The sequence below is a fragment of the Amblyomma americanum genome, chromosome 4 (assembly GCF_052857255.1).
Source record: "Amblyomma americanum isolate KBUSLIRL-KWMA chromosome 4, ASM5285725v1, whole genome shotgun sequence".
NCBI lineage: Eukaryota > Metazoa > Arthropoda > Arachnida > Ixodida > Ixodidae > Amblyomma > Amblyomma americanum.
In genome coordinates this window covers 213170890-213300955 of record NC_135500.1, presented here as the reverse complement: position 1 = coordinate 213300955, position 130066 = coordinate 213170890, and the positions used below count along the sequence as shown (strand labels likewise).

General features: G+C 46.0%; 6 protein-coding genes across 7 annotated transcripts; 2 read left to right on the top strand and 4 right to left on the bottom strand.

The window, feature by feature from the left end:
- Positions 1–23774: 23774 nt before the first annotated feature.
- LOC144127573 (uncharacterized) lies at positions 23775–29433 on the bottom strand. The gene is made up of 4 exons (XM_077660553.1): positions 29324–29433; positions 28838–28949; positions 28614–28707; positions 23775–24812 (listed from the first exon to the last, which is right to left on the bottom strand). The coding sequence occupies exons 2-4, from the start codon at positions 28867–28869 to the stop codon at positions 24510–24512; spliced, it is 429 nt and encodes a 142-aa protein (XP_077516679.1). The 5' UTR covers positions 28870–28949; positions 29324–29433; the 3' UTR covers positions 23775–24509.
- Positions 29434–29884: 451 nt separating this feature from the next.
- On the top strand, positions 29885–42443 carry EloA (transcription elongation factor elongin A). Its single transcript, XM_077663293.1, has 13 exons — positions 29885–30007; positions 30567–30623; positions 30836–30928; positions 31765–32049; positions 32605–32967; positions 36803–36923; positions 37022–37111; positions 37823–37876; positions 37981–38078; positions 38308–38409; positions 38819–38897; positions 40410–40613; positions 41664–42443. The coding sequence occupies exons 1-13, from the start codon at positions 29939–29941 to the stop codon at positions 41726–41728; spliced, it is 1680 nt and encodes a 559-aa protein (XP_077519419.1). The 5' UTR covers positions 29885–29938; the 3' UTR covers positions 41729–42443.
- A 5582-nt stretch (positions 42444–48025) lies between these two features.
- LOC144129277 (TAF5-like RNA polymerase II p300/CBP-associated factor-associated factor 65 kDa subunit 5L) lies at positions 48026–65203 on the bottom strand. Its single transcript, XM_077663292.1, has 14 exons — positions 64848–65203; positions 64519–64676; positions 64137–64255; positions 63345–63474; positions 62898–62961; positions 62774–62828; positions 61711–61945; positions 61039–61224; positions 60546–60643; positions 59951–60032; positions 58567–58678; positions 54831–54999; positions 49164–49347; positions 48026–48378 (listed from the first exon to the last, which is right to left on the bottom strand). The coding sequence occupies exons 1-14, from the start codon at positions 64914–64916 to the stop codon at positions 48219–48221; spliced, it is 1821 nt and encodes a 606-aa protein (XP_077519418.1). The 5' UTR covers positions 64917–65203; the 3' UTR covers positions 48026–48218.
- Positions 65204–65420: 217 nt separating this feature from the next.
- LOC144129279 (uncharacterized) lies at positions 65421–66934 on the bottom strand. The gene has a single exon (XM_077663294.1). It carries the CDS (start codon positions 66876–66878, stop codon positions 65511–65513), a length of 1368 nt encoding a protein of 455 aa, XP_077519420.1. The 5' UTR covers positions 66879–66934; the 3' UTR covers positions 65421–65510.
- A 3998-nt stretch (positions 66935–70932) lies between these two features.
- Adi1 (acireductone dioxygenase 1) lies at positions 70933–76469 on the top strand. 2 transcript variants are annotated; one of them, XM_077663291.1, is made up of 5 exons: positions 70933–71053; positions 71114–71259; positions 72352–72471; positions 72992–73171; positions 76193–76469. In XM_077663291.1, the coding sequence occupies exons 2-5, from the start codon at positions 71134–71136 to the stop codon at positions 76322–76324; spliced, it is 558 nt and encodes a 185-aa protein (XP_077519417.1). In that variant the 5' UTR covers positions 70933–71053; positions 71114–71133; the 3' UTR covers positions 76325–76469. The 2 variants fall into 2 exon arrangements, with proteins under 2 accessions (XP_077519417.1, XP_077519416.1); XM_077663290.1 differs by having other exon boundaries at positions 71026–71259.
- On the bottom strand, positions 76042–92260 carry LOC144129275 (uncharacterized). Its single transcript, XM_077663289.1, has 6 exons — positions 91519–92260; positions 86243–86331; positions 84143–84438; positions 82560–83175; positions 80872–81011; positions 76042–78187 (listed from the first exon to the last, which is right to left on the bottom strand). Exons 2-6 carry the CDS (start codon positions 86256–86258, stop codon positions 78077–78079), a joined length of 1179 nt encoding a protein of 392 aa, XP_077519415.1. The 5' UTR covers positions 86259–86331; positions 91519–92260; the 3' UTR covers positions 76042–78076.
- Between the last annotated feature and the right edge of the window lie 37806 nt (positions 92261–130066).

Sequence of the window (130066 nt, the reverse complement as noted above, 5' to 3'; positions counted from 1 at the left end):
CTCACTCTATTTGCCTGTGTGGCAAACTGAGACAAGATTGCAGCGAACTATCAGAAACAAACATAACAAAACAAAGCTCTCAGCGCATGCTGAGCAAGCTAAACGTCCAGGCCGTCCAGTGTATAAACGGAGGCCGAACAATCTCACTCGTGAATATAAGATACTGGAGGGGGCCTAAACTGAAAAACATGCGCAGAAACAAACACATTCGTTCTCCGAAGTGTTTGCGATTTTTCATGTTGGCTGTTCGGCTTAAGATCATCGAAAACTGATGACGATGAGCATGACCATACATGGTGCGCCTTGAACCCCGATGAAATCTTCCACGCCGAAATAAAAAAAAGAGAAAAAAAACGCGTGGGAAGATATACATATCGACGTTCCTTTGTTCAGTACTCGATATGAACGGCCAGGGTCGGCAGTTTTTTAACTGCGAGTCGGATCATAGCAAGGTCAGGTTGACTATTTTTGAAAGTTTTCCTTCGAATGTAAGCAAAACTTATTGTAGTCAACAAGAAAATAAGAAGAAAAAGTGCTAGATGACATTGTGCCTTGTTAGTAAATAGAAAAAAAAAATCTAGTCTAATTATGGGTTTTGTTGACTGCAGAAATTCATCGGGGACCACTCTAGCACGACCTTTAATCAAATTTTCGATGATTGGTACAACATATATTGTGGCTTATTGACTTATCCCAAAGATGAATGAAGTTTGCGCAGAAGAGTACACTTTTACTTTACCAGATGCAATGCAAATGAAGCCATTCTCCATTTCCTCCTCTTAGTTTTTTCAGTGAACGCCGCTTTAGGAAGAGTCGGCTCCGCCGAGCCTTCTAGGAATACCAAGCGATAACCAAACGATAGGGAGGCTGCATCCTCCCGCTGCTACTACAAAATGGACGAAACGTTTTTTTTTTCTTAACAAACCACTAATAATGGAGTAATTACTCATTGGCATCCACACAAGCGCCGCCATACGGCTACAAAGGAGCTTTCTCAGAAACTTCGTGGTTAAAGAAAAATTCTTCCTGGGCCGGTGAAGAGGAGAAATTTTTCTTTAACTACGAAGTTTCCGAGAAAGCTGTATAGCTTTCCTTTGTAGCCGTAAGGCTGCGCTCGGGTGGATGCCAATGAGTAATTACTCCCTTATTACAAATTTACTCCACCTTTGATTTGACCAAAGAAACCACTACCACTCTGGTGCCATATTCCTCCTTGGTAGCGAGATTCCTAAACCCCCTCCCCCTTTACCTGGCTGGAATGCTGGCTGGAAGCTTTTCGTCCTGAGAAGTATGCGGCCGTACTGAATGCTTTGAAGACCAGAGCAAGGGCTGCACCTGCATGCCTCAACTGCCCCTCCATCGCTGGGGGAATATTTCTTCCCCGGCCCGCGTGCGAATGTGGGGAACAATACGACGAGGTGGTGTTTTTCAGGCGCGTCCCTGGAGTGAAATCATGATCACGAGTGAACCCGCCGCGGTGGCTCAGTGGTTAGGGCGCTCGTCTACTGAGCCAGAGTACCCGGGTTCGAACCCGACCGCGGTGGCTGCGTTTTTATGGAGGCAAAACGCTAAGACACCCGTGTGCTGTGCGATATCAGTGCACGTAAAAGATCCCCAGGTGGTGGAAATTATTCCGGAGCCCTCTACTACGGCACCTCTTTCTTCCTTTCTTCTTTCACTCCCTCCTTTATCCCTTCCCTTACGGCGCGGTTCAGGTGTCCAACGATATATGAGACAGATACTGCGCCATTTCCTTCCCCAAAAACCAATTATTATTATTATTATGATCACGAGTGAAATCGGATCAGCAGTCGAGCGCCACAGTTACTGATGAGTTATCTTGTTCAGTGTCTGCTGCCTGAGACAATGAATGCCTCCGAAATTAACACAACGTGGTTGGGTTGTTACGCCTGTTTCACATATTCATAATACATGACACAAATAAAGGGAAGCCATTCTCACTCGAGTCTTCATGAATTGGAGCAGTGCCAACAATTCTATTAATACTGTATGCAAACGTGTTGAGTTTTCTTTATTTCTACCACACATGTACAGGCACACAATTTTACGAAGTGAAGTAAGCTTACGAACTGTGGTAAGGAAGGCGACAAAAAACAAAAGCCATGATTTTGTGGCTTGACAGGTTCGCCTCGCATAAACATATAGATAGCGGCATCATGGAAACAGAAATAGACAGAATATCATCATCAAACAGAACATCATGTTTTGGCAGGACAAAAGGAAAATAAACTAGAACTTGTCATGTGGTTTCAATAATTGCACACTCAAACAAATAAAACGGATTTAAATGGAGCCATCATACTGACCAGCTGTTTCCTTTGTAACCGACGCAAACCTTCTGCAGTGTGCCGTTATTTATTTAGTGTTCGTAAGAGACTAAAGGGAATCATCTGCATGCCATAATTTGTGCGCGGTCTCGCTATGAACCAAATTTCTGGATACCGAGCGAGGCGAGACAAACTGTCCTCTCAATTTTGCTATTTTTTTTGCTGTGTTGTGCGCCTTTTATGCATTTTTGATTTGAGTGTTGAAAGAAGCTTGCACGCATAGAGCATATTAACTTCAATTACTTGATATTTTGTGAGAAATGAACGAGTGCGGGCTTAATGAGGATGGCTTATTTGTGATTGCGCGCAGGGCAATTGTGTGCACAATGAGCAGCTTTTGGAAGCTGTTTTTGTGCTGTTTCCACAGACTTAAAGGAAATGACGCCACTGCGGATTAAAATGGTCGTTGCAGAGTAAGCGCATTGAATGCGGTGGTAGCAAATATCGACATTTCCTCAGCATACCTAAAACCCGAAAAAGCTTAGTGCGCAGGTAATCAGTATGGTGGTCGCATGGCATAAATTCTTGGAAAAAAATCCCAAGAGATTTAACAGAAGAAGAAAATTCGATTACGGAGTCATTTATACCCAGTATAAATTGAAGATATTGCATGACGTTGATTTCAGACGGAAAATGACAGCTTCGCTTTTAGTATATATGATTAGTAATAAATTTTCAAATGACCATGAATACACTCAAAAGAAAGCATTTGACACATGTCTGTCTGGCTGGGAAATTAAGCCAAGATTTAGTCAAAAGCAAAACAGACAAAATAAAAACAGCTTCATGCTTTCCCCAAGCATGCACCAGATGCGAAAACGCGCTTGCATCCCATACGTGAAAGGCGGGAGCAAGACGCTGGCTCCAATTCTCGGTAAAGAAGGAATTCTAACAACGCAGAAACCGACTCCCACCATCGGATGCCTTCTCCCCCGCCCGAAAGACCGTCACCCTGAAGAAAGGCCCCGAGGCGTTCTGGACAAAATCCCCTGCTCGGTCTGCTCGGCCTCGTGCGTAGGAGAAACGAAGAACTTCGCGAAATAAATCAGCCAACACAAAGCGGACGTCGGACAGCTTTGTCTGAACAGGGAGAGGCATGCGACCACCGAATTGAATTTGACAGGCCTATTGTACTGGAAACTGAAGCTACCGAAGCTAACCCGCACAGGAGCCTTCTACCCGAGTCCTTGCACATGGGACGGACACGGAAGAATGTTAATCGCTTCATGGGGACACTCCCCTCTTCTTACTTTGCGGCCACTAACCTGGAGGTCTTCCACACGAGGGCTTTTTTTTTGGAAAGCCAAGCCACGGCTCGCCCATAGTCACACATCGTTTTTTTTTTTTCCAAAAAGTAACTTGGTGGGGGTCAGTCAACTTTCTCCTAAACCATGGATACAATTTACTGAGTATGAGTTTGCTACCTTCACGAGATCGACTCCATCGGTTCCAGCAGAAAAAAAAAAGAGGGGGGGGGGGGCTTGTATCATCGGCGTAAATTACGTAATTGGCTGAATCACCAATGTTTGCAGTGTCATTAAGGTAGACAATAAATAACAGGCCCTAAAATACTGCCTTGAGGTACACCACATTTAACTATCTCCTAAGACGACGGTTCTTGATTTATACAGACAGCCTGGTATCGATGCCTCAAATAGCTGTTATTTCGGCTGCAACGCCACGAACACCGTAAAAGAGCTTTCCTCGGAGTGCAATAGGTTTAGCTTGTCAAAGGTGTTGCAAAAACCAACGAAAACACCAGTGTAAACATTTTGACCTCTATATTTTGCAAAATAATTATTTTTGACAGAGTAAGACGTCTTCTGTAGACACATATATCTGGCCTAAAACCATGCTGTGAAACTGTGGTAAGCAAGGGGAAATAAAAAAAAAGTAGACATCCACAGTAAAATTTTCTTTGCTTTCGAAAACAACGGGGATATTGAAATCTGTCTGTAGTTCCCTGGGTTAATTTTTGTCAGCACACTGACCTTAGCATGCTTCATTTTTTTTTTTGTAGGAAACACGGCCGTGGAAAGAGGTCATACATGTAGGTTATACATGGAGTAATAAGGTCGAAAACAAATTTGACTGGCTGCATTTTTATGCCACAGATGTCCTCACACTTTGTGTTTTTAATCCACGTGAACACATTTGGTACTTCATTCTTGTCAGTTGGATTAAGAAATATGGATGAATGTAAGGGTGGTCTCAAGTGACGCAGGGAGCTATCATTACAACTACTTTCAAGACGCGACTATGAATGGACGTGACGTATTTGTTAAATTTGTCAGCCAACATTTCTTTGCTCAGCTGCTCATTATTTACTGTTCTTTAGTATCTTTTTAGTGTCAGAGATGTATCTATTAGGAGATATAACTGTGATTCATCTCGACTATTCCATCAGATATTATGAAAGTAGTCGCGTTTCTCTTATCATAAGGTAAGGTCGTTCCTCTATCACCTTAATTATAGTAAATACTGGTTTCTGTTTTTCAAGAACCTTTAAACAATTTTTGCCTTTTTCTTATCGTTCTGAGTAGTTTTGGAGTTACCATGATTTTCGAGCTCGTTTGGGTTTTCGTAAATATTGCTTTCTATGGACAAAACAAAATGTCTCTAGAAAATTTTCATAATCCCTGTCGGCTGAAAGACATGATAAAACGTTTTTCCATTCATTCGTACTGATTTCTTCACGAAAAAGTTTCAATGTGCGTAGATTAATATCCTGAACAGATTTCATTTGAGTCACTTTATGCTGGACATCATTAAATCGATTAGCAGCCAGGCAAATTGTCATGTAATCACCCCGTGGAGCATTAAGTGTTCCGGCCAATATGCACTCTCCGCCATGTTGGTTATAAACAGATCAATCACTCTTGCACTGGTAACGGTGATGCGTGTGGGAACAAATATTGTTTTTATTAAGAAATGTGAATTCAAAAGTGCTGACAATTCAATCTTTTTTAGGTTTCTGTTAACATGTCAATATTGAGGTCACCGCCCAATATGAGCGCATAGTGTGGTCATTGACAAACGAGAAAAGGTAGTCTAAATACGTAAAAAATCCTTCCACATTACCGTCAGGGGGTCTGCACATGACAGTAAGGAAATAATTACAGCACTTTACACAAACAGCCTCAACAACAGGTGTTCATTTGGAGAATTCCATATTTTAAGAACAGACAAATGCCTCCGCCTCTCATTGTATTTCCGTTCTAAAAAAAATGTGTTGTATCCACATAGGTGAAACTATCATCGTCAGTAAGCCATGTCTCAGTAAGCATTACTGCTGCAAATGCAAATCTGAAGTCATCAAGTAAAACGCAAGTTTCATCATGTCAGTTTTTTTCGCGCAGATTGCATGTTTTCCTTCCCCTAGAGAAATGAAGTAAGATTGGACGAATATATATATGAAGCAGCCATAGCTAGGCATGCATTCCTGAAACTTACACCGTTCAAATGCCACTAATCCATTTTCTCTGCGATCACCCGTCTCTCTTATGACACAGGCAGTGTGCCCATCGGTTTTACGTAAATACATTTCCCATTTTTGTACCAAACGTACTTGTACGCATTCTCCTTGGCGCAACTGCAAAAAGTAGCTCCCTCTCCGATTGCGTCAGGTTTTCAGCAAATTGTAAACGGCCAAGGACTCCTTCCTTACTTTTGTAAAGACAGAAATCTCGCATACCCTGTTTAAGAAACTGGATGATGAGACTTGGGGCTTTACCTGGTTGGAAGGAAACCTATGCAATGCCCCTAAACAGCTCATGTTCAGCTGAGGTAACCGAACTGCTTTTGCAACTTCATTGATTTTGCTCATGAGATCCTCATTCTCAGTCTCAGATATGTCGTGGATCTCCAGGATTTGACGTCTTTCTCGCAATTCCAGTTCATTTACCGCTGCTTTAAAAGACTATAAACATCTAACTTTATTGCGCGTTTTCTTCTGTAAAACAGTGTTAGGCATTAGAATACATGGACTACAGGGTGGTATATGCTTAGAGCCGCTATATGATTTATAATCGAATGTCTTCTTTCATGCTATTCGGTTTCATCGACCGAACCACGACTGTTACGCCAAGTTGATGTTTTGGTGACGTGCTCCACTACAAAAACTAATTTAATTGTTGATATGTAGTTTTAATTCACTACGACATTTAGTCCAGCCTCTTCCAAGACCTGAAACGACAAAAAATGACCTGTGAGCGATTATATTAGTTTTTCTAGTGGATCACGTCAATAAAACATCAACTTGACATCACAGTCCTCGTTTGTTCGACGAAACTAATACTGAAGCTGCGCCAAGAAGACATTCAATTATAAATTATTTACCAGTCGTACACGAATACCACACGGTGCTCCATGCATAAGAATGTCTAACGCATCGTTTAAAAGAAGAAAACACGCAAGCAAAAATTTTGTGTTCATAGTCCTTAAGTTTTGCAGTATCCTTATAGTGCCACCTTTCTCGATCTTTTCGACGTGCTTGTTCAGCAGCTTCCAATCATTGTCTTGCCGCTTCAAGGTATTAAAAATTTCATCATATTCGAATGACAGGAGGGCGTACAGGGGAGCTAAAGCTTCCGATTTCAAGCTCATGTTCGCTAAGACAGCCTGCATGTCGAACTCCTGTATTCCTACTGCCTCCCACGATTGCTGTTTGGCTGTTCAGCACGTTTGGCACTTCCACGACTGCTGGAGTGATTCCTTCCCCGCCTTAAAAATTCGCAAGCGAAACACGTGGTCATTTTCCAGATGGTACCCGTTTTCGCACTTATGCATGTCATAAAACCAGTCGAAGGGAGCTCTTGGTTACAAAAAACACTAAGTAATCATTCTCCACAGGCATAATTAGCAACTATTCATGCAGAGAGCGAAAAAAAATGGAACCGAAAAAAAAGGGGAGGGGGGGGGGAGAGAGAGACGCAAATAAACTCAAGATTTTACGTAAATCTGGCGTACAATACTTTGGGATCCCCGAAGTCAATCACAGAAGGGCCAGTTAGGTTTCTTCCTAGGCACCAGGCTTCCTTCAATTTTGTTATCGCATAGACCTGATGCGATTTTAAAGCGCTACCCTTAAGGAGCTTGTGTCACAGAAAATCCAGCGCTGTCGTCATCGTCGGCGTCTTTGGCAGTGCGCAAAAATTCCACGAAAAATCCCCAGATAAGCAACCTAGGAGGCTGGCCGGCCATCTAGGTCACGAGGTCTTGTGGCATCATCGCAGCCTTTCCAGCGGATTGTGAGCTGTGCACCGTGGCAGGTGGCGGGGCCAGCAGAAACCTGCGAAAACCAACGACAGACCATGGAGGCTATGCCATGGTATAGATGTCATCGGCCAAGCGGTCCAATCCGGCTGAAACCGGAGTGACATCCCGTCCCCTTAAATATCTGAAACTGGCCAGGCTCGCGGCAACGCGGGTAAGTTCCAGTAAGTGGGCGCTACAGCGATTTCACCCATCGGCATGGAAGTGACTAAACAGATTGTGGGCATTCATCCCACCGCCGGTGCTGAGCTAAACGCAATGGCTGTGATCCTGTAGCTCCCGAACTGAGCGGCGATCAGTGTCACAACCCCTCTTGAAGTTTTGAAGCGACAGCTTCACTACGCCAGACAAAGTCGATTTCGCCGTGCTTTGCCGGTTGACCTTCAAGTGAGTCAGTGGTCAAGTGTAGCTATAGCTTACCATATGTGGGCCACCATGGTGTCGCACCACTTAACCTTCGATTCGACGGTAGAGGGCGGTAGAATAAGTCCCAGGGAAGACCTGCAGAAGTTGTTAGACATATGCAGTACAGAGGGAGATAGATTAGGCTTCAAGTATAGAAAGGAAAAATCTGCAGTCATGATATTTAATGAAGAGGGCGACGAGCATAGAATACAGGAGTTCGTGCTAAATGTAGTGAATGAGAACAAGTTTCTTGGGGTGTGGATAAATAACAGTGCTGAGTATCTGACAGAGCACGAAAAATATGTAATGAATAAAGCTAGTAGGAATGCAGCTGTCATGAAAAATAGGGCACTGTGGAAATACAATAGGTATGAGGTGGTAAAAGGGATCTGGAAAGGGGTGAAGGTCCCTAGCCTGACCTTCGGTAATGCGGTCCTGTGTATGAGGCCAGATGTTCAACGAGCGCCTCGCGCAGAGAGGATGTGCCGTGCGTGCCCAGTGGGTGCCCGGTCACTGCGGCGTCGCCGGCAACGAAGAAGCTGACGACCTCGCGACCGCCGCACATCAACTACCTCCAAGTGATCTGCCCCTTGCGCTGGAGGACGTGCGTGCGGTCATCCATGACCATCTCCGAAAGCAGCACCCCGACCCACGCATCGCAGGAGGTGAGCGCATAGACAGCATCACCGGCTGTCGCGCACTTATGGCCGATTCACGCGACGGTCCGTTCACCCGCGGCCCGCGCATCACGTGTTCAAGCGCCACTAAAAACTGGCCTGCGATCCGATGACGTCAAGCGGATGCGACGGACCAAAAGAGCAGACGACGCGCTGGGTGTACCACTGTTGCCAGAATATTTTAAAGCGTTTGGCAACGCTGGCCAAACTGGTTTTTCCTCCCGACCCATGACTGCGATTGAATGGTGCATGGTGCAGGTGCGGCCCTTTGTCCAATTCCTCAATGGCCTGGACCGTCTTGCTAGCCGAGTCGATCAATTGCTAGCGAACGGTCATGCTATCGAACGCAGTGCAGCTTGTCAAAACAGCGCGCCAGCTCAACGCCACTCAGCGAAATGCGGCAGCCGAAATACTGGCAAGAGCGGTGGTTGCCAGAGCTGGCGCGCGCATCTTCGCGGGCCGCCGCTAATTCCCGCGAGGGGAGAGGCACTTGAAACTCCTTGGTTGTCCAGTCCGCGAACCGACAGCACTCCTCTCGATTTGGTGACGCATGAACACGTGATGCGAGGGCCGCGGGCGAACGGTCCGTCGTGTGAATCGGCCATTATTACGCGGCCGTAACGTGCAATGATGCTCCGCGCGCGCATTGGCTGCGTGTGGCCCGGGGAACGACGGGAGCGTCACGGAATCGCGACGAGTGCTGTGTGTGACGGATGCGGTGCAGTGGAAACCCTGGAGCACCTGCACCTTCACTGTACCGCGTTCGCCGACGCTCGTGGCATTCTACCAGACTCCCTCAAGACGCTATTGTGGCCGCAGGGTAGTGCGCGCTCCCGTGACTCGCATTGAGACTTGTAGCGCCATCTACAATAGCACAGTAGAAACAACACCTGCCGCGTGTCAATGACGACGTCACGGTTCGATATGGTGGATAGAGGTGTAACTATGTAACAAATAGTATGTGAGAATGACGTCAGGATACAAAATGGCGGCATAGTTTCGGTTTCTGAGATCTAAGATGGCGGCCATTAAAGTTGGTTGTGCCCTCTCATTCCTTCCCTCATACGTTCCCCCGTTGCATACGTTCCCGAATGAACTGCCGACACCTTCTACACAGATATAGGGGTGGCACACGAGCAACCACGTGCTTGCCTGGATGACTGTCGAACACGATGCGGCACTCGGTCGGTTCACTGAAGCCTGCATGGTTGCGCGGCGTTGACTGCTGTCTAGGAGGGCAAGATGGTGGGCTACCCAGAATGCATAGCGTCGCCGGCGTTCGTGCAAGCATAGTCACGTGACAATCGCGTGATGCCGCGCGTTGTGTCGTCAGTCTGGGGGGAATATATAGGCCGCAGCGTTCATTAGGTGACAAAACCTCTCGAGATCAACCATTAATTTAACTGCCACCTGCCAGGGTGCCAGGGTGGGCGCGCTGCCTATGCAGTGTGCGCAACGCACTGAACGTTACAGACGCAGACCAGCGTCTACTTGCCCGATACACCACAGATTTCGCTCTCTAATCAGGTTCGGCAGTAGTTAAACCGCGGCTAAGCTTTTTGGAGCACGCAAGAGTCACGCAAGCAAAACTCGGGAAATAGCTTGCGTAACACGAGCTTGCGCTAAGGCTTGATATGAAACAGCGTCTGGAGCATTCGCACTTTAAAGCAGGCTACGCAATATGCCCATATGTCTATTTTATACTGGCACTAAATTCCGAATTTGCAGAACGTTGCCTGTGCAGTCATCGCAGCTTTGCTAATCCATGGCCTTGGAAATATAGCTGTGCGAGAAAGCGATTAACCAATCGCGGCTGGAGAAACCGCGACACCAGGCGCAGCTGCAGGAATTCGCGAGCGGTGTCGCCACGTGTACTTCACTTCTGAGCAATTTTCCGAGCTGTTTTCAGAGCTGTTTTCAGCAAAGGTGACGTATTTTATATCCCGCGACGCTAGCCTATTATCAGTGCTGCTTTATTTTTGTATTGCAACTTTGTCCCTTTAAAACATTGCTCAGATTTTTAAAATGTTGCTGAATTGGAAAACTGAGTTAAACATAATACAGAAATTTAGATCTGAAAAGTACCCCTGCAGTTCCTCATGTGTGCTTAAGAAAGTCCCTGCTTGGCCAAAATGCACGCAAGTCATGCATGCTGCCGCGATTATGCTGAAAATCACGTGAAAAATGCTTCCAGAAAATTCCAACCTTAGAAATGGAAAGTTGTTGCAAAGCAAATTTTTTAGGCCCATTTTTGGCCTTGTTTAAATTCCTGTTCCACCGATTCATGGTTTAAAATTATGCTGAACTAGTTCGATCCCGGCCGCGGCGGTCGATTTTCGATGGACGCGAAATTCAAGAGGCCCGTATATGCTGTGCGATGTCAGTGCACGTTAAAGAACCCCGCGTGGTCGAAATTTCCGGGGACCTTCACTACGGCGTCCCTCAGAGCCGGAGTCACTTTAGGACGTTAAACCCCAATAGAACAATAAACCAACTAATCTCTAAATACATTCGGCTCGCGATCTTAACTCCTCACTATGCGCAAAGCTTACGAAAAAGTTGAGAAATTTCAACGATTGAATCTGCAGCATGAAATTAATATTTACCTTGAGGTGGCACGACTGCGAATGATTTCGGTATCCTGAAGGTTTTCTCACAGCCATGGCAGCACTCAGAGTCTGTCATAAAATGAGTATGGTGGTGGTGGTGGTAGTTGCTATGAGGGGATGGGGGGGGGGGGGGGAACTGGTCGACATATGTTGGCCCTTTGGGCGTCACTCTTGGGCGCCAGAGGAGGGGGGTGGGGGTGTAGGCTGTCGCCGTCGCATCCGTGGAAGTCCTTGGCCGTGGGACCCGGTCAGCAGTCGTACTGCCGCAACAGCAGGAATATTATAAAATGAGTATGTGCAGGTGGTAAAGAATGTCGTAGACATTCGAAGCAGCGTTTTATTCGATCCGCGTATAGGTGATGCCTATTGGCCAGTGTCAGAGTTTCAGTCATCCCTGCAGGAACGAAAAGGACGGGATAGGTCACGTCGGAAGTCACGTGCCCTCCCTGCTGCCTGTCAGGCCATGTCAGCCTGTCACAAAATACGCACAACCTCCTCGCCCCCAGGACCGTCACACGAAAAGTATTCTGTTGACTAAGCTTGACAAAAGGGCCCTACTGATCCGGTGATAAGGGAACAGGGGAGCGCCAGTGCGCATGCGCAGAACAATAACGTCCATGGGGTTATTGCCATGTGCACTGGCAACCTCCTAATGTCATATGTCCCTAATCGATAGACTCCTCTAATCTATATTATATATAATATTAGTCCATAAATGATGTTCAAGGTTTCCCAGGGCGGTGAAACGTTACTAGAGGCACGACACTTTTTTAATTGAATCATATTCGCGACGTGAAGGAGGCTATATATCAAGCGATTGGGGTGATGGGTCCGACTGGTGTGTTGCGGAAACAGGCAACAGTGTACCGTCAAAGACCAAGTTGGCGGAAATAAAGGCATTTAAAAGCGAATGTTTAGGCGCTCATACCTTATATTTATAATTTGTTTGCGAAACTATTCTTCTGCAAGCATTTTAATGGCCCCAACAGCCACGGTAATACCAATCTCGCGTCACACCAGCGCGTTGCCTGTCTTTCCATCTTCCGCAGTGACTTGCTTTTTGAAACCAGCCGCCCACGAGCCAGCACAGTGGCTAGAGATATACTCCAACTCACAAGTTCTTGCTGTGCATCGAAATTTCTGCAAGCCGGCAAAAGCTATCGGCTTTGAGGAGTGCGTAGCTGATTGGTGTTTATACCTCGCGTGTTGCGTCGCATTTGGGTAGCTTTCTCGGCGCTGCAAGAACTTGTATCATGGAACACAGGCTAATTTATTCGACGTTCTTAAGAGAAAATGCTCGCATCTCATGAAGAATTGAGAAAACTGTCATATCTCAGGCGCAGAGGCAAATTTGACTCGATTCTTGAGTCGCACCATTATTTTCGTGGTTTCCAGTGCTTCGGGGCTCGAAATAAAAGTGTGCTCAAGCTGTGCTTTTAAGTTTTGTCCGCGTTCATGTGCAGAAAAAATTCCTTCCCCGTGGCGACTCCGCCAGTTTTGGACGACAAAATGCTGCGTGTATTTTCTGCAAAACTTGTTGTTGGGCTAGTTGGTAGTCCATGATCTCAGAGGAGCCAGCGCAAAAAAAAACTACAACAGACAAGAAACAAGGAGGCGGACACGGACAGAAGCGCTGAACTTTCAACTTTATTTCGGAAGAATTATTGCAACCTATTTATACAGTAACCTGTCAGAGGAAATGACGCACAAGCAGAGCAAAACAATCTTTTGATCGGACAATGATTCAGGAATTAAGTGAAGGGGCAGTGGCAACAAGCAAGCAAAAGCCAACACAGCTCTTTACTAAAAATATCAAGAAAAAAATTGAAGATGACTGGCCAACAAGGAACACGCCATAAACAAGCATAGATAAAAACAATCATGAAGATGAAAACGACAAAAGGTATAAAAATATAACAAGTTAAAAGGCCGAAAAGTAACACGGCAAAAAGATAAAACTAAGCTGTACATGCAGATTAACTATAAGATGTGGTCAAATGTGATGAAAGTGCTAAAAAATCCCGTAGACATGGTGCGAGGGTTGCACAGCTAATGCCTCGAATTTCGTGTCAGATAGGCAAGTTCTTTTTCTGATAGACAAACTGAAGGCTTGCTGATGCAGTTGTAATTTAATGATGCTATGTTGACTGCTTCAATGATCTCACGGGCCATCTTGTTTCTGTTCCTCGCTATTACTACAGTTTTTTTCAACTTGGGGCAAACAGCCTGTTTCCACAGCTTCACAATCCCGACAATGAATACCAAAAGTGCCGCCACATTGGGAAATCATGAGGTTATGTGGGTTAATTAGTTAATTAATTAGAGCCAATTAAGTGCGAAAATGCTACAAAATGGCATATGGGGTCACGTGTCACCGTGAATGTCAAAACTGTGCATGGGTTACATCGACGTCTGGGAAAAAATGTGTGGCGTCATATGGTGCGACAATTAATTAACATGCCTTACGCATTCCTCCAATGCGGGTGCCGCAGTGATCTCATAATTTTTGCAAGATGTTCTCGAAGGAGTGCACTTTTTATATTTGCCTTACTAATCACCGCTACTTCAACAGGCTATTATTAGCGGTTCAAGTGGACAACTTGCAGGATTGCAGTACAGCTGACTTACAGGAAGGTTTCTTCTAACCAGAAACCCTCGTTCACAGACCGCGTTTCCACTTCCTGCTCTGCTGAGTGAAGGGGTTAGCCGGGTTAGCGCGACGGGAGATTGGTCAATAGCTCTCCACAGTATCCTTCGAAAATGTAACGGGGCTTCCCCCTAATATGCGTGAACCTGAAGCCACCAGGTTTGGAGACAGAGTGTAAAAAGAAGTTGTGGAATGGTTACAATGGTGCGTTTCTTTGACGAGCACGTGCCTCGACCTGGTCCTCGCGTTCGCGCCCCTGCTTTGACCACAAAAGTCAGATAGTGAAAAAGTCTGAAAATTTTGGGTTCACTGGAAGGTTTTCTTGACTGCTCTCTAGTGTCCATTCAACAACTTCCCTGCAATACAGATATCTAAGGGGAATCTCTCGCCTTCTTTTCACTACTTTTTTAAACTTCTCACTTTTTTGTTTTTAGTTTTCCATGTACAGAAAAATAAAATGTGAGGGACAGAAGGTACAGTGTACCTGTCTGGGTCCCTATACCTTCAACTCGGTTTGAAAACAGCGAAATTTTCTCCTATAAAAACAAAAATACACACTTAGAACGCATAAAATTATAATGCAGCAAAAAAAAAAAACCCTGTAACAGCACATCACAGCTTACACGGGATACATCAGGTAGGGCAACAAATATACATCTTTGCAAAAAAAAAAAAAGATTACTTGCATCACTCATCTGTGAAGTGCTGTTAGTTACAGGTTACAATTAAAGAACAGGAACTCATAAACTAAAATACAGCACTAATGACAGGATGATACAACACATGACACAGAATACATCAATTAAGACTATACATCCTGCACGAAAAAGAAATCATTTCTATTAATGATTCGGGTTCGATCCCGGCCGCGGCGGTCGAATTTCGAGGAAGGCGAAATTGTAGAGGCCCGTGTACTGTGCGATGTTAGTGCACGTTAAAGAACCCCAGGTGATCGAAATTTCCGGAGGCCTTCACTACGGCGACCCTGATAGCCTGAGTCGCTTTGGGACGTTAAACCCCCATAAACCGTCAACCACAAACGATCTGCGAAGTGATTATCAAGTAGAGGCAGCAATAACACAGGAAACCGTTAGAACAGATCAAACAGTGGAACGTTGCTTAAGTAACTATTTAACTAAATCTCTCTTGAACAATTTTGTTGAGAAAGTTTCTATTGTAGCGTTATTTTCTTTATTTTGATTTAAGAGACATGGTATAAAGTATCTACTTTGCTGACCATAATCTGTCCTATGCCGTGGCACCCTATATTTATTTACTCTGAAAGGAAAGGATTAATGTCTCTCAAGGTACGTTTGTTCAACGCAAGCATGATTAAACCTCATTTGTAGATAAATGTGCAAGTTTAAAGTATATAATTCATCCGTACGGAATACGGTGTGCTTTTCGAAGAACTGTGGGGTTGTAGCCCCGTAATTAAGGCCTTCTATAGCTCTGATGGCTTTCACTTCAAGTGTTGTTAATGCTTTGATATTATTTGAAGTTGTTGTTCCTTATATAAAAAGGCAGTAATTTAAAGGAGACTGTATCAAGTTATTATACACGATTAATCAAAATTTCTGCGGAATTCGATTTCGAAGCTTCTACTAGGCGCCAGTTACTTTTGCTAGCTTTAACTTTAAGCTGTTTACATGCTCGTTTCATGATAAAAAATTCGCTAACATATAAACCAAGATAATTAATCGATGATGTAGACAGGAATTACGATAGTGCAAGCTAAAACCGGTACCTACAAATATATTTTTTGACTGAAAAACAACATATTTCGTTTTTTTTCACATTTCATTCTAATTTATTGCGGCATAACCATTCAGAAAGTTCTCGTAACCAATATTTCGCAGTTCTTTTTGGATGTATAAAGTCAGATCCAGAGGAAAATGCATTTGTTTCGTCCGCACATAGTAGCATCTCGTCTGTTTTTGTTATATTACATATTTAATGTAAAGTAGACATAAAAGTGGTCCTTATATTGAGCCTCGAGGTACTTCCGCGCACAGCCTGAACAGAAGCACTTGCTGAGAGTGGCATTCATTTTAGTACAGAGACCGCTGGAATGCTACTGCCACACTAACAAAATTCCAGGGGTCTGTGCTGGGGATTTTTTTTCTACAGTTAATTCGCCACAGTTTTTTTCTGCTGGGGGCTCTGCAGTGCAGTCTCTGGCAAGAGGTATCTGACGATGAGTGACAAGCCATAAACGACAAGAATTCCTTCAATGTGAAGGTTCTGGGTAAAAAGGGGCGGTTGGAAGTTGCTTCCTTGTATCGCTTGGCAATACACCCTATCAGTCATTCTGCCCTGGGGGCAAACAGGCCACAGTGAGGAGGGAGAGGGAACGGGAAGCATAGGCAGATAGAGCATTGTTCGGGATTAGTGTCGGTAAAGCCAGCAAAGCACCTGCATGGGGCTCATGCTCTTCGCTGGGAGGCAGAAATGCTTCCCGTTTTTTTACTCTTTTTTTTCTTTTCAAGCTGCAGATGAAAAAAAAAAACGACTGCAGTGATCCTTGAGAAAAAGGGTGGGAGGGGAAGGGAAGGGTGGAGGGAGAATTGACGGCATATTTTGCTGTCACTTATACCTGACGAGTTACTGCACCTGGTATTTTTTTTTTTCAGATCTCTTCGACTTGGGCAGCAATGACCTTTGGAGGCCATTGCTTTTTCCTTTTCTTTTTTTTTTACTCTGTGCCATGTGGTCTGCATGCATGGCTCAAGCATGCAAATCACTTGCTTTCGGTTTTCAAGATGATGGTTCCTTCAAAGTTGACTTCCTGATCGGCAACTTCAGAATTTCCAGCCACCGCGCTGGACCCTCTCGGCGCCCCCGCACCTCCCGGGGTCTAAGTGCCGGTGCAGTGCAGGTGCCTCTGGTCTTATGGGCAAAACATACTGCTTCTTTCAGCATATTGCACCTTAGTGTAGCAAGCCATAAACGATTCGCGAAGTGATTATCAAGTAGAGGCAGCAATAACACAAGAAACCATTAGAAACAGATCAAACGTTGCTCAAGTAAATATCTAACTAAATCTCCCTTGAAGATTTTGGTTCAGGAAATTTCTATTGTAGCGTTAATTTCTTTATTTTTTATTTAAGAGACATGGTATTAAGTATCTACTACTTTGCTGACTGCAATTTTCAGCAAAACAGCTAAACGGGCGAGTTAGTGGTACATACTGAAAGGCAAACAGCGCAAATACGAAGACCGGAGCAGAAGAAAAACAGGACGAGCGCTGCTTTCTCACAACTGAAAGTTGGTTCCAAGAAAGCAACACAATATATGGAAAAAGCGGCCAACGTATCAACAAGTACACAAAAACCCGTGTTGTTACGTGGCATCAAGGCACGCAGCCTCACTATCAAGTAATAAAATAGAGCGCTTACTAAAGCACAACCTTGTTTTCTTCCCCATGTGGTAGGCTTCCATAATATCACCTGTCAAGCGAGAGGGGTGCTTGCGCAGGATATCACAATAGTGCAAGGAAGGAAAACAAGATTTGTAGTCATGGACATGGTCACCGAGATTAGTAGACTTGTTAGCGTCCAAATTATTTGCATGCTCTTTCAAACGTGCATTAATGCATCGCCCAGTCTGCCCGATATACACTTGTCCGCATGACATTGGGATTTTTTTAACTACCTCTTCTGGGCGTGGCACATACTTTGTTTCATGCTTAACCCCGCAGATTATATCAGATTCTTTTAGATGATCAGCCTTTCTTTCCAGAATTGCACAAACCCTTCTAAGTTCCTTGCGTGCAGATAAAACAACCTCTAAGTCATACCATTTTGCCACATTTTTAAAATTACCTGAAAGACGGTGTACATAAGGCAGAATGGCAAACTTATTTCTTTCCTTCTCTTTTACTGGAGTAAGCACCCGAACTGAATTCCTGAGCTTTTCCGCTGTCTTATTACAGCCCAATAACACAACATCATCCGGGTATCCAGCTTCCTTGAGTCTTTCAATTTGCTTATTGAAGTTTTTGGTTGCCATATGGATGCACGATTTTGATAACGGAGACAATAGACTTGAGATCACAATTCCTGTTTTAACTGTTCTGGAATGATGCGATTTAAAATTTAACAGCGGTTTTTCCACCCTTGGCAGGTATTCCCAATAGATGTGCCCCGTCTCAGCTTTCAAACTCAGATCTAAAAACTGTGGCTTGATATCAAGTGTGACCTGAGTGGGGAACTCTAGAGCGTTTTCTTTAAATACATTTAGCACATCAGTCATGCGCCTAGTAAAGTTAGCTTTTTTTTTCAATAAAATTAAGAAGTCATCGACATAACGAAAAAGTAGCAGCAAGTGGTTTTATTAAAATAATATTAAAACGGAAGGAAAAGATTTTTGCTAGCCCCGGACTCTGCCATCGATGCGAGACGCCATTCCTGACATATCATCTTGAATGCCACGATCAAGAAAGGAAAAAAAAATATCGCTAATCACTGGCGCCACTCGAGATGCAATGCAAAACACCCGCTTTTTGGGTATGCAGTTTACCTTCTTATTCAACAATCATAAACTTCAAATAAAAAGACAGCAGGTCAAGAAAGCTAGCTACAGAAATGGCGCAACGTCTAATAATCTGTTCTTCATTATCTAGTGCTGCACATTTTGCAACAGCCTTCATCAATTCTTTGTGACGGCGCGAATAGAACAAATCGACCACGTCAGCACTGAAGACCGTACATGGTCCTGGGTTTTCATGCCGAAGAAAATTTGACACCCTCAGAGTTCCTAACTCTGAATGGGTCATTAATAGCCAAGGAACTCAAGCGTGTCTGCAAATACGCTGAAATTTCATATTGCCAAGTGATCTTAGTCACAATAGTTGGAAACGGTATGCCTTCTTTGTGCGACTTTGCTTAGAAGAAAATTTTTAAACTGAGGCCTTTCGCCTTATTGACAGCTGATTTAAGTAAGTCCAGGTTCAAACTCTCCAGCAGGAGCAAAGCTCTGGCTTTTACCTTTCCTGATTTTGTCTAAACCGAGACGAAGTTTTCTTCTGCACAGCCTCCATCACCTTCAAAGAAAGCGTTGTTTTCGGAAGGACCACAAAACACCCCTCTTTATCAGCTGTCAGTAGACTGAAATTGTTCGAATGTAGGAAATTAACCACAGAACCATATCCCTGCCTATATATTTATCACTCTGTGTTCCTGACAAAACCAGGACAGGGATCGTCCTATTTTTCCTCTCCTCCGGTCTTCGTATTTGCCCCGTTCGCCTTTCAGTATGGACCGTATTTAGAAGAACGTCAGTTTGGGCTAGATGGTGCATTATTTGAGACAGAAATGGTAATAGCGCTGCAATTAGACGTAATTTGTCCTACGCCGTGGCACCCTATATTTATTTACTCCGAAAGAAAAAAATTCCTTTCTCTCAAGGTACATTTGTTCAACGAAAGCATGATTACGCCTCCTTTCTAGACAATGTGCATTGCAAGTTTGATGTATATAATTCATCCATACGCAATACGGTGTACTTTTCGATGAACTCTGCGGTTAATTGTAGCCCCGTAATTTATAACTTCTATAGCTCTGATGGCTTTAATTTGAAGTGTTGTTAATGATTTGATATTATTTGAAGTTGTTGTTTATATTAAAAGGCACTAATTTAATTGTAACTGTATCAAGTAATTATACAGGGTTAATCGAAATTTCTGCGGAATTTGATTTCGAAGGTTCCACAATGCGCCAGTTACTTTTGCTAGCTGTTTACATGCTCGTTCCATGATGAAAATTCGTTAACATATAAACCAAGAAATTTAATGGATGATGTTGACTGTATGGTGTCACTACGACAGTGCTAGCTAAAACCGGTATCTATAAATATATTTTTGACTGAAAAACAACATATTTCGTTTTTTTTCACATTTCATTCTAACTTATTGCGGTATAACCATTCAGAAAGTTCTCGTAACCAATATTTCGCAGTTCTTTTTGGATGTATAAGGTCAGATCCAGAAGAAAATGCATTTGGTTCGTCCGCACATCGTAGCATCTCGTCTGTTTTAGCTATATTACATATTTAATTAATGTAAAGTGGAAATAAAAGTGGTCCTAATATTGAGCTTTGAGGTACTTCCGCGCACATCCTGAACAGAAGCACTTGCTGAGAGTGGCATTCATTTTAGTACACAGACCCCTAGAATGATACTACCACGCTGACAGAATTCCAGGGGTCTCTGCTGGGGATTTTTTTTTTGCAGTTTTTCGCCACAGTTTTTTTTTTCTGCTGGGGGCTCTGCAGTGCAGTCTCTGGCAAGAGGAATCTGAAGATGAGTGACAAGCCATAAACCACAAGAATTCCTTCAATGTGAAGGTTCTGGGTAAAAAGGGGGGGGTTGGAAGTTGCTTCCTTGTATCGCTTGGCGATACACCCTCTCAGTCATTCTGCCCTGGGGGCAAACATGCCCCAGTGAGGAGGGAGAGGGAACGGGAAGCATAGGCAGATAGAGCATTGTTCGGGATTAGTGTCGGTAAAGCCAGCAAAGCACCTGCATGGGGCTCATGCTCTTCGCTGGGAGGCAGAAATGCTTCCCGTTTTTTTTTCTTTTTTTTCTTTTCAAGCTGCAGATGAAAAAAAAAACGACTGCAGTGATCCTTGAGAAGAGTGGGGTGTTCATGCACCTTGTATTTTTTTTTTCAGAGCTCTTCGAGTTGGGAAGCAATGACCTCTGGATAGCTTTAGGCTGTGCTGTGTGTTTTGCATGTGCCATGGCTCGAGCATGCGAATCACTTCAGGCAATGCTTCCAGATTTCAGGATTATTGTTTCTTCGAAGTTGACTTCCTGATCGGCAGGTTCTGATTGTCAGCCACACATCAACCACGCCCTAAAGGAAGAAGTAAAGAGTGTGAGAAGGCATACAATTAAAGGCGCAAAATGTCGTGGGTTCGAATCCCTGTCGCAAGCTATCCTCGAACTTGACTAGCACATGTAAGCTGTAGGCAATGAGAAATCGTATGATACTACCCGGAACGCTGTACGACGAACGGTTGCGTCATAGTCTTGGTAGGAATGTTGTCGGGGAAACTGGCGCCACATTGAGGCGGGCCAGGCGAACTACATGCATATGATTGTCTGAAGTGGTGGTGCTCGGCTTGCTGCGTGCGTCATACTACGGCCGATTGATGACGTCTGTGTACAGACACACACGCACACACGCACGCCGAAGGCGTTCCTCGTAATTGGACTAGTGATGCTTTCGCATTAATAGGAACTGAAGGAAACTGTGCTGCTAGCCGCGGCATCTGTCATTGAATCTGAAGCAGCTGAGCTGGGGCTAGCGTAAACAAAAGTGCGGGTAGAGGACATTTAATGGCATCAGCATTCCGCTCCTTCGACAGACACGCGCCACTCTAGTAGCCCCCCCCCCCCCCCCCCCCCCCCCCCCCCCCCCCCCCCCCCCCCCCCCCCCCCCCCCCCCCCCCCCCATCCTAGCTTAGGCCCTCATGCAACAAAAACCAGTGTTGTAGGCATTACCGAAAAAAAAGTAACTAAATATGCTGCTCGTTAAGATAAAAAAAAAGGAACGCGTTACAGCCATACGTTGCCTACAAAAAAGGTGACGCGTTATAGATACCATTACTGAAAAAAAGTACCGCACGTTACTTTGCCTTTGCTTCTTGGCATTAATTTTAATTAATCTTCGCCTTAAGAACTTATAATTTTATAAAGCTCACATTTCACATCGAAATGCTAGCCGAAAAGATTTTACGCGAAATCCTGATTTAATGAGAATACGTTGCACAAATGTGCAGGAGCTTAGCAATGTTACAGTGGCATAAAGTTGCCTGTAGAGTTACATGTGATGGCTGCTAACTCTGGGGCACAAGGTGACGCCATTTTCTGTATGTGACATTAAACACAAAATGACACCTCATCATCAATTCTAACTTCACAAAGAAAACATCGCTGAACTCTAAACAAATTTAAGGTAATTCTGAAAAAAATGTGATGTTCCAAAATGCTCCGCATGCTTCCACTCTTTAGAGAGCTGTGTGTGTGTGAGTGGTCAGGGTAGGGGAGGTAGGTGAAGGCAAGTGTGTGAATGCTTGTTCGTGCACGTGTTTCGTGCTTTATGGCTATTCTGTCTTTTTTTTTTTAGTTGGGTGCGTTGTCAAGGGCAGGTGTTTTCTGGCATGCATGCCAGCCGCAACAAAGGCTCGTCGAGTGCACCTATACATTTTGTTTATTTAGAATATCACTTTAGGGGCTCTGCGCTTTTTCTTAAAAAGGTGGCGGAGTGGGCCGCAATTTTAACAAGAAGTAACTAGTAACCGAAAAATGTTAACGTAGGTACGTTACCCGTTTAAAGTTTCGAAATGGTAACGAGCACGTTACCAAGTTACCGAAAAAAGTAACGCGTTACCGGTAACGTGGTTACTTGTAAGGCGTTACCGCCAACACTGACGAAAACAGAAGAAAGTTACTCACATTTTGGGCCGTTGGCCCGAACAGCCCACAGGTCTCCGTGTTCAGTAAAAAGGTTTTCAATGCAGCTTTGATTTTTGTTATGAAACTCGCAATTAGTTTTTTTCAGTGGGGGCACTCAGGATTAACTGGATTACCGCGTTCTGATAAACATCCAGATACCGAAAAGTCTTTCAGTCAGCGCCTGTAGTGACACGGATGCAAACACCACACCACTCAATTTCCAAAAATTGCGGAATATTTTGTTTTATTTTCGCCTTGAGAAGACAGCGGGGCAATTCTAGTACGCGATTTGTCCGACTCTATTCTAATTTTGCTATATAAGGCCTGTGAGCTTAATCCACTAGGAAACCACAATGCGGTAACTGGGTTTTTTAGCGAGCGCTTTCAAAAATTGCTTTCAGGAACAGAATTGCTTTCAAAATCCGCTCAGGAACAAACTCATTCGCAGCGAACGTCAGATGATTCAGATGAAGATGATTCGAAATAGATTGCTAAGTAACTAAATATTACCAGCTCATTTTTCATTTGGATGGTCTGGTGGTTAGCCTCAATGATCGTATATTTGTCAGGAGGGTCGCTTGTTAGCTTATTGGTTGCTGTCCCCGCTAAGGACAGAGACAGAGGGGTTAAAAGTAAGCGCTCTGGGTTGAACCAGGGCTGAATTCATCTGGTCAACGGTTTAGTCATGTTGTAAATAGTTTTCTCCTTGCTCGTTTCTTCTTGTCTTATTTATGTAGTAAATAAATAGTTAACCTTCTAGACCGCCGCGGTGGCTCAATGGTTATGGCGCTCGTCTGCTGACCCGAAAGACGCGGGCTCGATCCCGGCCTCGACGGTCGAATTTCGATGGAGGCGAAATTCTAAAGGCCTGTGTACTGTGCGATGTCAGTGCGGGTTAAAGAACCCCAGGTGGTCGAAATTTCCGGAGCCCTTCACTACGGCGTCTCTCATAGCCTGAGTCGCTTTGGGACGTTAAGCCCTCTTAAACCATACATACATACATACATACATACATGCACGCACGCACGCACACACACACACACACACACACACACACACACACACACACACACACACACACACACACACACACACACACACACACACACACACACACACACACGCACGCACGCACGCGCGCGCGCACGCACGTACGTACGTACATACCCACAACACGATGCCCTAACTGATTTTTAGACGAAGTATTCTTAAGGCAATAAGCGGACGAGAGGGTCTAGTTGGTATAGCATTTTTTGCAGGGGGTAGCGCTAGCGTGGACGAATGGACCTCTAGAATTTCGCCTCCATCGAAATACAACCACAGCGGCCGGTATCGAACCCGCGTCTTTCGGGTCAGCAGCCGAGTGCCAAAACCATTGAGCCACCGTGGCGGCCTCTGTATGAAGTTTCCCGCATCGGATTAGTATCTTAAAAGAGTCAAACAGCTTGGCTGAAAGTAGCGTCAGCGTAAAGTGATCCCAACCTCTGAAGACTTGCATCCATTCCTCCGTCCTAGGCATCATCCCAAATCACAGACGCCGCAGGAGAAGGGAAGACAAACGCTAGAAATCAAATTCAGTCAAGTCGCATTGCTGAGGTCTGAGCAGTACTCATATAATGAGGCATGTGGGCCCTTACTGTGTTTTCACCGTTGGAAAACCCAGGAGCTGGTAGGGCTGCGTGGCACTACCCTCCGCAAATTGACGCCATCTCGCGTTGAGTGTACATAAGGAGTGTACTCAAACAAAAGGGTGCTCGTTTTGTTAAATTAAGCCGTAATCTCGCTTTCTTTCTCTCGAATGTTTAGTGGCCTTGTGTGGACGCAAACTGCAGCGACAATTAAATGAAAAAAGAAGAAAGACAGCCAAAGAATGCCGTGGAAACTGAAATAACGCTAGAGATTCGGGCGGGTAAAGCACAGCGCGATCCGCGATCCGACGCCGTGATCCGTTTTCGTGGGGACTCGGCTGCTCCTGCGCAGTGGAAGCTTGCGTGCGCCCCTCGGGGCCATCTGCGCATGCGTAGCTGGCGCCTTGAGGCATCGGTTCGCGGTAGGGGATCGCTATCACGCTATGCTAAATCTCTCCGTTCAGCGCTCTCCTTCATTGGCGGTCGATTGCGAGGGAGCGGCCTGCTCTTCTTCAGCGTCGTCCTCTGCCTCTTCGTCTTCCGACCCTTCTAGCCCCTCGTCGTCGTCCTCCTCATCTGCAGAGTCGTCAAGGAGAGGCGTGGTCTCGTCCTTTTCGCCCCCGCCGCCGGTGGCGCCACCTGCGCTGCTCGTCTTGTTCGTCTCCTTGGCCTTGGTGCGCTGGTCGCCGGCTGCCGACGCCGTCTCGGAGTCACAGGACAGCTGCGGTCTCCGCATGAACAGGTAGCCGATAGAGTAGGTAATCTGCACCACGGAGAGCGAGGAGCGGCATTCAGACACACGGGTAGCGCTTCGTCATGATGACTCTGCCAGCACGAACACGTGAATCACTGCGCTCAAGGCTTCAAGCCTCTCCAGTGAAAAAGTGCAAAAGGAGTGGACACACACACACACACACACACACACACACACACACACACACACACACACACACACACACACACACACATATATATATATATATATATATATATATATATATATATATATATATATATATATATATATATATATATATATGTATGTGTGTGTGTGTGTGTGTGTGTGTGTGTTTGTGTATATATATATATATATATATATATATATATATATATATATATATAAAGGAAGCCAACAGTCACCGAGGTCGTGGGATAGGATCCCACCGGCGGCATGGTTGTTTTTTCTGCTGGTTTATAAGTAATTTTCTTTAAACAAATTGATTGGCATTAGAAATTAAAAAAAAATAAAACTTTCCCCTATGCACCTTGGTTTCGGTGACTGTTGGCTTCCTTAATATGTTTGTCGAACGAGCCCCTCATTTCATTTACCTTGTCTGCTAATAGCTTAACGGGGGTCTCGGTTCTGGCAGTCTTGATGCCATAGGTAGCATATGAGGGCTCTCGCACAGTTTCCGCCCTCGCCGTTACATGACGTTCTATGTCACACTTGCGGTATTACAGGACGTGCTACGTCCACCGCTATGGACGAGGGTGGCGCTGGTGAACACTCTCAAGGTTCGCTTACACGCAAAACATAAATACCCACGAAAGCAGCAGATTGGACAGCCGTCGCCGTAGCTCAGTTGGTAAGAGCACCGGACGCGATATTCGGAGGTTAAGGGTACGGATCCCACCGGCGGCATGGTTGTTTTTTCTGCTGGTTTATAAGTAATTTTCTTTAAACAAATTGATTGACATTAGAAATTTAAAAAAAAGAAAACTTTCCCTTATGCACCTTGGTTTCGGTGACTGTTGGCTTCCTTAATATGTTTGTCAAACGAGCCCCTCATTTCATATATATATATATATATATATATATATATATATATATATATATATATATATATATATATATATATATATATATATATATATATATATATATATATATATATATATATATATATATATATATATATATATATATATATATATATATATATATATATATAATATTTATTGTTGCGAAAGAAACAAAAGGGGGGGAGCACGCGCACACAAGGGCCAATTAAGCCTGTTTTTACCCGCCGCGGTGGCTCAGTGGTTAGAGCGCTCGGCAAGTGATCCGGAGTACCCAGGTTAGAACCCGACCGCGGCGGCTGCGTTTCGATAGAGACGAAAGGCAATGGCGCCCATGAGTTGTGCGATGTCAGTGCACGTTAAAGATCCCCAGGTGGTCGAGATTTTTCCGGAGCCCTCCACTACGGCGCCTCTTTCTTCCTTTCTTCTTTCACTTCCTCCTTTATCCCTTCCCTCACGGCGCGGTTCAGGTGTCCGCCAATATGTGAGACAGATACGGCGCCATTTCCTTCAGCCAAAACCAATTTTCATTTCCATTCAATTCAATTAGTTTCTGCGGCCAATGTTGTGTGTTTGTTATATTGTTCAACATGCGAAACTTCAGCACCAGTTTTGTTTTCACTAAATTTTGCTTCTCGCTGGTCGACGTTTGCGACTGTTTTTTTAAACAGAATTTGAAACGAAGGTTAGTGGTCCAAATAACTACGACTGGGCACGTAGGACGCTAGCAACATGTCACTGACGTCCTCTTTGACATTGCGTGCATTGACACATTGCTTAGCATTGTTCCCATTGCTGCCCGTGTACATTGTCTTTGAGAAGGAATCATTTTTTTTTCTTGTAGACCACTCTGCAAGGTTTCATGGAAGTCGAGTCGGTGTAGGTAACATCCAGTCCTTTACTTCTCGTAGCTACTGCCCACCAGCTACCCATCTCAACGTACGCACCATTGGACAACCAGTAACTTTAGGCTGTGTCCCCATTTCGATGGTCTGGATGTCCATCGGATATCAAAAAGTTGCTTGCTATCCGTCTAGAGCTGAACTAAGCTCCCGTGCATGTCCGAAATACTTTGTAACAGTATCCCGGCGGGGACAGATTTTGGAGAATAAAGCGTATATACTGCTGCAACACGAATTCTGTGTCCCTTCCCTTCTTTGCTTTCGAACATCAGGGAGCATAATAATAATAATAATTGGTTTTGGGGGAAAGGAAATGGCACAGTATCTGTCGCATATATCGGCGGACACCTGAACCGCGCGTAAGGGACGGGATAAAGGAAAGAGTGAAAGAAGAAAGGAAGAAAGAGGTGCCGTAGTGGAGGGCTCCGGAATAATTTCGGCCACCTCGGGATCTTTAACGCGCACTGACATCGCACAGCACACGGGCGCCTTAGCGTTTTACCTCCATAAAAACGCAGCCGCCGCGGTCGGGTTCGAACCCGGGAACTCCGGATCAGTAGCCGAGCGCCCTAACCACTGATCGAGCCACCACGGCGGGTAGCCTGGCAGAGTCGCATGCCCTGTAGTCTGTCATTCACATATATACAAACAACCGGGGGCCTACACCCGAATTACGTGAAAAAAAAAGAAAATGAAAATTGATTTTTGGGGAAAAGAAAATGGCGCAGTATCTGTCTGACATTTCGGCGGACACCTGAACCGCGCCCTAAGGGAAGGGAGAAGGGAAGGACTAAGAGAATAAAGGAAGAAAGAGGTGCCGTAGTGGAGGGCTCCGGAATAATTTCGACCATCCGAGGATCTTTAACGTGCACTAAACATCGCACTGCACAGGGGCGCCTTAGCGTTTCCCCTCCATCGAAACGCGGCCACCGCGGTCGGGTTCGAACCCGGGTACTCCGGATCAGCAGCCGAGCGTCCTAACCGACTCACTTGCTTGAAGTTAGTTTGCTCGGCGTTAAACATAACTTCCCCATGGCACCCCCAGCCCTCAACGAGAAATTTCGTTCAGGAAAGCATGCTGAACCAAATTTCTTCGATGAATTAAGTAAGTTCTTCGCAGTTTGCTGGTCATTCGTGCCTAATTTCGCAGTCGGGCGGCGTCTTGATGCAGCGGAAATGAATTTAATTTTGTTTTTTCATTTCGAGCCAGTGGGGGTGACTCCTACGGGCAGCCTTGTGTGTGTGACGTCAAAGTTTGGCACCTTGTTGACATTCGGTCTGCGTTTGCTGAAGGACAAAATTTCGCACTTGTTTTTGATCACTTCAGGCACATAATCATCCAAGTTGTCACTTTTACCCAGTCAAAGCACACATGATAAGTATTGGGACAGCATTCATTACGTCTTAGTTTAGTCGAAATCCAGTTTCGGTTCCCTGGCTTGTGCTGTTTTAAGATACTTTTACTCAATATTCTGAAAAACGGTTTTTATTTTGTACCGGAGAGAGGGGACTCTAAAGAATGTGGTGTTATTATAAACTCAAAATGTGCAAAACGCCCTCCCAACTTTTTTATGAGTGGAATTATCCTGTGCACATATTACACATAATCCCAAGGGGTGTACCGAATATAGCGAGAAGTACACACTGTGAGCCCGACCAACAGAAATGTCCTTTGTTTAGACACGCGGCAAGCCCTCTTTGGGTTGTCGTGTCACTCATCAAATGTCGCATATTTTTTGGAAGCTATTAAAAGGCATAAAATCTCGAATTTTTTCTTCATATCGGCGAAGGACGAATGGCTGCAGGAAGATAATACTAGAGCAGTTATATCAGCAATCAGAGCGCTGAAAAGCTGTACTCACCACAAAAGCAAACACTAATATCAGCAAGAGGCTGGCGTTGCTGCTCCCAATTGTCTTGAGAAACAAGCTGCCAAACGAAGACCCAAATAAGGCACTGTAAAAATGAGTAATTGTGTTAGACTGCAATACGCATTTACTTAAACAAAACGGTATTGAAGCAGCACACGCCAAAAAATTTATGCATCCTTCAGTCTTGGCTAAAATGAAGCTCGAAGCAGACTTACGTTGAAGGCAGAACCATTGCGTACGGCTTCATGTGGCCAATATTTCAATTTTATTGCTTCGATTACATGGCCTACAAGTCGTACCTCGCATCAGAGTTCACGCGTTATCAGCCTGAAAAGGAAGTCAGTACAGACTTTGTCACAAGATGATCGTTGCATAGTTTACGGCTGCAGCATCCATGCCGCGGCCTTGCAACAGCGATAGGCAAGAGGCGCCCAATTTCATTTTTTCTTTTGTTAATAATCATTCCTTTCTATATATGTTTATATGTACGGCTATTCCATCCTGGTACAACCAGCGGCTTTAAACTTGTGTCAAGCAACTTTACTCCTCGCATTCATTCTCCAAGTTCAAAACAACATTACGAAAGAGATAAAAGGAGTTTCGTTCAATTTTTATTTTTAAATGGCGTCTCACTCTCCAGGCTTTGCAATTTGTTTCGAGCATTAAACTATTCAGACAGAAGGAACACAATGTATGCTCACGTTCAGCACCCGAAGCCGTGATGTTGTGATCATCCAGACAGCGTGCAGAAGCAACGGCGACAAAACGAAAGCGGCGCTGTGGTCAAGGTGTCGGTCAGTGTACCGCCGCGGCTTGCGCGCGGAATGTGCGACCGCGTGACACACATTGATTGTTTCCCAAGAGAATTCATCGACCTTAGCTACGGTTGCTATAGGCCAAAATAAGCGAGCGGCCGTCCCCGAATCAATGAAGAGCCCAAAATGTGAACGCACAGCGCTCCCATGCTGTGTAATCATGTTTGCAACTGCTGATGCTTGCGCTGGTGTCGCGATATTGTGCGGGTGCGAAAGTCTCGTGACGATTTCGTAAATTTTTCTGGTCTCTCTTCCCCGCATCGGTAAAAGGAATTATATAAACGGGTGCGCATATGTTGGCTAATTCAACTTTCCCGCCGAAGTGACGTGTGGGCGGCCAATGTGCGGGACCGTAAAGTTCGGTGAAGCGAGCAATGCCGCGCAAACAAAACAGAAACCAACACCGACGACACGTGTCCAAAGAATGAAGCTCTCAGCTCAAGTTTAGCCTCATACGTAGTTAGTGCTAGCAACACTGGCAAATTTCCATCAGCTGGCAAGATGGCCGACTGGAAGGAAAAAATTTTACACTACGGTAAACGACTAGAGAGAAATCAGAGCGATGAAAAGGCGAGTCTCAGCTGTTTTTGCCCCGGTTCTTATACTCAGTTATTCCTTCAGCCTTGGCCCGTTATTTGGGGCCGGCTTCGCTAGCGACGTGTTTAGTGGCTAGTTTCAACGACCAGCATTCGTCGCACTACCTTAGCGCCCGCGGTAATATACAAGAGACGTGAGCTATCGGCACCCGTGCACAGCGGTGAAAATCACCAAGCATGAACAGAAATAAAAAGAGAAACTGAAATGGCGGCTTGTCAAGACGTGCTAACCCGTGACTGGTCGCTAGTTCGTGCAAATGAGCCGACGCTGTTTGTAGTTATTGCGAGCTTGTTAACGACGTGGAAAGTATCCACGCAATCTGCGTGCAGCGAGTGGCTACCGTTTTGTTTCCTTCGGCCTAAATGCGCGCAACTGGCGTTTGTGTTTTCTCACATGTTTGTGAAAGAGGGAACTGAAAAAGTAGCGTGTTTTGGGATGAACAAAAGCAACCGGTTGTACTCAAAAGCCGTTGGCGTTGCTGGAAATCCATCGAGAAGCTTACTTTTCCATCTTTTTGTTTTCCTCTGCACAGGTTTTGGAAACTCTTCGCAAGCTTCAAAAAGTTCCTATGACGATAACGCTATTACAAGTGAGTTGAGTGTATTTTGTTATTGACACCGTTCACTTGAACGTCGGAAACCCGCGAAAGCTGCCAATTAGTGAAGCTATCTTGCGAATTCACTTGCAAAGAGGTTTCTCGAAGTCTACGATACGTTGATTTTCTCCACACCTTGCCTTATCTTCGGCGTAAAAGTTTCTCCTGACCTAAATAAACTAAACATTCGCCTTTATTGCAAACAGGAAACCGGCATTGGACGAACTGTCAACCACTTGAAGAAGAACGACGGGATTGTTGGAGAAATTGCGCGGTCAATAATCGGCTCTTGGAAACAGGTACAAGTTCGTCATTTTTTTCTTATTACTTTTAACTTGTTTGCATTACTTCACTGCCTGCTGTAAAAGAAAAAAAATTCCAAAGCGCGTGCTTGATCGTACATGTCTCTCTTTAAAAAAGCATGTTTTCAATAGATAGCTAAAGCTTGCGCTGAACAGAGCACTGTGTTGTCTAGAGCTTAACTTGTGGTAACACTTTCGTCATATTGATTATTTGGTTTAAGATCACAGCTTCTTTTAACTCTCCTTTTCTGCACATCCTCAAAAAAATGTCTGCTTCTAATTATCATGGACTGTCTGAGCAAACAGTTTTTCATCTGGCATCAATATCCTGAGACTTGATTGACCCACAAGTGCAACAGAAGTAACTTTGTGCATAATTTCTTGTGTTTGAGTGCGATATCAATGCATGAACACTCATCAATATTGATAAGGCTTGACATCGCATGTTGAAACATGGAATGCTGCTTGCTTGTTGGGCCAAACCCAGGAAAACAGATGAGTGCTTTTTCTGGTTCATGTGAGTTGTTTGCGCTTCAGTAGGCACAAATTGCTGTACTTACCTTTGAGTTCATCTTGAAAGTTTTAGTGCTGCAAAGATGAGACACTGAAAGATGACATGGGCGCCCGTGTCATCTTTCTTTTTTTTTTCATGTTTGCCATGCTAGAACTTTTGATATGAATGTAAACCAACGAGTCCAATACGGCGTACCCCTGAGTTGCTTGCCTTTTGTGCTTTGCAGCTACATCTGCAGCAATGTAATATTTCACCAAAAGTGCTTGTTTCATGATGTTGTTGGATTGGAATGCACCTCAGACCCGCTACTTTCTTACAGGTGGTCTCGGACAGCACTGCAGAGTATTCTGAGCAGCCAGTTCAGCCAGTGCCATCAAAGAGACATCACGAAAGCAGACATGAAGGACCTCCAGCAAAGACCACACGGCCATCAAAGCCCTATTCTATTGAAGTCGAGACATCTAGCCATGTTGCAAACACTTCTGCACACTCCCGGCACGAACACAATGGAGACACACACCAAGATAACAGGCACCACCACCACGACCACCACCATTTATCACGAAAGCACCACCGAGAGGAGCCCGCACCTGTGTCGCCAAAGGTAAGTGTGTCTTGCATGTGAAGTGAAGGAATAGACTTGCCTTTGTAGGGATGGAATAGCACACAATGATAGTTTTTGAATTAGGTGGCACTTCGTGAGGTTCCTCCTTGTCACACTCCTCGCATCGGCTTCTTGATGCCAGCTGTTGGCAAAGCAAGCACTGACTTTAAATTTTTCTGAACTCTCCTGGAAGGCACAGCTGTTTTGCAAGGCAAGTGAAGAGAGCAACTGTACCAGGTATTGCACTGTGCAGCTAACAAGGTGTGTTTAATATGTTGCTAAATGAAATTTTTCTAGAGGTACTGGATGAGTTGCTTCTCATGACATCGGCAACATGAGAACATTGTTTGGAATGATTGGAAAAATTAAGTACTCTACACCTTTTTAATATGCTTGTCACTTAACTTTGAAGTTGGCAAAACATGGTCAAAATGGGCTTCACACATTTAATCTGTTGGTCACCATATGACTAAGCACTTCTGACCTGCATCAGTGAGCATGTGACTCTCGATATTCACATCAGCTTTGGTACACAACCATCGAATATGCTTTCAGGCTGAAGCAGCTTCAAAAAAGAGCCCCGAAAAGAAAGTGGACAAGAAACAGATGAAGAAGCTGCTCAAGAAGGCCGGCCATAGCGAAGGTGGCCTGGACGGCTCCATGGCATCGTTTGAGGCCTGTCTGGGTCTCAACGACACAGTGCCACTGCCCAAGCCTAAGAAAAAGCCCCAGGCTGCAAGCCCTGTCAAAAAGCCATCCAAAGCAGAGCCCGTCAAGGAGGCGAGCAAGCATACCTCTTCTTCCAAGCTGGCTGCTGAGCCTTCCCACTCAAGGAATGGCGAGAGCAGCAGCGGCAGCAAGAGCACCAAGCACACCACTAGCAAAAGGGAACTGCTCATGCCCGAGGCCCTACGCAAGGTGGGCTGCTGCTCATTATCCTTGGTAGCCACTTCCATATCTCTGTTCTTGATGGCCGTATACTCTAAGCTGCGCAGCCAGTTGCATTTGCTATTAATGTTTCCTTCTTTTCTTATTCATATCCTGCTCTCCTGCCTGGGTGCCCTCTACTTAATGACTTGTGGTAACTGCCTTGAACCTGACCTTGAACAGTTGATGTTGCAGGTGTCTTGGAGCCATATGGTTCATCGTTTGGAACTAGGGAGACAGTCGGCGAGTAATAGTGCCTCCATGGTTCAGCTGTGTGAACATTTCCAAAAGCCTTGAGCAAATTTAAAAAGGATCCCGGAAAACAACCAGTAGAACCAGCACAGTAGTGTGCGGAGAACCGTTACATAATGACTGTGCTTGCTGTGGCAGCAGCCCAAGAGCCAGAGCATGTCATTGCTTTTTGAAGATACCAGTTGCGAAATGCCCCCTGGGTTCAGTGTATTGAAATCTGATGGTATGATTGGGCCAAAACACGGAGGTTCGCATGCTGTCACCAGGCTGTCCAGTGACCTGGAATTGGCAGGAAAATATTGTGGACCTGAAAAAAAAAAACAGGGAATTCTCGGGAATACCATAAAAATTGGCCAGGGCAGGGAAAATGACAGACTCAAATTAACACGATGGCCTGCCGTGAATTGCAACAGAACTGCAAGTGCCCAACACTTTGTTTTGACACGCTGGCATGACATATTTTGTTTTGAACGCATATAATGCGTTATTCATTTTAGTAGTCTTCTTGTTGGGCACAAAGTGAGCATTGCACGTAGTGGCTGCCGCTCTGCTTCATTATTCATAGCTTCATTCAGAAGCATTTTCCACTTAATAAGCTGGAACCAGTAGCACGTGGAGTCTGTGCACTTTCGGTTTCCTTATACAATGCTCCTTGCTTCCTACTGTGGCATCAAAGTTATTCTGAAAAGCTTTCCCTCAGGCTGCATCGATCTCATAGACCGTGCATAAACTAAAACTAATGCAGGATAGTTGCTCTGCAGTTTGAGCTGTGATGCCAAGATCATAATAAGCTACAACTTTTTCTGAAACTAACCTTGTTCCCTCAATCCCTCAAAAGGGCATCAGAGTGAACAACAGGTGCCTTCGGTTGAAAGACGGGGAAAAAGAAACAGTGCTTTTCATTGATTATGACTCATTCAGCCCATGTCAGCCCTTTTCTGGAAGGGTTGAAGGAAAGATTTCTGGCAGTACAATCAGTATAGTGTGTGACGCCGCTATGCGCATGCAGTGTGTGTCATTTGGGAATTTTGCAAAAGCTTCTCAAATCGAAATTGTCTTTTCCTCTTGTGTAAGCCTGTGTAATGCCTTCGAATATCACCTCTCGTGAATTAATAAAGCTGCACAAAAAAATCTAGGGACGGTTAGGATTCTCCCTAATGCGAAATTTGAGTGGAGCTCTCTCAGTGCCTCAGGCACTGTAGGCTCATTGTTTTGCTTTGCTGGGTCGTCGGCATGTCTGGCGACAATATTATTTCACTGTTAGTATTTGTTGAAGGAGACGACGGTGTGCAATGCACAGTGCGCGAGAATGTGTATATTAGTTCGATAGCAGCATATGTAGAAGACAATGAAGATGTGCAGTGCACAGCTCAAAAGTGTGTTGCAGTTTAGCACGAGGCGTGATCGGCTGTGGCGATAGCCTGGTGCTCTTGTACAGTGGCCAGCAAAGCTGATCAGTTCACGATGCTGCGGGTTCGAATCGCAATCGCAGCTATGTTTATTTTTATTTACTTGTTTATGGTTTGGCTCAGTTACACCGATGGCAGTGAGGTGGCTCAGCCCACGAACAGGCGCTTAAGAACTGCACTCTAAAATTTATATGCGTAATTTTAAAACTTTCAAATCTAAGCACTCAAAATAGTCAGGTTCTGAAGCATTTTAGATTGGGTAGCTGTGCAGGAAGCTTACTGAAGGGTAAATGGCATTGACATCGCAATGTGTTGTAACCGTGAAATCTCACATTCACTGTCTGTCTGGCTTGTGTGTATGTTGTCAAGGTGGGCCTGCCAGAGAGTAGAGTAGGCACTCATAAGATTGTTCCCTAAATGGCAAATTCGTCTTGGTAGGCATTGGAGTGGTAACTAACGAGAAGTAAGCGTTTGGAAAAGGGCTTTACATATACTGTCATTTCTGTCACAGAAGAGGGCAAAAAGGCTAGCAGTGAATTTTTGTACTTTTCCATAGATTAATTGATCATGGTAGTGCTGGCTGCAGATGCAGAATGTTTTGCTATATTAATTGAGGCACATGCAACAATCAGTCATATTCAGTACATGCACTTGCAGGTTATGCAGGTGTGCTGTAGCATTGGTGAGCTCAGGTTCAAAAGCCTATGGCTGCCTTTTGTTCTGTGCGAGTAGCATCAGAAGTCAATGGAGCATGGTTCTCCTGGTCAAAGTGCACCAACATGCCAAGGTGTTCAGTTGTATTCAGGGCATATGCTGTGGTGGCAACATATCGCACTGCTGAATTTCCAGCAGCACTGATATGAGGAAGGAAATTCAAGAGCCACCTTCTGTTCACCTTTACAGGGCTGGTACATGGCACTCTATTGTGCAAGTCCACCGAATTATGTTGTCGTACTTGCAAATATGGGTGGTAATTGCCAAAAGAATGACAGGTGGCAAAAGCCGCAGGTCTCTGTTGGGTTTTCTTTTGGTTGTCAGGTTTACCATTTGGATTTACGAATAATTTTACCCATCCGACAGTTATACATACCAGGGGCTGTTTTTTAGTGGGCTGGCATTCATAGCGGCCACTCCCTGTGTTTGTTTGTTTGTCTAAAGCCTGCTTTGTGACAGGCTGCCTACTGAGTTGTGATTGGTCACACGTGGTTGCTCAGAAAGTGCAACCTGGGTTGCACAAACCCCACCAGTGGCAGCGCCTGCTATTGCGGGCCAGTGGTACGTCGCTTAGCCTGCACCTTTGTACCAGGAGTGGTCCGAGGACCCCCAGGGAATTATGAATTTAAAGAATGGCCAATTTTGCATATATGGGCATTCACTTCACCCGGTATCGCTATCCGAACAACTTCCATCCATGAACGATGGATTCGAATACCATAACCGAAATGGAAGCCAAAGTGCTAGCACAATTAAATTGCATTTGGCCTAACTTCGCAAATCGACTTTCACTTTTTTGAGGGGAACCATGAATGTTGGACTGTTAGTTTGGAGCGCTGCATTTTTGCATTTGAACCAGACTGTTAGGAAGCTCGAGTTCTGCACATTCATTTGTGCTCATGTTCTCTCAGTTTTCAGTCATCTTTTCTATGTAACAAAATCTGGACATGCCTGACTTCGTGTGATGCAGCCTTTGGTGTTATGATTGCTCGCTTTATATCTGCTCTCCATGTGCACATAGAAAAATGTCCAGCAAACCGGGATTTGTGTGAGGGTGATGAGTGGACATGCTGTCAGCCAACACACACTATCGTTTCTCATATTGTTTTCCAGGATATGCTGTAGGCTGCCTTTTGTACTGTCACCTGTTAGCTGCAATTTGTTGGCTGAGGTCATTATAATATTTTAATAAAGCATTTAAGCTGTAAGCTGAAATCTTGGGCAGGTGTTTTATGAATTTTATTTCAGACTTTGGTATTCAATGTTTAACTCAATATTCACTTGTCCTGTGGTGGAGGTGTTTGATTTGAATTTTATTTGATATGAAGCTTTACATTTCGCACAGTGCTTCATTTGGAAGAATCGTTTCCATGCTTTTGCTTGGTCACTACAGTGCCTTGCTAAATCGGGATCTTTGTTTGCATTGCAATTGTGCTCAATTTCTTTTGCAGCCTGACTTGGCACCTTTAGATAAGGACGAAGTGTCCTCGATGCTGCCGGAGATCCAGCCCGTGTACAAGCCCCTGCCACACAGGTTCCTCGACGAACCGCCAGCAAAACCAGCCAAGAAAAGTGAGAAGACAGCTCTTTTGCAGCACTCCAGGTGCATTGGAAATGGCATCGTTTTTTGGCTCTTTTCTTTAATCTGTGTCTCCTCTTCACTTCCACAGCTATGACCAATGAGGAAGCCATCATCTTCACGTCCTCTCGGAAAGACAGAACAGCAGTCTACTCTGGACGACGCAACTGCTTCTTACCTGGTTGGTGGAGGGTGTTTTTCATTGAAGTACTGAAGAAAAAAAAAAGGAAAGAGATATCATCTGACCACTCTTTGTGTAGGCCGTTGCACTTGATGACATGTGGGAAGAGGGCCTCAGTTTTAATGCGAAAGCATTTCTTGGCTCATGAGTAGCATCACCGGAAGCTGTGGACAGGCGCTGACGATGGAAGTTGTGGACAGAGCATGTCTGCACGAACGAATAAAGTGCAGTCATAGTGCTATCATGCGTCACCCTCTGAAACCCCCTCGCAATGTAAAGTGCTAGTCCAGCAGATGGGGCGCGCGTAGGTGATATGGCAGACGTGTATGAGGGAGGAAGGACGCTCAGTAAGAGAAATAGTTTCACATTACTGCACCTAAGCAGACTTAAGTGCACCCCCTGGAATTTTTATTTTTTCTTTAGACCCAACATTACGTTTGTTCTTTATATGTGAGATGTAAATTATAGAAACCTTGTTGTGAATTGGTTGCGCTTCTAATTACAAGCAGTTTTCATTGAATTTGGCCTTTCTCTTAGCCGTGTCCCTGTAACTAATTATTTTTACCATTTCAAACGGTGTATTTCTCTGAACACATTGGACTAATGACTAGACATACAAGTTGCTTGATAAGCTTTTGTTTATAAGTAACTCTTGATACCATGGTTGGTGGTTACACATTTTCCTCTCATTTTTGCTCTTTCTTTCCCCAGAGGTCCCCACGCTGCATGAAGCTTGCGTCAGGGTGCTTATAGATAACATTGAAGGTAAGAATGAAAGTTCACTTAATTTTGTCTCACAGGCTCTTTTGAGTGGCGAAACAGATTTGAGGCATGGCAAGGATTTTTTTCGTTCTTTTTCTCTTTCCCAGGCATGGCGTACACGGGTGGGGTGCCATATGACATCCTGAAACCCGTTCTGGAAAAGTGTACAGCCAAACAACTCTATGGCCTCGAAGACTACAACCCTGTGAGTTCAATGTTCATTGGGCACAAACTCGTGTGACATGCAGATTTCAGCTGTGCTTTATCGTAAATTTAGCGTTTCTGTGCTTCCATTTCCTGCAAAAATTGAGTGCCACCAGCCAGGCACTGGAAGGTTCCTATTGTCTGTGGTGCCACAATCATACTCACGAGCCAGTGTGAGAACTTTTTTTGTGTGCAGTCTTTCAATGTGAAGGCCACCCATTTTGCCGCAGTACCTCCTTGACGACACAGACGAGCTCTGGCAGGCACATTGTGTTCGAGAGTTCAAGGGCAGCGTCCCCGACGAGGGAGAGACCTGGCGGGAGTTGTATTTGGTGAGAGGCAGAACTACCATTACCTACATTCACTCCTTGGTGGCGCACAAGATGACCATTATGTCTCATCATGTCCTGACTGCAATGAAATTTCCCTTTTCACCAATTTCTTACACTAGGGAATTCAAGCTGACATCTCTTGCATAAGGCACGGTTGCTGGATTGATTGGATTAGTACCTGTTCTAGTTTTGAATGGAAGATAAAGTGTTCTTTTTTTTCTTCCGGTGCAGAAGCTTAAAAAAAAGACTGTAGCGTGAGCAGCCATGTGAAGCTAGTGCTGTAAAACAGTGTTCCACGGTATTGTTTTTCTGCTTGTGTAAATAAAAAATTCCAAATCATTGTTGTGAAGAGCCACATATGACTTCAGTGGTGTGTTTCCATTTCTAATGCATGTCCTTTCATTTCCAGAAAAAATATGATGAGCGTGAACAGAAGTTCAAGTCATTAACTGCCACAATCACTGCATCGATGGCGAAGGCTACACCAGGTAATTTTTAGATTATGCCTACACTGTATGTCAGTCAGTGAAAGTGAACACAATTTGTGTATCTTTGAGAATTCGAAGTTTGTTAAAAAAGCCTTTCATGGTGTGAAATTTGGGGCCAGCTTCATGTTCGGTTTTTTCAGGCAGTCCTGCACTGATATAGGCGCGTTTGTATGCTGCTCATTGCTTTTCTGTATCGATGTTTTACAAACAGGGCAACAGCTCACCTCGTTTGTATGCAAGGTGCAGGCCAGAAGTTCTCAGAAGGATGGTACATGTTTGGGTGCAGGATTGCGGAGTGACTCTTCCAGTCCTCTGGTAGACTAGCCTATAACTGGTTGTTTGCACACAAAAGTCATGCGTGTTCACGTATTACTTCTTAGTGATGCATTTAAGCTGCCATTGTGGCTCGGCGGCTATGGCGCATCCGGTTTCTGAGCACAAGGTTTTTGGTTCAATCCTGGCCACAGCTGCTGCATCTCATTGAAAGGGAAATGCAAGAACTCTTGGGCATTAAAACTCTGTGCTCATTACAAGCATCCCCTCGCCTTACTCTTGAGCGTTTCCAGGGGTTAAATACTCATGAAAGGAGCTAGTGCATTTAAATCTCATTACCTTGTCAGTGCAACATGTGGCAGTCTTCAAGAGTCGGGGAATGTTTTTCATTTTTTACACTTTTATAATCAATTATATCACCTACCTCACCATTCACTGAAAAGCGGTGAATGTGCATTATAATATGCGAATTCTCCTGGCCTTTTACCGAGATCTCTTTTCTATGCCTGACCACTAAGCTGTTTAGTTTCAGTGATCAGATGAAAACCAGTGTATTCAGTATGGTATGGCTGATAAGTATGTGGCAGCAGAATGAATCTTTAAATCATTGACACAAGAATCTGGTGAGGGACATATGGATTAGGGCAGAGGCATTGAAGGACTTAGTCAGGGTCTGGCTTTTCCAGTAGGGTGACACAGTGGTTTGGTCAGAAACTATCTTGCCCTTTGTCAAGTGTTTTACACAGCCTGAACAAACGGAAGCACAGCCACGAAGTCTATTTTTACTGAGGGCAAAAGTTGAATGCCTAAAATTAGCTGTGCACTGGACACAACAGAGTAGAAGTAGACACAGACACCAGCGCTGGTGTCTTCTACTCTTTTCCCATGTAGCGGACTGCTAATTTTATGTGTCATGTATCAATTACTTGGGCCAAGCAGTGACCTGCAGTATTCTGAAATAAAATAAAAAAATTAACTGGCCCATGTAATTCTTCTGTTTCAGTCTCATTTCTTCCACATCGGGCTCATTTGTTCAGTGGTTCTACAGCACTGGCGCCTGTGTCTTCTGCTCTGTCTCATCTAATTCCCCTCCTGGAAAAATTGTCTGGAGTTGACTTCAATGCCTCTTTAACAGCCTGGCCAGCATGGAAAGGGGAAAAATATTGAGCAAAAGCAGAACAAAACAGAAGTGTTCTTTGCGCGAGTTGCAGCTCACCGCTGTCATAACACTCTTTACAGTGCGCCAGACCAAGCTGGCTTATGTCGACACGGTTGCCAAACCTCCTCGCAATGTTGCGCGGCAACAGGCCAAGCACGGCACAGGTGCACAGGTTCCTGTTGCAATCAGGCCTTCCGACCGTCTGGCAGCCAGGCCCACTTCATCTCCAAGCATCAGTGCACCTGTCAGTCGACCGCCCTCGACTTCATCTTCACTACCTAAAAGTAAGCCCCTTGCGTTAGGTTCCAGTTCCCTCTCTGTCTCCACCACTCTAAGTTTGATGATCCTGTGCAGCAGGAAATGTGGACTACAGTCCTGTTTAGTGCAGTATCAAAGGAGTCTAGACCATGCATGCAGTCTGTACAGAAAATTGTTGACCGATCAGTTGCAGCTGTGGGGAGCCTTCTGTACTGATAATGAATACTCGACATGCCATTTCTCAGTGATTATATTTTGAAATTGTAGTACTTAGTGCCTGCTAGTTGGTTAGCTGTGTCCTCTTACTTTATTAGCTCCGTTTCTGTGCCTGACAGAATTTCACCTATAGAGGTATGAAGTAAGAATGTCCATTTTCAAACCTAGAGTGTGTGACTTTATAGAATAATGTGGTCCACATAAATGCCGTGCTAACTGTGTGAATTTGTGAGAATGAAATGAAATGTGGCTTTACATAAGCATGCCACAGTATCCTGTGTATAGGGAGTACAAGGTACTTATGGCCTTAAGAGCGAGGGAAGCAGGAACGGTTCAGTTTCGTGCAACATCACATGAAATACCAGTTAATGGAAGTGGTAATGGCAGCAGAAAAAATGACAACCATTCATTTGATGAAACTCCATACACTTCATTTCGTCGGTAGTCATCATTACCAGAGACTCACTCATCTAGTGAAGCTATTATTTTCCGAGACTAATGTTCAAGCATCGTGGCGCATGTTGGGTTGGGGTGATCTTAAAAACACAGGACACAAATGCAGCAAAATAAGAACGTAAAAATGGGTACCAGGGTCACATAAGCTTAAATTTACTGTAGCTAAAAAAAAAAAATTGAGACAAAACTTTGCTTTAAAATTGTACTAACAAGATGACTAGCAGAAAGTAAGGTGTACTGTGTTTAACTGAAGTCATGTGAAACGACAACTGCTGCAGGTTTTTAAGTTTTCAACAAAATGCAGGGTTTGAAATGGTGCAAGTAGGGTCTTTTGGGAGCAGGTTCCCTTCAGGCAGCAGCCGACCTTAACCTTCTGCCTTACTGTTTTTCTTTTTGTCTTGCAGAACCAAAGCATGCCCCACTAATGCAGAAAACCCTCAAGTTTATGAAGCAGCGCTTTAAGAGGTAGTGATGGCATTCACAGCATCATTACCCTGTACAGATCGAGACGCAGCACCAGTGGAGCTGTTGGCATATGCAGAGTGGCACTGCAGTGTCCTATTTTATCTGTAATCCTGTATAAGGAATGTCCTGTAAAAAAAAGAAACTGAAGCTAGATGATATTTAATAGGTGTAGCATTCACACTCTGTGTGTGCCTCTAGTGAAAGAGTGTGCATGGCACACACTTCATTCATGCTCTTTTGGAAAAGAACATTTTTGTGTATTTTCTTCCTCAATTTGTGCTCGGCACACTTGAAAGCTTTTTTTCGTAATGACGGACCCCCCCCCCCCCCCTCTCCTGTAATAAGAGCTTTTTTAGAGCCACGAGGCATTCAGAATCACGCTTTTTACATGTATGATCGAACTGTGTAGTGGCCCAATATTGTTTGTGCACAATAATGCGTAGGGATTTTGGTAAGGCTGAATTGTGAATCGCAGGTCTTCTATTTCTGCCATAGATCGTAGATGTCAATTCCCTTTTATCGTCGCCTGTTCGCTGCCCTTTCTTTTGCAAATTGTGCAAAGCTTTCAGAGAATGGAGTGTTTGTTTAATAAGAATTATTTCACCCGAATTTGTTTGTGTGTGTGCATGTCTGTGTGAGTGTTTTTGTGTACATGCAGTATGGTGTTCATGTTGTGCCTGGTACACTAAGAATGTATGAAATAAATTCAAATGCATCCATATTGTATTCTGCTTGGACACTGTGAACTGTGTGAACAGTTCACAATGTTCAGAAGCTGAGCATTGAAGGGCCTTTGACCAGGTTTGGACATTTGAAATGCAAGCGCCGAGATTGCATGGAGGCGATATGATAGTCTCCGCAAAATACAGGCGCCTAAAGGCGGTCAAAATTGACACCAAAGCCAGTTCTCACACTGTTTTGACAAAGCTAATCTTCTCATCCATGGCGCACGAGCGATGGCAAAGCTATTGAGCACTTTGCTGGCCTTTGTTCTAATTCAGGAGTGAATGGCGGACCATGTCTTGTCGCCTGCTGTAGCTGCTCCCGCTCTTTTTCGTTATGCCATTTGAGTTCTTGCCCTGGACTTTACGTGGTCTGGGTGATGTGCAGTTTGTTTATAGTTTGTATATTTTAGCGCGAGTGACACCATCTCTAAAAGGCTGCTCGCATGATTTCAGGCCCTCATCCTCAAATTTTGATACAGACGAACCTAGACCTATGGGACACGGATATGTCGAACCTAGATTGGTTTGGTTTGGTTTACTGGGTTTAACGTCCCAAAGCAACTCGGGCTATAAGGGACGCCGTAGTGAAGGGCTCCAGAAATTTCTACCACCTGGGGTTCTGTAACGTGCACTGACATCGGACAGTATACAGGCCTTTAGAATTTCGCCTCCATCGAAATTTGACAGCCGCGGCCAGGATCAAACCCATGTCTTTTGGGTCAGCAGCTGTGCGCCATAACTACAGAGCCACCGCGGCGGCTATGTCGAACCTAGACCTATGTGACTCGGATATAATGAAATTATTGGCTATATCGAACTTACAAAATCAAACAAACTCAAGAAATTTTTATTTTATGCATCGAACTTTGCATACTCCACGAACAACTTGGCAATGGAACGAAAGTTACAGAGCCAGAACGTGCCCAGTCTATAGTCTGCAACGTAACTGTAGTCCCTGCTTGCACTTAATAGTTTTCTCTTAAAACATTGTGTATCGGAAACACTCATCATTTAAGGCGTATTTCTAACGACAGTGCACATTTTCAATGCCAGACAGTCTATTCTTTTTTTTTTTTTTCAAAGAACTAGCTGAGCACATCCAGTTGCTATATATAGAAGCTTCCACAGATTGTGAAGCGACCGCGCAGCGAGTTACATACAGGAGGCCGTCGTGCGGCCGGCAGAGTGACACAGTTACAGACACTTCTCCACCAAGATCTTTCTTCAGTGGCAAAAAACTTGACCGCTGGGTGTAGCGATTAACGCGCCCGCTCCGGTGGCAGGCGGCAGGCTTCGCCTCACTACGAGTGGCTAGTGGAGGTGTAGCAGGCGTTTGTGCCTCTAGCATCCGTTGACATCACCCCGGTAATATTCCCGGTGGCAATGGCCTGAGCGTGTACTGTTGTCACCTTGCGATGGCCATATTGTGGTGCAATTTTCAATCTCAAGGCGGCTGTCACAGAGATGGTGAAAATTGGGACAGCTTTCGTTCTGGTCTTCCATTTTCCCCGCAACACTACTGTAATGCGGGGAGCTAACGTAATTTGGCACTGTTTTTCGTAGCATCTGGAATCGCTGCAAGCACCTTCGAAGCAGCACTAAAACCACTAAAACTTCGGTGGTCTCTCCCTGCTCTCTCGTAACGGTCGTGACGGCTCCCAGATGGCGCCACATGTACGGCTGAGAGACCAGCTTGTTTCAGCGCACAAGGTCCATATTGAACTCCCAAAAAAAACGCGAAATAGTTCAATATATCAACAATTCTGTATATAAAAAATTGCAATAGATAGGCGTATCTTTAACCTAGAAGCAAGAACCTAGAAAACGTCATTAATTACTTTCCACCACCGCCATTCTCGCGTAGTGCCCACATATTTTTTTGGTAGCACAGTAATATCCTCTGTGACATCTTATAAATATCTACGACTTATTTTAACACAGAATCTTTCGTGGTCCTCTCACATAGCGAAAATATCTAACCAGATTAACCGCACTCTCTGCTTTCTCGGGCGAAATCTTAAATTCTGCTCCCCTTCCGTAAAAACCCTTGCTTACAAAACCCTTATAAGGCCCAAGCTAGAACATGCATGCTCAGTTTGGGACCCTCAAAAGACTAATCTTTTTAACTCCATTGAATCTATTCAAAACCACGCAGCTCGATTTATTTTTCGTGACTATTCTTCCTATACTAGTGTCGCAGCTCTAAAATCTAATGCAAATCTTTGCAATCTAGAAACTCGAAGTAAAATAGCCAGGCTCGTTCTCTACCACAAGTCCTATCATTTTCCAAATGATAACAGTGTTATATCTCCCGCTCACCGCCATTCATCCCAGACCAGTCATTCCAAGTCTGTATACCCGCTGCATGTGCGCACATCACACCTTCACTCGTTTTTTCCACACACAGCGAAAGGCGAATGATCTGCCTGAAGAAGCGGTTCACCACTCCAGTGCGACAAATTTTCAGGGCAGCCATTGAAAATTTTCTTTTGTGAAGCCGCCCACACTGGAAATAGTCTGTGAAGCCGCCCACCCCTCATGTAAAACCCGTCCAAAGGGCATTTGAGGAATATATAAAAAATACATCACACCCACGCCGTTTCATGTGGCAGCATGCCGTTGCTGGGCTTAACCTGCTGTGCATGCTGTTACCATACATTATAAATAATCTCATTAAAATTAAGATGCAGTTCACCTTGTCATGCTGCTTTCACAAGGCCGCACAGCCGATCAGTCTCTGCGTGCAAAACATGATCGAAGCTAGCCACTACAAAAAAGCGCCACTTGCCCCTGCGCGGCGCTCTAGCTGTTCGATAAACGTGAAGAGTAGTGCAATACTTATGCATGCTATTTTCAAGGAGATGTTCAGATTGCTTGATATAATATATACGATAATTCTATACATCGAGGCTTGACTGGGCTACAAATTTTTGCTATATCAAAATTATTTTTTTTTCTTCAAAATAGACACACGTCCCGCGGCCGATTGACTCCGATTAATGGTAAGGCGGTCATCGCTGTAGGCCCATGGCTAAAGTCATGTACAACGTATGACCGTCATGCTGCTTCTAAACCTAAATGGAGCTCGTAACTTTCAAGGAGCTGCAAAGAGCAGTTTGCCCAGTTCTTACATCTGCACCTCACACAAATGACACACATCGGCGTCTTTACTCCTGGCTGCGCGCAGCAAGCACCACTGCGAGTCGCACCGGCTAGGTTGCATGTAAGCGACGGCGGCAGGCGACGTGACCCAGCAGAGAGATGCATTCGCTCGGTACCTCGATCTGGTTTGGTTTAAGGGGGTTTAACGTCCCAAAGCGACTCGGGCTATGAGAGACGCCGTAGTGAAGGGCTCTGGAAATTTCGACCACCTGGGGTTCTTTTAACGTGCACTGACATCGCACAGTACACGGGCCTCTAGAATTTTGCCTCCATCGAAATTCGACCGTTGGCGGCCGGGATCGAACCCACGTCTTTCAGGCCAGCAGCCGAGCGCCATAACCACTCAGCCACCACGGCGACTAGGTACCTCGATCTGCTTGTAATTTAAGCAGCAGGGGGTCACCATATAGCATTTGCTCAGTCTGCATTTCTTGTGCGACCTCTGAAGCGCGGGTTTACGTATTGGGGATCTAGCGCTTGTACTCAGCACAACTAGTTCCTCTTTATCGGCAAACAGAGCAAATAGGATATCAATCACCTAATATTTTAAGATTCTATCTCAAAGTCACGAGAAAATGCATGTCGAATCTATTTGAGGCCTGCCTCTCTTTACCGGCAAACAGAGCAAATAGGATATCAATCACTTATCTTAAAATTCTATCTCGAAGTCACGAGAAAATGCATGTCGAATCTATTTGAGGCCTCAGCTGATGCACCGGCGATGAACAATCCGACGAGCCTGCCGAGGCAAAGACGAGCTCCACTGCAAAGCACAGAGGGAACAACCGGAAAGCCAGGAGCATGAACGATTCGCTTCCTGGTAAACAGAGACGTTATTTATTTATTTATTTACAGAATACTGCAGGCCCTAGCAGGAGGGGCAATACAGTGCAACATGAATATAAAAATAAAACACTGAAAGAAAATTCGAAACGCAAAGCAAAATAAGTTTGATGGCGTCAATGTTCTATTTCTTCAATAGAGTCTATGTCACGTAGTGCTGTTAAAGGTAAAGAATTCCATTCAGTTACGGTGCGAGGGAAGAAGGAGTATTTAAATAGGTTAGTTCTGGCGGTGAATGGAGTTAGTGAATCAGAGAGTGGCGATGTCTTGTTGGTCGTGGAGCGGAAAATGGCTTGACGTAGGGATCCGGGCACATTGACAACTTGTTGTTTGAGAAGGAAATGAAATTTTAATCTGAGAATTTTACTTCTTACCTTCAATGTTTGAATTTGGTGTGCTCGCATTATGGCAGTAGGTGAGTCGGTTGAATGGTATTTTGAAAAGATGAATCGAATGGCTTTGCGCTGGATCATTTCAAGCGCTTGAATGTTAGTTTTAGTAAAAGGGTCCCAGACAATGCAAGCATATTCTAAATTGGGTCTGGTTAATGATGAATAGGCTGAAAATTTCAAGTCTGCAGGAGCATTCTTCAGTTTGTGCTTGAGGACACAAAGTTTACGAAAACCTGATGCACATACGCTACTTATATGTTTGGGTAGTTTTGGTTATTGCAAGCTCCTAGCCCGCAGCTTTGTCTTTCGCGAAAGTAAGTGTATGTGGAGTTGAAACCACCGCGGGTTCAATCTGAGCGCGAGCGAAACAAACCTCGCTCGCGAGCGAGATGTGGCGTGTGCACTCAGCTTCGACTGAACATAGCTCGCCGCAAGGAAAACCTGAACATTTGTGAAGCTGACTTCAGCACACGGCAGGAAATCATATGTGCCTTATATGTTTGCACATGGAAATAGCCAACAACAGTAATTTTGCAGTTCGCAAGCTGCAACCAAAGACTGCAACCAAGCTCTGCGGTGTACATCACAACGCAACAGCAGCACTTCGGGGGTGCGCTTTGATCACAAAGGATGTGAAGCAAAAGACAACTTGGAATGAGTGTGCTGAGATGGGGTGAATGATAAAGTATTATGTAATAACAAAAGAAGAAAACAGTGTCTGTGATTAGAAAGAGGACCACAGGCCACTGAAGAGACCCATAAACACTAACGCATCGTCGCATCGTAAACCTGAAGTGTGCCCAAATTTTTAATCCGTGCAGTGGTCCAGGGGTCCGAGCCAGCACACACAGGTGGCGATAACTAACGTAGATCACTCTGCTTACCTTGCCATGCTTCCCTTGGTTGCATAACCTTTTCTCAGTTCGAACCAACCTTCTGTTAGTTCAAAAAATAGGCAAGACCAGGTTGCTTTACTTTATTTTTAACCAGAAATGCTGAATCCCGGTCTCTCTCGCTCCTTATGACACGTGCTACACATACACCAGTGCTTGCAGCTTCATGAGGCACGTCTGCTTTGAAGGCTGCAATCACGCAATGCTGGTGCCAGTGCACTGCTATAACATTGTGTTGTGTAGTTGAGCACCTGTGTGCCCCATTTTTTTGTGAACACAAGCAGCCTTATACAGCAAGTTTCATATTTTATTGGCTTTTTTTTTTTAGTAAACACTGGTAACTTGTGGCACATTTGTGTTTCTGGAAGAAACACTGTCTTTCAAGGACTGAACAGAGGCAAAGCATGGAGAAATGAGTCGCAGGTGAAAGTGGAAGGTGACAATGCTTTTCTTCTGCATACGGTGCTGCACTACAGGTGTCAGGAGACAGATGAAATGTCGGCAGTGGAAACAGCCGCTGCAGAGCCAGCAAGGGTGAGAAGGTTGCGTGGTGCATACCGCACCAAGTGCAGTGAAGATGTGGATGTGGGGAAACTTGCCAGATGCTCTGGCGACATGTGGCCATTGCTGTCAGCATCACTGCAACACCAGAGCAACGCCAGTCAGTGTGTAAAAATGCCACACTCCCCTGACATTAAGAGGGGGATCAGCACAAAATGTACACAATGGGTAGCTTTGTGCCATCTGATGCTATGTAAAGAAACCTAGTTGCGTTACTCTTTTTCACTAATAAAATGTCACCATGCTGGAAGTTGTGCTTATTATGCGAAGTAAAAACACTGCGGCCAAATAATTTTTTGTAATTTTAACATATGAAGTAAGAGGTGCGTTCAATGTGCGAGTAACTACGGTATATGCAAACACGATACATTCACCTGATCGCAACAACTAGAAACAAAGGAACATCTGAATGGCATGGAGCGCTTTCCGAGTCTTAGCCCAGTGCTCTTTATGAGGTCTCCAAGAGCCATGAGACCAGTCCCAAAATATAGTATGCTGTTACTTTTTTTACTTTACTGCTATTCATGTTCTGAAAATGTATTAAAAACACACAGCTGACTTCATTTCAAACTCGAGTGGGGCCCAAAATTTGTTCACATTACACAGAGTTTGAATTAAGGGCAGCGAGATGCCGACATGTCCAAAGCTTCAGTTTGTATAAACTAGAAGTTTAAACTGAGCAACAAGTTCAAAATAACGAAGTGCACTGTAATGTTCCCACCACAACTGTACAACACTACAGACCTCCTGTGCTTTCCCTGTTGCAGTAGCTGTAGGCTTTCTTAGGTGTAATCACCTCTAGACGACCTCAATAACTGCCCAAATGTCACTCGGGCATTCCAAAAGGGCAAGAAGGTACAAACCTGGATGAATAGCTAACATTTCGCCGGAGGTCCCAGAGGTGAACAAGGGGCTCGGCGCCACCGGACGCCAGCACAGAGCCATCACGGCTGAACGAGATACTGTACACTGCATCCGTGTGGCCTCGCAACTCTTTGAGCAAGGAGGAGCTGCCCAGGTCCCACACTTTGATCCTGCGATCCTCACCTGCACATACAAAATCCAGTTAGTCAGCTGACAACTAGTACTTAGTTTAGAGCCAGATAAATCCAGGAAAAAAAAACAAACTGGAGTTGAGACAGTGTAGTGTGTCAAACAACATGAACACTATAGCTGATAATATGATGCATAAAGGATTATAGACGGCAGAAGTCTGCTTGCGTGTTACCTTCTTTCACATGATGCATAAGACATTAGTGTAGATGGATCACCCCGCGTATCCCCCCAACGACTGCTAAATAATATGTAATTGAATTTCTCCTTAATGCTGATCCGGCTTCGTTTTCAACACGCAGACGATGGCTGTGATGTGTAAGGCGTGTTAGGTCACGGGAGGCCTGAAAAAATGGTAGCTGATTTAGCAAGATAGTTGAGGGTTCGATGGAAACCCGTCTGGCGAGGAAAATGCAGCATATCCTTTTAAACGAACACTCGCCAAAGCCAAAAAGGAAAAAAAAAAAAACGTAAGAGAGTTGACGTTTCGGCACAACTACGGGTGCCTTGTTCACAATGGGATGAAAAACGAGACGGGCTGCTGCTTATGTAGGGAAAACGTTGCGTATCGTGTGGATGTATATCTCGGGTAGATTGCCCTGTGTCCTGTTAATCGCTTGGCTTGTCATTTGTATGTGAAGGGATTCCTTGAGCAGGCGAGTAGATAATGATTTTTCTTTTTCAAGTATGCACACGGAACCCCAGTCAATCAAGTGGCCCGTGTTTTGCTGGTGTTCGGCGAGAGCGTTAGAAGTCACTTTTTTGTTTTTGACGTCACGCTGGTGTTTTTTGAATCGTCTCTTGAAGTCCCCTGTTTCGCCTATATAGGCTGCAGTGCACCGCATTCTTTGCATGGAATTTTGTAAACTACCCCAGGGTAGCTGGTCTTTTCAAGCGGGTCCTTTACTCGTACCAAATGGTTTCTGAGCTTCCTGGATGGACATGGGCAACTTGGATATTGTAGTCAGCCAATATCCGGCATAACGTCTCGCTTTTTTTTTTTTCCTTTTTGACTTTGGCGAGTGTTCGTTTAAAAGGATATGCTGATTTAGCAAGGCTAGGCCAAATGCGAATGAAGTGCATAAGCATGCTTTAGACATTGTTTTGCTGGTTACGGCAAGGTTATGACAAGGCAAACGCAATGTAAGCATTCACAGAATGATCAGTTCCACACAAGAATTTATTGGTGTTATGGTAGCTATACATGACGAAGTTGAAGGTCACTGACCATGTCGAGGTAATGATTGACATTTCGGAACCGACACGGGTTCGTTGTTCACTGAAGTGGCCAAGATTCCATCATCCAAGATTCTGGCATGAGCCGAGGAGCATGTACAAGCCCCGAAACCAGACAAGCGCACATTCGAAGCCAAAGCAGCAATCCCCTACGTTTCCGGAGTGAGCGAAGCACTAGCGCGTGTTCTTTAGAAGTACAATCTGCATGCCGCACATATTCTTTCAAGCAAACTCAGAAGCAAGTTGCTTAACATGAAGGGTTAATTGCATGACAATATGTATCCTGGAGTGGTATACAGAATTCCACGAGCTGACTGAAATGATGTTTACATCAGCGAAACCGGCAAGTTTTCACAACGCCTGCAAGAGCACAAACGTGACGTGGTGAATGGCAATCAAGCATTGAATGCTGTTGCTGAACATGCTGAAACACACTATCATAATATCAACTGGGACAATGCCACCATCATAGCTAAAGAGAAGAATGCGTCATCAAGGCTACTACTGGAATCATTGACCATTCAGGCAACCACTATCACAATGAATAGGACAAACGGAAATCTGCCGGCAGTTACTTACGCTCATTACGTCACATACTACACACTTAAAGGACGATGCAATCTTGGCCACCGCAGTGAACAAGGAACCCTTAGGGGTTCCAAAACGTCAATCATAACTTCGACATGGTCAGTGACCTTTAACTTCATCAACACTATGCCTGACCAGACAAACTTTTGTCGAACCCTGGTCTATGGATTGAGTCGCGCCGACAAATGTAGCGCGACTCAAAAAGGGCTTTTTATTCAAACGGCCAAGTAGCCCAGCAGTGTGCACCATCACGAGCCAAGTCATGCCACTCGGCCGCATAGCAGCACTCGCAGAATGTGAGCAGTGTGGCAATATCCATAACTAAACACAACACAAATGTCTTTCCAAAGCCAACAGTTGTTTCACAGAGTGGTTTGCCTAAAAAGTGTTTTGCATAGTTGGCCATAAAGCCTGCTGGCAGGTTGCCACCTGCCAGAGGCTTTGGACAGACAAACATTGGCAAAATCTGAGATTGGGGGTTTTAGTGCTGGCGCATTAAAAACTGCAATATAACCACTGATATGCTGTCTGTTGTCATTCCAGTTCTTGAAAGAGACTGGCTAGAAGCACTGTAGTGAATTAAAACTTCGTATCAGCGACTATACTACAGATTTTACTCGTGGCTCACATGACCTAAACACACCTTACACATCATAGCCATCATTCAGTTGATGAGACTGAAACTGCATAAGAGAAGATGTTCAATTATAAATTATGTATTTAGCAGTCATATGGAAATTTCATATGGTGATCCACGTATATTTTAATGTTTTATGTGTACTGTGCGATGTCAGTGCACGTTAAAGAACCCCAGGTGGTCGAACTTTCCGGAGCCCTTCACTACGGCGTCCCTCATAGCCCGAGCCTCTTTGGATGTTAAACCCCCACATACCACAAACTGGATCATTACAGAGACGAAAAACATGCAACTGAGCCCAAAAATGCACATACACACAGAACTAAATGCATACAAAACTGGCTCGGTGTGTCTGTGTGTTCAACTCCCTTGTTTTCAAACTCAAAACAAAGGCAATGATAAGGTTTGGTTTATGGGGGTTTAACGTCCCAAAGCGACTCAGGCTATGAGGGACGCCGTAGTGAAGGACTCCGGAAATTTCGACCACCTGGGGTTCTTTAATGTGCACTGACATCGCACAGTACACGGGCCTCTAGAATTTCGCCGAAATTCGACCACCGCAGCCGGGATCGAACCCACGTCTTTCGGGCCAGCTGTCGAGCGCCATAACCACTCAGCCACCGCGGCGGCAAAGGCAATGATAAATGTGAATACAAGTTCCATGGACAATATAACCTAATGACAACAAACGGAAAAAGTGCTGCGACATAAATGTTTCGGCTTTCCAGAAAGCTGGTCTGAACTGTTGTGGTGGACAGCTATTTAACCAGCTGTCAGAGTGCCTCGCAACCCAACCTCCAGAGAGGTTGCATTGAGCTGCATAGTGAAGTCGTACTTGATGTTGCTCAACTGTCATTTATGCATATTGCATACCTCGGCAAAATCACGTGTTAACTCGGGATCACTCACAAAAGTTCTCAAACTCGCACTCACAGAGGTCTAGGCTAACGCGAACTCATGAACTCAAACTCATTTAGGCTCACAACTCACTTGAGTTCACTCAGACTCGCCACTCATCCGGGGTCAACCACCATAGCGACTCATGTTCCTCGCTCAGACTCACTACTCGTCTAGGCTCACTCACTCATTTTAACTTGTGACTCATTCAGACTCTTTCATTTCAACTACCCACTCATCCGGACACGTGACTCACCTGGACTCACTCTTTTCGACTCTCAACTCATCTGCGCTCACTCATTCGGACTCACTCGCACATTTTAACTCATGACTCAACCAGGCTCACCTTACTGAGGATTCCTATAAGCTCTAACATCGGACAGCTGAATCGTTTTTACACCCGATGGCCCAAGTTACGCGCCTAAAGTGCCAAAGAAAGGTGTTAAAAACAGGGTGATGTGATAAGCTCTTGCAGCTAGCCTGTAGCCAGGCCTGGCTCAGAGGCCTAGAGACCTGTAGCTGTCGCTCGCGGGATGTAATGATCTAAGGACACTGCATGTGTTCTGCAACCAATTAAAAAACAGCAAAGGAAGACCTAGAGGAACCATGATACAGCAAGCCACAGTTAATATCCAACGAGACCAAGCACGGCAACTAATAAACTTTTCTCGCCTTTTAGTAATGTTCTGGAGTGCTGCAGCCACAAAAAATACATGCCACGAAATAACGAAATTGCTATATATCATTACCTTTACCAAAAGCGTACTCAGTATTACAAGCGCACAGGAAACCCTCGTTTTAAGAATGTTACAAACTCGTGCCCGATCAGCACCATCGATCCACTTGAGATCATGAGACTGCTCAACCTCACATCATGGGCTTATTTGATTTGATAGGCCCGCACTCTACCACACTGACCAGGACTCAGATCATGATCTGAATGTGAGCCCGTACTCACGACTCGCAGAACGATCTGAATGTCAGCCTGGACTCACTCACAGCTCAGATTATGATCTGAACATGAGTCCGGGCTCACACACGACACAGATCATGATCTGAATATGAGTCCGAACTCACTCAAGACTCAGATCATGATCTGAAATGAGCCTGTGTGAGCCCGAGTGAGTCGACTCAGGAGTGAGTTTGCCGACCTATGGCATATTGTGGGAACTCGCCCTGCTCCATCCCCTCGGGTTCCTTAAATAACAAGGGAGGAAGCCTGCGTCGCAGCAACACTAGGACCACGGATGGTGTGACCGCTGCGCGCGCGGGGGAGACAGATCACTCTCTCTAGGAGTTCGGGAACTCGTTGCATGCAGACGTTCATGCGTGGCGGTCCGCTCTCCGCCAGCGGTGCAATGCCTCGTAGCAACTTTCCCGCAAGCTCGTTCTGTCCGGCCTCAGTTTCCCCCCTGCCCTAGTGTGGACGAACATTCTGTTGCAACCTTGCTGGTGAGTTGGACGACCTCAATTCCTTAGTGTATTTTGTTGCTAGCCAGAGTTATTGCTGTTGTAGCAATAGATGCCATTTCGTGTTAGCCAGGAGTGTCGTTCTTTTGTTTCCCACAGAGCAGGGCCCGCTGTGGTTGGCATGCGCTCAGTTGCACACGCGATCACAGGGTGGGGGTTTTGAGCTATCAGCTGTGGTTAAGAAGGGAAACGTATTTATCTCCCCTATTTCAACCCCATAATGTGCATGTATATAGATGGTACAAGCATGCATATGAACTACAAGTGCACAAATAAATTGAACAATTCTATCAGCCATTTTATCTTGGACACTAAGAAGTCAAACTGACAGCATTATAATTTGCCTCCACATTTACAGACTTCTCAAGCATTGCTGATACCTAGTTTAGCTTGCAATAATTATAAAATGATTAGCATTTCATGCACACACATACACCACAGTCTGCATGTGACAGCTGCTGAAACAGGGTGATAAGAATAGTTTCTACAAAACAGACTGCTCCAAAAAAGCAGAGCCCCTGAAGACCCCTTCTGGTGCTGCTTCAAGAAAGTGTTCCTCCCTTTTTTCAACACTGTCTTTCATCTAACCATGCATCAAGCGGCCCAACAAGTTCCGACTCAGTACGGCCTGTTCTGACAGCACCCTCACCGGCTGATGCCAGCAGCTGTCCATCGGGTGAGAAGGCGAGAGCAAAGATGGTTCCCCGGTGGGCAGGCAGGCTGCGCACCACACGGCCATCCTGTACTGACCACAGACGCAGGCATCGGTCACTCGAACCCGTTGCCACGTAGTTGCAGTTCGGGTGGAACCTGACGCACTGCAAGGAATGACAAAGTAAGCACACATGCATGCAAAACAACAGCGCATAGCATTTCCACATCTTAAAAACAAGCAGAGGGGGCTTACACAAAGGTACCCAACACTCAAAGGTCTATGAGCGAGCCTTACCTACCACAGACTAGCAAAGTTTCTCAACCTCAGCTAATGCAGTCAGCTAGCCAGACTACTTACACTAGACCCCAGTCACAAGGGCATATGAAAGCTCCTTTAAAAGACTAAGCGAGTGCCCTTTTCAGTTATATGCTTGTTTCTGTGAGTGTCATTCCTTGTTAGTGAGCATCCTTTTTTTTTTCTAAAAAGTGTGCCACGAAGCATAACTTGATAAAAGGGGAAGGAATGCAGGAGATAGAAAGTTAAAAGGAGTGGAAACCCGTTGCGCTGAGGTAGTCGCAGAGGCTGCCGATCAAATGACTGTCCATAATCCACTTCACATAGTCACGTTCGCGGTTCCACCGCAGGCCCACCTCCCAGAGGAACCATTTTCTAATAGCAGCCGTTGCTAGGCAGGTCCGCAACATGTGCCACACATCACAAATGTCCAGTGCAGTGCCACAGTGAGGGCATCTGTCAGTTGCTGGCAGATCTTTAGCACGCCACCAATGACGGTCAGATGGTGTCAAGAGTTGCCCCTGCCTGAATCCGGCGCACGGATACCTCCTCGTGCCGAGTAATACTACGGGGGAGAGGGTGCAAACACGTAAGAATTAGAGTGCGTGTTTGCTGGAGCAGAACTTCAGAATCGGAAACATGGGACAGGAACAGATCTGGGGGAAGAGGGGAAGGTGGCAGGTCGTCTGATGTGTCAAGGTGAGTCATAGCATCCGCTTGAATGTTATGTGGATCCTGAGCATGGCCGCGAATCCAGTGTATGTGCACAAGACATGGGTACTTTGCACAGAGAACATGAATTGATTTTGTAATCTGGAATGTGCGTCGAACAGCCTTTAGCTGTTTAAGGGCGGCGAGGGAGTTGGTTGGATGGCGGACTCGTCCAGCCCTGTAGTCCGATCTCGACGGATGGCTTGTGTTCGTGTGTTTCTTCTGTGCATTCATGTATTTTTGGTGTTTTTAAGTGCGTCGCTGTCAGAGGAAAACCAGGACAGCAGAGTGTGGACAAGAGAGCAATGAGAAGAAGCAGTGGTTGTGCAGTGCTCGACTGTGCATGTGCATAAGCAAGATGTTTAAATTTGTCACCGTGTACTTTAGTTCGCAAATAAGTTTTCTTATTGTAGATATAATCCTTTGTGTTTTTCCATGTGTGCGTTTAATTGTCCATTAATCCATGTTTCTAACAGCCCGCTTTCAAAGGTGCGCAAGTTCGAAGGAGCCCAAGCTAATGATCTTCAAAAAGATTATATAGATATTAACCTTTGTCCTCTTTACCAACATCAGAGAGATAGGTTCCAATGCTACATTTATCTTTTGCACAGAATTCATCTTCAGTTTCACTCTGTAAAAAAAAAAAAAACTCACTGTGACTGCTATGAGGTTGAGAAGGCTCAACCCACAATATGAAGGTGGCCAAAGAAGTAGGCGTGTGCAAATATACGATAATTTCGAATATTCGGTCAAACAGTATATTATTCAATATTCAGTTCGATCGGAATGTTTGGTATTCATAATTTATAAGTATTCATCCCGAGTCAATAATGTTTCTGGAACTGTCGCTGCATGTGGTTTCGGTTCAGCGCATCTCCTCCGGGATGGCACCGCGGTGTGCATGCAACCAAAGCCCTGATAAAACGCCACGTGCTTGCTCTCCCGTGCACATGCCAGAGCCGGTCTGTGCATGCTTGCGGCAACAGACGTGAGCAGGTGGAAGCATGGCGTCCTGATCTGTACCTGCCAGGTGTCTGCAGCTGCCTTGCTCATGGTGCACCCGTGCCGTAACACAGCATCTGGCACCTTGTGGCAGTCTCATGGTGATCTGCGCATGTGCAGTGGCTACCCGTGGAGACGGATCACGCTATGCTAAATCTCTAATTGGAGGACGTGCTGCTCCCGTGACTTCCGCGAGAAGTCTCAGATGACTGCAGGTGCCACAGCCACTCTTCTCCGCATGAAATTCGTTAAACAAGCGCAACGGCACAAGCACGAAGGGGAACTAGTGCAAGACACAGAGATGGGTGCCCCTTTCTGACGCCTGACGCGAGGAAGTGCTGGGCATGCGGTGCGTACGCTTAGCAGGTGCCATGGAGTCACCATTTAAAATTAATAGCTGCACAATGATGCAATTGCAATTAGGAGCAACAGTTGGGGGCCCCGCTTATATGTCTCGCACCCCACAGATGCGTCAGCACCACATGTAGGTCGACTCCCCCAATTTCCCATGATGAATTTTGCAGAAACTTGTCACAGCTTCAATGCATTCTCTTTTTTTGATATAATGGCAATGGGTGTTCGGACAATACACGATTCTGAAAATGCCTATTGTGACATTCAACCTTTTTTTGTGGCAGTAGTATTTCTACCGTTCGCTCCAAAATTATATGAAGAAAATTACTGTTCTCTTCGAATTCACTTCGAACCAAAAAAACCACTATTCGCACATGCCTACAGAGAATTGAGGTGGCTAGGTGAGAGTTACGATGCAGTAGCTAACACCAACAAGGCTGCCAGAGGAAAAGAATGGAGCAGGCCTGCTCTGCACTATGGCCTTATTTTTGTGTCTCTGAGCTCAGTTTGCCTATTCTATTTATTTGCTTTTTTATTTGATTATTGCGTTATGAATGCATTTTTGCGACAGAAAATATTCTTGAAAGCTGTATCCTTCCTGCAGGCTGGCACAGCAGCAAGAATGAAAAATATGAGCTGAAAATGGCATTGAACTGACAGGCTTTGAAGCACATTTTGCAACAGAACTACTATGGAACTCAATCTGCTTCAATTAACCAGATTTATGATTTACTTGGGACTAAAATACCATGAGTAAACTGTGTATGAGAAGAATGAAGAAAAACTTTACCTGACAGAGAGAGGCATCATTTGAGTGTGCGACTACTCATGGCCTCCTTATGATGCCAGCAACGCTGCAGCTGTTAGGTTTTGCAATCAAGCATCTTCATCCAACACAAAATCTCACACGCACCGCACGAAAAGAAGCACTGTTTTCACTGTCGTTTTCAGCTATGAGTTCCAGGCAACATTTGCAGCTCTGTTGCTGCTGGCCATGTCATGGTGGGCAGTCTGTGCTAAGAGACTGAAACATGGGACCACCACAAATACCAAGGTGGCCATGAGTTTCTTTCTTGACCTGAACTTGCAATCACAGCAATGCTCACAACTCTTTTAGAACAACTTTGCACTGCAGGTTCGTTAAGAAAATCAGTCTAAAAACTTTCTATCATTTACATGAATTTGTTTAGCTCGCTTCCCTACTGCTCGCAACGTCTTCCCTCCCTCCATCACACCTATACACACATAGCTGACCATGCTTTCTGCCTCATATTGGTTCCCACCTTTGCCAGCAAGTGGTGAAAACTAGGAAGCCTGAAAACCAGCAGGATGTGCTGCATACACAATGAAGTTGTAAAGAAACACTTACATCCACATCCATGTTGTGGCCTGCAAGTATTCTCAGAGGGTAAGTCCTCTCGAGAGTCCAGATCTTCGCTGTGGTGTCCTTAGATGCTGTGGCAAAGTAAATTCCCAGAGGCCTGCAGACACCAGACAACATGCGCTCAGGTGACCAAATCAGAAATCTGAAAACACCGTGCTTCAAAGGGAAGTCAGTGTTTTGACACCTCTCACCTCAAACATGTCCACCAAACTGCCCTCATAAAAAAAAAAAAACAGTTCAAGACGAAGGTTTAGCTCAGATGCAGCCATCTATATTTAAATTTACTAATCTAGGTTTGAGCCAAGATCTGTAAATACCTGGTTTAGCTATAGAGCTTGACAACTGTAATAACAAAGTTGTGAACTTTCTTAAATGACTATAGATACCTGATTTTAATTGCATGTTTTCTTATTTGTAATGATGCAATAACACATTAAAAAACATAGATCACCCTGTGGTGTTTCCCTACGACAGCTAATTTACAACTGAATTTTTTTTATGCTGTTTTGGTTTCGGTTTCATCAACCAAATGATGGCTGTAACGTCTTAGAAGAGTTTAGGTCATGTGAGGCACGAAAAACAAACTGCAATATAACCGCTCACACTTCGTATATTGCCATTCTAGCTCTTGAAGCAGGCTGCCTCAAATGATGTAGTGAATTAAAACTGCGTATCAGCGATTACAATGAAGTTTTTTTCATTCCTCACATGACCTGAACACACCTTACACATCACAGCTATTGTTTGGGCGTTGAAACTGAAATAGCATCAAGAAGATATTGAATTAAATAATGTAGCAGTCGTAGGAGAATACCACGGGGTGATCCATGCATAATAATGTCTAAGGCATAATTTGAAAGAAGAAAACACATAAGTAAAAGTCTGGAGTCTGTACTCCTCTAAGATACTCCTCTAAGATTTGTGGTTTTGGGCAATCACTTGAAAGGATTAAGGCCCTAATGCCAGATCCGGTTCTGAAAAATCACTAGATTTTAGCTTTCCCTTTCAATGCAACTAGTTTCATCTTCTTTGTGTATTCATTTGTATGGCAAAACGAGCCCAGAGCAGGCCGACACTCGCTCGTGGCATGCTTTTAAAGCATGTCTATCAAATAATAAACGCTCGAAAAGCAAGCGTAAAATAGACGAAAATTATTGTTCCCAATGTGAGAAATCAATGAACAAATGGAGCACGACGCGCCCATTAAAGAAGGCCGGAAGTTTCAGGGTGCCTCACTTTTGAGTTCTACTTTTAAGAAGCAATCTTATGCACCTTATAATGCTCTAATAAAATTATCAGTCATGCTGATAAACGCACTGCACAGCCATGTGTTAGTCCACTTAACTTCGGGAAGAAAGATGTGGCATACCCAACATCGATGTCCCAGACGGGATAAGAGTGACCTCTATAAACAGCGACATTGGTGTGCGTCTTCAAGCTCCATGCTCGCACTAGAAAATAAGGCAAGGGAAGAATAATATAAAACTCAATCTGTGGTTGCAGACCTGCACCAGGTCACCATCTGAGCACTTTGATCTACAAACATCAAGTCCTGTATGTGTTGTAATTACAAATTTGAATGGCAGAATTAAAGGACCTCACAGTTTTTTTTGCATCACTTAATTACATCTCCATATCAGACGGCAAATGGTGGTTATCTTCCACTTTACGGTATTTCTAACACTTCTTACAAAGCTGAGCGAAAAGCTCACAAATACTAACTGGTAACACACAGACATATGCAGGGAGCGTGTATATACTCCTCATGCTGCCATATGCTGAACAGAAGATAAAATTCTGGAACATCACAGAAAATCAATATTAATGTTTCTCTATTTTTTTTGTGACTGCTTTTTTAAAGCAAAGAGGCAAGGTATTTGCAGAGGGCACAGATGTCTTGATGGTCAGACAAAAAGCAGTGAAGATAAGGAGCTGCCATGAGCAGAGTGGGACAGCACACTTGCCTGTTGTGTCCTCAGAGCATGACAGCATCACCTCCTTCCCTGGCAGAAAGTCAAGGCCGTACACAGGACCACTGTGACCTCGAAGCAGTTTGCTGTCACTGGAAAAATGAAACCAAACACATCCCTTAGGCCTGAAACATACTGCCCAGAATTCCATGACAGCGGCAACACAAATGTGAAGTCTACAAAGGATACCAAACGCAAAAGCACACCATTTATGGTTTTGCTTTTTCCACACAGCTACTGCATGGCTGAAATGTAAGCATCAACATTCCACAACCACTGTTACATCTTGATAAATTAAATACCAATGACATGCTGTTGTGACTTTGCGACAACTACTGAAGTATTAAAAATAAACACAAGCCAGTTAAAATGACAACATACTAGTTGTTCTAGCTGTAAACACGGTAAAGACTATGAACACTGCTAACCTGCAATGAATAGCACTGAAAGCACTGACTGATCTATGATATGATTCAATGAGCCGTACCTTTCTTCTGGAGTGCTGTCGTCTTCTACTTCATTGGCATCACAGTAAAGCCTCACTCTCGAGATGTCTACATCAGCTGGATCACTCCGCAGTGCACGGGGCAGTAGACTGTACAGCCGAATGGCAGAGTCTTCAAAGCCACATGCTAACATGCTACCGTCGTCCACTTGTGATGCTGAACAGAGCCTGTCGACATCCACAAAGTGGCAAGTGAGAAAAAAAATTCCCTCACCGTATGAGACCAGGATGTGAGCGCAAAATGCTTTGTAGTGAGTAGCTCAACATCAGCTGGTACTACACTAAAAAACTTCCGATAGTTAGAGGTCGAAGAGGATTGAAAACTTCTTCGAATAATGCGTAGCTTGAATTAAGAGGAGCTTTCCCAGTACACTTAAAGTCGATGGGACCAGAACAGCAGTTAAAATTAAGCAAGTGCAAAATATTGAGAGTGCACTGTATTATGGTTTTTTGGATTTATTCAACTCCACCCACCACAACATGATAGCATTATTGTCGCTACAATATTTTGCAGAAAAATGACTTCTGCTGCAGAGCCAATCACAACAGTGTGCACGCACACACTTGATCGCGCATGCACATGCACACACGTACATGCAAATGGACGCATGTACACATACAGAAGGTTTCAGCGAAGTGCATCGCTCCACTCACCCCGACAGACGGTCATTGACTGTGTAGAGGCAGATGGAAGGAATGCAGGGCGTCCCTTCCCTGACCTTTTTGATGGCCTGCCGCAGTGAAGCCAGGGACTCCTTGCAGTGCTCGGCATTGGGCACCTGCTTGGCATCAGCACTGCCTCCTCGGGACGCTGTCGATGTTGTTCCCGCGGGCTGCTGTGAACCCAGGGGCTGTGCCTCTCCGTTTGTTTTCTCATGAGGCAGCTGTACTGCAAATCAAAAAGCATGAAAAATGAGCATTCACTTATGTGCTCACATGGGGTAGCAGTGTACACAGCTGCACAGAATGAGCAAAGCAGCTGCATTGCCATGCCTTGCAAAGAGGCACCTGCAACAAGCATGGCAATGAAGCTGATTTACAGGAACCTGCACTTCTGCCTAGGCAGCAGGAGCAAACTTCTCTGGAATAAACACACCTGTCCCCTCACACTCAAGTTTTATACAAGGACGGCATCCTGCAGTGTATTTTGTTGGAGTCAGATTCAGCGCTAGTACCTGTGTGGCTCGTTTAACAGAAGTAAAAATACACTGGCCATGAATGAGCACATTCAGTGAGCTTAACTGATTTCTGTGTGTGCTGGAAAAGCGCGGGACTATGTAAAACAGTCACGCAGCTGTTTGTTTCATCTATTCCAGGAGCCATTAACGTCCTCAAGAAGGCAGAGCATGAAACTGCAACTCTGTGAAGGGCCTGGTTAAGAATAGCATGAGAACTTAGGAGGGAAAACATTCAGTAAATGTGATTTTGTAATAAATATTCAAGTTCCTGAGCAATTCATTGAAACAGTGCCATTTACCATAAGCCAAAGCTGACATGGGACAGCAAATAGCATCCAAAGGAATGTCTGCATTTGCAGAGTTAACACTACATATTGTTAGGAAGCATTAAGTGTGCATTTCCAGCACACGCACACACTCCTAGCTGGAATGTGACAGTAGCTATGCTGATGTATGATGTGACAAATAGAAAAAAGTTTCTGTGCATGCCTGCTCAAAGACAAAAAGACAAGGCTCACTGAGCATGGCAAGGAACTCACCATCAATGTCAATATGTAGGTTGAAAACTTGAAGCAGGATGAGATTGTCACTATCCTGTAAAAGGGAAAAGGAACACTAGTCAACACACTACGTGGCTCCTAAACTAAGTCTTTGATGTCTCACCCTTAGGAAATTCAAAACATACTCCAAGCTGTCATCTGACAACTTCACAGAATACTTGTTTTCTCTGAAAGTAAACGAAAGAAAATTTAAACCCTTTTTAAATACACAAAACAACTTTTTTTTTTTATGTAACCAGCAAAAGTAAGAGACATGAACAACAAAGGTCACAGAAGGCACAATGAAAGGTTTCATGTTCTATTAAAAGATGCAACATAACAGTAACTTACAAGAAAAATCGCCTCCTATTCTGTTAATGCACCAAGGCGACTGTCAAAAATGTTAGGCTAGTCAGCTTCACAGTAAAAGCTGTCAATGAGAAAAACCTCTACCTTGATGCCGTGAAAAGAAACTTCCCTGCAAAACAAAGCAACACTTTACTACTGATCACTGATCACTTCATTTATACCAGCTTCACACAAAGCTTTCCAACAGAGAGGTACAAATTACCTGAACTCTTTCACTTGAGGATGAGATGGTACATCCGATGCAGAAGTGATGCTTGGAAGCATGTCTGTGATCATACGATACTGATCTGATGATTGAAATGTGCCCCGGTGACGATTATGGAACTTCTGAGCTGTAAGCACGATTGCAAAGAAAAAAACGGTCTAATAAGTATGCTTGTAAAAGCGTGCGTGTAATTGCATTAGCTATAATGTTTCACAAAAGGAAGAAGTGGCTAAGAATGATAGTAATGTCAGACTAAGAGTTGATGGCAAAGCAAGACAGAAATCTGGGCAAGTCTGCAGCTATTCGTGGAAAACAAAAACAGTGTACAAAAGGGGTAATGGAAAGAGGGCTCGTCTGCGTACCCTCCAACTTCTGTTTTCCGTTTTGCACTGTTTTTGGACACGATAACATTGCACTGACAATTAAAAGGGAGCAGGAAAAGATAACACAGCCTTTCTAACTTAGACATCATTTTAAATGTGCTATAGGCAGTTCAAGAAAACAATATTGGAAGATAATAGTGGCCAAGGCTGCCTTCTGAAGCAGCTGTCATGAGTGTCAGCAAGCAATTATTCCTCCAAATGTTCTTGTAATATATATGAAAATACAGAAATACTAATGGAAGCTAGTAGCCTGCAGGCTGCACAGAAAAACAGGTAAGCCAGCTATGAATAAGTTGCTTAGCTGCAATATTAAATGACGATTACACATTATATATTTAGTGTTACACATGACTTCCGGGTAAAGTAAACTCTTTCTCACTTGCAATCCAAGGAGAAAGTTTGTTACCTGATGACTTCTGGCCATTGGCAATGAGGTCAAGATACAAATGTACAAACACAGGAAACAAGATGAAGGTGAGTTCAGACTTGAAAGGTTCGCATGCATCAGCAATGAAGCTCTTGAGCCTGCAAAAAAAAAAAAAAAAAAAACAAGGAACTTAGCACGTCTTGCTAAACTTTCATTATGGTTCTAAACAGCAATCGTTCCGTGTCAAAACATTGTGGGCTAGGAGGCAGGTCGTAGAGGAGAATTCCGACTTAATTTTGACCACATGTGGTCTTTTAACGCACATGAAATCTTAAATGCAAACTGCACTTGGGAAGCATCATGACAGATGCAAAGGGAGCGCCGCAATTGTTACCACCAACTAACCATTAAAACAACTTACTTGGTAAACTGCAGCTCGACCACTTGGGCGTCTTTATTTACAGGGCTATAGCTTATTACATTCTTAGACCCAGTCTCGGATGCCACCGTCCCGTTCAATGCAAAGTCGCTGACGCTTTGATGCACTTTCATGTCGCTTTTCTTGAAGGAGTCGCAGTCCTGTGCAAAAAGACGGGAAGGCTAGTCATTCGCTTCTTAAATAACATCAAAAAGTGAGTCCTGAAAGTGAGGTAGGTAACGTTGTAAATGGTTTCACCTCGCGGACAAGGATTCAGCGCAAATTCATATCCACCACTAACCACGCACAGAGGGGGCTGAAAATAAGGTTACCATGTATTGCCTTCCTTTCAAATAGCGTCCGACTGCTGCAGCAACCATTTCGCTTCTGTTTTTCTTCATAGTTAAGAATCATTGGTATGTGTATCACATGTTCGCACGCACTTGAATGTTCAGCGTGCGCATGATCCAGCGGCCTGAAACAAAACCACAAATGTGCGGCTACTGATATCGCCAACGATACATACTCCATAACACCAGCATCACGCCAATCAAGCTCGCCCAAGCCTACGGCTGCCCAACGTCTTTGAAATAAAGTTGTTTGCAGCGTAATTAAGCACTTCTCAGATTTTTTAACCCCCCAGTGACACATCAACTACAGCAGTGCAGTTTCCTTAATCATCTCTAACTCGAGTAGTTCAGTACGAAGTGGTGGTTATGGCCACTAACCGCAAGCTTTGAATGGGCGCCAAGAAAAGCGCTAAATTTGAAAGCACTTCACCGCCACAGGGGTTTGCCCGACGTGATTCTCCTTTTTGGTCGACCTAGCTGAACATTTTTTTTTCTACAGTTACATATATTAAAGGTACAGTCGCAAGCAGGTTCCCAGAGTGAGTACTCAGAAGCTGCTGCTCAAGACACTTTATTTCCTCTCGCACACAAGAACACAAAATACAAAGGAAAAAAAAAGTTCCAGGAAAGCAAAATCAAAGGAGCTCATTTCTTGCAGGCTGCGCTTTTCACTGCAAATCCGAACGCTGACCCATTGAGCTTCTGCATCTTTTTCCGACCCTTTGAAGCCGCTCCAAAGTTGACGTTAGCCCCACGAGGCTGGGTCGGTCCGCCGAGACCCGGCACGCCTGTCTGCTGCTTCCATTGGGCCCTTCGTTGAACGTATTCACGGGCGAAGCGCAACGCCTCTTGACCGTTGCCGAGGTGCATACGGACGTACTCTTCTATCTCGGCGCTCGACTCGACATCCTTCAGTAGCTCGAGGAACGTCGGTACGTGTATGTACGAGGACAAGTTTCGTAGCATGTCGTAGCTCCAACGAGTGAAGTCCCGGCCATCGACGATGTGTCGCGACCCAGCAGCCTGGTTTTTCTTCTGCATAGAGTCGGTGAAGGTCTTACCGCCGAGCGACGGGAATCGCGCCATGTTCTCGATGGCGACGGGCTCCTGCCGTACGGGCCCGCTGGTGCAGCTTGGTTTGTCAAGGGCTCTTTGGCACACTTCGGCCCAGGTAAGCGGAGCAGGAGGTGCGGCTGGTTGGCGCCTGTTCATGATCTTCGGAGTGGGCGGTGTCACCACTGGCTTGAAGCTTTGCGCGGCCGGCAGGCACTTCTCGTAGCCGCCCCAAGCTCCCTTATAGAACGGCTGAGCCTTGGCGTTGCTCCCGGCGCGCTTGTTGAAGGACGAGGGTAAAACGTCGCGGTATCCCAGTGGGGCCCTGTCCAGCCCTTCACTCGCACATTGGCGCGCTGCGGCCGACGGAGGCTGATCTGTCGCCGATGGCTTCGCCGTGACGCCAACAACTTTGAGAGGTCTTTCCTGCAAACCCTTGCACGAAGCAGTCTTGCCTTTCCAGGAGTTGCTGTCGGAAGGCGGCACGATCTTGTCCGTGGGACAAGCCAAGGTGCTGGCCTGAGGATCTTCAGTGTCGCCATCTTTTACCGAAGGCAGCGGACGCAGAAAGGGCAGTCGTCCCCACGCCTTGATGACCTGTCCGAGTGGCTGGAATTCTTGGTCGCAGATGCGCTTCACGGGCAGCGACAGGAAAAAGCAGCCGGAGGCAAACCAGTAAGCCATGCGCATGTCGGAATAGGGCCCATGCACGCAGCCCAGTGCGTCCTTGTAGAGCCAGAGCTCGCTGTCGCCGTTTGCCGGGACCAATGGTGGCTGCTTGTCAGTCGGTTCGTTGGCGCACAGGTGTACCTTAGTCGGATTGGGATGTTCATCGCTGGACGGTGACGCCCGTGATTCGAATTCGGCATTTGTCTCGTCAGTGCTTCTCTGAACCGCTCGAATCATGGTGTCGCGGTCTCTCAGGTCGCCGGGGACTGCATGGGCCCTGCGCAGTAGCATCTCCGGACATCTGTTCGACTCGGAACGTGCGCCGCTTCTCGCTCTTGCCCGTGCACGCAGCGCGGCCTGTGCTGCTCACTTCTTTCTTGCCTCCCATGGGACACGCCCTGGCCAATCCCCCACCGTGGGCATGTGCCATCGCTTTTGAGTCAACAACAACACAGAGGCGCAGTTTCAAAGTGCACTCATCGAAAAATTTTAATTCCCTGGGATCCTTCAGCCTCAAGGACTTCGGCTGCAGGAGGTGCGAAATACCACAAGCATACGCCGCGCAGTGGAACACCTTTGATTGTGGACTGCAGTGGGCGAATACAATTAAGTCAAAGGTGGTTCTTCTGTGAGAAAGTAAAATTTATGGAAATAAAGCGGTGGCTGCGGTCTCTCCCGCCCTGACAGCAGAAGCTGGTGGACACTGTCAGGCAAGGTGAGGTACAGCCAGTGTTCCCACGAGGATCTTGCGCGGTGGCTGATGAGCAAATCGCACATTCCCAGACCATGCATGGTAGAAGGTCCGGAGCGCATGTGCAGAAACTACAGGTTGGACTGTCGCTTGAAAGAACGTCTTGCTGGGCAAGTTGGTTACTGCACATCTTTTGTTACAGGCGCGAAAACAGACACAACACAAGGCAGAAAGACTCCGTCCCGTTTCTGCCTTGTGTTGTGTCTGTTCTCGCGCCTGTAACCAAAGATGTAGCTTGAAGGTGTGTAGGTGGAATGGTTTGCATGCCGGTTCTAGTGCTAACGGATGCGTCTGTCTGTATAGTGCCTAAAAGCAGCTTCATCTCTCGAGAGCGGGGTACATGCGCGGTTATTCTCGCGCTGTCCGCGTAAGTACTCCGCTTAGCAGTGAGTTGCGGCAAAAGAAAGCGGTTTCCTCTTATTCACTTTGGGAAGGGTAGAAATCCTCCATAACAAGGAACTATGCGATGCCGTCGTCTTCGACCATGGCCAACTCCATGGCCGACTCAAGTCTCGTTAAGGACGAAAGCGACCGCACACAAAGAATGCACGTTTGAACTCAACACCTCCACGGCGAGCAGACGACAAAACCTGCCTGCACGCGCTCGATTGAAAATTGTCGCAACTATGAGGTGTGGCGCTGCTGACGCGCTGCACCAGATTCTGCACCACGCTGGCACCAGCGGCACTTTTTTCAGGATTGGAGCCGTGAACCAGCACTGGAGCGAATGTCACGTGCACCTTTCGCAGCACCTGATTGGAAGCGGAGAGCGGGCAGAGAGCACGGCTAGGCGATGTGCGACGCGCGCTCGTAGGCGTGACTCTTACTGGTCGCGCGGTTTCGGCCACGTGCGGCCCCCAAATTTCTTTTGCTGCACCGGCGAGGAGAAAAGCACCGCCGTACTGATAAATACGGTAACTGCTGCCGTACGGCGCAAATGTTGCTATAGGCAAGCATGGGAACGGTGGCAACGGCAACGCGTTACCGCATTTGCCGTAATAATAATCATAATAATTGGTTTTGGGGGAAAGGAAATGGCGCAGTATCTGTCTCATATATCGTTGGACACCTGAACCGCGCCGTAAGGGAAGGGATAAGGGAGGGAGTGAAAGAAGAAAGGAAGAAAGAGGTGCCGTAGTGGAGGGCTCCGGAATAATTTCGACCACCTGGGGATCTTTAACGTGCACTGACATCGCACAGCACACGGGCGCCTTGGCGTTTTTCTTCCATAAAAACGCGGCGTTTTTATGGAAGAAAAAAGCCAAGGCGCCCGTGTGCTGTGCGATGTCAGTGCACGTTAAAGATAAAAACGCGGCGTTTTTATGGAAGAAAAACGCCAAGGCGCCCGTGTGCTGTGCGATGTCAGTGCACGTTAAAGATCCCCAGGTGGTCGAAATTATTCCGGAGCCCTCCACTACGGCACCTTTCTTCCTTTCTTCTTTCACTCCCTCCCTTATCCCTTCCCTTACGGCGCAGTTCAGGTGTCCAACGATATATGAGACAGATACTGCGCCATTTCCTTTCCCCCAAAAACCAATTATTATTATTATTATTACGGCTGTCCGACTACGCTAAATCTATCCAATGCCATTATCGAAAATCTAAACACTGACATGGATATTAATTGCCGTGGTCTTCGATAAATAAAGAGCCTAACAGTTATACTTACAAGTTATCTATTCAATATCAATTAACTATTCTGCTATATTCGGATACAAATCAAGAAAGAAGCGGCTTTTCCAAGCAAAGAGCCCCTTTCTAGCGTGACAATGCAGAAGTGAAAGATGAAACGGCCGGGATAGTCCCCCCCCCCCCCCTTCTATGGCTAGGGATAGCACCCTCCCTGAATTGTCACGCTAGCAGGATCGTGACAATCGGGCCGACGCTATTGGCTTGAAGAGGGTCCTTTGTCGAGAAAAAACGCGATTCGTTCTTGAGTTGTATCCTACTACAGTCAGCATGTCTTAGCTAAATCCTGATGCATTACACCGCTCACAATGAGCCGTCCTGAAAAAAAAAAAGCGCTCTTCTAACCCAAAAATCCATCTTTTAAATACTGCTGACAGTTTATTATTATAAGGGAGCGCTTAACTTCAGAATGGACAAAACGGACGAAACAACACTAGACACCGAATGAACGACCAACTTGCCTTTTTTAAAGCACTGCTGTTGCCGACAGTCTTAGGAGAAACACCCTTTGTAAACATATACAGCAGAGGAGTGATCGACTGCACTGAAAAAAAAAAGAAGAAAAATGCGCATACTGTTTCAATTCTGCTACTCACGCTCATGATGAGGTCATTTTATGTATTTATCACTTTACCCACCACGCCACTTTTGTTTGAAATTTGGGAGGAGAAGGAGGGGGGGGGGGACATTACTACTTAAGCGGTACAACAAACTTGCAAGGTAAAAAGAATACAATACAGAAAACACAATGGAGCATAATTTGAAGCCAACAAAGAAAGCATTAAATTATTATCAAAGCGATGAGGCAAAAATTCGTTCGTCAACGTAAACATGGAACCTTGGGGCAACTTATTCCGCTTATAGTTATTGTTTTCGAGAAAAATGACGATTTTAATAAATCTTTTCTGCATTGTATTTCTTTGACTTTGAAAGTATGCTCCCTTCCACCGCAAATGTAGCCTGGTTTAAAGAAATATCAGTTACGATCAATACTGGTTTTGCAATGAAAAATTGTACGGAAGAATTTAAGCCTTAGTAGGTACTTGCGTTTCAGAAGTGTGTCCCACCCCAACGAATTATACGCTAATGATACACTGAAATCCGTGATGTAAATATTTAAAAGAAAACGGACAGCTAAATTTTGAACCTTTTCTACTTTATCAACCTCAGTTTTACATCTGGGACCCCATAGAGCAATTCTTTAGTTTTTAAATGGAAACAATTAGCATTTCTGCGCAGAAAGACCACAACACGATATGTTTTTGCAGTTACGTAGGTAACGCAGTTAACGCAGTTATGTAGTTAACTGTGCTTTGTGTGCTTGTCAGAAAGCTGATTTGAAAGACATTTGGCGATAGGGGTGGGGGGCCCACCCCTTCCGGAGTCCCTGTTTCTGTTCCAGAAATAGCTGCGCGAGGGACGTTCTCCAAGGTCATCAGCGTCGGCATTAGTCCCATCGTAGTGCCATAATGTGGTCGTAACCCATGCAAGGTCAAGTTACGCATGTCGTAACAATTTCGTAACTGAAAACTCCCGCGTTCACAGCTGCTGACCAATGAGAAAACGCTGTCAGGACGTCCGGACATTCGGGATCTGAGCCGCCGCTGCGATTGTCCAGCTGCGATGACATCGTTTTTTACCTTGCCCAGTTTTCACTCTTCCTTTCACTTTTCACACACTACTTTCGAAGTTCTGTGCTTTTGTATGAGAGTGCTGATTGATTTGATATTTGCTATGGTCTCTATGGCGCTATGCATAGAGCTACTACTACCAAGCGCTATGCACAATGGAGGACTAGAAGCGCCCATAAGTTTTAGAAGTGCCTATAAATCCGCCCCTGACCACTTCAGCGGTGGAGCTTGAAGCAGTCAGAACACATCCTGCTAGTCTGAGTGGCTCATTGCGCGAGTGGCGCGAGCGTTGGAATTTATTTGCACCTGGAAAGTTCGCATAGCAGACCTGAGAGGGCGCATCGAGCGCCGAAGCAAACAAAAAACAAAGTACAAGACGAAGTTCAACTAGTCTGGTGGGTAGTCGCTGATTAGCTGCGCAATTCTAAAGCCTTCAGCGTGTTTGTATTTTACAGCTTGCCAGCAAAGACGGAAAATGGTGCGAGCATGGTACATGGATGACGACCTCACTGTTGACCAGAGAGAGGAACATCAACTGGACCCACCGGTGCCGGCATCTTTGGACGAAATTTGCAAGAGGAGCGGTGTCCTCTACTGGAAGGTATGTGGTTCAAATGGCGAAACCTTGAAACTTGCGCGTCTGTGAACCTTGACATTGACGGAAGAATAAACGTAATTTTCATAATTGTGACTTCAGTTTGACACATTGATAAAACCATAAAAAAATTCTGGGTGATTCGTCCGTTTACGCAATGAAAACTGAAGTGTTTTAGATATGTGTGTACGCTGTGTGTTTATGCGAGGATGAAGGCGTGACGTTATCTGCAGGTTTGCATATCACAGTAAACACGACCCAAACGAGTGGGAGTCGGAGGTCCTTGTCTACATCAGCATGCCAACGTACTGACTGTTGCGTCGCGCAGAGAAATTTGAAAAAAAAAAGTTCCCTGCGCATAACCACTTGCCTGTTCGGGCTCGAATTTAGCACACAGGTGGAATTTGGCGGTCAGTTTTGTTTTAAACAACGTGTGGGTGGAGTACTTGCTTGATTTGGTCAAAATTAATCGGACTTCTCTATCGTCTGCAGCGACGGCGTACCAAAACGGCAAGCTTTTGCAGCAATGGTGCTGGTAGTGCTATCGCCCTCGAGACGAACGATCGAGCGCTCTACCGTGCAGGGAGGCTGCGGAGAAACGCATGGGAGTATGCATGGGAGAAACACAGAGAGCTCCAAAGGGCTCAAAATGGCGCTTCCACCACCACTGCACCAGCTTCCTTATTATTTTAAACTAATGCAACATTCAGGCTAGGACACACCGAATGTGACCACCCGTTCCAAAGGGAAGAGCGACATCATCAGAAAGCTTGCCGTTTTGTTCCGCTGTCACCGCAGACAATGGAGATTTCTGATTAATTTTGACCGAATGAGGCAAGTACCCTACCCAAATGTAGTTTTAAAACAAAACTGACCGCCAAATGCCACCTCTGTGCGAAATTTGAGCCCGAACAAGCAAGCGATAGGCCGAGAGAAAATATTTTTTCGATTTTCACTGAGAAATGCAACAGTCTAGTTTTCTTGGTGTTTCACTTCCGTATTTGGCTCTAGAAGCAAATAATTTCGTGATGGGCTACGAGAATTCATCCCACATGATTATGTGACATGGGATTTTTAATGTGTGCAAACAATTTCCAGCTGAATGCAGACACGTACATGGAGGACGGGGAACTCGACAAGATCAAGAAAGAGCGTGGATACTCGTACACTGATGTCATTGAGATATCCAGGGACAAACTGCCAAACTACGAAGAGAAGGTATAGATTTGTAATAGTCTGTGCATACTTGTAACTAAACGTGCCTTACTGCTGCAACTCAGCTACTGAAAGCAGGAGTATCTTTGATAGACCATCACATTGTTTCATGGAATCATTACTGAGCTAGGATGTATAGAGGTCCTTTTTTTACGAAGGATTGCATTTTCTTTAGTGTTTATGGTGGTTCAAGGGCCAAGGTTCATGAGCATTTAACGTGAAAACTGAAATGCCTTTGTAAAGCGAATGATATGCCACATCGTATGCAACCAAGAATCCCAAGGCTTGTTGCTGTGTGCTTTGGCTCAGTGGCTATTTTTATATTTCTACTCTTTAGATGCGCTGTCTCGTTCACTCTCGAGTCAACTCATCAACTTATAGCCTCAGAGCAACACAGCTGGTAATAATAATACACATGCAACTGTTTTAACACATGTTTAGCAACAGTAATGTGAGCACTCGGTGGCCGGGGAACCAAATAGGCATTGTGTGTTTTACTGCCTAAAATGTGTTTTGTTCTTAGATAAAGACATTCTTTCAAGAGCATCTGCATTCTGATGAAGAGATACGCTTCGTCTTGGATGGGAGTGGCTACTTTGATGTTCGGGACTGCGAAGACAAGTGGATAAGGATTGCGGTGGCCAAAGGAGACCTTCTAGTCTTGCCTGCAGGCATCTACCATAGATTCACTCTTGACAAGCAGGTGTGTAAATGCAATCACTTGAATGCTTACCTGCATAAATCATGCTGTTTTATTGAAATGTTCCACACTAAAGCTTTTTTTTCCCAGTCCTTCATTAAAGCCATGCATGTGCTAGTGACTTCAAATGCTTCAAAGCATCAGCACACAAAAAGAAACCCTTGTCAAGGACTTGATAATTCATGTGAGGGCATAGTGTGTCACTGTGTAAAATGTTTGTGCAGTGTTTCACATAGTATCACGATGTCCTGCACCTAAATGTTTTACCTTCACGTCATATTAGCTTCTTGCCTGTTGTGTGCAAATACCTTTCTAGTGACTTTATCAGTGTTGCTTGGGGATGTCACATTCACTTGCGAGATGTGGAAGCAGTTTTCATGCTTTTCGTGAAACTTCTGATGCCCTGGCATTATGGAAGAGCTATGTTACAGGTGAGATAGCTAGCAAGAAATGAACCATGTTGTTGTATTTGGCAGTTATCGTCAGCCACAAGCCCTTGCTGCTAGGCTTTATCACCGCGAGTGCATGCTTGCTATCACGTGGTCTGTTCATTGAGGGATGATAGGATTGGTGGCCAGGGATGCAGTTTCTTCCAGCTTTTGTGAACGTTTGCCACGTATCCTCACCACTACTGAATCAAACATATATGCTAGAAACAAGCTTGATAGCATTGGTCAAGTTCACTGCCCTACCTGCCCAAGCTCAGTCGGGGACTGCCCTTATCAACAAAAAGAAGCAGGCACTCTGCCATTGCTTTTCAATCCCAATTCTTTGGTGTGCACAAAGCAGACAAGTCTCAGTGGCAGGGGTAGGTGAGAGAGCTTGCTGCTATTGTTTGAGAGACAGCCAAATAGCAGATAACTTTATGCACACCGCATGTGTACGTACGATAAAGGTCAATGGAAAGAACTAGAGATTACGAGGTAGGCTGACAGGGATGGCTACTGTGACCTGTACATTCAGTAAACAGCTTGCCAGGTTCGTTTTTGCTGTCCGTTGCAGACTTTTTCTCATATATAGCATGTTCAGTGTATCGTGGATCACCAGTCAGTCACATCACTTATGCAAGCTGTGCGACTATGATTACTGAGTTATGCAATGAAGTTGCGAGATGGAGCAGCAAGTTTAAAAAGTCTGTGAAAAGCGCACTTGCAAGGTTGCTATTGCCATTTGTTGGCAGCTGAAAGAAGCTTGTTTTCTTCAGTGGCTTACTGGTGGGCCTCACCGCACTGAAGAAAATTTAAGGGCGGCCCAGCAGTGGGGCTTGCCACACAGAAAGTAGGGCTCTGAAAATCACTGCTGAAGTGAACGTGTTAAAGCCAACAATAATTTTCATGTAATATGTGGTTATAAAGGGTAAGGTCATTGATAGTTTTGCAAAATACCCATCCTCTAATAATAATAATAATTGTTTTTTTTGGGGGGGGGGGGGGGGGGGAGGAAATGGTGCAGTATCTGTCGCATATGTGGTTGGACGCCTGAACTGGGCTGTAAGGGAAGGGACAAAGGAGGGAGCGAAAGAAGAAAGGAAGAAAGAGGTGCCGTAGTGGAGGGCTGTGGAATAATTTCGACCACCTGGGGATCTTTAACTTTAACTTGCACTGACATCACACAGCACACGGGTGCCTTAGCGTTTTGCCTCATTGGTCGTACAGAAACAGGACCGAAAGCTGCATTGGTGAAGGTGATCAACATGCAGGTGTCACGAATTGCTGATGGGCGGTGGTGTGGAAGTCCCATGGTGGTAGTTCAGTCACCGCAGTCATTTCCCGTCAAGCGCCAGAATGCTAGTTCAATTCTTTGTTGTTGCTGCCTTATTGTGGCAGAGGAAAATTGCAAAAGTATACATACACTGAGATTTCGGTCATGTTAATGATCCTTGGGTAGGTAAAACCATAATTTAGGGACTCTGGTAAAATTAACCTGAGGTCCTCCTATATGGCATGCAACCTTGGTATTATTGCATTGATGCCTAAAAATCTGTTAATTGGCGAGAAGGAAGGATTGAAGAGTAGAGATATGCAGTGGTAAGGCTGTATTGCATTAAAGGGGGGAAATGAGCGTTTACTTTCTCTCTGGTGTGCACCCGGATGCACATTAAAGCCTAGCTGTGGTGTATAGAAGCAAGTACTGCATGCTCTTTTGCTTATAAGTTGAGGATGTCCAAGGTTCTCAAGGCAGGTGATTGCTGAACACATATGCAGCACCTGCTGGGTTTGGTGCAAACTGTTTTGCACAAATGGCGTTTTCATTGAGATGCCCCATGCTACAGCTTGACCATGAGGGCAAGCAACTGCACATATATGGAAGGCGATTAAGCGTTTACTCTGCGACTTCCACTGTCACAGTGCAACAAATATGCATAGATATGCTCATAAGTTCTACTTAATCTATGCCTCTTCCGTTCAGGCCATTTCAGGTCTTTTAGACAAACCCTGCTCTTTCTCTGTCCCAGTTCACAGAAGCTTTAATCTGTCCTTACGTGCAACTGCTGAAACTTTTTATTTAACTTTTGGTCTCTTGCTTGCGTGTTTGACATAGTACTCAGACAGACTGCTCAACATTTTACTTATTCTTTTGCAACTGGCCAACTAAATTAGTACCCGCAGGATCTTGTGACGGATGCAAAAGGAGAGGGTGTGGAAACAGTGCGATGAAACGCCCGCTGATTGAAACTTGGGTCAGAGGTGTTGTCGGCGTTTCATCGCACTGTTTCTAAGTACAATGCATTACCAACTAGCCCAGAACCTTGCTCTTCTGAACTTCATCACTTGTTCTTCAGGCTCTGTTAATTGTTTCACCTCTGGCACTAGTACCCGCAGACATGCATCTCTTTGTGCAGTTCTAGCATTATGTGAAACTGGGAGAGCAAGTTGTAGGTAAAGGAAATTTAATAGGCACTGTCGGTTCACATACATGTTGGGTCTGGCATCTGCAGCTGTCGCAAAGGATCCACAATCTTGTACATATTGCTGCACAGGAAGCACATGGCATGACATTGACAGCACATGTTGGTTATTACAGAACTACATTAAGGCTATGCGGCTGTTTGTGGGAGAGCCTGTTTGGACGCCAATCAATCGCCCTGCCGATGACCATCCAGCCAGGTCCCAATATATTGACAACCTTCGCCAAGCCTGCAATTGTGCTGCTTGATATAAAATTTTGACAGATGGAAGCCGACATTTGTGCCACATGGGAGAAAGTTTTATGCGATATTTTTTTACATAAATCACGTAGCTATCGGATAATGATGTGAATAAATGTATAAATCAATGTATAAAGGTATATTCTTCAACAATGGTGAGTTGCTTTTTTATTAAGTACATCATGCGCGGTGAACAACCTGCAGCAAAACGAGGAAGTACAGCCAGGAAAAATAAATAACATGCTGTAATATTATAAGCCACGACTAGAACGAACAAAGAGCACATAACATACTATACACACTTTGCAATGCTCCAAGTTGTTTTTCTCTGCATTCAATCACACTGTGCATATGTGAACATTTTCAGTGTTAGAAATGTGCATGTGGAATGCAGTCTATTCTGTGTTCTAATACCCTCCAGCGAATAACCTGATAGTCTGCCGAGTGAGGCACAAGTGTGCGATTAATTTTGCTGGGAATGTTACTTTTGATAAAACATTTTGAAAGTGAGAAGGCAGTACTTGTTTATAAAGCTCACAGTGCCTATGAATACAATAAAGAATTTTACAAAATTGCCACAAAGCAAGACCCTTGATGCAGAAAAAAGGGTTTTGTAAGTCCTCGTATGTAAGTGACAGGAATGTAATGTTGCAAGCTTTGGTGCTTATGTAGTCGCCTATGAACATGTTATTCAGGTACAACCACAAAACAAGCGTTCATGCATAGTTCCATTCCGCAGGTATCTCCTCACTGCTATATCTCTACTACACAAAAGTTAGCCTCTTACACATTGTGTTGTCGATTGACAGGCACTAGAGATCAATGGTAAACATTCGCAAACTATTTTAAACATGTCCAACAGGCTTGGTGGTTGAAAGACATTTCATGTGTGTGTACCAAGTGTTGCATTGCTACTGCAGGTGAATATAAGTACTCTGTGGCCTAAACGAGTAGGCTCGGTCTGAACCCGACACTTACATTTTACATTTGCTAATTTGTTTTTCCTGTTGCATTTGGCAAAATTCCTCCCTTATACTGGCACTTTGTGCAAACTTCAGCCTTTTCTTCTGCTGAAGAGACAGCATCCTGTCATGATCTATGCTCTGCCACTAGTGCACATATTCTTCCTCTCATGTCAATTTCACATCTGCATAGCTCTGATTAGGCTTTGCCATGGATTGCCTTTTTTTGTTTAATCCACTGGAAGCACATTTTGTGTCGGACAGCACTGACCGCTGAAGACCACTTTTATGTAAAACATAAGCACAAGTCAGTTAGTGCTCTAGGCTGAATAAGCAATTATGCCTGCCTCCAGTAGCTTACAACACTTTGCACAGTTATCAGCATTTGATGGTATGAAAGAAAAGTTCAGTATGAATGAAAATTGTGTGCAAGATTTTTTTTATTTTATTTTCCCCCACAATTTATTGCAGAGGAATGTCCCACATGTGAAGCAGCAAAATTTGCTGCTTTTCAGTCTGATGCTAAATTCAAGGCAATGAAAGCTGGCAAGAGTGCTCTGCAAGTTGCCACTTGTGGCAGCATTGCACAAACACGCGGTGAAGGTGCCCGAAGTACAAACAAATGATGCGCGTAATGAGAGAAAACCCAAAAATAACATCACATGCCCCCTACTGTAGCTTCTTAATGAGGCCAAGAACGAGATGCACTGTAGCAGTTGCAATCCACAGTCTTTCGTTTTCACAAACTAAGGAACACTCAGCGTAAGGAGCTTCGTTGCCATCAGCTGGCATAGTTCTTCACACATTGGTATTCTTGCTGTTGTCAGCCCAGTAGTTTTGAATGGTCACTGCTTCGAGACTGTTGAGAAATGAATCATTGTCCAAAGAGGTCATTTCTTCAGAATTTTCCTGCAGCAAGGAGGAAAGAAAATTGCAGTTGTTGAAAATACCACAATGCTTCCTAGGTAGAGCAATAATATACACACAAAATGAGAGAGGTCCTGGTGCCACAGTTGCAATGCTAGCTCAGTTTGTGACAAATTCTGTAACTTGTGTATGCTCAACCCCTTTCATGAAAATAGGCTAGAAATTCAACAAAAAGTGTTCATTGTAACCTATCTGTGCTCGTCTTTTTGCGAAAACAGGTAAACTCAGCAAGTTCGGTGCTTCATGTAGGGACACCTCAATAGGCAAGGCTAACAAACTGAGCAAATATGACAGTGCACGAATAAACAGAGCACATGCAAAAGCCTCAATTATGCAACTAATTTTATGTTAGTTGCATCAGTGTGCCTGTTACCTATCTTCCACAGTGAGAATTTATATATTTAGTTGTCTGCACTTTAGCTATAATGTAAATATTTCTCACACTGGCATGCATTGTTTACTCTGACCACACCATGTGTTTTAGTACTGGCTTGACTTGTTTTGTGTCACAAGTTGGATCACATGGTGCATCAGCATATAGCTTAGCATCAGCTTCCTTTTCAAGTTTCACTTTCCAAAACAGAATATAAATATAAGCGATTTCATTTGTTCTTTCCTCTTCTACAAAATAACATATTGTGACATTTTGCATGTGCACCAAAGCGCGCTAGCAACATATTTAACCTTTGCTGCTAGGAAGGTTGCTATATATGAAGAGATGTCATTTTCATTCGCTTTGAAAACTCTCTAGGACATTTTCAGTGCAGGTTACCGTGCATTCTCTTTATCCCACGAAAGCATTTCCAAACAGGCCATTTCTGTTTCCTGCAATCTTGAAGCAGTTGGTAGTGTCTGACTTTTGGTTAAACAGTGGCCTTTAATGCAACCTTAAATAATGCAAGCACACTGTCTTTTTCTTGACATTTGTTTGTTCTTATTCTCAAAAACTCGGCAGAGAATCCCCAAGTGAGGAACCAAATTGACAAAAAAAAAAGGATTGAATGAAATGAATTCATAGCTGACCTCTAATACTGCTATTCACAGCATGTGTCTATGCTTCCTTTTCACGTGTATATTGACTCCAAGGCAATATACACTTGTCTCGCTTGTCTACACTTGTCCCCAAGGAAAGTTTCAGCACTTTACAACAACAGAACAAACTGAGTAAAGCTCCTGCCACATGGGCAGTCTCAATGCCCATTAAGTCAATGGCCATCAGAATTTTTGATAGGCATCCGGATGCACAGCTGCCACAAGCTAAATTTCAATAAACATTGTGATGAACGACAGATCATGCTAGGGGTAGCAACAATGAGTAAAAACATGAAGTGAAGCAGTAATAAAACAAGACAAATACTGAAGTGCTATTTTAATAAAAAGTTCGTTCGGAAAAACCTATTCAAATACTTCACAGTCCAGCATGATCCACAGAAAGCAATGGTGCGCCGACAGTGTCAGTGGATAACGGCGCACACTTTGTTTCAGAACATTCACTTCTACTGGCGAGGCTGCCACAGATCTGTTAGTCTTCAGAGCACTTCTTTGTCGCGGATGTCATAAAGCGTGCCAAAAGGAAAAAACGAGTAAAATGTACACGCCGCAAAACACCGTCGGTTTGTTTGCATCTGACCTCTGGACAGCCTGCGAAGCTCTTATTTTATTGTTGAGTAATAATTGGCTTATTAACTGGTCATGTATCCTGTAAACTAATAAAAAAAATTCCCTGTATTTGTTTCTAGCTTTTTTTTTTTTCAATGTTTGGGGCTGCTCTCAAGGGCCCTTGAGATTTCAATGCTCATTCACAAACCCCAATTCAGTCGATCGCCATTGAGTTCGATATTTACTGACTCAATGGGCATCCAAACTATCTATGTGACAGGGGTATGAAAGACCATGCTGTTTCTGCAAATACAAAGCACAGCAGTTCTTAATTAAAAAGATACTTTGTCTCAACCTCCACACCTAGGCCTTAATCGTGTCTAGAATTGAACAAAACAGCACAAACAGAAAAGCAAGCATGGAAAAGAAAAGAAAATACAGGAAGTGTTGAAATGCACACTTCACCCACCCTACCTACGCCTAGTTGCACTTATCTGCGCTTGCTTTTAAAATGTGTAGTGATTAGGCAACAACACAAAGTTTTCACTGAGAGCTTTTCCACACTGCTGTTGCTGCAGACACGACTGATAGTACTTCTTAGTGAGTGCTGACAAAACAAGTGACAAAAATAGTTTGTTTAATGACAGGCAATTCATTTGCTGCGACTGTGAATGCATTCCCTAGGAAAACAGAAATTGGAACTAAAGGAAGAGCTGGCTTAATTTTTTCTGTTTAATAAAGGAAATTTTAAAATGGTCACGCACTTCTTACTTGATGGGAATCATTCGCAACTCTTCAATGTGCATGTGCTTTGAAGGATTGCCTGAAAAACCTGTTGGTGTGAAGTTCTGTGCAAGTCCTGTCACTCCCCTGAAAGTTGCCACAAGCCGAAGTGAAGCAGTAAAGCATTGAGGACTACAAGCATCATGGATTATCTTAATGAATAGTGTGCACATGTAAAGCACGGTGATATTGTCCAACGCATCCAATAGGAGTGCCTTGTTCATCACATGACAATGGACTGAGCGGGACGCTGTGCTTTTACTGCAAACGCAAAGGCTAAGTACCTTAGGCAGCTCTATATGGGTGTTCATGTAGCCACTGCGCACCGTGTCGTCAATGTAGGCAACATTGTCAGAAGATGACTTGTCCTGGCTGTTCAGCAGCTTCAGGAAAGGCCTCCGCAAAATAATGTATGTAATGAGACCTGGGAAGAAGAAGGCAGATTATCAGTATAGGTTCTCTCAAATCTATTACTGTTATCTGTCTCCTTTAGAAATTAGGCACTTCAAAGAATGACTACACTGTTGAGTTAAAAACCTAGTACAATGTTTGTAGTTGGACGAACAGAAGAGTAGCAATATTCTTTACAGTACTGTTTAAGCTTGAGCTGAAACTAAGCTTACATAATGCTTTGAAGGTGCAAGCATTTAAGAAACTCAAGCTGGGACACTTTAGTTCAATAAAAAAGGACATTTTTCACCACTTCTTAAGCAACTAGGACTCTATAGTGCTCAGGAAACTCGTGGCAACTTATGATGTGTGCTCATGACATAAGCAAACAACGTGCTTTATAAAAGTTCTCATCCTTCTGGCTCCCACGAATGCACCACCTTTGTTCACGCTGTGCGCATCAGTTATGGGGGGATGTGGCTTTCAGAGGTGAAGTTTTATTTTTTGGTGTACAGCGATGAAGTTTGGCACGGTTGTCGGAAAGTGCACTAAATGAATAAATACGAATTTTCACTCGTATATCTTCACTAGTAATGACATTCGAAATATTTGTGTGCTTCCTTGCTATACCAAACTTGCAGAAAGCCTGGGGTGACAGAACATGGCAAGAGCCTAGAGTTGCTCTTAAAGGGCCCCAGAAAAGGGCTCTCAGTAAAGTTGCAATATCTCTATGTTAAAGGACGCCGCTTCATAATTACCCTCCAGCAAGAATTTTTTTTTAATGCATTTTGTGGAAGCTGAGTTATATGCAGACAAAATTTGAACTTCCGCGTCCTCGTACTTTTCCCTCTTCTCTCGCACGCCAAAACGGCGGCACTCCTCCGCTGGCCTCGCCTACTCGGCCCTTCCCCTACCTCCGCTGGCCGCAGCGCGCACGTAATGGCCATAATGCACTCAATACAGTCGTGAAAAATTAGTGACAAGAGTAAAAAAATAAATTTCAAAACATAAGAATTTCACTGCATAAGGAATTTATCAAGAAACACAATGAAACAAACTGCCATAAAAATCCATGAAGCCACTATCATGCTATGTTTTCTTAAAGCAGGGCAGTCAGGTCAAAAACCACTTAAGAAAACTGGTATTTACGTAGAGATCTCCACGAGGTTTTTGCTACCTATGGTCACAAAAAACAATTTTTAAAGTCACTTCTGGGCTGTTTTCGGGGAATGTCTTTTGGGATATAATTAGAAAGCCCTTATACATACGAAGTCTGGTGTTTCCTAAATTTTTTTTTTTTTCCAAGATATTCGCAACACCCCCTTAATGAGCATGAGCCAAAGCCAGAGTAGTCAGAACAGTAAACATGACAGCACTGTTAAGTGCTTTTAGCAGGTTGGAAACCAGGCACAATTAATGGCTGTAATGCATTTTCTATTTTATAAACAAATTAATGAAAGCTTGAGATCCCCACTTCGAGCATGTTCTTGTAACCACAGGCTACATATGACCGAAATTTTGCAAAATTCAGAGTGAAAGTGCTCTGGCGTTCAGCCCTAACAATTTCAACTGTGGAACTTACCTGCAAGCAGTGCCACTGATGCAATGGAACCAATGACAATGCCAGCCACAGCACCCCCTGCCAGTGGATATTCTGGGGACTCAATATTTGGAGAATCCTTATCAACAGCAGGCGGTGTCGACGTCTCGTTTGGCGTGGCAGTCACGCTGCTTCCACCTGCATCTACATTGACAGAAACACCCTCACGATGCGCGTTTTTCTCGTCCAACAAGTCACCAGGGACACGCAGAGGACTGAAGTCATTCAACGAAGAGGATGTGGTAGTCGCGTAACTACTCTGCTGCTGCACATGGTTTTTGTGTTGCCCAGACACAGCATTCACAGAAAGAGGCACTGTTGCATCCGCCGCTGCCGTAGCATGTGTGGTGTCTGGTGGCCCTTCCTCGTCCGGTCTTGTGGTGAGGACTGGGTGTAGCATGGGATTCTCTCTGGTTGTTGCTAGGGGGCTTGTCCTGACTTGAGGAATGTCATTGGAGAGCTGAGGTAGCGGTGATGTCTCAGGTGTTGATGGTATGGAGTTTGCCCAGACTGGATGCACAACAGGGCCCTGTGCTCCTTGCGGAAATGTTGGAGCAGCAGTGATGGGTGGCTTGTTTCCCGGGAAAATGACTGGGCCCTGCGTATGATTAGGCCAAGGTAAATGCTGTGGCAGCCTCTTGTGTTACCAAATCCCAATAGTAAGATGTGCTTGTGCTGCTGCACATGAAACCAGCACTCTCGCACAAACAAAGACATTTAGAAAAAAGTGCGCAAAGCTTGGCTTTCGGTCATTAGTCATTCTGCCTTGTATAACAATGAGAAAAACAGTTTGGAAACAGAGGAACCAGTAAGGGGAAAATAGATGATTTTCCTAGAAGAGATAAAGGGAGAACAGATGATTTGGAGCAAAGCAGTGAGCAAGTTAAACCTAGGATGATGGTTATGATGTGTACAGGAATATTCCCACAGTATAATGGCTCCATAATATTTTGGTGCAGTGAGATGGGCATAAAGCAGCAAGTACCAATCTTAGAAAAAGCACAAGAGAATGTTTTCAATTATGGCTAATAGCAACCTGATCCCTCCACTGGACACCATGGGCTGCAACTGCTTTGACTCTTGCTATACCCTGCCTCCAGGCACTTGTGCCCCACCATGAGAAGGAACACAACCCATTTGTTCACCCTGCTCAATGCATGCCTGTATTTTAACCAGGGTAAGCAAACAACATATGGATGTGGCTCTGCACACACAGCAAGTTTGACAGCAAAGTTTGTAGAGTTGTCTGGGATGGCATTATGTAGCTTCCATCACCACACTGACAAGAATGGAACCATACTAACATTGCAATTAGCCAGCCTACATTGCTTTGTGACTGCTTTTCAGATTTTGCACCCTGATACGCATTTAAAATTATTTGGAGTAAGAAAACATAACCAGTGCCAACAGATTGCACTTTTTGGAACACTGGTGGTGTGCTTGCACATTCAACGTTATTGTGAACCGCAGTTTACAGAACCAACAAAGGCCCGCCATAAGTCTATTCGCTTGCTGCTCCTGTCGATCTGAGAAGATCAGTGTAGGTTCCATGCCAGGTCACCCACCATGCTAACAGCCGGGTTGTCAGGGTGAGGCTGGGATGGCCAGCTGGAAGGATGCATGGGTTGCCAGCCCGTTCCCTGGGGCTCGCTCAGGGCGACGGGCTCAGCACGCACAAAGATGGGGGACGTGTGAGGGGTCTCGTAAGTGGGCTCCTGGGCTGGGCTGCTGCCTTCTTCCCAGGGGGGAAAAGATCCGGTCACCAGAACAACAGGGTGCTGCAGTGGGCCACTGCCTCCCTGTAGCACTCCTCTGCAAGGCTGTTGCAGCAGCATGAGGGCACCCCACACCACTGCAAATGCTGCGGGTGGAAGCGTGAGAGAGATGCATATCTTCATTGGCAGTTGCATTGCACAACTGCCTCGCAGCAGATCAATCCGTAACTAAAAATTGCCGGCTTGCCTTGGTGTCTTGACTGCATAGAGAACTTCTGGCTAGGCTGTTTGTACATATTGAACATTATGCAAATTTACATGTGCAAAAAACGCATGATTATAGCATTGGATAGATTGGATATCGTTACTGGACACACAAATACACTGAATTTTCACTTGTCAGCACATGTGTGCATCTAACTCGTTTGGAACGCAGCACTTGTCCCGTCCAATTTCTTCCCCTGTAATTCTCTTTTTGTGTAGCTTTTTCCCAATATCTAAGCACTGCCAAGAACAATAAGACACGCAATGTAAGCCATGGCTAGATTAGTGCCATCTGCTGCCATGCAAAGCAGCTTTATCGTGCTTAGCTCAGTGCCATTTAGTGCTGCTCAAAGAAACTGCATACCTGACAGTGCTGAAAAAACGGCTTCTACAGCTGCGTTCCTCTGAGGCTAAAGATGTCTAAAGAATTAAATTCCTGCTTCACCTCCAGCAGTTTGACATCACCAGTCAGAACTTCTCATATGGTAACTTTGGCAAACCCCCAAGTTAGTGAGTTCCAGTGTACAGTTTGCTTCTGTTTTGTCAAGTTCACTGCTCAAAACCTGCAAACTAATGCTTTCAAGAATCTTTGTGCACAATAAAATGGGCTGAAGCAACCTGCTCTCCAGCCCCTGGTTACAAGGTGGGATATGTGTGTACAGCATAAAACCAATTTCCTACACTTGCCATCATGAATCATTTTAACGATCTCGGGTAACTGTACTTTTTGCACAAGATTTGCAACCATGTGTAGTGCTACATGTTTAAAGGCGACTAATTACTACAGAGCCTGGTAGCATTTCAGCTTTTTGTAGGGTTGATGTTACAGGTAAGGAAAAACGCTAACAATGGTTAAGGGAGCACAGTGTCATTGTGACAAAAGCATGTAAATATATCAATAACCAAATTTCTACAAGTAAAAAATAGTAAACAGTCAAGATGAGCAAAGCAAGTTTTTACAAAAGAGAAAAGGCTGGCAGTTTAACATTGCTAAGCACGAAATATTGTGCGAAAGCATGGTTTGTTTGCAGGTGGACACCACCTCCACCCATCTCAGAGTGTGACTGAGGTGTCCACTGACCCAGTGAGCCAGTTACAATTGGTACTCAGAGGCTTCACAAACACAGACACATACTGCTGAAACCCGGGGAGTGCGGTTAGAACTGCTTTCACATTTAAAGAAGCAAGCGCAAAAATACTGTAAAACATGACGTATAGTTACAATCTCCTGGCTATGCACTATAAAAAAACATACTATCTTAACACACTAGAGTGCATTGCATTCACAATATATTAGGAAGTTAGAACCTAGTGATGGCTAAACTATGTGTAGCATACCTCCTATCAGCAATAAATTACATTTTAGATGTGTCTGCCAAAACCTCTGCTATATGCACGACCTGGAAAGTCACAAGCCATTTAATTACTCGTCTATACTGGGAAACTATAAATGAGGACTGGGACTACAGTCCACAGCCATCTGTACCATAAACAGATGTGAAAGTAATTTATCAGGCTTCTGTGATATATTTCATAAGGCAATTTTATATTCTGGTTGTCAATACATAAATAAAAAGACCTAATTCTGCATGTGCACAATACAGCTAGTAAGCTGCATTAAAGTATTTCTGAGCTGTCAAAATGACAGCATCTCACTTAATAGCACATGCTAAGCACTAGACCCACCTGTAAGGATGTCCATTTTTTCTTATGTCGCCAGCATCATGTGTATGCCGCATTGTCGGTCAGGAAGTAAAAGCACAAGCCATTCCTAGCTGGAAAGACAGAAATAAATTCAATGCCCATGGAGAAACAAAATTAGGACATGTTGCTGACACACTGCACCCAGACACGGCCATGTGCAGAGTCACCATAATTTATTCAGCAACCACACACTTGTTCTGCCACCCTGTGCTCATCACATGCACAGCATTTCATTCAAGTCAGTTTGGGTGCAGTATGCAGCTACTAGTGCCAAAAATTACAGTGAAATTCACAGAATACCGACCACTAAACACAGTGAGTGCATAGAATCATGCACATCAGCACATCACCTTTCCAGAAATCTGCTCCATCAGCTGAATCAAGCAATATGTGCATTGCTGATTCAAATATTTACCATTAAAATTCATCACATACCTACTAGCTTAGCTGTACTCAGTCACATTCACCGTTAGCCTGACAAGGCAATTTTCAGCACACTTGAAGCATGTATGCAAGGTTTTGTTTGGAAAGGCTTGTCAACTTGTACTCGACATGGAACCGCAATAAACAAAGCAGAAATTTCATAGCGGAAGAGAATAAGTTAAAGTAGTTTCATCAGCTGTTTCTGCTCTATTTTCACTGACTAGGTATTTCTAGGACTGCTGCCGCCAATGTCTGCTGCCGATTTGTAAACGGCTCCAGGGCCCCAGTCAAGTTGTAGGCAGCAACTTTTAGCCCTGGAGGCCGCCCAGTTTTCTGGTGAATAAAGAATTGAATTGAATTGAATATCACAGTCTACACAACCTAACATTAAGGTGTTTAGCTTACTGAATTAAGAATATAGGTAAGTGCACTATGCTACAAGTCAGCAATTTTTTGCTGCTGTGGTGTGCAATAACTAGGAATTACACAATAAAGAAAGTTCTTGCAGATGTCGTAAAAGCGACCTGATATTCATTTGTTTCAGTTTTTTGCCAGAAATAATGACTCAGGTATGCCTTACAGCTTTCAAAACTTGTATTGAGGCAAGAGATCTGTTTTGGAGTGCTACTTGCACACATGTAAAAAATGTAAAAAGTGACAATAATGTAGCACCTGCATGATATTCACACATTAGACAGTAATTAATGCTGCAGTCTGATGTGCCATATTTATGACCAGCTTAGCATAGAAGGGAAAAGAAATCCTCATTTATGTCACCTGGTACAACACGACACACACACGAGCATGGCACACTATATACAGTCATGTCATAATGCCCACCACATACTTATGTAGGTAGGCTGCACTTGACATATTTGTACCATGATGGAGCGTGAAGCATAGCTTCCACAGTTGAGTCCAGAACAGGTGGCAATAAGCAGATTAGAAAAAAGTGAAGGTTTTCACCGTGCCTACAGTCTCAAATATTGTAGCCACTATGATGAGTTATGCAGGCTGGCTTGACAGGTGGACTGCACTAAATCGACCATTTTATTTATTCCTGCGCTATACATAGGTCATGGACTTTCTGGCTTAAACCGAAAACAGCTAATAAACAACCGTCACTACAAAAAAAAAAAAGACGGACGATTTAGCGTGGTTTGGCCAAGTGAAAATTTTGGTATGAGGCTCGGTTCAAGAGGGAAATGCAATAGTGTGTTCTGGATCCACGGCGCACGGATGGAAGCTGAAGAAGATGATGACATCCAAAGCACAGCACGACAGAATAGCAGCTAAACATGCTAGATGTTTGGCTACAGCGATGACGCGGTGGTTTAATGCAGTGGCCAGCGAAGCTGATTTGTTCGTGCCGCCAAGGGTTTGAAATCCACTCATGGCCATGGAGTGTTTGCATAGTCGGCCATAAAGCCTGCTGGCAGGTTGCCCGAAACCAGGTGGGCCACTTGCCAGAGGCTTCAGACAAACAAACATTGGCTAAATCTGTGAATGAGTGTTTTAAAATATAGGATCAGTTACTCACCTACGGAGCAGAAATGTGGAGGCTAACGAAAAGAGTTCAGCTTAAGTTAAGGACAACGCAGCGAGCCATGGAAAGAAAAATGATAGGTGTAACGTTAAGAGATCGGAAGCAGGCAGAGTGGGTGAGGGGACAAACACGGGTTAATGACATCCTAGTCGAAATCAAGAGAAAGAAATGGGCTTGGGCAGGGCATGTAATGCGAAGGCAAGATAACCGCTGGTCCTTAAGGGTAACGGAGTGGATTCCAAGAGAAAGTAAGCGTAGCAGGGGGCGGTAGAAGGTTAGGTGGGCGGATGAGATTAAGAAGTTTGCAGGCAAAGGGTGGATGCAGCTGGCAAAGGATAGGGTTAATTGGAGAGACATGGGAGAGGCCTTTGCCCTGCAGTGGGTGTAGTAAGGCTGATGATGATGATGATGATGATGATGAAAACCAAAAAATGCCTGTTTCTGAGCATGTTCAGGTATGCAGGAGGTCTGCCCTATCATAGGCGTGAACTTGTCGACTTGCCAAAGAAGTGAAATCGGGCACTAGCAAGGAGGTATGGAACTTTGGAAAGCCTAACTGATATAGTAACCTAGGATCTCAGGGTGACGCTTGTGGCAACTTTTACACTGTATTGCAACAAGAAGCTCAAGGAAAAATGATTCTTTACCACCCAGAGGAACATCCCATTAGTTCCATGTCAATATTTAACCCGTCTGCCAAAATGAAGCTACCGCAGAAATTTATGCAATATAAGCAGACCTACAGTGTCACAGTGCAGGATGAACGCAGTCTGAAAGTGCTCGAGTCAAAGTTACAAACTTAAGGGCAGTACACTGTAAGTGATGTCATTGACACTCTGTGATTTTCGAAGCTACATGCATGCGACTGGCTGTATTATACCAGGCAACTTTGGACATCCTACGGTTTCCTTTCTCAAGTGCTAATGATGAACGAGCATTTGCTAAAGTGTATGCGGTCAACACAAAGCAGTGCACAGGAATGGCTTATATAGTATAAATACATATGTATCTACTACTTCCAACAGTAAATAGCATTTACACCAGTAATGTGATAAAATTGGCACCCTTTGCTTCTATGACCTTTTTCCATGGGTTTAAGAATTTTTGCATCGATAAGTGCCGCGTTTACACAATTAAGGCATTGAGCTGAAAGTGATTTTTATAATAAAGAATATGCACCGAAAAACATTCACAGACTTTTCGTAAAAATAAACACCGTAGAGTCCTCAGCCTATTATATACAAAATATTCATTGTGAACAATTTGTCATACAGATATTAATATTCCTTATGTATTGTTCCCCCAGATGCTACCTCTGTAACTATGCCATGTGCGCTTTCTTTTTTCTGTGTGATGTGCCTCATGGTTGCAAGGTGTGGTGTAAATAAATCATAAATAAATAATGATGACCATTTGGATGCAGAATGACTTCAATGACACACAAAGCCAGACCACAGAAAACAGAACAATATACAGGAGGATTAAGTGAGGCATTATGTGTCAGGTGATGCTTCAATATGATCACCTGAATTCATGCCACCTAAATTGCTATACAGAAGCAATGAATTAAAAAATTCAGGGGGCACTTTGTTGGCCTAAAGTGTGGTGAGGCGAAAGCCCTTAGCGCGGTGTTGCTGCTTGTGTCACTGATGTGTGGTTAAGACGTTAAGTACACAATTGTTTGTGAATCTTAAATGCTGGAGACACTGGAGGGCATTTGGGAGGCATCCATCTGATTCGACACCTTTCTGCAAACACTCTCCAGCGTCCTAGACAAGGAGAACTACATATGCATTGGCAGGAAGTAGCATAGTCGTTAGCACGCTCAGCTGCGCAACGGAAGAATGGTGGTTTGAATCCCATCGTGCACAAAATTTTTTTTTCTCATCGAGTTGAAGAGTGTCACGGACGGACGGACAGACACCGTGAGTATGAGCGATTAAAGGCTTTCGCCTTAAAATACAACATGCACATCTGGTATGAGAAACACGAAAGAAACAACGGCAGGACACAAATGAAAAAGAAAAGAAAAAATTATGTAGTGAAAGGTATGCAATATTGTGCAACACAAACATTTTCCAAATATGCAGCTGTGGTAAAAAAAAATGCCTATGCATCTGTGGCAAATAAAAAATTAGGAAGGACTACTTGCAGTGAAACTCTGGATACATTTAAAGAAATACTGTAATGTGCTCAAAATACATGTAATCAGATCCCTCTTAATGCCATGTGTTGTGAAAACCTGAGAATATACATTTTCAGTGGGCATGGCATATATGGTAACAGAGCCAGAATATGATAGAATGACACAGAAAGGAACACTGATGGCAAACTGTTCACACTGAAATATGCCTCATGTATACATACATTAAGCATACATGAATATTGGCTGATTTAATGCAGCTCAACAAGAGCCGTTTAGAAACGCCTAAATGCACATGCGTATAGTTTCGTTTCTTATTCAACGGATGTTCGAAGAGATAAACCCACAGCCAGTGAACAAAGATTCAGACAAGGCAGGCGCGCCGTTTGGCTCTCGAATCTGCGGCCTACATACATTGGCTGCCTTGAGTACAGCTGTCGGTAGGTTTCGGTTTATCGCGAGCTCTCGACTCGTTCAAGTGCCGCAGGAACAGCAAGCCCCGGCTTTCGAGGGTATGCCGCGCGGGGAGTGGTCGACGTGCACAGGGTAGGGTTGCACCAAGGCGGTGCAACCGCATATAAAGCCGAACAAAGTAGTAAGAAAAAGACGGCTTCTCAGGTGCACTCGTCATGGCACCAACGTAGCAGGTAAAACCTCGAACACTCGGTATATTCACCATTGTAGGTATATTCTGATTTCAAGCGCCTAACGTTTCTCAAAGATTTCCCAAAAACGATCGTGACACAGACAGGAGCGATCGAGATGGGCTTGTTTTACGCTCGCTCAGCTTGGAGACACAGCCCAGGTGCACCGGCGAGCAGTCGCGCCCTATGCTCAAGATCCGTTCAAGGTCTACGCGTGTCCCTCACTTTTACGCATCAGCGCGACGAGCGAATCTCGCAGGTGTTCTCGCGTCCCACCCAGTCTTTTGTTCCTCTCCTGCTATCCTCACTCGCTTTATATTTCCGGCGAGGAAAGCTGCGCAACGCTGGTACAGAGACATCGGCCTTAATTCCACGGAGCAATTGCTGGCTGTCTAAATATCGGTTCAGATGATCCGCGCACGTGCACTGCGGAGAGCCCCGTACTGCAAACACCGCTCGCTCAACAAAATCCGCGCAACGTAGCACACGCATGCATACCCACCTTTGGCGAAGTTCCGCTACTTTTTTCCGGGCCCGGCGCGCAGGCCGCACGAGTGCGTTGCGCTGATAGACGAAGACAAACCGCGCAGGGAAGATATATCTCGGCGCGCGCTCCCTTGTCACCGGTTGTCACCGGAACCCCGCTCTACCGCTACTCCGGGAAACAGCGTCGACATCGTCGGGAGCCGCTGTTGTCTCTGGCGACACGACAGCGAACAGGCCACGCGACAAGGCTTCAACGTTTCCGAACTACGATGTCCAGCGTAGTGAAACCGAACGTCGTCCACTGCACGCACGCTCTTCGACCCGCCACCGACGCTTCGCCGATGCCGCTGGGAACACAAGCGCGGCAGCAGCAGCCAGGAGAGGGGACGAGCTCTGTTGTCGTCGCCGCCGCCACAGTGTCACACGCGCCGCGCAAATCCGCTTGGTTACGCTTTGCACACACTCCGATGCGGCTGGCTCGCGCGGCCGACCAGCTCGACGCACGAACCAAAACAAACGCATTCAACGGAGGAAGCAAACCTGAGAGCGAGCGGACTGCTGCCGCAACGCCTGCTGCCGCCGCCGCGTGAGGGGAGCGGTAAAGTCGCGGAGAAAGAGAGCGCGCGCTCTCAAACTCGTCCCTCTCACCTGTGTGACGTCACAATACGAAAGTCGCATGAATAACGGAGCGCGGCTAAGGCTGGAGCGCGTGCTGCGAATCCAATGGTGGGGGTAGTGGAGGAGAGACAGGTGCTTTCTCTCTGGCCAGCAAAATCGAACCGGTCGCGGTCGTCGAAAATAGAGGGCGTGTAGCGGGAGCTGCGTGTAAGTGGTCCAGTTTCGATTTTTGTCTTCCGGCTCTCGTTTTCCACAGCATACCGCTGTCGTCGCGATCGCTTTGGCCGAGTTTGGTAGATTCCCTGCCCTAGTAAATGAGAAAATGGAAAGGAAGTAGGTATCGGTGTCGTGCCTCGCGGCATAAGCGAAGGCTTGAGGGGAGGACGTTTCTTTGTTCTGCCAGTTCGAAAAAAAAGCAAATGAAACACATTGCTTGCATTGTCTGCGTGAGACTCGAGGGACGTTTTCTCACGCAGACAACGAAAAGTTGTTTTCCCCATTGGTTTTCTGCCAACTACAGGGCGACAAAGCATTTGCAAAGGTTCGCATGCGGCTATTCGTATTTACTTTGTTGTTTAGTTTATGATGGGCTCTTGAGAACAAGCTTAATAGTTTATCTGAAACTTGGATTGAGCATCGATTTCTTGTGAATATCTGATGAGCTCTTGAGAACAGGCTTAATAGCTTATCTGAAACTTGGATTGAGCATCGATTTCTTGTGTATATCCGAATATGATCGCACATATGCAAGGCCCTTTTCGATGTGCATGGGACATATCTGTATTACGTTTGTATGCCACGTGACCCACATAACTTACCAGTTTGGATAGAATTTTTAAAATGTGGGTCACCTCCCGACCCCATACTATTTAGCACATTGAAGCACGCGCATGGCGGTTGCTATTATTAGCCGCCATGTTTCACAGCGACACGGAGTGCACGTGCTGAATGTCTTATTTTTGAAGTTACTGAACAATAAAATTGCCAACATGAGTTCTGGTCCTATATGCACTTGGCATTAGGGTGACTCCTAAAAAAAAAAATGCGTTGTGATAAATTCTCTATCAACAAGTACTAACAGCTCGACGCCTCACCGACAGCTGCAAAGTCCTAATTTAGACATATCCCATCACTGGTTGCGCATTTCTCGCCAGCTGTGAGGAATCTTCTCGCCCCATGCCGGCAAAAGTCAGTATACCGTTCACGCAGTTGATCTTTCATAGACCCGGGAAGACCAGAAAATACCAGATCCCGACTGTACGGTACAGGTGCGGTGAAACTGTGCATCAAAGGTGGACTCAAATGTGTTGCAGCTTTCGGACATGTAGAGAGCGTAGCGTTGCATTTCTAGAGAAATATTTTTCTTCTCTGATGCGTCTCTGTAAATTTGAACCTTTAGCTCAGTCGGGGTTGTAGCGTTCAAATTCGGCAGTCTGTTCATATATTTCCCAATGAATTCAGAAGGATTACCCCTCTATTCGAAACAGTCGACATCAATTGACTCGCTGAGAGCTGCTTCTTGAACTTTTCTGCGATGACGAGTTCACATGTAGCCAGCCACATGGACGGCCATTTTGACCCAAGCTCCTGTAGTGATGACGCCATATATGTGTTCCATATACGCGCCACTGGTGGATAGCACCACTGGCGGTGGCGCTATCCAGGAGCTTGTCGGTTTGCTGGGTCCATGGTAGCGCTCTTTTTGCTGCAGTGATCATGTGTTTAGGGGGTCCGCGTGGCGCAGACTTGCTGACAACGCAGCGCTGGGAGCTTTGTTTCTAACACGCTGAAACTAATATCCTAGCTCAGGCAGGGTTGTCTGGTCGTAGCGCACCGATTCGTGCAGTCGAGCTGTTCGAGACAATCTTTACTATAGTCGGATACAACTCAAGAACAAAGCGGAAAATCCCCCCCCCCCCCCTAAAAGAAGGCCCTTCAGCTAATAGCGTCGACCGTGGCTAATCCCTTTTGACCTGCGAGCGTGAACTCGCAGGGGCTGTCAAATGAAAAGCGATTAACCACAGCTTAATAGGATTAACTGCGGCGTCATGAAAATCGGTCGACACCATGGGCTAGCGGGCCTCCTTTGAGGGGAATATGCCGCTTCGTCCTTGAGTTGTATTCGACTACAGCGCCTTGTGACAGCTGCACACGGCTCCGTTGAACAGATATGATCGGGTATGACATTTTTTTATTTATTTGCTTATTACGAGGTACCCGCTAACAGCCATAGGCGTTTTACAGTGGTGAACTCAGAGCAGTGAAAGAGAAAATAACAATGAAAAGAATAACAAAAGAGCAATGAAAACGATGGAGACAATGGCAGTGAATAACAAAGAGTTGGCAGTCAAAAGATGCTTGAGTCCCAGTGAGCACAGCAGGTTTCGCCTGAAAGGTTTAAAATCCTGATGAAATATATCAGGACCGCATGGTGCCATGGCGTTATACGTGCACATCAGTCGCACAATGAGGCTCAGTTTGAACACGTCAAACATATGGCTTCGTCGCACTGACCGTCCAGGCATCCGAAGCGTGAACAAAGATGCTAGGTTCATAGAGTCAATGTGCCCATGTAAACGCCTGAAAAGGAAAACAAGGTCCCGCGCGGTTAATGCCAGAGCGCACAAGGCAGCCCTGTAATCATCACGGGGAGCAGACAACCAGACTACACGACCCGGGGCATTCCTCACAAATAACTTCTACACATTTTCTATAGCGTTTGCGAAGAGGTTAGCTTGCTATGGTATGGCATGGTATGGTACGGTGTGGTATGGCATGGTATGGTATGCGACGTTTAACGTCTTGAAACTGCACGTGGAATTTGAAGAACGCTGTAGTGGAGCTCTCCGAATTAATTAGGACCACCTGCGGTTTCTTTAACGTGCGCTGACATCGTACAACTTTTGCATTTCGCCACCATCGAAGTGCGGCCGCCGCACCCCGGGTTTGACCCCACGACCTTGAGATCAGTAGCCGATCGCCGAAGCCAGTGATCGCGGATCAAGCTCGAACGATTGAACGTAATGGTGTCGAACTGAACGCAGTAAACACAGAAGCGAACTTACCGAGGGGCTGCCCGAACCCCATCTCCTCTTCCTCGAGCGAGAAGGCTTACTTTGGAAAACCGCGCTGAATCGCATTTTTTGGGGGGCGAAAGAACATGAAATACATGGTTCAGATGGGACCGCCCCCTCCAAGAGTGACCCATAAATTCGCCCTTAACACTTGGCTGGACTATCAAATGCTGATGATTTTGCTTTGCTAGAAGATTATTACATATAGAGAGACCAAAAATTTGCTTGCACTTGACGCTCCGTTCATGCCAATTGCTAGTGCCTCTAGCACTTCACGTGCCAGTCTTTCTTTGTTTTTTCATAAGAGCTTCCAAGTTATCATGTCTAGCCGAATACGTGCAATGGCTATATATGGCTTGATGCTGCTGTTGATTTCAGTGACGCTGCGAGCTCCCTGCCTCTTTCATTTATGCATTTGGCGGCTTGACCAAGACAAAACCTGCTTCGCAATGGTCACTTCAGTGCTGTCCGTTTGGCATAAAATAAAGCCTGCCAAATCTGCCGCCGCATTAACGATGTTCGAAAACATACCAAACAAGTGTGGTCTGTTTCAGACACCAAACAGACACCAAACGGGGTATGCAGCCTGCAAAAAAAAAAAAGCGCAGTTTGCAACATTCCGTTGAAGAACAGCGCGTTTTATGATGGACTGTTGAAGGTGGGGATCGGGGTCGCTTCTCGACACAACCTCGGTCAAGATGACGCCCGCTCCGTCCAGGACAGGAGTGCCGCTGAGTGAAGGACTCGTTAGTGGAGGAAGAAGGCTTGGTTTATTTTACATATTTACAAGCTTTTGAGTTTTGAAGTGAGCTGCTTCAACTGCATATGCAGTCCAGTTTTATACACTGCGTCTTCCCTAGATTCCCCAGGTAGGGGACGCCCTCGCCGTGGTGGGTGTGGACAAAACTTGCGCTATCACACACAAACAGACACCTCCGCACACATGGACACGCCCCTGGCATAAGTTGAGCCCGAAAGAGAGGGGTGTGCGGCCAGGACCCCGTCGGGCTGGCAGGAGACGTCAGGTGGTCGGCCCGCTCTCCGCCGGCCGGTGAACTTCGAAGAAACCGAGGCGCAGCCCCGTCGGGAGATAATCCCCAGTGGTTCTGCCATTAGCGATGGCCGGCGAAGCCTGCAGACAAGCCACTGTGGCGATCCGTTCCCACACTGGCGCTGTGCCCGTGAGGCCAGGGGTTGTCGGGTCGGTGGAGACGTCGGGGAAAATCGGAAGACAGCCGGAACCACTTCGCGGCCCGTGGCAGCGACTCCTTAAAGGGATTTTCGCAGAACCCTGCTCCCCGCTTGTCCCACGCAGCAACGACCGGGCGAGCGCGGTAAATGCACCCCGCAGACACCTGCCGAGAGATTCTGTCTTGGTGGCAATCCTCGAGACATGCTGGCGCCAATCCTAATAACAGCTGGCGGCCATTCCTAATAGGACACTGGTAGGGGCAGAAACGAAAGGCCCAAGGTGCATGCGGTGTCACTGAGATCAACCGCAGCCCGAATAACTGCCCATGGTGTCTATTGCTAGAACCTGATCATTTGACGGCTCTCGCGGAAAAAAGAAAGGAAACAAAAAAGGCAGAACATAGGATGACACCTGAGATCCCGAAGACCACAACACTGGTGGAGAGTCATGAGCGTGTGAGCATGGCTTCGGTCTATGTGACAAAAAAAAAAGTAAGGTGATAACTCAGTGACACCGTCCTCGCCTTATAAGCTCTGTAAATGAGCGCGAAAGGATGACATGTCCTTGGCTTGCCCGCTGAACTGCGTGATCACAGTGGACGGGGCCACGGAGATTAACCATTCTGGACGCTTGGAAAAACGATGCGTTTCTGCAAGGACCGAGGGCGTACGTCTCAACGGAGAAGGAAATGACAGGGGATCGCAAAGTGGTGACACGAAACAACAGTAGCCTACTGGTTGTGAAAAGGTGTTTTCCCTTCTTGTAGGACGTATTCACCGACGTCATAGCGGCCGCCATTTTGTTGTCTGTGAAGCACTGTGAAAGGCTGAGTGCGTGTCTGACGAGATTATCGCCTCCTCTTAAATTGTTTTTGCCTTGCTTGTTTCTTTCTCTGTTTTAAGCAAATATCTTCTTATTCCGATCAAAGTTGTCCACGAGTAACGCGACTCGACAACTACGAGCTTAGAAGATGTCATCACAACTTTTCACCAACCTAAACCACTTTAACATCACGCGGAGAAAAAGTGCATAGCATCCTGTAGCAACATGCCTTTACAACTAGTTCGGCACCAGGACGACTTCAACGCTGCAGCTCTAATGCTAAACGTAACGGCTCATCGTGTTCAAATCCTGCAAATACAAGATACCGTTTTGAACTCCACGGATTTGCAAACCTAAACGAAGCCTACTTAGTTCAGTGCACGATATCCGTCGTCCGTAACCAGTTGTGTATATGATGGACTCTACAGCGCCGGGGTTACCGCTTTGCTGGTGTCACACCTGAGAACACCTTTTTTGATATGAATAGTTTCGGAAGGATTTGGTCTCATCCAATCGCCGGTACTGGATGGTGTCGTTGCGTATAACACTGCGAATTCAACCGTGCCAATCCATTTTTTTTTTCAAATTTTAGAATTTTAGATATTTTAGAATTTTAGAAGTTTTAGATTTTAGAAGCGAAATTTTAGAGGCCTGTGTGCTGTGCGATGTCAGTGCACGTTAAAGAATCCCAGGTGGTCGAAATTTCCGGAGCCCTTCACTACGGCGTCTCTCATAGCCTGAGTCGCTTTGGGACGTTCAACCCCCATAAACCAAACCAAACCATCTTCTTTCATGCGCGCTACGCGCTGCACACAGATGGCCGTTCTTCTACCGTGTACGGATGTACAGTCGGGGACAAAAGTCTCTGGACCACGTGTTCCTCAAACGAAGCCGATAGCTCTGCTATTATCCGGTGGCTGGAGACCGCACTTGTGAAAGTGAAAGTCAGTATTTTGTTCGTTCCTCTCCATAAGTGTGGTCTCCAGCCGCCGGCAGGGCTATGAGCTTCGTTTGAGGAACGCGTGGTCGAGAGACTTTTGTCCCCGACTGTACGAGGCAGATATCATGGGCCCCCTCCGAGGCTCATACAGCAGCGTTCGCTTTCACAGCAACGATAAAGGATAAACTTGAAAGCCTATATCACTTCAGGAACTTAAGCGTCCTCCAGTGGCTACGTTTAGGCGCCAATAAACCCATAAATTGTTCTTCATGAACGGTCAGTTGCACGTGATGCTGGATCGTTCTCTCCTCATCTCTGATTGATCTCAAGTGAGAGGAATTTTTCCGGTTGCAAATTTTTTTGTCCCTGCAATGGGTATACTGTCACATAGGGTGAGGCTGCCTAAAGAGGTTAGAAAACAAGCGCAGTGGGAACACTTCTTTAACACGTCTTGGTGGGGTAGCAGTCTTCGCTCTTGGGTTCTCTTTCTACGGGAGTGGCGTAGGTTATGCGACTTTGAAAGATCCGCGGGAAAAGCCCTATGATCGTTTGTGAATTTAGAAAAGGCCGAGACTAAAGGTATGGCGGAGGCGTTCAGTATGCTTTTTTTTACAGAGTACATTGCGCGCATTCATGGAGCGGATCCGTGCCATTGCTTGACGAATATGATTAATGGGTTTTAGTTTTGGTCTAGAAGGACAAAAAAACCAAGTTCAAGAAATTTCTGTCACGAAGGGGGAGACATCCGCTCTTACAGGTACTCGTACTGCTGTTAATAAACGAATTAAAGCATATATATATATATATATATATATATATATATATATATATATATATATATATATATATATATATATATATATATATATATATATATATATATATATATATATATATATATATATATATATATGGGGTGACAAGGTGTCTGAAAATTTTTAGAATGTTTGCTTCTGTTCTTTTTGAATTCTGAAATTTATTCGTTTTTGTAATTTTCGTCAAACGTGACGCGCAGAACAATGCTTCACCAAGTTCAAACAATGAAAATAGCTAGTACAGACAAATTTATTTTAATTTCGTCGGGATAGTCGGGATATATTTTACAGATAAGAAATAATGGTGCGAGAACTGTAAGAAAACACCGAACAACTAGTTTAAATTGTGATCAAAAATATTTTGACACTTTTACATTTCCTTCAGGTATTTTACTTGACTCTATATGAATATTGAGAATGTTTAAAGATATGTTGCATATTACTGACAAGGTGCATATTAATCTCCGTAGTTGCCTTGACGAGAACCACGCACTAATAACAATAAACTAATATGACTAGTAACAACTGATCAATAAGTAATAACTGATCAACTTCAGAACAAATCGTAAACATTTGATTTCAGTTATGTCAGCTGTGCACTACATGTTGAGAACGGCGTCAGCAAGTCTCCTCTGGAAGCATCTAGCCTGCCGTGATGGACCACCCGGAGAGGACCTGGTTGTCATCGGGCATCCTCCTCTCCCTCAAGCTCAACGCGTGACGAGGGCGTGTTCATAAGTGCGGGGGTGTGAGACTGTGCGCAAAAGTGAACATTTCAGGCCACTCCCTCCTCACCTGCCTCCTCAAGTCTACCAATAGGACTTTAGGGAATGAGGCAACGACTGAGGCCGAGGGACTTTCCCATTTGCTCTTTGTACAAAATGTATATAAACCCAGTCGTCTTCATTCGTCCATCACCCAAATCCTTCACTCTACGGCGCTCTTGTCCTACTGGAACGGGCGCCGACTTGACCGGGATTCCGTCCAGCCGGGATCCCGAACACGACATCTAACAGGACCCAGGCGTATACGTTCCCAATTTCTCGACTATCCGATCCGTTCCCTGAAATATCGTGGCCAGCCCTACGCAGCGCTGTGACACAAAAATTTAGTTACCGCATGCTCGAACAAGCCTACTGCAACACACGGGCGGTACACCAACTTTCCAAAGTTGGTGCAGGTAGATCACAGATGTACCTACAGATTGTAAGCTCTCGTTGGTATTCACATTTATGTTATTTGTGGCCCTACCAGATGTCGAAAAAAAAATCCTGAGTAACGCAGTACGTTCATGAGGCTGCCGTCAGAACGCCCAATGGGTCTTCTGTAGCACTTGCATACGGCTCTGCAAAGCTCTTGAGATTGGTAAGGTTATAGTTCTATCGACTTTCCAGTGTCTGACGTTTGCTACGTAACAGACGCGCGTAATAACGCGAAGGCCATCAGGACAGAGGGAGGGTAGGCGGAGCAGGAAAGGCGCTTGGCTTTGGGTGCGTGGCATTCCTGACTGTGGCTGACCGTTATGAACGGGCACGACCTCCATCATCCTAAGCACATTCTTCCCGCAGTTCATCAGTCCTACAACACCCTTTCAATTCGCAACCTGACATCACCACGCCTGTAATTAATGGTTCTGTTCTACGACGCTCCATATGATGATAGATTGATTCGGGGTAGTGCACTAAAGCTGCTAAATTTTGCAAGTCATAATTCATATTTCATACTAAAACAGCGGCAGAAAATCCAGCTCTCGAACAGCCATCGAGCCGCAATTCTCCTATATGCTTCGAGCACACCTTTCGTCCTTGGGGGCTCGTCCATTGTATGTGAGGGTGGCGCCAAACGGGACAAAAGACAAAGAAAGACGCGCTACCCTCACATACTATGGATAACCATTACCGACTCGCCCAAGTTTCTACCCTCGTCCATTCATTTGAGGCGCTGGATGCCCGGCGCAGCCGGCCTGCGCGCTCAGTGTGTCGAAGAGCGGTTGTACCTTAATCAGCTCGCAATGGAGCTCGAAGCCGTTTGAAGAGAACTCCGCTTATGCGCGTGCTCGTGGCCAATTTGTTGAAAAAGAAAGGACGTGTTTCTGATCTTCGCCACCGCGTTCCATCGGCGTGCTATTTGATCCTTCCATTCACCAGTCTTTCCAGCTGCAGTCGACGCCCCTCCGGCGTCATCAGTCCGTTCACTCCTCGTCTCCCACCTGCATGAAGTCTTCAGGCAGATGAAGCTTTCAGGCCCTCTCGCTGGCAAGCGCGCATAAGTGGCGCCACCAATGACGTCGCCATTCCTTCTGCCGCTCAGTTAGAGACCCAGAGATCGCAGACCCAGACAGGCGCGGCGGGGGCAGGAGATAGCCCTTGCCGCGTGCCCCAACTGAGCGGAGCCATTTGTGGCATAAACGACCAGCTTTTGTCTCGGATGGACTGCTCGCGCCGCCTTCGAGGCGCACCGCGCTCTAGGTCAAGGCGACTGCGCCGCGGCTTCTGCATGGTGCCTCCTCCCCTTTGTGCCAATGTGGGTCGCCATGCAGACAAGCGCCCTTTGTGCGGCGGCCGCGCCCGTGGGACAAGGGTTCGACACTGCAGCACGTTCTTCGCGCCGCCTTTGTGTGCCGAAGAGGCTCCTCGCGCAGTTCGCGTCACGCTCCCCTCCGTGCTCGTCCGCAAACCGCCTGCAAATGTGTCCGAATGCGCACTCTCAATTGGACCTGCTATGAGTTGTCTCGAAGAGGCGGTTCTGCGCTTGCTATCGAACTCTTCGCTCGTCGCCGATGCCACTATATTGGGAATGGGGCGGTTGGTAGGTGGCTGGTGGAGAGAGGAAAATCCCCCTTAACATTTCCACCTGCCACAGTCGACAGGTGGAGGGTTCAGACGCAGACGCCGCCGCCGGACAGTTCTCGTCGTCGTGGCACTCTTAATGCTGTGGCTCTGTGTGAGAGTGTTCATGCCGAGAGTCCTGCATAGCAATTGCACGCAGCTTTGTGGGTCCCTGTCCAACGAAATCAGTGAGGCAAATCACATCGCTCAGATGCTGGAACTTGAGCACGTCCAGCGTCGTTATTCCTGTACTGTGGCCGGCCCCTGCGACCGACACCCTCAAGTACTGCATACACGGCACGTCTGTAGCTTTGTAACAAGCCACGTAACTTATCCCGTTATAAAATCATCATCATCATCACGATCATTAGCAGCCTTACTACAACCACTCCAGCACAAAGGCCTCTCCCATATCCCTTCAACTGCCCGCAAACTTGCCAATTCCACCAGCGGGACATAACTTTCTGCCGCGTCTTGCTACGCTTGCCTTCCGCTTTGAAATAACACTGGAGAATAAGTGAAGTTCGAAACAGGCTTTAAGAAAGATTCCTTTGGCATTCTGTTTCTGCTTTTGGAAAATGGTTTCAGAAAGTGGCTTGATACGCGACCCTCCGTGCGAGAATTAAAAAATCTCAAGGGGTTCCGAAAATTCCCCGTGGAACTGGGAAACACTCAAGAAGACCTGTAGGAACGCCGATGAACCTGGCTGTGTGGCAGCAGAGATCCTGACTGTTACCGATTCGATGCGAATAGAGACAAAATATTGATTAGAAACGAGTACTCTGAAAGTTAGGTCTACGAAATACACGTATTACCCTTATAAAAGTGGTCTTTATTTTATACTGTCTATAGACTTCTTATAGACTCTATTACCTTCGTATAGATATTTATTTTTGCTTATTCACAGTCTATAGACTGTCTATAGACAAAAGTCTACTAAAAGTGTATGACCATAAATATATAGGGTTTGTATTGCTTATTGACTAGTCTATAGAATTTACAGACAAAAGTCTATAGACTGTCTATGACAAGAAGTCTGCTAAATGTGTATGACAATAAATCTGTAGATTTTCTATAGACTCTCTATAGGGTCTGTATTGCTTATAAACTAGTCTATAGACTTTATAGACAAAAGTCTATGGGCTGTCTATAGACTGTCTAAAGATATTTTTGTAATTGTAGTTTTACATGCCACATGCGTTCGGCGTATCCGCAAAACAGCGCTCGCATTACTTATCTTCCACATCCTGACTGTCTGAAGATTATTCAGTACGGGTGTGAAATTCACTCTTTGACGTCGCTGAACCCCAAACCCCACCGAAGAAAAATTCGCCCTTTTTCTTTTTATCTACCACTTGAAACGACGGGAGTGATTACAGAATTATCCGTCGGCCTAGTGAGAAGGCACAGCGTCGCACAATGAGGTGACGATTGTGTTAATCTTTGAGCTCAATAGATATGGTATATAGACACTTTGTTTTATCCAAGAGCTCTACTATAGAGAAAAAGAAATAAAGAACGCAAGCAGCACCTCCGCGCTGTTACTTGCTCGAGAGGCGTTGCAGGCTCTCTGGAGAACATGCGTTGCGTGCATTGTTTCGACCGTGAACCGCACTGCCATCTAGCCCTGACGTCAGCGTTCATAGTACCTCCAATATTGAGTAATAAAAATAGCCCATATGACGTACCCTGGAGGGGTTTCTGTGCGCGTCACTGACAGGAGATTAGCGATCCAATGCGACAGGCTCAAGACAACGCCCCAGCTATGCAAGTCTGTTGTGTTTCAAGCTCATAGCCCAGGCGAGTCGTATTCGAATGAATTAAGAAGGAGATGTTTCGCGTAGTGTAGTAGTAGTTACAACAATTGAAGCCTTAACCAGCTTCAGCGGGCCAGTAAAATAGGAAACCAAGACAGTTGCACAGCTAGAGCAGATTGTAACGATACTTCGGTGACGCTCTTTTAATGCCAAGGTATCATGTATGTCCGCTCGGGGGGGGGGGGGGGGGGGCAGCATCACTTGATCGCTTCGGTGACCGCTTCCTGGCGCTTTGCACCGCCGTGAACCGTGTTGCCAGGATATCCGCCATAACTCTTCAGGGTCTTTGCGCCGACATGTTTCACAGAGCCCGCCAAATATGCCGATCGAAATGCCATCGACCCAACACAAGCCTTCCGGCCGACAGAGTTAAAATCGCTGCTGCAGCTGCATAAGGTATTGACGTGCCCTTGCAGCACGCACTTTATTGCTCTACACACAAAACGACACAAGACACACAAAGGCGAAGCCAAGTGTACAACTGTTAATCACATCGCCACGATCAACACCGTCGCAGCACATGCTCGTGTTTTGAGCGCCCGTCTACTTGACGCTGGAGGAGCATGAGACAGAAGGCGCAGTCCTTTAGTGTTCAGTTTCACCGCTGCCAGGGTGCTATCAAGGTGCTCTCGGATGGTTCTATTCGCTCCTCGCCTCATATGGCTATATTTGTCAAAAATAATGTCCGGTAAGTTTTGCAGATCTATAATAATAATAATAAATAATAATAATTGGTTTTTGGGGAAAGGAAATGACGCAGTATCTGTCCCATATATCGTTGGGCACCTGAACTGCACCGTAAGGGAAGAGATAAAGAGGGAGTGAAAGAAGGGGTGCCGTAGTGGAGGGCTCCGGAATAATTTCGACCACCTGGGGATCTTTAACGTACACTGACATCGCACAGCACACGGGCGCCTTAGCGTTTTTCCTCTATAAAAACGCAGCCGATGCGGCCGGGTTCGAACCCGGGATCTCCGGATCAGTAGTCGAGTGCCCTAACCACTGAGCCACTGCGGCGGGTTGGAGATCTACAGCGATCGAAAATTTCGCCTTGGGAAATCAAGTGTCTTCGGCTTTTCATATAGTGGAGATTTCCGGATTAATTTCCACCGCCCGGCCTGGATTCCTCAGCGGGCACGCGACAAATATAGTCAAGAAAAAGATGTAACACTTAAATCACCTAAATAGTGCAATGTGATAGCATTAGACCTCGCATTTGTCACAGCTTCTGTTGCAACTTCTATGTGGGCCTGCGTCAGCTTTGCAATTGTCGGTTTATGAACCGCCATATTTGGGCCGCAGTAGCAGGATGCCGCTATGCTCAAACGGTGCCGACAATTGCATATATCACATATTTTTCCGATTTTTGATTTCGATTCTCTACCTATAGGTTGCTGTCTAGAAACTATAGGTTGCTCGCAATCCGTTGGGCAGGTTGTGATGACGTAACAAGATCACGTGACCTCTTTCGACCAATCAGGGTGGTCCGTCAGGGCAGGTTATGATGTCACAAGGTGGCGTGACATCTGTCAGCCAATCAACAAATTTCGTGACATCGGAAATCGACGGGGCTTTGGTGCGACGAGAACAATAGTGCTATTCCACTAATACGTTTGATTTTACCTTGTATACAACAACCGCTACTGCTTCCGTCAGATGCTAACAACTGGCATGTGTTCCGTGCGCATGAACAATTAGTAGAACGTTTTAGCGCGGCCGCTGCAGTTATACCGCACCGGGAACTATACCTGCACAAGCACTCGCTACACATGTGCACGGCAGACGCGAAAGTAGCAGCAACGATAGCAGTTTACGCAAACGGTAAGCTACGACGTCCTGGTAACTGCTGTCGTGAAAAGGACAGTCAGCAGATGCGCTATAAAGCAGTCCTCATAGAAGTCGTTCTCGTGTGCCCGTCTTGAGTTTCAAGCCAGAGGCATATGCGCTCAAGCGCTTACATATTTCTTCGCTTATTCACATGGTAGATTGAGACCCAAAGAAGAAGAGGTCTCCACCCGCACCACAGCAGCATCGCAGGATACGCTGCACTTATACAGCAGAAGGCTGCGTATTCTCATTTGAAAATCTGTATCGACGTCGCAGCATGTTCAGATAATTGTTTTCCGCGCGTTTCGTGGTCAAGTTTGCAGGGAGCCCATGATGGACACCGTATAGCAGACGACGACTTGTTTTGTAGTTTGGATGACCTGGAGACCTTGAGAAGTGCGCTCGAACGCCGCGGCTCCTCTTTATTCGTTTTGTTCTCTCTTTCTGTGCCTTTTTTTCTTTTTTTTTGCACTCTGACGTCACCGAAATGGGGCCGTTGCGGCCAGACATCTCGCCTGAGATCTCAGACAACGCAGCAGGTTACCTGTGATAGCCGATATGAAAATGCGAAACAGATACCTCTCACAGCTCGCACGACAGTAAACGTTTTCTGCGCCTGTTATACGGTAAAAATTTCTCAACGGCCCGACGTTCACGTTGGCGCAAGAGGCAGCCTCAGGGGTTGCCTAATTGCTTCGCCCTCGTTCAGGCCTCCTCTCGAGAGCAGACAAGCGACATCCGCGAGTGTCTCTCTTCACGAGAGCACAGCTCAGGACGCCGCGTCCACTGTTGCCTTCTTTCAACGCCGTGTTTCATTGTGCTGTAATCTTCAGGTGGGAAGATACCAAACTCGCCCCCATTTACTATTCAATATATACTCAGTCTTGTTCTCGAGTATACAGAGGCCGCTTTGCAACTCGCGACCTGCATGCATTGATGATTTTTCTTTTTCCTTTATACGCGTGTATACACCACCGTCGCAACAACTCGTGCAACATGGCGGCGCGCCCAATGCACGCCATTCACGCAGGGTCGTTATGCATACGGGAAAATGGAAGTGGGGGGGGGGGGGGCAGTCCACTTTCCCCGTGGCCAGCGACGATGCGCCTTTGTGTGTCGAGGACCCGGAAGCCACCGCCAGGGCAGCCGCCCGTGCAAACCCACGCAGCAGACGCAGTGCAGTGTCGACGCCGTAACGCACTTCCCGTCCGGAGATTGGACTCGGCCAAGCAAGACCCAGCTTCGCCTCCGGCGTCTTGAATCAATCTGTCGCGGGGGACCGCCCGCGGCCGCACCGTATGCGTCGGGGCTTCCTGCGCCCGGCCCTCGTTCCGCAAGCGAGGCGTGCATGCACATTGGGTGCTGCGCAGACAGACAAATACTCGGCGGTAACACGCCAGCGCCGAGCGCGCCGCCAGCGTCATGGATCGCCGGCGCGCTGGTCGAAAGCGAATGGGGAAAGCCAAATTGTCAGCATGCAACTGTGGCCGCCGCAGCAACCGTCGCCGAGCGCGCACGCTATTCCAAGGTTGCGCCGCCGCCGCTACCGAGCACGCCCCTTTCGCCCACCGCCGCCGCCTCATTTGAGCGGTCGGCCGCGAGGGCTATAATGCGGCGCGGTTCCAAGCGGATCGCGTATATGAACCGAGCGTCGTTACGCTGTCCGCGCGACGATGGCCGCACTTGGCCCTTTGGGACGACTAGACACGTCCCACGCTGAGGCCTTGCCGCAAGCGGTCAATACATGTGTGCAGCGACTGACGGAGCGCTTCCCTTTCAGATGCGCTCCAATTCCACGGACGTTCGTACTGAACGAAGTGAATTATAGGGCATACAAAGTGACAAAAAAGGATAATTAGCAAATCTTGAGACCCGTCAATGTGCTGAAGCTTTATATGGCGGTTATTCGCCGTCGTCAAGGTTGACCGAATCAAGACGTCGCAACACGCCCACGCTCCGCAGACATCCTGTCCTGGTCAGCAGTGCGGGCTCCACGACTGCACCGTACTCGATGCCTTCCTTTCTGTCTATACACTTTTTTCCTCCACTCCGTTGTAGTATAGCAGAGCGGACATGCATGTTCTGAGCATTGGATATCTTACTGAAGACTATCTTCCTGTGCATGCTCTGGCGCAGCTAGGATATAGCCGAATGCTGTCGTTTCTCTGATACATGCAGCTCCTTATATCTCATGGTTAGCATTTTACTCGACAGCGTAAGGGCCCCGTTCTGTAGAAAAGCCGGTGGCGGCGCTGCTGTCGGCATTCCGGTAGTTATCGAAAAATCCGGATTGGTTCATATAGTGGCTGTTACAAAAGGCTACCATAGATGGCGCCAGCCACACCAGCGGAATATCTTCAGCGATCAGTGCAACCGCGAGCAATGCGCCAAGCCAGGAGGCGTTGGCCAAGCGCATTGGGCGTCGGCCGTCGTCTTTCTCCTCATCCTCATAAAAGCACGCAGCAGTCGCGACGACTCGATCACTGCGTATACATATCTTACTGGCGTCTATCGCCTCCCAAGCTGGTATACGTAGCAGACCCATCGCTGTATGCCCTGACCCTTGGGCTGCGAGTCAGACACGCTACAGATACGCCACGCAGACACGTCCATACGGCTTGGTTAAAGCTAGAATTTACATGTTTGTCGTGCAGTCTTTCACATGATTGTGATTGTGAAAGAGGAACCAGTGTCTGTGCCTGCGTGGGCAAAGGGAAATGCTGTAGAGTGCGTCATACATTTAAAGGCGGATGTTAAGTGTCTTCCCGATTTTTCTTTTCCATTTCTCGGTGCACCGTCCTCAGGTCAGACCTTTATCCGGGATTCCTATCCTGGTGGCATGTTAAACATGCTTGAAGGGTGTCTTACGAAAGCCAATGATTTGCATCCAACTGAGACTCCTCCCTGAGCCCTGAACCGCTGACCTGATAAGCCTACAAATCTTGCATAGCCATCAACCGGCCGCTCTCACAACTGTGTGCAACACCATCATCCGCTCAAGCAACTATGTGCAGATGATGGCGTTGCTAGAAGATTTGGTAGGGTTATCAGGTAAGTGGTGCGGGGCGCTGCGAAAGTTTTCAGTTCGATGCAAATCACTGGTTCAGTTCCCGAGTCTGCAGTGATTCTACTTTGCATCTGCATAGCTGTATCAGGAAGGTTTCCTGGAGTTTGCGTTCGTAATTTAAAATTCAACGATGTCATTAGCCCTCAATAACATGATCACTTTTTGACCACTGAGAAAGGAGCACTGACGTGTCCTGCGCTGGCCAATGGAATTGGTCTTATCTATGGGCGTGGTCTTCTTCTGTCACACGTTCATCTGCTGGGCAATGAGAAGAAAGTGCCGCATGGTTACGTCCGCGGGCGGGGGAGAGGGCCCTGTACAGACGGAAGCGGCGAAGGCATCTACAACATTTCCTGTATTCTTCTGTGGAATACATATGTTTACTAAAAACTTGCACACTGACCATCGGCGGCGGTTTCTTGAAGAAGTTTGGTCCGTGACCCAAATAACATCCTCCGTTTTGGCACTAGGTGAAGGCCAGAGAATATCCGCTTACAACGTAGTACTATGCCAGCGATGGACGTCACGAAACTCCGGAGAAAGTCCCTCGTACGTTCATCGCTGTAAAGAACAAATCACTGCGCTGACTGTCCCGCACTGATCTCCATTCCGGAAACCACGGCACTCGGGCCAAAATCCCGGGTATACTGCCTGAGCACGTCAGCAAGGCCAAAGCGTCAGCCCTGTTACCGCCGATACTTAGTGCGTAATGCGCGCTGACATCGAAGGCCGCGCTCCGAACGCCCGCGGCAAGGCCGCCGTCAAGGCAGTTCCTGAGGGGGTACCGCTCGGTCCGTTGGCTCGGTCGCGCGCACCTCGGACACCCTGCAGCGGTGGCGGCACAATTACACCGACCGCTGAACGCTGGCGTATCACACAAAGGGACGTGGCCTGCTGCAGAGCTGCTCTGCTGGGTGGCACGGGGCCCCCTTTATTTTTCTCTCGCGGCCGTAAACGTGCTCTGCCGCCAAGGCCTACTTGCGCGGGACAATGGGCCGTTGCTCTTCGCCTCCCGGCGCTCAGCGACATCGCCGCGTCGGTCGGAGCGTCTCTGTATATCGTCGGGGCGTTGCCGCCGTCCCGCTGGGCTCAACGCTGCTTCGAGAAGATAAAATTGGCTTAATGTTCCGGAGCTTAGACCCGCGCGACCTGCGCCGCACGTGGAAGGACGTCGTAATTGCTCTGGCACTTTGCAATAGCGCCGCACAATATATACTGTATACTATGTGCGGCAACAGCAGCGCGATTTCTAAAGTAGGGCACGCGTTTGGAAACCACGCCGAGGGAGTATGTAGTGTTCGTCATCAGGAAGGCCGCTGAGGTCGGGCTTTGTGACGCTGTCGGATTGCGGCGACCAGGAGAATGCCTTCGCGTGTCTCCGGAAAGGATGGCTATAAGAAGCGATGGGCGCGACCTGCGTATACAGGAAGGTAAATGATGAGAGGCGGACTAAGTGGTCGTGAAGGGGGGAGTCTGCGAGGAAATGCGGCGCAGAGCAATACAACGTACGGACCGAGCTCTGGGGTAACTAAATGGACGAACCCACTCGCTCCAACGTTGCCGCTCCGAGAAGTGCATGGTGTACCCACCTGGTTTGAGGATCCCCCGCGTATTTTGCGTCTCAGAGTAACGCCCGGCCTCACTCTTTTAACCGTTGAAACCAATCCTGCTGCTGTGACGCAAGCCAGGTGGAAAGGCCGTTAATCTCCTGGCTGTATATATCGTTGACGGCAGTATCTGCTCGGTTGCTAGGCGGCCTGTTTGGCATGCACTTGAGAAAGGAGCGGGATGAGGAAACGAGAGCGTATCAGCCTATAGCAAATATTTGCATACATAAAAAGAAAATTGCGGAGGGCACTTAAGGTTACTCTCGTGCTTTGAATACGAAAGTATTGGCTTTATTTTTATTTAGTTTTTATCTTTTAATTTACTTACATTTTTTCCTCTCTAATGACACACCTACTCATTAGCATACAGTCGTAAGGCAACGCATGCACTAAGCTCACCTTTGTTCGCCATGAAGCAACGCCGTTTTGTGACACATATGTGCGTTGCGTGCTCGCCCCGCAATCTGAAAGTCCTGCAGGTGTTCAATGGATCCCCACACGTTTGGAAAAAAAAAAATATTTTTCTTCGATACCACGGTGACGACACCTGAGACTTTTGGGACCACTGCTGCTGGTCGACGCCGACACCAGGTTTTGTTAGCCGTGTAATCTTTTCGCATTGAAACACAAGTGAGCCCCAATACTCGACAGAAGACAGCTGGGACACTGCGTGTGCCGCAAATGCCTCCAGACAACACTATTGACAGCGAGGAGTTGACGGATCTTCCTGTGTCCGGGGACGACTGCAGATACACGGGAGTGCCGTGTTTGAACCAGTGCTTTATTTCTCTTCTACTCAGCCGTATGTGACCTGTGTTCTTTACGACGACTGTACGGAACAAAAAGGGCGACTGTCGGCGCGGGTGCAGAGTGCGCATAGTTGGAGGAGCCTCTTGTGGGCAACGCGAACTGGCAGATGTTCCGCGAGTAATCGTTAGTATAGTTTGCGAAAGCGAGATCGCCACCGTGTCAGAGTAATAATAATAAAAAAGGCGTTCCCCAAGTGACACCGGCATTCAAACATGGCCTTTCAAGGGCTTTTCCCTAAGTTAATCCTTCGTCACTGCAACGCCTTAAATAGATGAAACGGTATGTGAGCATTAGCATCGGCGAAACAGCTATTGTGAATGGTCTTCAATAATTCTATGCATGTAGCATGACGCAGTGGTGCACTCCTACGGCACACACGAAAAATAATAAAAAAATGAAGCAACCACTGGAGGACCATCGAGGATTAATATTCCATACTAAATAATTTGACAGAATCCTGTACCTGCATCGCGAAGCTTTTTTTTATTTTCGCGCTGTTAATGGGTGCTATTTGCACGCTATAATACTTCCTATTCCATATTTATATTCGATCTACTTATGCCCTTCCCTTTTCCTTTAATGTCATCAGATAAGAGTGTTGAAGGCGTCTATAATAAGCACATGTAGGTCGTTGTGTACTCGCGAGCACACACCGTCAGTTCCGCGGCGTGGTTTCGAGCTCCAAAACGCCTCCACCAAAAATAATAATTAATAATAATAATTGGGTTTTGGTGGAAAGGAAATGGCGCAGTATCTGTCTCATATATCGTTGGACACCTGAACCGCGCTGTAAGGGAGGGGATAAGAGAGGGAGTGGAAGAAGAAAGGAAGAATTAGGTACCGTAGTGGAGGGCTCCGGAATAATTTCGACCACCTGGGGATCTTTAACGTGCACTGACATCGCACAGCACACGGGCGCCTTAGCGTTTTTCCTCCATAAAAACGCAGCCGCCGCGGTCGGGTTCGAACCCGGGAACTCCGGATCAGTAGTCGAGCGCCCTAACCACTGAGCCACCGCGGCGGGGCCCAAAAATATCACCCATATCGCTTTTTTTTTTTAGAACAGTGAGGTTGCAGGGAAAACCATTTTTACACTTCAAGGGTCTATAAGTTCACTACCCGTCGTTCACTCCCGCAGGGTGGCTGTGAGCACAGATGATCACCACAGGGGCTTGTGATCACGTGACCACAGGTGGCGCCATACTCATCGGCCAGCTTATGGTCATGGCGATGCATGTCTCATTGGCCAGAATGTGAACACGTGATACCAGAGTGGTGGCGTCGTTTATTTTTGCCTTACAACGAACTCACTGACAACTATACTCCGCCGTGAAAGACAGAAAAACTCCCTGACACGACTTTCGCTGTAAAAATCCGCATAGTTTCTGAGTAGCCGCGTGTGTCCCATCCACTTGCCGCCACATACGAAGACAAACGAGGCCACTGGGGGGCGGTGTCATGGCTTGCGCGTGCTCAGCTCGATAACAGTGCCTGATGTCGCGTATCATACATTGCACACCCATTGTGAAGAAGGACCGCACCTCTTTCTCAAGCGCTGTTTTCCTTGTTTTTTTTTCTTCATCGACTTGCTTGCAAACAACGCGTCCGACACGGACAGCAGCAACAGCAGCAGCACGCGCCCAAATGCAACGGTACTTAGCCGTGTGGACAGCGCAGCTACGTGAACGCCTGTCGGGTCATGACGCGTCTCTCTCTCTCTCTTTCCGCATGCAGCGCGTGGTTACTCGCGGCCCTGGCGGACACAAAGACGACGCCTGTGTTCCTTTTGCACTGCCCTCTCATTGACCCGGCCCTCCGGGACTCAGCGCAGACGAGAATGGCCGGTGCCCTCTGACCCCGGGCCGCCTCTGCGCCGCGGTGGTCTCGATTACGTCCGCGGCAGCCGGTGCGTGGGAACGACGCCAGGATGCGGTCCGTCTTTTGCGCAAGTTTCCAGGTAGCCAGTGCCCTGATGATGGCCAGCGGTCTGTCCGCGGGGCTACGCCATAAAGGACGTAGGTAGAGGGCGTAGGTGCGCGTGTGTGGCCGCGGGGGAGTCTTGTGAAGTGGATGGCCAAAAGGGTGTCGTGTGCGAGACGAGACGTGAATGCTGCTTCCAAGGCCGGCGATATATTTTCATTCATTTTTCAACTTGTGCTTCTTTGCAATTCACTGTCCATTAGCTATATAGCGGCTGGCCCTTCTGTTTCTTGCTTTCTTTGTGGTATGGCGTATGAAGACGAGCATGCGTCCACAGGAGGCCTCGAGCGAGAACAAAAGAATGATGACTGATCACGTTAAATAACCTTTGCTTGCAGGAAGCTCGCTCTAGGCGTGTTCGTGTGATTAGATGCCAGCACAAAGAAAATGTACCCATTGTCGGTGTTTTGACGACAATATTTGCATATATAGAAAACTTACTGTTGTCGCTTACCCATTATACTTAGTGAACGTTTTGGTTTAGTTTACGGAGGTGTAACGTCCTAAAGCAATTCAGGCTATGAGGGGCGCCGTACTGAAGGCCTCCGGATATTTTCGACCACCTGGGGTTCTTTAACGTGCACTGACATCGCACAGTACACGGGCCTCTAGAATTTCGCCTCCATCGAAATTCGACCGCCGCGGCCGGGATCGAACCTGCGTCTTTCGGGTCAACAGCCGAGCGCCATAACCACTCAGCCACCACGGCGGAAGTGAACGTTTTGACCACAGGCTTTTCATAGATAACTTACTATTGTCGCTTGACTAGCATGCTGATCAGAGTTGAGTCGCGTTCCGCATTATGCGTAGGGCTCTTCGTTTTCAGGTAAAACCCGACTTTGCCCGAATCGTGCACCCTGAAAACATTTATTAAAAATCGTGTTAGGCAAGCGTAGCAGGAGGCGGCAGAAGGTTAGGTGCGCGGATGAGATTAGGAAGTTTGCAGGCATAGGGTGGGCGCAGCTGGCAAAGGACAGCGTTAATTGGAGAGACATAAGAGAGGCCTTTGCCCTGCAGTGGGTGTAGTGAGGCTGACGATGATGATGTGTTAAACTCGATATGAGTCCACCCGAAAGTGCATCTTGCTGAAAACATGGCCTGGTTCCCAGGCAACACTCCCACTTTTCGTGGAAACCAGAACGGACTGCCTCCACTTTTACTGTTCCTCTCAGAAAATGTAAAAACAACATAAAAGAGAGAGAGAGAGAGACGGAGCCCGGATCAGCAACGCTTTGCCAGGCTTAACGCCAATGGAATATAGATGAAAAGGAGCTAAATAAAAAAATTAAAGGCAAAAGCAAAGCTTTAAAAAACCAACAACAAGACCCAAAAGAAGAGGAAACAAAAGAGACACCACAGTCAAAGGCAGACAGACAAAGCACAGAGTGCAGTCCACGACAAAAAAAAAAGAAAACCAAAGTCGCAGTATAGGTGTGATCTCAGTTATAATGACAAAGCACAGAATGTTGGCCACGACGAAAATGAGGGATGTGGAAGCTGCCTTCAACGTGGTTCCAACAGGTGACCTGTCGAAAGGGTACAATGGATTTCGTCACCCCATTACGAGTCATCATCCATCTCAGGTTTCTGCAAAAATTAGACGGGAGCGCGAACGGCTTGGGTCCCATTCCTGCCTGTCCTCCCTGCAATCCTGAAGAAGCTTGCAGGCAACGCAACTCCTCCATTGCAAATAACTCGTAGAAATAGTCAATTTGTTTGACCGCAATATCGAGGGTAACTGTTTTCGAAGGTATAAAACTGATTTGGATATTACTTACACATATCAGTTTTAGAATTTCGAAATGTGGATATTACTTACTGACCGCAGCGGTGGCCAAGTAGTCTGAGCATCCGCCTTGCATGCGGGAGGTGCGGGGTTCGATCCCCAGTGCCGCCGGGTACACAACGGTGATACAATCGCTACAAGCTTTCCCTTGGCCTGATGATCGGCTTATCAGGGCTGAAATGCTTGGAAAATGGGTCTTTGACTCCACCTTGAGCAATCGAAAATACCTTGTGCCATGACGCTCTTTGGCCATAGATGCCCTTGCGCCATAAATCCGTAATCATTATCATCTGGATATTACTTGCGGTTATCTACACGCCTCTCAGTAAGGAGGCTAACAGTAAAAGTGAAAAAGTTGACTACTCATTAATAGTTAACGAGCCTACTAGTTAGCATGTCTTTGCTACCGGTGCACTACACCATTGAAAGTACAATGCCGAAGAAGCTGCTCTTCTGAAACAAGAGTGGCAGATCGGGCTAGTTGGTAATTTTCCATAATGCGATACAGCGCGAATAAAGACGGGGACGAAGCGAGACAAGACACCACAGCGCTGAAACAGCCTATTAAAATTGCAGACCATCCTAGGTGAAACACCTGGTATGTAGTTGTTTTCAAGAGGACGTAAAGTGCAACTGCCACTTATACAGACAAGACCGCCTTATAAAATCATATCAGATCTTTATATCTTCATGTATGCCCAGCTACATGAACGGGCTGCGGAAAAAAAGCTGTCCTTTGGCAGTTTGTCTGGCCCACTAACCCAGTAGTTTTAACAAAAAAAAAGAGAAACAAAAACAGTGATTTGTGATTGCTCAGTATACCGGGTGTATACAAGTATACGCGGTTCGGCACCTTTATAGCCAAAAGCGCGATTTAGACCGCTCTGCGTGTGGTTTAAGACTTACCGTAGCTTGTTGCAAGAGCATGCGACTACCAAATCAGGATGTTTTGCTCTAAACAGCAATACGTTTGAGAAAAAAAAAATGGAAGCGGTAAACCCAAGCGATTTGTGTCGTTCGTATATAAGGATTTTCTTTCCTGCTCTGGGCCGTCTGCTGGGGTGGCCAGGGAATTATCCGCACTCAGTCCTCTCCTAAGCTTCTCAATTGGACAAAGACACGGACAGAGAAGTGGACTAGCGTTCGTCCCCTCTCTGTCCGTGTCTGTGTGTGTGCGCTATAGTAAACATGTGTGCTCAGTTCCCAGTCGAAAGAACGTGAGTTCGAATCCTCGTAAATTCCTGTCTGTTTATTTCTGCTTAATGCAGTGTGCGTGTGATCACAGATGTCAGAAGCTATACACTTCTTTAATTTACCCCGAAAATCATGTTTCATTGACATTTTTTTCTTTTCTTTCTGCTACCGGCGACTAACTGTTGCACCCATTTCCTAAAGGACTAACAGTTAGACCCTTTAGGGTTTGTCCCGAAAAGGACGAATGGTTGTGGCAGTTAATTTAGACTCCAAATTTACTAACCTGTCACCCAGTTTAGTCCGTTTTTTCTTAGAGTGACGAGTGCCTTCTAGTGCTGCTCATTCATTTGATCATCATTCCCTTTCATCAGCGGCCAAGAGGCATGAACCGTGTTTCTACCCGATGTTTACCCCCATGCCACTTCGGCTCTGTGTACCATTCCCACGACGCAACCCGCCACGTTTGCGACTTGTAGCGACTGATGGGACGTGCTGCGGACGTGTCGGCCGATGACGCTGTGACGGATTTTTTTTCGCGGCGGCGCCTGATAAGACGCACTACAATGCAACACGTCGCCATACACGCGCGGCTCTCGTTTCTTTTTTTGCAGCCGGATAATGTTCGCCGGTTACAACAATGTGCGAGGTCGTTTGTACGACACACGGCGCACTTGGTCTCCGGCGGATCGAGACTGTCGACAGGGCGGCCTTGAAAGCGAACCAGTGACCGGAACAGACTTACGCTCTGGAAACGGCCACCCATTGTTGCGCTCCGCGAAACACTTGACGCTGTCGGTGCATAAACGTGCTTCAAGGAGGCAGCGACGCCTCCGGCCTTCCCGCCTCGCGTTTGGCGGGCTGGTATCGCTGCAGTTGCACTCCAGCCGTGCAGTGTGTGAGGCGAGAGTTTCACATTCAGGAGACGAAACGCGCTCTGCAGCTGAGTCACTTCGCCGTAATGCCTGTCGTCCTAAGTGGACACCGCATGCCCGAAAGTGAGACACGTCAAAGGTACTCGGTTTGGTTTGAGTATAATGCACTAGATTTTGAGATCCTCCTTGCGAGAGATCGAATTCAGGTCGCGGCCGCATTTCGACGCAGGCGTGACGCAAAAAAAAAAAAAAGGTTGATTTGCGTAGTCAGGCCAAATGCGAAAAAGGTGCACACACTGGTTTTCGCTTTGGTTTCAGTGTTCGGATTCATTGTTCACGGCTGGAAGTTGTTCGGATAGAGACAATGGGCTAACACGCACACACACCCACACGCACGCGCGTGGTCAGCTCAACTACGAGTGCTTTATAAACCATCAGTGACCGCTTCCTTGGCACTGAAGAACTTATTCACTCAGTCGATCAGAACGTGCTTTCATACACCATGTCGTGCAAGGTCCTACGAGCGCGGAATCGCTCGTGAGCATCGCTTGTTTGAGGTCTGTGTCATGAAGTGAGGAAACATCGACCTTTGTAAACTGATCTCTCCCTTTTGGATAAAACGATGTGCAAAACAGGCCGCAAGCCACTTTCTCTCTCTCCATCCATATTTCTCTCTCCACCTGTGCTCGAATCACTACATTCAGACCCCCCTTCACCCTCAGACACCGCTACAGCTACCGTTGGGCGCTAGCTACGCACGTGTAGCGCGCAGAGGCCAAAGGCTAATAATTATAAATGTTTTTTTTTTTGGAAAGGAAATGGTGTGGTATCTGTCTCACATCTGGGCGGACACCTGAACCGCGCCGTAAGGGAAGGGATGAAGGAGGGAGTGAAAGAAGAAAGAGGTGCCGTAGTGGAGGGCTCCGGAATAATTTCGACCACCTGGGGATCTTTAACGTGCACTGACATCGCACAGCACACGGGCGCCTTAGCGTTTTTCCTCCATAAAAACGCAGCCGCCGCGGTCGGGTTCGAACCCGGGAACTCCGGATCAGTAGCCGAGCGCCCTAACCACTGAGCCACCGCAGCGGGTGGCTCAGGCCAAAGGCTGAAAGGCTGATTTGAGAGGAAATAAGCGGGGGAGAGGCCATCGGCCTCCCTCAAACCACACTGAACCCCATTTTTTTCGATGAGAAAAGTTCAAGAAATGCGTTATACCTGTTAGGAAGACAGGAGTATGTCATCTTTTGTGAGTAGTATTCGTCTGAACAGACGATCTTTGCAATTTGCATCTTCAGGATCAGTGAGAAAGGATTAACTTGGCTTCTGGGTGAAACCTAGTGTATTTCACTTTACACCGCTTGCACGAGTTGTATCATATACATTATATTCAGCGCTCTTGAGGGGATGCAGTCGGCAGCATGACTTCACTTGACTCTTTCGGCTCTTAACTGACAATCTTCTTTACTCGGTTGAGAACGGTGTCGGAACTCCACTGGGTTTCCCACTCCACAGCCAGCCGGCCACTCGGTTGGTGCCCTCATTGACAGAGAGGGAAAACTGCGACCGACGGAAGAGTTTACGTGCCACTTGGAATCTGTTCCCGTGATCAGCGATCCTGCCGCGAGAGGGCGGAGCGATAAACGGGATCGGACGGGGAAACAAGACAACACTGTTCCGGTCGTACAACAGGCACGAACAGAAACGACGGCGACGAAAATAACGGCGTATAAGATAACAAGGCGGCAAGCGACGACGCACTCCAATACGCGACACGCCGCCGTCGCCCACCGCCCCTTCGCCCTTTTTTTTTTTCCAACGTACTGTTCGCGTGGTCCACAACGCAAACGGAAAGCGAGAACAGGAAACAGCCGCGACGCAAAGCTGCTCGTGCGCGGTCGCGACACAATGAGTCAGGAAGCATGGGAATGCGCTCAATGCAGCAACGCACTAAAATGAGCCGAAATAGGCTCGGGCATCGCTTGGTCGGTTAATCGGCTACAACCAACTTAAGCTACTTTGTCTTTTTCGTGAACCACTTTTTCTAATATTCTAATTTGAAGTGAAATCTTGCTCTATCTATAGATAGTCAAATACAACTCAAGAACGAAGCGGCAGATACCCTTGAAAGCAGGAACTCCAGCCACGACCGATTTTCATCATGCCGCGGTTAATCGGTCTCGCCGCTGTGGCTCAGTGGCCAGGATGCTCGGCTACTGAGCCAGAGTTCCCGGGTTCGAACCCGACCGCGGTGGCCACGTTTCGATGGAGGCGAAACGCAAAAGGCACGCGCGTGCTGTAAGATGTCAGTGCACGTTAAAGATCCCCACACACTAAACAATTTCTCACCCTTTAGGATGTAAATCAGCTGTCCCCAGACGAACACTCTTTTCCAATTGTTCGGTGCTAAAAAAGGGTGCCGAGATCAGCACCCTTAAGGTAGGGTGCAATTAATGATACTTTAGAGGATGTAAAGATTGCACCCTCACTAAAGGGTACTATTTTTCCATAACACCTCTACGAATCCATGTTGGAAGGGTGCTCCACATTGATCCACGCATGAAGCAAAAGACTTGGACTGATGCGCGCCCTCTAAAATTTCATGCTTTGCACCCTTCCTGAAGTGTGCTGATCTCTGCACTCTTTTTAGCACCCAAAAGGGTGCTCGTCTGGGGACAGCTGATTTGCACCCTTAAGGGTGAGAATTTGTTCAGTGTGCAGGTGGTCGAAATTAGTCCGTAGACCTCCACTACGGGTACCTCTTTCTTACTTTCTTCTCTCAGTCCCTCTTTTATCCCTTCCCTTACGGCGCGGTTCGGGTGTCCCGAGATGTAAGACAGTTACTGCGCCATTTCGTTCCTTCAAAAAAGAAAAAGAAACGATTTCGGTTAACCTGTTTAAGCTATGGTTAATCCCCTTTCACCTCCCATATTCCTGTGCGATGTCAGGCTAGCAGGTCCAACCGGTTAGCCACGAAGTCATTAGAATCGGCAGACGCCATTGGCTGGAAGGCGCCATTTGAGGGACATTACTACTACTACTTCTACTACTACTACTACTACTACTACTACTACTACTACTACTACTACTAATAACAATAATAATAATAATAATAATAATAATAATAATTGGTTTTTGGGGAAAAGAAATGGCGCAGTATCTGTCTCATATATATCGTTGGACACCTGAACCGCGCCGTAAGGGAAGGGATAAAGGAGGGAGTGAAAGAAGAAAGGAAAAAAGAGGTCCCGTAGTAGAGGGCTCCGGAATGATTTCCACCACCTGGGGATCTTTAACGTGCACTGACATCGCACACCACACGGGCGCCTTAGCGTTTTGCCTCCATAAAAACGCAGCCGCCGCGGTCGGGTTCGAACCAGGGAACTCCGGATCAGTAGCCGAGCTCCCTGACCACTGAGCCACCGCGGCGAGCGAGGGACATTCGCCGCTCTTTTCTTGAGTGTAAGGCCACATGTGGAGCTTCAGGATTTTCTTGTGGCCTCACCTTCTCATGTAGTGCAGCACCGCGCGCACAACGGACATTGACCGCAGCGGCGGCTTCGCAGGATGAACCGCGCGGGTGAAGTTTATGTCGCATGCATGTATACATTTCCTGCTTTCGCAAGCTTCAGACGGATAGCCGTGAGCTGTTTCAGCTTTGCGCATATGCGCTCTCGCCACTGCGCGACTCTTCGTTTTAGTTCTTCGTTTCCTGCCTATGTAGTATACGGCAGGAAACCGGCGAGGTAAGCACGAGACATTGGGCTTTTCTGACGCACATGAGGTACTGCATGCTTCGATCGGGAGAGGAAAGGCGGCAGAGAGACACGTGAGGGGTACATACGTGCTGGCGTATACGTATATAAAACTTACGCACAGCGCGTTGCCCTCGCAACTTGCGAGTTGCGCTTTTATTAGATTTTAAGCCGCCTCATACTTTGACCTAGAGAGCATCAGACTAGAAAACACGCTATGAAGTTCACCGTATTGTCGCCAATATTTGCAGTGTTTGTTCATTCTTCAAATCTGCCGCGACACCACCTTATCGCTTTGTTTGCGACGCAAGACGCGACTAGATTTATCTCGATTGATCGCAGCCAGGCAAAGCTGATTCTACGTTGTTCCGGAATGTTCTAGTAACTTTGCGCCCTTTATCTCGAATGTTCGCTATCAGCTTTAAATTGAGCACGGCCGACAGCGTTGGGCATTCTGTTCGACGACCGCCGAGCACGCTTGTCGCTTCGCCGCCGCCGAGTGATTCAGTCCATTTTGGGTGCAAGTCAGCCCAATAAACAGTTCTTTTAGAAGACCCTTTCGTCCGTCTTCATCGCTGCTTCGACTGCCGTCACCACTACGTGACATCTGGTGGAGGTCACTCCGCCGGAAATCACCAGAAAGTCACAAATGTACCCTCATTGATCGAAATTAATAAAAAGCCGCTTGCGGTTGGGCCTTTTGCCTTTTCGTGATTTTTAGATTGTTTAAAGTTTTCTTTTTTTCCCATGTCGATTGAAATCTGGGACAACCTTGATGGTTCCTTGCGTAGTTTGCCTCGCGAAGTGTTTGGCAGTGCATGGTCTTTTCATATTACGGCATAATACCATGTTCTTTTTTGTATTTTGCAACTACTCCTGCAATGTCTCTCACCAGAGACCGCAGTATCTGTGAATAAATAATTGAATAAATAAATAAATAAATAAAACGCCTTTTTTGAAGCCTCACCCCACTGATGTTTATTAATCTGAACCTCAAGGCTCCCTGAAGGGACACTACATGAGGTGTTTCCACTTCATCATCGCGTCGATGCAGAAATGAGCATCTGGAGGGTTTTAAATCCGTGGTCATCAATGAACTCGCAGCGGCCACTGGGGGCGTTGTAGTAGCTCGCTGTTAGAGCTATGCTATAAATGTTTTGTTGCGTTACTGACGCTGAAACGGCTCCACTAGCTTGGTCCATCGCATCAGAAGAGAACAGGTGAACTTTCACTAGAGCAATGAGGAAATGAAAAATAAAGAACGATAAAAAATTGCCTGCCCACCACCAAAGGTGTTGTCGATTTCGGCGCCACCTGGTCGCTTAACGCCGCCTCACGATGACGTTACTGATGCTTGCGGCGGCTTATTGCACACTGTTACCTGTATTCGTAGCACATTATTGCGTAGACCGAACACGTGAAGGCGTACGGGTTGGCGTTGGACTGACGGTCAAACGCGCGATATCGTCTTCGGTTTTTCCATATATGCGTCTGACGAATTCCTTTACAAAAAGTTCTTTAGATGGTCTATAGACTGTCCATAGACTTCTGTATAAGGGTTATTAAACTCTCTATAGACAAGTGCTAGACGATAGTCTATAAGCAATACAAATATGATAGACATTGTATAGACAGTCTATAGGTTTATTACCATAGGGTGGGCGCAGCTGGCGAAGTGCATGCAGGGTTAATTGGAGGGACATGGGAGAGGCCTTTGCCCTGCAGTGGGTGTAGTGAGGCTGATGATGACTTTCAACAAACTTTTGTCTGTAGCCTATAGACTGTCCATGCAGTATTTCTGTAAGGGTTCGGCTTCGCGGGCGCGCTCTTGCTGATGCTGTCGCCGTTGTCTCATAAGGTCGGCATTGCAAGACATCTAGCTGCGACGAAGGCCAGTTACTCCCGTGCGACCACCCCGGTCCTGTGCTCGATGCACTCGATAACCCGAGCGCCCAGCGCGTGTTAGGCATTGTTGACCCCTTGGACGCTCTGTCACGCACAGCGACTGCATTGCATGCGCTGCGTGGAGGCCCCTTCGGCTTCTCGTTGCGGCTGCTTTGTATAGAGTTCGGCAGCCTGCGCGGTGAATGCGTTTCCTCTTCTCTCGGGGGCTTCCGGTTCCCAGGTTTTCCTCTGCGGCGGGCAGTATTCTTTTTACTTGTCTGTTCTGTTATCCCGCTATGCAAACTTGCGCTGGTCGCTCGCCAGCATTCCTTGTGCTGTGTTTGTGCGACAGAGTTTAATGGTGGCGGACTTCCGCCAGGCCTCGACTCGCTTAGCACGCTCTGCGTGCGGTGACTGACTGTTTATGAACGTCGGCACAAAGTCACACGCATGCACAAGGCGGAACAGATCAAAGTTACCAGAACTCTGTTTCGGCAATGCTCAGAATCAAAAATAAACTTGTTCCTGAAAAGGTGCACAGGGAGGGAGGTGATCTCGCCCCCCACCCCCCTCGCTTCCCTCCTCCCCTACATCTCAGCTGCGTAGGAAAGGCACTTATCGTATGGCCTTTTATGCGTAACTACAGTATTTCCTGCCCTGGTTTTTTCCTTATCTTTATCATCGATGACAAGGTAGCTGTTAGTCATGGTGTTGCAATGGAGACGATGATGACGCGCTTGTAGTCAGCGGGAAGGAGAATAGTGGTGGAATGAAATTTGAGTGAAAGATGAATTCAGACAGTTTCACACTGTGCTATATTAGGTTCTATACGCACTATACTTGTAGGCACTACTATACTCCAACGCTAAACTTGCGAATCGTCTTATACTGTTTGCTCGCAAAGAATTCAGCCCACATCTCACACATTCGAACGAAAGACCGTGCAGACATCCCGGCGGTGCGGAAACGCTCAGCTGTGACATCATACTTGATACGCGTTGCTATTGGTTGCAAAAAAAAAAAACATCATAGAAGCTCGATATACCGGTGTACACGCTGCAGTGGCGTCACTTCGGTGACGGCACCTGGTATGATGACTCCCCCCCCACCTTTCTCCCCAGGCACCAAATTCTGATGCCGTGCTTCTGTGGAGTTCACCCTGTACTACAAGATAAATGTTTCAGTAAATCATCACATGAAAAATTTGCCCGGTGAAGAAAAAAAAAACTGTGGGGATGCTCAAGTCACCTTAAGAGCCCGATAGCCTTCGAAGCTGTTGATGCCTTTGCCGGAATTGACTGGTGAGGCTTGTGAGACCCAGGCTGCTCGGGACGCTCACACCACCTGTCACATGACCAGGTTCCTCTGTCGCTTCCCTCCATCCAGTAGGCATTCGCCTGTCTGGTGACATCACGTCCCTCCAGCCATTAAGGTTTACCTGCTCTGGGAACTTCACTGATGACGTCACTGGCCGCCGTCCAATCAGTAGTTTTCTGGACAACGCCGGACGGTCGCCGTTTAGCGAGGCTTTATGCTATCGCATAACAAAGACACGTGATGTATACAAATGGTGAAATATACAAAGTAGGAGACGCAGACACGGGCGCAGCACCTAGCAGAACCAATATGAGATATGCTCTTCATCGTACCGCCAGAGAGAACCCTTGGGAAGAAAAACAACATTCCCAATGCTAATCTTGAAACTGATCAGCTGCGCGATGGGCCTTGAACCGAACATGAACAACACCAGTCGCGGGGCGGTTGGACGACAATGGAGAATCGACCGTAGCTATAGGTCATGTCGGCCACCTATACGGAACACGGGATGAGGGCCAGTGTACAAGGAGGGCAGTTCTGCAGCCTCATGCTGCTGCATGACGGACACCACAGGAGGAGAAGTGAGCCCGGGGAGAACCCTGATGCCAGTGGTCGTAAATAAATTTCTTATATATTTGTGACGCAGAGAGACAGGCTTAGAGAATTTGGCGTGTCAGATCGGCTTGCACGATGGCATCTCATGGTATACCGCATGGCTGAGCCGGAAGTGTTGTGGCGGGAAGAATTGCAGGCTAACGTAATATAACGTAACAGTGTGGTCGGCTGAAAAGTACACGGAGAGCATATTCGGTTCAGGTGTTTAGTAAGGTTATTGGTCTGGGGAATGCAATATACCGGCTGGGATAAGATGGTGCAGATGGAACAGGAGCGGCGGATATCGATGAGAACTTTTGACAGAAAGCAGCCGTATTGGTCTGTGAGTAATTGTCGTGTAGCAGAGTGACGAATGATAACGTCTTGCAGAGAAAATGTTCAAACTCTAAAGCAGAACTTGTGGTTAAAGAATGCCTTAAAACGTGCCTGGTCGTATCATGAGTGGCAAATGCAATTAGTTCATTGCCTAAGCGGCACGTCGGATAAGGAGCCTGCAGGTGCAGAGATCAACGCGATAAAGAAGATTACAGGGAAACGGGTCTAGCAAGCAACTGCGGTGGGTTTTTCGTATAAGCTGAAAAAGGTCACACGAGGCAGCAATACAACGCGGTACAAAACAGGGCAAAAACAGGGCTTCGCACTCGGTCTTGCGTTCGCGACACATGAAGATGGCTGGCGGTGGGCAGGTCATGGAGTTCTTTGCGTACAGCCGTATATAGCAGATTGGGCATCAAGCAGTAGCTCAGGCCCGCTTATTGAACACTCAGGCGATATACAGGGCGATCGGTGAGAGCAAGTCGTAGGGAGGCATTCGAGATTGCAGAGTCGAGGCCTTCAATGACGGACCTTAGTGAGAGGTCGCGGCCCTGTTCCCTGTTCACGTTGCGAAAGTCGGACAGGACGAAGAGGCAACGCACAACATTGAACTCACTCAAGTCAGGCGTCTCCACAGGAAGGAGGGAAAAACAGTCCGCGTTCTAGTGCATACGTGTGGAGTTGCATGCGACTTGGGAAAGTTTGGGAGAGTTGGTCATGCATTGACTGAAGGAGATTGTGTGCGCGTTCTTGTCATCATGTCCTGTCCGGTGTATGCGCTGTATCGTCAATCACCTTACGTGACAGCAAATGAATAGTCTTGCAGCCACGAAGCCAAACCACCTATAGTCGGCCCATGGGATCTTTCAGCGAAGAAATATTAGCCAACCAAAAGCCTGGCGTTCGGTCACGACATGGGGAATTCCAACTCAACAAGAAGGGCGGAGTTCAAGAAACGAACACTCGCGTTCAGATCCTGAAGTAATTTGGCTTCGGTGGTTAAACTCCCCTCTTGCGTTACTTGGAGAAAACTAGTGTGAGATACTTATGCAAATGAATTCTACTTGCGCGATTGCGCATAAACGCAGCAAACATTTTCATGTCCTCGACGCAACAAAACGCAAGAGTTATAACGCCGAAGTGAGCTCAGTATTGTGGCTGCGACTATACATACACGTTTGGCACTTGAGGCTAACATTTATATCGCTGCATTAGAAAAGCAAGTTTGCACAATGCAATAAAACTAAGCTGTTTTCCGCGTGGTACCTATCCACGGTCCTCCTTTCCTGTGCTCCGCGCCTGAGGTTGCGTCACGCTTTAGAAGCATGACAGGGATGTGTCTTCTCGAGTAGCAACCGCTTTCCTCCTAGTTCGGAAGCTCTCGATCATGCGCGCACGTTTATCTAACACGCCTAGAAGAAACAAAAAGAATGAAACCCTAGTGACCGCGCTTATGGGAGCGCCGAGTTTCTCGTCGGTAGATAGGCGGTGGAATCTCGCGCAGCTGCCGGTAACGACATATGCAGACAAAGAAAGAGAGAGTTTCTCCACCGCGTCGACCTCTCGCGTTGGCCTCCATCGGATACCCTTTATTCCGCAGGTCTCGCTCGCATTCACGGCGCCCCGCTGTCTTCGTCTTCTTCCCAGGAGGGGGAGACTTCCTCGAGCCCGACGCGAAAACCCGGAACCGAGATGGCGCGCCCAGATTGCGACAAGCGACGGCCGACTCGTCGCGGAAGTCGTTCGCTCTGCTTTTGTCTCCGAGAAGTGCAGCTCCCGGAGAGTCGACGGCGTCGCTCGAAAAACTGCCGAGACGTGAAGAGAGAGTCGTTCAGCGAGGGGCAATTAGAGCGCTGCGGAGGAAGAGAAGGCACGTGATTAGGAGAAGAGCGCTAGATGCTAAAGCCGGTGCCCTTACAAATTGTTTAGACAGTCTATAGACTGTCCACAGGCTTCTGCCTATAAAGTCTCTCTACAGATAAATCCTAGACAACGGTCTATAGGCAATACAAATGCTATAGACAGTCTATGATAATCTATAGATTTATAGCCGTACACTTTAATAGTAGGCTTTAGTCTATAGACAGTCTATAGACTATTAATAGGCAAGCATAAATATCTATAGCAAGGCAATAGAATCTATAAGAAGTTTACAGAGAATCTGTAGACTTTATAAACATAAGTCTATAGACTGTCCATAGACCGTACATAGAAGCTTCTAAACGCATGTTCTTTTATGGCTGCTGTTCGGAGACGAGCAATTCACCCCGCTTTCCTGTTGCCTTTTTTTCTCGTCCGTTCGATAACGCGAAGGATTTGTGATGAAAAAAAAATAAGGATGAACTCTGAGCACGATTGCGATACTCGGTTATGCGTTATTAGACATCTTTAGCATACCGTGTACTGTGTTATCAGAGAGTTATAGCATAGCGCGATCCGCTACCGCGGGGCACCGCTGGCTATACACGCTGATTGGTCCCGACGCGGCTGGCGCGCGCGCAGTTGACTAGGGCGGGCGCATCGGGCACTCTACAATTGGCGGGTACGTGGCGCCATCTGGCGTCCACAGGGCGATGTGCTCATGCGCAGTGGTGCCTCGCGGAAGGGGATCACGGTACAAGCGGATGCTTGGTCACGTGTCACGATAACCGCGCTGACGCGTGTGGACCATTCGCAATCCGGTCCGCTCGTCTGAACCTCTGAACCCACCTTTACCGGTACCGGAGTAGAGCAGCCAATGCGCATGCGCAAATCGCCTTGACGGCGCCAGATGGCACTAGGAAACCAGCAGCTGCGCTTGCGCGTGCAGCATCGGAACCAATCAGCGCGTGCTTAACGGCGGTGGGTGGGCTGCCGGTACTCCGGTAACGGTAACGCGGTACACGGTATGCTAAATGTGCTCATTAGAGCGGCGCTCTTGTACGTAATTTCTGCGTTGTAAAAGTTTTCTATTATTTATGTTTTTAATGCAGATTTAGTATTTCAGCAGTTTTCACAGCTGGATCTCGTCGACATTGACGCTGCGCTCCCGCATCGATAGCTTGCACATCTTACCCCAGTCCTCTCCTGGCATACCTGGCTGGCTTCTAGAGGACCATTTTGGCGTGGTGTGCAGAATAAGAATATCTTGAGCACTTGGTCCGTGTTCTGAAATTAAGTGTGTTACTATTACTGCTGTCGGCAGAGGCTTTAGTGTGACAAGGCCCTCCACAAGAGAAGGTGAAAATCTCCGCGCTGCTATTTACTACATGTCCGATGCACCAAAACTAGATATGCGGATGTTAAACATGCTATGTTTCAGTGCTACAGGGATGGATTTATGGGTCATTCTTGGAGGGGGTAGTCCCATTTGAAACATGTATTTCTTGGACTTTTTTCGTCGAGAAAATGGGGTTCAGCATGGTTTTCCTATGTAAAATTTCAGGCTTTGGGAAAGGAGTACGGGGAATGACCCTCCTTCCATACACCCTCCCCTGTCGACCCTCTCTGTTTCTGCCACCTTTATGATTGGCTCTTGGAGTTCATCATCATTGTGACTCAAAAGTCATTGGTACACTGCCGCCATTATGAAAACAGATTACGAGCTTAAGTTTGGCATTCGCGTCAAGAACTCAAACTTTTTAGTATATTTGCCCATCCTCCCTGCTGTATCAGAAAGCATTCCTGGCACGGCCACCCGCAAGAAAACATGCTATGATGCTGAATACAATATTCAAGATACAATAGATAATTTAGGATAATTTCGCCCCACCAGTTTGGTTTCCGGTTTGGTAGCTCGACTAACTTAGCTCTGATCTCTTGGACTGATTGTATCAAGCAAGGTATTGATAACGAAAAATTTGTTGGCTCTGTCTTTTTAGATTTCAAAAAAGCTTTTGATATGATTACTCACTCCATATTGCTTAAAAAACTCGAATTTTATGGAATTACAGGTCCCGTGTCGCGACTGCTGAAAAGCTATTTGCTGGATCGCCAACAAATAATCAGTATTGGTGGAAGATTCTCAAAAGCTAAAAACTATTAACCAAGGCGTCCCTCAGGGCTTCATTTTAGGTCCCTTACTATTCATACTATACATTAATGACGTTCCTAATTTTATTAGCCCAACTCACTGTGTCTTATATGCTGATGACACTGCAGTGTCATTATCTAATATGTCCACAGGTGATCTGACTTTCGAATTGAATGCTGTTCTAAGTAGTGTAGCCAAATGGTGTACCGATAATCAGCTAGTGATTAATCCTACTAAAACAAAATTCATAGTCTTCAAAAGTAGCCACAAAATTCTTTCGTGTCCTCCTACATTAACTCTTTGTTCTTGTAATGTTCCAGCTTCTGATAACACCAGCTTTCTCGGCATTATTCTTGATTCAGCTCTTAAATTTTCCGTCCATATCGCTCATCCAAAAAAAAAAAAAGATCTATGTTTGGCATCAGAGCGCTAATTAAGGCGCGTCCATATTTTCCATGCAGCCTACTCCTAATCACATCACTTATGGGATGATTACATGGGGAAATACTTATCACTGCCATTTATCATCTCTGCAACACTTACAAAACCAGGCCATCCACATTATTACCCGTAGCCCTTTCTATACTAATGCTCGTTCTTTATTGCATGAGCACAATATTTTACCAGTCCGCCAGCTTTTCCAATATCACCTTGGAATCATGTTCTTTAAACTTCTACATGGCACCCTACATTTTCAGTTTGTAGACCCCATCCTCCTGATCAATCACGACCCTACCAGATTTGCAGCAAAAACAATTTTCTGCTCCCCAAAGTCCATACCAATTATGGTAAAACGACGTCGTCTTTTCAAGCAATTTCATTTTAGAATACATTGCCACCCACTCTAAAAACATCAATTTCCTTGCCTGCATTCAAGAATAGCCTCAAGGTATCTTTGTTGGAATGCTGATGCTTTATTCTCTCTTTTTATGTATATTGCCTGCGTTTTGCGCTTTTACACTGGTTTTGTGAAGTATTCATTTGTTATTTTCTATATTTTATAATTATGCGCTAACTGTTGCTACAATTATTTCTTGTATTAATGATCTATCGATGGTCCCGGTACAGTCTGACTATGGGACCCTTGTCTGTACACTTATAACCTTTTGTATACGTTTTGGGGCCAATAACTTCTTTCTTTCTTTCTTTCTTTCTTTCTCTTTAAAAAAATATATTCAAGAGTCAAGACCAAAAAATAAACACTGCAGGATTTTTCCTCTCTTCACCACTGCAGCAGAAGCCAATGTTGGCACGATCAGCTGTCAAAACACATCCAGTGAAGGCAGATTTCAGCATTCAACATGAACAACAGCATTAAACAGCAGGTTGAACCCTAAGCTGGGATGTGACCACGCATGGCAACATCGTTCACGACACAGCCAGAAGCAGACACGTGCACGCTCATTCAGCATAAAAC

What these genes read in the sequence shown, in the direction of transcription:
- LOC144127573 (XM_077660553.1), bottom strand. Translation starts at nt 28,869, where the DNA reads ATGAAGCCGTACGCAATGGTTCTGCCTTCAAC. An exon ending in GCAATGGTTCTGCCTTCAAC is followed by an intron (nt 28,708 to 28,837) that starts GTAAGTCTGCTT and finishes TCATTTTTACAG; the next exon opens with TGCCTTATTTGGGTCTTCGT. An exon ending in TATTAGTGTTTGCTTTTGTG is followed by an intron (nt 24,813 to 28,613) that starts GTGAGTACAGCT and finishes TCCGTGGTGCAG; the next exon opens with ATTACCTACTCTATCGGCTA.
- EloA (XM_077663293.1), top strand. Translation starts at nt 29,939, where the DNA reads ATGGCCGACTGGAAGGAAAAAATTTTACACTACGGTAAACGACTAGAG. An exon ending in TAATCGGCTCTTGGAAACAG is followed by an intron (nt 30,929 to 31,764) that starts GTACAAGTTCGT and finishes ACTTTCTTACAG; the next exon opens with GTGGTCTCGGACAGCACTGC. An exon ending in ACGCAACTGCTTCTTACCTG is followed by an intron (nt 37,112 to 37,822) that starts GTTGGTGGAGGG and finishes TTCTTTCCCCAG; the next exon opens with AGGTCCCCACGCTGCATGAA.
- LOC144129277 (XM_077663292.1), bottom strand. Translation starts at nt 64,916, where the DNA reads ATGAAGAAAAACAGAAGCGAAATGGTTGCTGCAGCAGTCGGACGCTAT. An exon ending in TGAAAGGAAGGCAATACATG is followed by an intron (nt 64,677 to 64,847) that starts GTAACCTTATTT and finishes CTTTTTGCACAG; the next exon opens with GACTGCGACTCCTTCAAGAA. An exon ending in GACAGCACTCCAGAAGAAAG is followed by an intron (nt 60,644 to 61,038) that starts GTACGGCTCATT and finishes TCATTTTTCCAG; the next exon opens with TGACAGCAAACTGCTTCGAG.
- LOC144129279 (XM_077663294.1), bottom strand. Translation starts at nt 66,878, where the DNA reads ATGCTACTGCGCAGGGCCCATGCAGTCCCCGGCGACCTGAGAGACCGC.
- Adi1 (XM_077663291.1), top strand. Translation starts at nt 71,134, where the DNA reads ATGGTGCGAGCATGGTACATGGATGACGACCTCACTGTTGACCAGAGA. An exon ending in GCGGTGTCCTCTACTGGAAG is followed by an intron (nt 71,260 to 72,351) that starts GTATGTGGTTCA and finishes AACAATTTCCAG; the next exon opens with CTGAATGCAGACACGTACAT. An exon ending in GATTCACTCTTGACAAGCAG is followed by an intron (nt 73,172 to 76,192) that starts GTGTGTAAATGC and finishes TGGTTATTACAG; the next exon opens with AACTACATTAAGGCTATGCG.
- LOC144129275 (XM_077663289.1), bottom strand. An exon ending in ACAACCCGGCTGTTAGCATG is followed by an intron (nt 83,176 to 84,142) that starts GTGGGTGACCTG and finishes AATCATACGCAG; the next exon opens with GGCCCAGTCATTTTCCCGGG. An exon ending in ATCAGTGGCACTGCTTGCAG is followed by an intron (nt 81,012 to 82,559) that starts GTAAGTTCCACA and finishes TCTTCTTCCCAG; the next exon opens with GTCTCATTACATACATTATT.